This window comes from Brachyhypopomus gauderio, chromosome 6 (assembly GCF_052324685.1).
Source record: "Brachyhypopomus gauderio isolate BG-103 chromosome 6, BGAUD_0.2, whole genome shotgun sequence".
NCBI lineage: Eukaryota > Metazoa > Chordata > Actinopteri > Gymnotiformes > Hypopomidae > Brachyhypopomus > Brachyhypopomus gauderio.
Genome location: NC_135216.1, coordinates 19,565,381 through 19,684,323, shown reverse-complemented (window position 1 = coordinate 19,684,323; position 118,943 = coordinate 19,565,381). Strand labels below are relative to the sequence as shown.

Sequence of the window (118,943 nt, the reverse complement as noted above, 5' to 3'; positions counted from 1 at the left end):
AGAACCTTAAAATCTATTCTAAAGCTTACAGGTAACCAGTGCAGTGAGTGGAGTGCAGGTGTAATATGATCTCTCTTTCTCCTGCGGGTCAGAACCCTTGCAGCTGCATTCTGAACTCGCTGTAGGTGCGAAATAGAGCTCTTTGGAAGAGCAGATAGAACAGCGTTACAATAATCTAGCCTTGATGTGATAAATGCATGGACAAGTTTTTCACTGTCAGCAGTAGAGAGCATATCTCGGAAGGTGAAAATAAGCTGTCTTGCATGTAGTCATGATGTGTGATTTGAAGCTGAGCTCATTATCATCAGGGGCAGTCATGGCCAGTGGTAGGGAACTGGTCTTGTGACCGGAGGGTTGTGGGTTCGATTCCCAGACCTGAGGCCATGACTGAGGTGCCTTTGAGCAAGGCACCTAACCCCAACTGCTCCCCGGGCACCGGGCTAGGGCTGCCTACCTCTCTGGGCACGTGTGATCCACAGCCCCCTAGTAATCACTAGTGTGTGTGTGTATGTGTGTGTGTTCTAACTGCACAGATGGGTTAAAAGCTGAGGACAAATTTCGATTGCGGTGTAAAAATCACAATTGACAAAATACGGCACATTTACATTGCACATTATTTACATTATCAAAGGTGACGCCCAGGTTCTTAACACATTGACTGGCATTCAGATTCATTTGATTTAAATAAGTCTGGACATCATTCCTTTGTGAATTTCTGCCAAGAACCTCTGTCTTCTGTTTATTTAATTGCAGAAAATTGTCAGACATCCATGTCTGTATATCATCTATGCAGTCAAACAGTGAGCAAATTGATTTTAGGGCCTTAGGTTCTAGAGAAATGTAAAGTTGAGTGTCATCTGATACTGATGATAACTAATACCATGTTTATTAATGATATGTGGAAACGGGAGCATATATAGGTTGAATAGTAACGGCCCATGAATTGATCCTTGGGGGACGCCACAAGTTATTTTTTGACTTGTGGAGGAAGAGGTACCTAATGCTACATAGTAATCACGCCCAGTTAGGTACGATCTAAACCAGTCTAAGAGTAAGCCACTAAGGCCTACCCAACTCTGAAGTCGATCAAGAAGTATTTCATGATCAACGGTGTCAAAAGCGGCGCTTAAATCTAGCAGAAACAGGACTGAGTTTGCCTGCATCCTTATTCAATCTCAAGTCATTTACTACCTTAACTAGGGCTGTTTCAGTGCTGTAGAGAGCTCTGAAACCAGATTGAAAAGTGTCATTTATTTCATTTACTTTGACATAATCATTCAACTGGATTGACACAACTTTTTCAATGATTTTGCTAAGAAAAGAAAGGTTAGATATAGGTAGATAATTATTGAGAATTGTGGGATCAAGATTTCTGTTCTTTAATAATAATAATAATCCATTTTATTTATAGTGCACTTTACATTTCAAGGAAACCTCAAAGTGCTACATAGTAATTAAAATCAGAACAAACATAAGAGCAAGTAGATAATGTCACGGTACGGCGGCCCCCTACTGGTCGCCCCCGTCTACAGCAGCAGCTTGTCCTGTGGGTGTGGCGTTGTGTTCGTCCCTCAGGTGGGCAGAGCCCGCGATCTGTCTCACCTGAGGGTCGTTTGTTCGTCTATATATGTCTTGTCTTTGTACCAGTTGACTGCTGGTTATTATATCCTTAATTCGGATCAGTTCACGGGTTTTGGTTTGCGCACTTTACATATTAAACCATCCTATTTCCCTGAGACTTGGCGTGATCGCTTCCATTTATTTTCGCTCACCCTACCCGTCACAGAATAACCAGCCACTTTCGGAAGCCGCCAGTCTCCTTTGCTTTCTCCTTCGTTCGTGGTCATGTCTCGTGGTAAGTGTTTGTCTGCGTGGTGTTTTGTTTGTTGTTGAAGAGCCCCGCCGTGCTGAAACGTTGTGTGTGTGTGCAGCACGGCGGTGATCAGGGCAGTCGACCCCGGTCGGGCTCTTCGTATATGTGGTCACAGGTGTGTGCATGTGTGTGAGTGAACGGAAGTATGGAACATTGTGCGTCGCTCGCTCTTGTTAATTGTTGAATGTGTTGTGTGTGACGCTGTCGCTGCTCGTCACGGTCGCCTCGCTCCCCCGTGTGTCTAGTGTTAAATGTGGGGAGCGACTGCGAACTTGAGCGGCGCGTCACCACTATTTGTGTAGAGCGCGCATGTGTGGGTCCTGTCCGTTTGCCGTTTTGCACAGTGCTTTTGTCTAGTCTTTGTGTGTTTTGTTTTAGCGTGCTTGTGAACTGTTGTGTGTAATTCCACACATGCTCCTCCCCCTTGAGTGTGTGTGTGGGGATGGACCAGTGATGGTCCCGTGCCACGGGGAGTGGCACGGAGGGCGTCGCTCCTAAGGGAGGCCCTGACCAGCAACGTGGGGGGTTCTCCTGAGCAGGTGGAACTCCCCTGCTAAGACGGAGACCCCTCCCCCATTGTAAGGGGGATCAGGGCAGTGCGCGTCTGTGTTTTGTGTTGGTGTGTGTGGGTGTGTGTGCATTTTGTGTTTTATGTGCAGGTGCTTCTCCCTGGTGGTGGATCGTGGCAGTCCTGGACCTTGTGGGGGTCTCCAGCTGGCAGGAGCCCCCTTATGTTGTGGGGTGACCGGAGCCCGGTCAGAAAGAGCCCCTCCCTAGAGGGCTGGGGCCCCCGGATGTTTGGGGACGATAGGGCTCTGGTCCGAAGAGCTCCTGCTGAAGATGGAGATCCTCCCTCCTGCTTGGGGTGACCAGGAGGCCCTTGGGGGCTGTTCCCCAGCCCGCGATAAGGGTGCTCTGGGCCTCGGTCTCTGGCGCTCCTGGGTTTGGTGGAGGAGTCCACCTCGTAAAGTCAGGCCCCAGCTGGGGCTGACTCCCCAGGAGGCTGGGGTGGCCCCTAGCAGAAGGCAGGGGCCAGCTCCGGGAGGAGGTAGGTCCAGGAGGTGACTTAGCCACGCCCCAGGGAGGTAACCTGCACACATACACCCCGGACGGACACGGAGCAGTGGCCCGCCGTCCTCGCACCTGTGGGGCTATGCGGCTTAAGGCCGGTTAGGGCGTGAGGGCCCTGTGACCGACCGGGGCGTGGTTTTGTCTTGTTGACGGCCCAGTCGGTCCAGGGTCCCGCCCAGGTAGGCGAGCTAACCTGTGTTTGTGTTTTGTGTTTCAGTTCCGGGACTACAGGGGGTGTGTCCCTTGTCCCTGCCTGCCTGCCCCTTTGTTTTGTGTGCTGCTGCTGTAGGCCGCACAGCCGGTGGAGGGGAGTGCGGCTTGGAGGGGGGATCTGTCACAGTACGGCGGCCCCCTACTGGTCGCCCACGTCTACAGGAGCAGCTTGTCCTGTGGGTGTGGCGTTGTGTTCGTCCCTCAGGTGGGCAGAGCCAGCGATCCGTCTCACCTGAGGGTCGTTTGTTCGTCTATATATGTCTTGTCTTTGTACCAGTTGACTGCTGGTTATTATATCCTTAAATCGGATCAGTTCATGGGTTTTGGTTTGCGCACTTTACATATTAAACCATCCTATTTCCCTGAGACTTGGCGTGATCGCTTCCATTTATTTTCGCTCACCCTACCCGTCACAGATAAAAGCAACAAAAATTTCGCACGGTTGGTTAAATTAATAGTGGTTTAACCATTGCTGTTTTAAAAATGTTAGGGAATTCACCCAATTTCAGAGACTGATTAACAATCGTTAGAACTTAATTTGCTAATGAGCTCAGAATCTGCTTGAAAAAGCATGTTGGTAAAGGGTCCAGTTCACAGTTCACATAGTGTTACCATGTCAACTTCTTGGAAATAACACATGGGTCATTCTACAAAAATGTCCACTTTTGACATATGGAAAAACTTGAAAATAAATGTATTTTTCTAGGCTTTAAAATTATACTAAATTATTACTGTACTAATTGGCTATAAGAACATACATAAGGTACACCTAAACAGCTTTTTGCCTTTTTTGTACATTTATTTGAAGATTTCATGTACCATGTATTTGTCACTGGTGTTACCTGAACTTATTTTGAATAAAAGCAACTTTTATTAAATAATATTTCTCAACTTCTGTTGCACATGCAATCACAGTAACTGTACAATAATGATGAGGCTAATTATTAAGAGATAATTATTAATATTATTATTTTATGTTTGTTACAACTGTGTTCGAACAATATTTCTTCAGTTTTGTAACCATGTATTTACTTTAAAAACGAAAATGTTATTGAAAACAGTTAAGATGAAGTAAAAATTAAATGTTGTAAATGTGAACTCTTGAGTAGAGGAAATATGAACTAATTCAAAATCCCTACCATGACAAATATTACATGTTTTTATGTGATGTTCCCGAAAGTGCACACGGTGACACCAGTGACATAATGAGACACCAGTGACATTCATAAGACTTCCATGGAGTCCTTAACACTAATGAGGCATTTTATTTGATAATTTACTTGCAAAATGTGTGACCAAATGTCCAAGTGACCAGGTGTTCATTAATGGGGGGAACATAAAGAGACATTAGATATTGGTGTTTTGTAAGTTTGAAGAAAGCTAGACAGCCAGAACATCACTTTAAATAAAACATGGAGCGGAGTGCGCGGCATCTGCGGGGCAGTCATGGCCTGGTGGTAGGGAACTGGTCTTGTGAGCGGAGGGTCGTGGGTTCAATTCAATTCTTGGCATGCATGCATTTTACTTGCACACTTCCTTCCTCCACCTGAAGAGTGATGCCAGGGTAAGGGGTGTTATCGTACTGGACAACACACCACTGACCACAGTTATGAGGTCCAATGACAGTGGGCCTGAACTTATTGCTGGGATGACTGATTGATTCCGGTACAAGGACAACTTCCTGTAATGAGTAGCATGGACAATCAATTCCATCTGTTCCGGTCCTAGATCTCGCCCTGCACCTTTACTGGTGACCCCTCCATTCTTTACACTGCACTCTCTTACTTCTTTCAGTAAGCTCACTTATTCTCTTCTTCTTTCCTGTTTCGATGTCTCTGACATAGCTCTTTCCTTTTTTGGAGGTATTCCTGCCTGTGTTGAGGGTCAGCATCCCTACGCTCTCTGTACCTACTCTGCTTCTCAGCTGCACTCAGCTTAGCCATAGCTGTCCAAAGCAGGATTATCAGTAACACAAAATGTTATTAACTTAAAATCTAAATATAATATAATATGCAAATCAACTTTAAAAAAAGCTTTGAATAAAGACTATTTACACATGGGCATCATAGTCACTGGAGTTACCTATCAGGATTGTAACACCAGTGACAGTAACACCAGTGACAAATGTTATAAAAAACCAATTTTACAAAATGCCTGCCACAGGGAATCAAACCACATGTTGACAGTCATGAACTAATCACTGAATTATGTATAAATTAATCAATTTTTATTATTCTATGTTAATTTTCCAAAGATTAAAGTAGGGCATACCAGTGACACTGCACTGAAGCTTCAAAGGAAATCTGAGGGTAGATGATAAAATTAATAAAAAATGAAATATGACATTGAACTTACAATGTGTCTGTCTTCATTGATCTTCAGAGAGGAAGCAAAATTACTTCCTGTGATGTCATCAGCATGGCTTTGTATATTAAAATAATAGTATTTTGTCATACGGTAACACCAGTGACATGAATATAGGGGACGTACACATTTTTTATGTATTTTATTATATTTATTTGCAATATTGTATTTTTAAATATTTTGTGTGATATATTGGACCTTTATGGACACATAACTGCAGTTGAGTTAATAAAGTATATGTTTTCCATTAAGAAATAAAGCCCTTAGTTTCCCAGCATGACAGTGAGGACAGGCATTTTTGGGCATACTTGGAAAAACACTAAAGTTGAAAAGAAAAGCTGGTTCAAAAGTGGTTCAAAAAGGTATAATTGTTCAAATATCATGTTGTTTTGTCTTAAAATGTAAAAAAATCCCTAAATTTTAGGTGTTTTAAAATGCAACTGCCCTGTGAAGTCTAGGGACAGAAAAGTGGACATTTCTGTAGAATGACCCACATATTAAAGTTAGGCTGAGTAACTGATTTAAGGGTTGATAGTCTATTAGTGCTTGTTGCCTTATATGTTGTTGATGTTCGGCCTTATACTAGTAATCTTGTCCCTAAAAATATTGCAAACTCGTCTCATTTTTTAACTGAAACAGTTTCAGGGAAGACACAAGAGGTGGGGTTTACTAGCTGATCTATACTTCTGAACAAGACATGTGAGGCCTGTGAAGGCCACGGCACTGCCAGCACTGAGATAACGCTTGGTTATTGTGCGCTTTTCACTGAGTGTTCTAGTAGATAATGACATATTGAAAAATACACCAAAATGGTCAGAGATTGCAACATCAATAATTTCAGTATCATTAACCTCTATGTGTTTAGAAATGATCAAATCTAAAATGTGGCCATGCTTATGAGTTGGGCCTGATACATGCTGTATGAGATCAAAAGAGTTAAGCATCCTCATGAACTCTGAAGTGATTGGATTTGTGGATATATCCATGTGAATGTTAAAATCCCCAGCAATTAAAACATAATCAAAATCAATTAAAATCCTTGAAAGCATTTCTTCAAAATCTTCAAGAAAATCTGAATGTAGTCTGGGAGGATGATGGATAACAATCAAAAGAACTGAATAAGTACTGTTGTGTTGTACTGCCAGATATTCAAACGTAGGATGTTCCCCTAATGAGATATGCTTACAGCGGAATGCTTTATGGTAAAAACATGCAACACCACCACCTCTCTTATTTACTCTAGAGACATTAAAATAGTTAAAGTCAGGAGGCGAAGCTTCATTAAGCACTATTGCTCCATTGCTATCAAGCCAAGTCTCTGTTAGAAAAAGAAAGTCCAGAAAATAATCTTCAATTAATTTAGCTATTATAAAAGACTTGTTTGTGAGTGAGCGGACATTTAGTAAGGAGACTTTGAAGACTTGATGTGTTTGATCAGCATCGCTTACATCACTTTTGCATTTCACTGGGATCAAATTTTGTTTGTTACAATGTTTTGTGCCCTTGTGTTTTCTTCTGATTACATTTTTATTTCGATTCTGAGAACCAGTGGGGAACCGTCAGGGCCCTCTACGCCCTCTCAGAGGGCCTAAAATATTCTTAAAGCATTATATATATAATTATCCAATTTTATTTTATCTACATACAGTTTGACATTTGACATCTAAACAATTACAAAAATATAAGCAAATAAAATATTCACCCGTGTCTATTCAATCTGTGTTGGAAGGTGAGGGGTTAAGTGGAAGCCTATGAGCCTGTGTCTCCCCCTATCAGGACTGTGATGCCCGCTGTTCGTTTACAGAGGGCCTGGCAGTTATAATTCAGTGCAATACCAGTTTCAAATGACAGCAAAAATTGACCAATCATATCTTCTCTCTTAGTTGGCGGGCTTAACTGTATGATAATTTCCGCCCGCTGTGGCGACGCTAGCTGTCGTTAGCACCACCGCTAGCTAGTTTCGATTCATCCCTTTGACGTCCTCGTGCGCGTTGTTTACATATTCCGCTTCCGAGAACCACGGAGCTGTGAACCTTATTTTGTTTGGAAACTTATTTTGCTTAAGACGTTATCTAGTACAGATATTATTGTTTATTGCGTTTTTAAAGCTGTACTGTCGTCTCAGTTTTTCTTTATTGCAGTTTATTAAGAAAGGAAAAAAAATATTTTTTTTGCGGGCCCAGGTTTAAAGGTCACGGTTTGCTACTGCTGAGAACCATGCCACCGGCTATTTAAAAGAACTGGAATGTAACACTGACTAGGAGCATGGGTTCCAGTGTGTCAGACCTGAGAATTCACTGAGTGTGCAGGAGAAGTAGGTGAGTTCCCACAAGACTGCAGACTGTAGTGTTGCAGTACCTCTTCAATCTCCTGGAGTTTACCTCTGAGACTGTGGACAGATTCTCTGACAGGAGATGGTGGGCTCCTTTGACTGACATTACTGACGTTACTGCTGGCGGTTGGGTGCAGGTTCCGCATGTGAGTGATTCCATACATTAGATTATCCACAAGCATTTGAGTCCCAGCCCTGTTAGGGTGAAGCTGATCAGGTTTAAAAAGCTCAGGATGCCTCCAAAAGATGTTGAAATTGTCAATGAAGTTTACCTTCCGATGAGCACAGGCTGTAGTGAGCCAGCTGTTTAGAGCCAGCAGTCTGGTAAAGTGACCACAGCCTCGACGTGCAGTTGGTATCGGTCCAGAAATGAACACTTCACACTGGGAAAACTACAGAATGTTGAGCAGATGGTTAAAATCCTGTTTCAGAATCTCACTGTTGTTTGTAAACATCGCTAGAGCCGACATGTACAATCAGTCTTTCCGTAGCTGGATGGTCATGCAATATGTGTGGAATCATGGGTATCACTTCACAGACAGTACCACGAGGAAAGCAAAAGGCCTTAATACTGTTGCTCCATACATCTCTGATGACTGAGTCCCCAATTAGCAGCGTTTTGGGCTGTGGCGGTGTTCCTCGTCTCCTTTCACCGTTAATGTCTTGGCAGCTAAGGATGGTTAGCATCCTGATGGCTAACATGGTTAGCACCTAAGGTTGCCACCTAGGTCTGACAAAAAACAAGGACGCTGTCATACCGACCACAGGGTGGCGAGTGTAATCTGTTGAAGGGGGGGGGTGGCGAACGTAAAATGTTACCGGAGGGGTTTAAAATGGACACAGCGAGAAAAAAAACTGATTGTGCAGAAACAATTAATTTAAAAGAAGAAAAACCGGGACAGGCACATGAAAACCGGCACAGTCCCGGGAAAACCGGGACAGGTGGCAACACTATTAGCACCTTGATGGCTAACATGGTTAGCACCCCGATTGCTAACGTGGTTAGCACCCCGATGGCCAACATGGTTAGCACCCCGATGGCTAACCCTATTAGCATGCTTATTAGTTAGCTGTCGACTGGCATGGATTGCAAGCTGGTGGTTGGGACGACTCTTAGCATGTTTGTTAGCATTCAGCTCGCTAACACAGTTGGCAGCCTGGTGGTTAGTCCGCGAATGGCCAGAGCTATTTGCATGCTGTTGCTGTTGCTTAGCAGCCAGACTGTAGTTGGTTCTCTGATGCTGATTGGGGTGTGCTTGATGTCCTTGATGTCCTGGAGAGGGAGGCAGCATGTTATGGTGAGACTGCTCAATTTCTGCTACTCCAGTTGAGGCGAAAGCTTTATATCTGTTATCTAAAGTAATGTTCTGTTCTGAAGATTGCTGCTTGCCACCACTGCTGTGGTGGTTTCTGCTACGTTCCTTTCCCTCGAACAAGAGTCCAGCCCTTATCATTGTTGTTGTTAACAGGATTAGGAGTTGAGGCCAAGATGAGCTTAGGCTTTGCCCCCAGTACATCCCAGCAACAATGCAGAGAAACGTCTCTTTCTTTGCCAGTCACAGGGACGGTTTTATCAGCAGTTTGTGTAGCAAGAATAGAGTCCAGATATTCTTCATCCTCCCATATAGAATGTAAGGTATGGATTCTTTGCTGAAGTTCCGCAACCCTCTGAGACAGTTTGATGCACTCAGAGCAAATAGATGATGTGGAAGCATGAGCCATAATCGCAAAAGCACCGGGCACACAAGGCTCAAATATCCAAGTTAAAAATCCAAAGTACAAAATTAACACCCAAAAAGTTCTGGCAGGTAATTCACAGCTGTAAACAATATCAGCTGCTGATAAAACAGTGCACAAAAACCACTAACTCACAAGGTTGAGGCGCAAAAAACAGTTCACTCGCAGTGTCTGACTGTCGGAATGTCAAAAATGCTAAATTATCCTTTATAGATTAATGTAAAAAAGCTTACCAAGTGAAGTAATGCGTAATGGATCCTTTTAACTTGTAAAAATAACTTTATTTTGTAGATATAACTCAAATAAATGAAAAAATAGTAAAGGACAGGCAGAGCTGGCAGAAAAGCATCTGTACAGGAGGAAAGCAGGTAAAAGTAAGTAAAATAAAGCATTTTGCAAAATTGGCTTATTTTGCAAATGCTGAAATCATCTTTAATTGAGAAATCCAGTTGACAGCCTTTACAATCATATTCTGCTGTTTGGAGGGTTTGTATATGTATTGTATAGCCTATGTATATCTGTAGCGTGTTTGTATGTGATAAATCTTATCATACACTATAAATACATTATCAGTCTAGACTGAAGAAAGCACATGTGTTTGTGTTTGGTCTCTTCCCAAGGCTTCCCAAGGCTACTGTTGCTGTTCGCATCGTCCCTGCTAGAAAAGCCAGCGTGTCCACCGCAGCCCCACAGGTCCTGCTAGTCAACCGCTCTGGCGAGATTTTAATAAAAGACCCGCAGACCAATACGTACCAGGTTCCTAGTTCTACTTCACCATCGTACAGCCAGATTATCCAGATCGCTCAAATGATCCACAGTCGTAACCTTGGACCACGAGCTATCCCAAGGGTTATTGTAGCTCCTGTGCCACAGGTGAGCCTCAGCCAAAGTCCAGCCATACATGTAGTATCGTATAGCAATGGACCTGCACCCCCAAGTAAAATTTTAATCAGGAGGCTACCTCAGAAACCTTCAGAGGTGTGAATGACCAGTGGCAGTGTGGTCATTAGAAGAGCCAGCAGTGTAAGGGTTAAGAATGTATCTGTGCCTGACTCTCCAGAACCAGAAGAGACCCAAGGAGATCAGGCACAGGCTATAATTGAGAGAGCCATGGCCAGCCACCGGGAAATGGCCAACCCTTCTGTCCTCAGGCCATGCGAATACCAGGTCCACCCACACCTCAAACTCCACCCTCCTTATGTGCTAGGACAGTCTCTGAGATTACACCACCAGACTCAACCTGCCATTCTGTCCCATTCAAGATCTCAGGTCAGAGTCAAAAGTGTCCTCAGTGTTGGACTGAACCATTGTAAAAAAATGCAGGACGGACTTCACAGAGCAGACGGTTCCCGTCTCTCAAGACGAGCTCAGCAGTTGAGTGGGGCCGGGGGTACTGGAATTAAACAAATGAATGTGGAACATTAAAATCATGAACTGTCCACATACATTTTTCCCTCTTTTACTGTAGAGCCAATAAAGTCTGCATTAAGGCCCCAACTGTTAAAGATGTGTTGGACTGTGACCAACATGTAGCTGAAAATCTGGAAGAACCAAAGATTGATGAAGCCAAAGACTCTAAAGCAGTCTTCATAAGAGTGAGTTTATATTAATGTTTATAGACCCCATCAATTTGTTTTGCTTTGTAGAATTGCTGCAAAGGACTGTGAACCCAGTGAAGCACAGGGGAGAGAGAGCATTAACCTGGGCAAAACACACACGTGGGTCAGCTCCGGAAATGGTGATCTGTCTGACTGAGGCCCCTGTGCAGGTAGTATACACCCCGCCCCCCTTTTGAGCAATTGAGAGTAAAAAGTTTGGAACTGAATCCAGATTGCGTGCGTGCGTGCCTACAAGCAGTTGTTATTTCCTGCAAAGAAGAAATTGTCAAACATAAGGTCATCTTTTGTCTCAGGCTGGAGCTCGGATGAAGACCCTTGAAACCAGAGCTGGACGGATGTGTATAAGGACAGATGTGTTTTGCCATGTAGAGAAAGTTCAAGCCAAATATTATGATTGTGGATGCTGGTTTTATGTCCTGCAGTAAATCCACATTTGACATGTTCAACTTCCTGGCGTCACAACACCGTGAGCTTCCTGAGAGCAGGCCCTGTGATGAAGACAAGGAAGAGGTCAAGCTCAAGTCCAGCAGGTTGGTTTGTTCTAGAAACTTCTTATCAGCTGAGTACTCAGCACTGTGTCCAGTACAAGGCTGAAAGGTACATTGTGTTTATGAATGGATGAAATACGAGTCTCATCTCCACATTTGCAGATGTGCCACCAGCATGGAGCTGCCAATGGCCATGAGGTTCCGACACCTTGAGAGAACGTCTAAAGGAGCTGTGGGGGTTTATCAGTGAGGCTGCCTGATTCTGCACAGGCTCCTCAACTCTAAAATAGACAGAATTTGCGGTAAGGTTTCTTCATTTGTTCCCAGATCTGCCATTCATGGGCGTGGCCTTTTCTGCAAGAGGAACATAGAAGCAGGAGAGATGGTGATTGAGTACGCTGGTAATGTCATACGCTCAGTGCTCACCGACATGCGGGAGAAGTATTACGACAGTAAGGTATGTTATACAGGCTAATCCAGTGTCTTCATCCCGTTAATCTTCTCAACCACACAGCCCCCCCCCCCCCCCCCCCTTATTTAACTATTTATTAATTTTTTTACAACATTTATTTCATGTTATGGTGTTCATTTATGGTGTTCTTGGCTACATATTGAAACTGGAAGCTGGCATCTTCATGGATGCTTCTCTTTAAAAAAAAAAATTTGAACCCTTGTTCTCTCTCTCTCTCTCTCTCTCTCTCTCTCTGTGATGTTAAGGGTATATTGGCTGTTACATGTTCCGCATTGACAACTTTGATGTGGTGGATGCCACAATGCACGGCAATGCAGCACGCTTCATCAACCACTCCTGTGAGCCCAACTACTACTCCAGAGTCATTAATATGGAAGGCAGAAAGCACATTGTGATTTTTGCCCTGAGGAAGATCTAACGCAGGGAGGAGCTCACCTACAATTACAAATTTCCAATTGACAATAGGAAGGGGTTAAACCTTCTACTTGTTATAGCCATGTGTTTTTTTTTTTTTTTTAAACAAACATCCAAGCATATTCTTCACAGGTCCACTACCTCAGCGGCTCATGACCAGTGTTGGCTAGTATAATACAAAGAACTGTAGCACAAATGTACAGAGTTCGCTTTGGTCCTGCAGCATTTAATGTCTGCACCATGACTGCAGATGATTGGTTTCTGCTTTCAGGCTTTTGCTCCGCCCACCTTGTGCTTTTGTATTGAATGTTTTGTTTACTTCACAGGAAGGAGGACTGAGCCCCACACTCGGCATCAACAACTCTTCCATGTTATTTAGCACGTGTGTATAGTTGTACAAAAATTTTGAAACCTGTTACATTTTTCTACGCACTTTTTTATTTATTTATGATGTTCATAATAAACAATGGGACACAATAAACATAATAAAGATCCTGAAATGTTTGACCAAAAGTTATGTAACTCTGAATGGCACTAGTATTGTGCCTTTGTTGTATAGCGCCTTAGTCTTGCCAGTTAAGTAGCGTGTTTTCAGTTATCTGTTGATCTAGAAGGGTGTACCTAAAATGGCCTCTAGAGTGCGCTGGAGAACAGTTCATTTGATTGAGTTGTAAACAATGTACTTGTAAAAATGTAGGATCAAAGGATGAAAAAGCTATTTGAGTGCACTGCACGGTTGCCAACTCTCATGATTTGAGCGTGAGACACACGCATTTGACCGTTTTCACACGCTCTCACGCTACACTTCCGATATCTCACGCCGGAAAAAAAATCTAGTTTATTTACCTCTGATCCACATCTATGATTCAATGAGTTACTAGTTCGCTCTGGCGCCAACCACTGGCGATCTTGCGTTCACCACCACCCCCCCCTCACCCCCGGTCAACAACTTACGTTCGCCGCCACAACCCCCCTCAGCCCCGGTCAACAATTTACACTTGCCACCTCCTCCAGGTTCAAATCTCACTCCAAGCGATCTTCAAAAGTTGGCAACCCTGGCACTGTGTATATCAGTGTAGGTATGAAAACCAGAAATGTAGTGGGACAACTTTACACAAACCACAGTCGATAGACCGATCAAAGGCCACATCACACAACATTAATCAATTATTCACTATTTGCAGATTTCCAACTTAATGCAGTAAAGGATAATGCGTTTTCTTTAGTTTATATTCTTTAGTAGTTTGTTTTTACGTTTACTACATTCAACTGTTTCTAATTGAATGCATTATTTCTGATAGGACAGAGACCGGTGAAAGCACATGCAAGCTGGTACTTAGAAGCACAAAAACAGCCATCAAAAATCTGTAGATGAGGACGATGACCCTGTCTTTTGAAGTGATAAGCCAGGTCCTTCAGGTGCAGTGTTCATAGCAGGTGGAGGTTCCAGCCCTGTGCAGTCTTATTAGAGGGTGGAGGTTCCAGTTCAAGCCCTCCTCTACCATTACTTCATCAAGGTGTTTCCAGCAAGCAGATTTAGCAACTTACCCATATCTGTGTCTACTGAACATTCCTTAATCAAACAAATGTGCACTGTGGGAATATGTCAGTGAAAGCCATGATTGCTATTTCCATCAGTACTGTATGATATCAACACTGTTAAGCAGGTGGACCTTTGCTATGCGTAGCTTGTAATTGTATGACTGTTTATCCCTTACCTGGATTTAATGTCTGAATACTGAACATCCTTGTGTTACTTCTACTGATACCTGGGTTATAAACACCTGTTTCATGGATCAAAGGAACAAATGAAATGAAATGAAATGAAATGTGCCATATTTTGTCAATTGTGATTTTTATGATTTAAATGATCCAATGAAAACCAACAGAGTGAATCTGGGATGTGCTACACGGTGTTCTTGATGACCCAGAATACAGCATCGGTAAAAGTGCAGTTTTTTTTACTGATGCAATCAATATCTTGTGAAAGACCAATTCTGCTTGCATAGCATCAGTTTTGTCACCAGTGTAGTCATGCCCATGTAGACCTGGCCATGTTCCTATCACACGGCTGTGTATATATAGACACAAGTGTACTCCTGACTGTCAGAAGTGTCCTGTGTGATCACATCGTTGGAACAGGAAGAATTTATGTAATTGATATTTCTTAAAGTTGATATATGGTAAGATCTTATGAAGTATCTGGCCTTCTACCTAATATGCTGTCAATGCCCTCGTTTCAGGATGAAGATTGTTCTGGTCCTGCTGAGTTTTGCTGCACTTCTGTCTAGTGGTGAGTGGTGTCACAGTTGATAAGATTCTATCACGCCACTTTCATTTAGCTCTTCACAGTTAATGCAGAATGATCTATTTCTTGGAACAGTCGACAAGATTAAAAAGGAAAAATAGGTGCTTTGGTGAATATTGTATATCCAATTTAACAAATTTTATCAGTTTTAAAATGAACTAAAAACTTCCATCTTGTTTGTGCCATTTGTTTGTATAATGTATAAGTAGGTATTAGGTATATAATATATTCTTTAAAGTAAAAAGTTAGATCTGAGCCTTTCTGCATATACATACCTTCTCGTCCCCATTCCAGCAGGTGCGGGAAAGGCACGGGACTTTTACCCGTCGTCTCTCAAAATAATAGAGATGATAGAGAACGGATTAGCGGATCCAGTTTTAGACGTATAAAGAGTGATATGACTAACTGATACCTACTAGGACTTTGGCCTTCCAGCTCATTGAGCTTGACCATATCACGTCGTCTGCATGACAGTGTTTATTATCAACCAGTGTCTAAATGAGACTAAGAGCCACCATTTCTTCATCTACTGTCTTGCTGCTGAATTTTGGGAGGAGGGGTGGGGCATGCACAGACACACCCCCTTTCACACACACACCCCCTTTCACAGGCACACCCCCTTTCACACCCACACCTCTTTCACACACACACACACACACACACACACACACACACACACACACACACACACACACACACACACACACACCCTTTCACCCCCTCCTTATTTCCAGTCCTGGAGTGTCAAACCTTTATTAGATATACTTCTACAAAATAGCACACCTTGGTACATGAATATTAAAGAGCAATTTAATTCCTTTCTTACCTTCTTGAATTCATAAACTTCTGACTTAATTTACTGAATATATCTTGTCTATTTGGTTCATATAAAATTTCTTAGAAACACAATTAACAAATTTAACAGTTTATTGGTTGTCCTGGTAAATGTTTGGGTGATGATTCCTTAGATGTCTCACTCTGTAAAAGAGTTAATATAATCCTGGAATTTATGACACTTAGAAGTTTTGGAAGAGAAAGACGATGAGACAGGTCAGGTCAAGATCCTTCAGCTGGAACGGACCTGGACATTGTACGGCCCGCAGGCCACACTCTGCCCTCTAACTATCTCTGACTGGGCTGTGCGAGATCGTTGATAAGTTATAAGTCAAAAGTAAATGTGTGACAATGTCTCTATGTGTGACAGTTACTGATGTATATATGTGGAGAGTGGTGATACAGCCCAGTTACTGATCTATATATGTGGAGCTGTGATACAGCCCAGTTACTGATCTATATATGTGGAGAGTGGTGATACAGCCCAGTTACTGATCTATATATGTGGAGCTGTGATACAGCCCAGTTACTGATCTATATATCAATCAATCAATCAAAGTTTATTTGTATAGCGCTTTTAACAACTCAAGTTGTCGCAAAGCAGCTTTACAGGGTTTACAAGGTTAACAATACTATACTATATCTCCACATACTATATATATGTGGAGAGTGGTGATACAGCCCAGTTACTGATCTATATATGTGGTGAGTGGTGATACAGCCCAGTTACTAGGGGTGTGACAATACACTCAGCTCATGATTTGAGACGAGACACGATATTGGGTTCACGAGAACTAGACGAGACGAGATTTTAAGAAAACTAAAATAATAAATTATATGACTGAACAAGACTTTTATTTATGTGAGTTGCACATGCATTTTGAAATGTTTTATTATAACTCAATATGCATGATGTAAGCATGAACTTTGAATAAACTTCTTCCTCTACAAATTGAAATTAAAATAAAATTTCATAAAAGTTAAAATAAAATAAATAAAATTAAATATTTCTCCTTTTTCAAGTGCAAACAATATTATGTACAAAACAAAAAGTTATTCTCTGTCAATACAGAGTGCAAGTAGAGCAAACAGAGCCTGACCAAGTATTTACTGCAACTACACAGATATATTCATTTTTAAGAATATTAGCATGTCCACATATTTGCAAGCAGCAGGCACGACTGTTTTGGCATGTTTTGTGCCAAATTCCGAGTCCCCTCTTTTGCACATGCATAAAGACACTACAGATGATATTATGGAGTTACAGTGACTATAACTTAGTTCATTGAGCACTCTAGTTTTGTCCTAACTGTGACGCGGGGATGGAGGCAGCAGGAGGCAGAGGCTGAGTATCGAAAGGTTTATTCTCCATCATGAAACGAAAAAACTCAGGCCACTTGGCAGTATAGAAACAACAGGAAAACAAAGGATAACTGAAGGTAAGTAAGGCTGTAGAACGACGTCGGGCAGGAACAGTGATGCAGCAGTCTCTCCCACGAAGCGAGGCGATGGGTGCAGGTAGTATGTGCAGCACTGGACAGCGCGACCTGTGAGAATATAAAGAGCCAGAGTCTGATTAACGACAGCTGTCAGTACTCTGGCGATTGGGACTGAGGGAGTGACCAAGAGTGAGAGGGCGTGTGTGTAGAGGGAGGTGTGTGTGCACGCGCCCTCTGGTGGCGTCTGGGCTGACCCACCGTAACACTAACTAGATATTTAGACATAATACTGCTGTAATACTGCGCAGTCGTGGTCAGAGGTGAACTTCGGTATAGCCAGTGTGTTTTTTTTAATTTAAATAGATAACACCCTTGAGCCAGTGTGGCTTTGGACATAGATAATGCCGTGCCGTTTGCTGTGATGGATAATTAAAGTCTAGCTCTTATTTATGCATATAAACATAAATCGACAATATCATCTGTAACGTCTTTATGCGCGGATAAATGAGGAGAGTCGGAGTTCGACAACACCGGCTGAAAGCTAAAACTGTCGCACATGAAATGCTACAGGCACCGTTCAGAAACTGATTAGGGGTGCGTTTCCCAAAACGTTTGTAACTCTAGGTACTTCGTAACCTCGTACTTACGAATATTCTTAAATTTACAAATGCTTCCCAAAACTCTTTGTAACTTACTTCGTTCTTGTAGTCGTTCGTAACTTAAGAATATCTGGACCCATTCATAACTCACTAAGTACTTCTTAACTCGAAGCTCACGTGCAGTTCTACCTCAAAAAGGATAGAGGTGCTAAAGATCACAAATCCCGCGAGATTTTTTACGCGATGAGAAATATCACTGAATTACATCTCACGAGATCTCGTGACAGAGTCCACGGGCAGCGAGGACGGGCAGAGTCCACTGGCGGGCAGCTGGGACTCAGGGAGTCTGCTGGTGGGCAACGGGGATGGGCGGAGTCCGCTGGCGGGCAGTGGGGGCAGGCGGTGATGCCCTCTAGGTTGCAGGAACGGGTGATTACACCCTCTGGGACACGGGAACTGGCGGTGATACCCTCTGGGTCACGGGAATGGGCGGTAGCCTTTTCTGGGTCGCAGGAACAGGAGGTGGCCACTCCTGGGCCTCCGGTACTCGAGCTGGCCTTTCCAGGGCCTCTGGCACTCGAGCTGGCCTCTACTGGGGCTTCGGCACTTGAGCTGGCCTCTCCTGGGCCACCGGCACTCGAGCTGGCCTCTCTTGGGCAGCGTGGCCACTACTCCCCCGCAAAATGTTTTTTTGGGTATCCTGGGGTGAGGCTGGCGGGATCAGATGAGGAAGGTCTGAAGCTAGGGAGTCAGCTTCAGCAGATCTGGTTCCCGCGTTGACGACCTCTAGGAGCGCTGTGGCAGCCGGGCTCTGCTTAGGGGGCGTGGTCTTCAGCTCCCGGTCTTGGTTGAGCCTGGAAGAACACACAGACACAAGTGCTTCTCTGGGGCTTTCTCTGTGACGACTCCGCCTCACCGAAGGCACCGGGAGTTCACAGTGGCTTTTGAAAGCCAACCGAGAGCCAAGTCAACAAGACACAGGTGGAAACATTGACGACATGGGCATGGCAGATGGAGGGAAACCATGGAAACAGACAATTTTCCCAGCAAAATGAGAAAAAGTTTAAATGTTTATTAAGAGTCTCTCAGTAAAACTGACATAAAAAATGAACATACATTGGTCTCGGGCCTCTTCTATGACCCCCAACATTTAATTACCTATGGTAATTAACCAACTCGTGACACAAACCTCTTAACCACTGATATGTTTACAGATTGACAGCTGCTGATGGGACAGCTGAGATTCAGTGACTTCTCAGCTGAAACCCAAATGTGCAGACTAGAAAGGGTTAAGAGTATCTCCATGGCTATGTTCACATTATAATCTTGAGATTTGTCATTGCTGTTATGAAAATCATGAATTTAATGCTGCAAAAGAATGATTAGATACAGAGGGAAGCAGCGAGATATTACGTGTTTTGTGACATATAATTGCTATAACCTCTTTATTGGTTTCCCCTAAGGGACGTATTGCATAATTTATGTTAAATTTACTATATTGCCCTTACTTAAGGGCAATATTGTGTGGTTGGCTTTAATTTGAATAATAATGTGAATTTATCAAGGAGTGGAGTGTTTTAAGGTGTCAGCCAAAGACTATGAGAACTTTGATCAAATGTTGGAGTTTGGAGCCCAAGTATTTTTGAGTTACTTGGACAAACTCAGAGAAGTAACTGAGAGACTGGTGAGAGATAACCAACTGAGAACAAACAGGTAAGACCTGTATGATCTAAAATTGCTGAGTGGCATTTAACTAGCACACTGATAATACTTCCTATTGGGTTGTTCTACAGAATTGCAGTCCAAGGCTACTGGAACTCCTTCAAAGAGACAGCCAGTAAAATTAGTGTTGAGGAAAGAGGTAATGATGTGCAGGACGATGTAATCGTTGTAGTGCGGTAAGTACAATCTAGTACATTTAAGATTAAGATCAGATCAAACACTATCCCATCTCTGTTCCTACAAACATTTTAGATTTAAACCTAACAGAACAAAACAGGGTTATTTTCCTTCTTGCCAACACTTAGATGATGTCGTGCAGGTTGTCTCTCACTCCTTAACACCAGATTAAATCACTGCTCAGTTTCTGTCCACAGGACAGGACAGCTAGCCTCTCGATTTGCAGGCTAATCAACAGCCCCTAATTTTAACTGAAAATGTTTCCTTTCTCTTTATTCCTGTTTGTTTGTTTCTGTTTATTTGTTTGTCTGCTTGTTTGTTGGAAGGGAGCTGAACTCAATTGCCATTTCCTTGTCTTGTCATAGCTCTGCTATTTTTCTGAAAAGTGAAAGCAAACTAAATTGTTCATTTTGCTAAATTATAATAAAACAAAATTAATAACCAGGATGATCTTATTAAGCTTAAGCTAAGTATTTACTTCTAAATATGTATGCTGTATTGTTTGTATTTACTTACATACTAACATATTTACATACATATCTATGTGTGCTTAGTTTACAAATTGTATCCACTGAACCCATAATCAGAAGTCTTTATAGGCTAACTAAAACACTGCCTGATAGCACTGGTGTGGTGTGTACAGAAATAGTAGTAGTAGTAGTAGTAGTAATAATAGTAATAATAATATTAGCAATAATAATAGTGATAATACTAGTAGTAATAAATGTAATAGTGATAATACTTGAGGTAATAATAGTAGTAATAATAGTGATAATACTAGTAGTAATAGTAGTCATTATAGTAGTAATAGTAGTCATAGTAATAATAGTAAGAGTAATAATAATAGTGATAATATATGTAGTACTAATAATATTAGTAATTATAGTAACTAGTAATAATACTAGTATATTATTCTCTATGTAAGTGTGTAATATGTTATGTTCATGGAAGACTTTCATTTCTTAATTTCTAATTGGCAGCACTATCAGAAGGCTGGTTTTACACTACAAGGATGATGTACGAAACACAGTAAATCTTTTAACAACAGAGAAGAATGTTCAGCAGTACTTCCCGTAAGTACACCTGCCTTTCACTTTATATACACAGATTTATATATGTTAACATGTTGGATACATTGGACATTAAAATAAAGTATATTGATATATTTGAATCCCAGAACTGAAAATCCCAAACATTTGAAATATGAAATATGAAAACGTGGAAAGCAATTCTAAAATCACAAACTTCAGAAGAACCTAAACTTCTGAACATCTGTCTGTATTTTACACAACACTCATTCTAAAGAGTATTAATAATAATACTAATCTTTATTTGTATAGCACATTTCATACATACATGCAACTTAAAGTGCTTTACAGAACAAATAAAAAGAAACATTAAAAGAAAGCAAAGATAAGACAAAAAGCAAATGTTAAAAGAAATTAGATAAAAAGGAAACAAACATACAAATTATAAAATAATAATATTAATGTAATAAAATAAATATTAAAATAACAAAATGTAACTAAATAAAATAATGTAAAAAAGTAAAGTAAATAAAGATAATAATCTGGTAAACTATTAAAATAATTAGATCAGAGTTAGTTTCTTAACTAAAAGCAGATCTAAACAGGAAGGTTTTGAGACTCTTCTTGAAGCCATACAAGGATGAAATGCCTCTGAGCTCTTCAGGAAGAGAATTCCAGAGCTTTGGGCCATAGTGGCTAAAAGTATCCTCGCCAATCTTTAATCGGCTTTTAGGAATCACCAGTAGATTACTGTTTGAAGACCTGAGAGACCTGACGAACATATATAAACATCATTTCACTGAGGTAAAGAGGAGCAAGACCATGAAAACATTTAAAAACCATCACAAGAACCTTAAAATATATTCTAAAGCTGACAGGTAACCAGTGCAGTGAGTGGAGTGCAGGTGTAATATGATCTCTCGTTCTCCTTCGGGTCAGGGGTGAGCTTCCCCTTGATTGAACTTAGTGATTTACGAACATCTTTAAGAACGACATAACTTTAAGAACACTGTTTTTACGCCGGTTTCCCAAAACCCTTCTTATCTTACGAACTTACAAACGAGTCCCTAAGTAGCACTTACTTGACTCCGCCCCCGCGTTTGCTCAGAACAGGGTCTGCTAGTCGAAAACTGAACCACTGATTTACATACATTTCTATATTATTAAGCCACAATAGTGTCGTTATGTAACTAATAATGATCAAATCAAACAATAAAAAAGTATTTACACAACATGTATGTAAAAAAAAAAAAAAGTTAATTTGTAATTGCTGTCCATCGCATGCCAAGCCTACCTAAAATAGGCAATTAACCTATTCTAATAATCTTTAGAAGCTATCTGTGACGCACGGGGTGGAGCGAAGGACGAGACACGGAATCCCTTGCTGCGACAGACGTCACTTTTATTATCCACAGGAATTGCGCAATAGCGCACGAGTAACGTTTAAACAAGCAAACACAATGTGTAGACTTTAGACAACGACGAGCACAAGACACTGCGCGAACGCACATTAAATAGACAGACCACATCAGCCCCACGTGATGACGAGACGAGCCACAGGTGAGACAGATAATTACAAGACGCACCCATACCCACGGAGATACACTGACGCAGACGAATAGACGCAGACAATGTTAACACACGCCCCAAAGGAAGGGTTCGGGGACCGTAACGTGACACTATCAAGCTGCAAGCATGGCAAACCGACCACGCAAACAAAATTTATCTCAGGACGACTAACACAATTGCTGGAAGAAATTGAAGAAAACAAGAGCATACTATTCTTCAAAGCTCTGGGAAGCTCAACAAATAAAGAAAAAAAACAGAAATGGGAAGAAATTACCCAGAAAATAAGTGCCTGCAGTGCATACAAGAGATCTGCAATGGACATACACAGAAATGGCATGACTTTGCTAGTCATGCAAAAAGAAAGGGAGTGGAACTTAGTAAAGAGAGGGCTAAGACTGGTGGGGGTCAATAATCTACAACAGCCCTCACAACAGAAGAGGAAAAAGCCCTGGGAATACTGGGCCCAACTGCAACCCAAGGCATCACTGGGGGGATAGATGTAGCCTCAAATGAGTTCCCGACTACCCCACCTCAACCTGCATCCCCTGTGCAACCTTCTTTTCCTTGCAACAGTCCTGTCCCATCATCTTCTGGCCCTTCTTCTGCACAACATATTGAAAGGCCTTCACATGCTCTTGACAATTAATGTAGATGCAGCCAGGAGTTAATTTCTATTGGAAGCCAAAGGCTCCAGATAGAAAAAGAGCATCTGCATTTACGCCATTTATATGTGTATATTAATAAATAGTAGCCTATGTTGTATTTCGTGAAAACAATCATTTCAATTTAGTATGTATATTTATGCGCAGTATTGAACTAAGGACGTAGATCTAATTTATGTGATGCAGTTACACTTTCAAAATTACATTTAACTGTTCGTGGATTCATGTATGTACACACAAGCGTGCATAGTTCAGAGCATTTTTAAAGGGATAATCACCGGCCTCTATCGTTTTTCAGACAGAACTGCATGTGAACTTCAGGTTAAGAACAACTTAGCAAGTTACGACAGGGTCAGACCACTCGTAGATTTACGGATGAGTTTAAGTACGATGTGCGTTACGAAGGCTTTTGGGACACCGGTGTAAATTTAAGAACATTCGTAAGTATGAGGTTACGAAGTACTTAGCGTTAAGAACGTTTTGGGAAACTCACTCCAGAACCCTTGCAGCAGCGTTCTGAACTCGCTGTAGATGAGAAATAGAGTTCTTTGGAAGAGCAGATAGAACAGCATTACAATAATCTAGCCTTGATGTGATAAATGGATGGGCAAGTTTTTCGCAGTCAGCAGGAGAGAGCATATCTCCCATAGGTAATTAAATGTTGGGGGTCATAGAAGAGGCCCGAGATCAATGTATGTTCATTTTTTATGTCAGTTTTACTGAGAGACTCTTAATAAACATTTAAACTTTTTCTCATTTTGCTGGGAAAATTGTCTGTTTCCATGGTTTCCCTCCATCTGCCATGCCCATGTCGTCAATGTTTCAAAGGTGAAAATAAGCTGTCTTGCATGTACTCATGATGTGTGATTTGAAGCTGTGCTCATTATCAAAGGTGACATCCAGGTTCTTAACACATAGTTTGGCATTCAGATTCATTTGATTTAAATAAGTCTGAACATCATTCCTTTGTGAATCACTACCAAGAACAAGAACCTGTCTTCTCTTCATTTAATTGCAGAACATTGTCAGACATCCATGTCTGTATATCATCTATGCAGTCAAACAGTGAGCAAATTGATTTCAGGTCTTTAGGTTCTAGAGAAATGTAAAGTTGTGTGTCATCTGCATATTGATGATAACTAATACCATGTTTATTAATGATATGTGGAAACGGGAGCATATATAGTAATATATAGGAATAGTAATGGCCCAAGAATTGATCCTTGAGGGACGCCACAAGTTATTTTTTTGACGTGTGGAGGAAGAGGTACCTAATGCTACATAGTAATCACGCCCAGTTAGACACGATCTAAACCAGTCTAAGACTAAGCCACTAAGGCCTACCCAGCTCTGTAGTCAATCAAGAAGTATTTCATGATCACAGTGTCAAAAGTGGCACTTAAATCTAGCAGAAAAAGGACTGAGAGTTTGCCTGCATCCTTATTCAATCTCAGGTCATTTACAACCTTAACTAGTGCTGTTTCAGTGCTGTGGGGAACTCTGAAACCAGATTGAAAAGTGTCATTTATCTTATTTACTTTGATATAATCATTCAACTGGATTGACACAACTTTTTCAATTATTTTGCTAAGAAAGGAAAGGTTAGATATAGGTTGATAGTTATTGAGAACTGTGGGATCAAGTTTTCTGTTCTTTAATAGTGGTTTAACCATAGCAATTTTAAGAATGTTAGGGCATTCTCCCAGTTGCAGAGACTGATTAACAATCTTTTGAACTTCATTAACTACTGAGTTCAGAATCAGGTTCAGGATTGAGTTCAGGATTTTAGTGATGAAATCACATCAGTTACCATGTTACCATGGTAGTGTTACCATAGTGTTACCATGTCACCTTCTTGGAAATAAGACATATTAAAGTTAGGCTGAGTAACTGATATAAGGGTTGATAGTCTATTAGTGCTTGTTGCTATGTTCTGCCTTATTCTAGTAATCTTGTCCCTAAAAAAGATTGCAAACTGATGACATTTTTCAACTGAAACAGTTTCAGGGAAGACACAGGAGGTGGGGTTTACTAGCTAATCTATACTTCTGAACAAGGCAGCTGAGTTATTATTGGAAGAATTGATTAAGGTAGAGAAGTAATTTTTCCTTGTTGATTTCACTTCACTTATAATTCTGCAATGTTGTCTGCAGAATATATATATATATATATATATATATATATATATATATATATATATATATATATATTAGTGGTGGGACTTTAACGCGTTAATTTCGATTAATTAATTACAGGAAAATTAACGCACTAAAAAAATTAACGCATTTTAACGCACGATACACTTTTGCATCGTGGAATGTTTCTCAGTGCACGAGTTCCAGGCGTACAGATTATATGGACGCACGATAAGATGAGCATGATGCAGATGACTGAAGAGGCTACGCTGGTGGATGGGAAATTTAAATATAAGAAACTTCCAGATGGAAGTTCAAACAAAAATAGTGTTATTTACACTTTATGTAGGAAGGAGTTCGCTTATCACAGGAGCACTTCCACCCTTCGTTACCACCTCAACGCAAAACATTGCAGCTAAAGCTGGGCGTACACTGTACGATATTTTAAATCGTGTACTCAGCTCCAGCTCAAACTGTACGACTAACTCGTTGCGGAGAGTCGGCTCGTGGAGCTGCTTCAACAGTGCGATACTCTCACGAGGAGCGATTTGAATTTCAAACATGTTTGATATTCTTGCGACGCTGCGATTTCTGATCGGGAGTTGGTCGTGAGGTGTGAATCGCTCCTCGTTTACCTGTGTAAACTATACGATGCACGACACGCGATTGAGCCGAAACGAGTGAAAAATCGGCTGAAAATGGGCCAAAAATCGCAGTGTACGCCCAGCTTAACGCGCTGGTCAGTAATAACTTAGCTGCTAAATGTATTCCTAGTACGATAGGGTGACCTAAACGTCCGCATTTCACATCTTGTCTCGGTCGTCCCGGGTTTTTTTATAAAGTGAGGAAATGTCCTGGTTTTTAAAGTACCTTCATTGGACCATTAAGACTGGATTAAACTTTCGCGAGTGACCGTAGCGCGCGACTCCGCACGCGTTTATGACGCGTCATATTATTTGTGTTGTTCGCTCTCTGTGGTCGAAGATAAAGGCTTACAAGAAGCGCTGCACATTGCGTCAACTGATGCAAGTTATGAACTACCGTCCAGGGGTGAGTTTCCCAAAACGTTCTTAGCACCAAGTACTTCTTAACTTCGTACGTAAGAACGAGGGAAAAAAAACAGGTTATTGTGAAAGGGAAGTAAAACAGGTTATTGTGAAGAGCGCCACAAATGTGGCTCTGACTGGGGATCACTGGACCTCTGTTAGCAACAAGAATGATCTTTGTGTGACAGCTCATATTATAGATGATGAATGGAAGATCCAGTCATTTGCTTTGAGCATGCAGAAGACCACTTCTAGGCACTATGGAGATGCCTGTGGCAGAGGCCTGGGAAATTTAAGAAAAGTATACCATCTAAAATGGTATTAAAAAACATCTTCTGATTTACTTCAATTCTTCCAATATCCTGAGCAAAACTGCCAAAATTAAACAACATTTTGGTCAAAATTTCCAATGTTCTGAACTGTTTTCTGCACTCATATATTGGTCTGTGTAGTAGACTGGTGGAAAAATAAACAAGATGTTGAAGTTTGATTATGTTCATTGATTCATTCATCATTCAAACTTAAATTAATATTTCTCATGTTAAATACTGAAATGCGATTAAAATGCGATTAATTTCGATTAATTAATTACAAAGCTTCCGATTAATTCGATTAATTTTTTTGATCGCGTCCCACCCCTAATATATATATATTAGGGGTGGGACGCGATCAAAAAAATTAATCGAATTAATCGGAAGCTTTGTAATTAATTAATCGAAATTAATCACATTATAATCGCATTTCAGTATTTAACATGAGAAATAATAATTCAAGTTTCAATGATGAATGAATCAATGAACATAATCATAAACTTCAACATCTTGTTTATTTTTCCACCAGTCTACTACATAGACCAATAGATGAGTACAGAAAACAGTTCAGAACACTGGAAATTCTGACCAAAAATGTTGTTTAATTTCGGAAGTTTTGCTCAGGATATTGGAAGAATTTAAGTAAATCAGAAGATGTTTTTTAATACCATTTTAGATGGTATATTTTTCTTTAATTTCCCAGGCCTCTGCCACAGGGATCTCCATAGTGCCTAGAAGTGGTCTTCTGCATGCTCAAAGCAAATGACTGGATCAGATCAGATTCATCATCTATAATATGAGCTGTCACACCAAGATAATTCTTGTTGCTAACAGAGGTCCAGTGATCCCCAGTCAGAGCCACATTTGTGGCGCTCTTCACAATAACCTGTTTTACTTCCCTTTCCTACAGCAGCTGGATTTTCTTCGACATTGTCCTTCTGGACGGCAGTTCGTAACTTGCATCAGTTGACGCAATGTGCAGCGCTTCTTGTAAGCCTTTATCTTCGACCACAGAGAGCGAACAACACTGCAAATAATATGACGCGTCATGTATAAACGCGTGCGGAGTCGCGCGCTGCGGTCACTCGCGAAAGTTTAATCCAGTCTTAATGGTCCAATGAAGCTAATTTAAAAACCAGGGGTGAGTTTCCCAAAACGTTCTTAGCACTAAGTACTTCTTAACCTCGTACGTAAGAACGAAGTTACGAAGTACTTAGCGCTAAGAACGTTTTGGGAAACTCACCCCAGGACATTTCCTCACCTAAAAAAAAACCCGCGACGCCCGGGATAGGATGTGAAATGCAGACATGTCACGGGAAATACGGACGTTTGCTCACCATATTGTACTAGGAATACATTTATCAGCTAAGTTATCATTACTGACCTGCGCGTTAGCCCCAAAATGTTTTGCGTTGAGGCGGTAACGAAGGGTGGAAGTGCTCCTGTGATAAGCGAACTCGTTCCTACATAAAGTGCAAATAACATTATTTTTGTTTGTACTTCCATCTGGAAGTTTCTTATATTTAAATTTCCCATCCACCAACGTAGCCTCTTCAGTCATCTGCATCATGCTCATCTTATTGTGCGTCCATATAATCTGTATGTCTGGAACTCGTGCACGGAGAAACATTCCACGGTGCAAAAGTGTCTCATGCGTTAAAATGCGTTAATATTTTTAGTGCGTTAATTTTCCTGTAATTAATTAATCGAAATTAACGCGTTAAAGTCCCACCACTAATATATATATATATATATATATATATATATATATATATATATATATATATATATATATTAGGGGTGGGCATAGATACATTTTTTAATCTAGATTAATCTCACTGAAATCTTGAAATTAATCTAGATTAATCTAGATTAAAATGGCTCATATGCGTGCTACCCAAGTAATGACTAAAAGTCAGTTTTTGAGATAGGATTTCTTAATACAGAGGGTGCATTAGACCAGGGGCTCATCTCCTGTTTCCAGAATGCATCAATGACTGCTTGAGGAAGCTGTTCTACTTTGATACTTGAAGAAAAAAAAACATACTCAATAAAATGTAGGCTACTCGTGTTCAATGGTTTATTCAGTTAAACATGAATTTGTAAACCTACATTCTGTACATTAAAAGGGGTTGATAATATGTTTATTCAGCTAAACATGATATTTGAAATGTAAGCCAACATTTAGTACATTTAACCTCACGGACGTAATTTAGGGGGGACTTTTTCAAAAGCCGGTTTTGGTCCTCTGCAGTTTTAACGGTTAAAAAGGAATATTTAAATCGAATCTAGCGCTAGGACCATGCATAAAACGACCGCTTCGAGCTCCGCTCCGGTAACACTTTACGTTCTTAAAAATGAATTTTCCATGAAGCAAACCTGGCGACTTTGTGGCTCCATCCATGTAAACCCACGTACGATTTTTAATTCACAGGTTTGAAAACTCGTTCTCGCCCCTACTGTGCAATTTGATTAGGAATACAGCCGAGCTAAACTATCAAGTTGAAAGTCATCATAGTTTGCTTGTGACGGGCAGTGTGAGCAACTGAAAAGGAAGCGATCACGCCAAGTCTCAGGGAAAAAGGATGGTTTAATAGAAAGTGTGCAAACCAAAACCCGTTCAAAAGATCCAAATTAAGGATATAATGACCAGCGGTCAACTGGTACAAAGACAAGACATATATAGGCAAACAAACGACCCTCAGGTGAGACGTATCACGGGCTCCGCCCACCTGAGGGACGCACATGACGTCACCAAACAACAACAACAACAGCCGCTGTGGACAGAGGCGGCCGGTAGGGGGCCGCCTCACCGTGACATTGCTTACCCATTTTGACCCAGTTCCCAACCCAACTTTAAGAATAGATTAACTGCGATAATTTTTATATCGCCTGATAAGAGTATCAAATCACCACTAATATATATATATATATATATATATATAGTATACTGTATATAGTATTGAGAATATTAAGAAATCTACTTAAAGTATATAGAAAACATATATACTTTACATGTGTACAGTATACTGTATATAGTATACAGAATATTAAGAAAACATTACTTAGAACTGCAGGCCACAAAAAATAAGTACTTGCATTATGGAAAAAAGGACAATAAGTAAATGTGCTGAACATCAGTACAGAGCCATTTCACAACATGGACCTGGTGTAGGGCTGATTTGGAACATCTAGGTTAGTACTTGTCACGTTACAGCCCCTGACCCCTCCCTTTTGGGTGTGTCAATGTTGTCTATGTCCAGTCGTCTGCGTCTGTGGATCTCCTTGTGTGTGGTTATGTCTTGTGTTAATCCGTCTCACCTGTGGTTCGTCTCATCATCACTCGGGACTTATGTGGTTTGTCTATTTATAATAATAATAATACATTTTATTTAATGATGGCGCCTTTCATGGCACTTAAGGACACCTTACAACAGTTAATAAATTAAAATCAGACAAACAGATCTACATATATTCAAATAATTTCAGCCAGATAAAATATAGGACATACAGGGAGAACTGAAAATGAGGAGTCAGGAGTATGCTAATGTGAATAATTTCAATTTCAATGTTTATTTCAAATATGGAAAACTAAAAACAAAACAATTTTACATATTTGAAAAGGAATGGGAAGAAGTATAAAACTTATTTAATCCCACCCTTCTCCAAAGCTTATTACAAAAAATAAAAAATATTATTCCCCCCCCCCCTCAATTAATTACATTTCATAAATACTGAAACTACCATTTCATTTAACTCTATGAATATATTTTGTATCATATAACTTCAAACATAAATATACAGTGTATATGCATACACTCATAAGTACAAGCGCATACAGACATATACACAACCCCCCTAAATTCCCATTTATTACAATGTATATACATAAATAATAATCAGGCACACTCAGCCTCCCTATATCTTTTAAAAATAATATTTTTGTACTTTTCTTTAAATTTTTTCATGTTTGGACATTCCTTTAGTTCCATACTCAGAATGTTCCATAATTTTACTCCAACTACAGAAATACAGAACCCTTTACGTGTTGTATGAACATTTCTTCTTTTAAAAATTAACTGTCCCCTTAATTGATAACCCTCTTCCCTTTCAATAAATAGTTTCTGAATATTTGCTGGTAATAATTTGTTTTTTGCTTTAAATGCTATTTCTACTGTTTGCAAATCTACAAGATCTGTAAATTTGAGTAATTTTGACGACAGGAATAGTGAATTGGTATGATCCCTATAGCCAGCCCCATGTATTATCCTTATTGCTTTCTTTTGTAAAATAATTAATGATTGTATAACAGTTTTATAATTATTGCCCCATATACTTGCACAATTATTTAAGTATGGGAGAACTAAGGACCAGTATAAATTATGAAGTGATTTGTAATTCAAAACTTGTTTTGCTTTATATAATATTGCAGTTCCCCTTGATACTTTAGCTTGTACATGTCTAATATGAGATTTCCAGCTTATTTTATCATCAATTATTACACCAAGAAAATTTATTTCAGTTACCCTTTCAATTTGACATCCATCTAAATGAACTTGTAGTTCTAGTTCATCTCCACTGTGCCCAAAAATAATGAACTTTGTTTTACTGACATTTAGTGATAGTTTGTTATTGTCAAACCATTTTTTTATTTTCTTTAACTCTGTATTTATTCTATGCTCCAACAATTTCAAATTATTCCCTGAAAAAAACAGGTTTGTATCTCAAGGACTCTGATACTTTACATACTTTACATTAATATACAAAATAAATAACTTGGGTCCCAAAACTGAATAGGTGGGTTTTAAGCCGAGATTTAAAGGTAGATAGACAGTCAATATTGCGGATTTGAGTAGGAAGGGCATTCCAAAGAAACGGGGCAGAGTAGCTAAAAGCTGTAGCTCCCACAGTAGACAATCAGACTGGAGGGTGTAACGTTCTGCGCGGGGCAGAACAGGGAGGCGGACAAAAACGCTGAGGAGAGCGAGATTTATTCAAGGAAATTTCAAAAGCAGTGTTAAATGGACAGGCATGGGTCAAACCGGGAGGGCAGCCAGAACAAGAAAGGACAACAGGCATATTCAGACAAGAAACTAACGACGAGGGGGAAAACACGGAACAGGCAGATGTAGACGGATAACAAATGCAAAGCTCAAACTTACGAACAGCAGGTGACGGGATTAAACAAAAAGACCGATACGGACATGGGAGACACAGGGACTTATATACACAGAACCAAACTAGGGACAGGTGATGACAATGACACAGGGCCGTGGTAACAAACGAGGAATCATCAAAATAAACGAGCAGGGCGGGACAAACAGGCAGGGAACACAGACATGAGGGAACCCAGAGTGACAGCTACGAGAGGGGGCGTTGCCCTACGTGACAGAGGGAGAGTGAGCTGGCCGGCTGAAGAGGATCGGAGGGTACGAGCAGGACGGTATGCTTTAAGGAGATCAGTGATATAAGAGGGAGCAAATCCATGTAGAGCTTTGAATGTTAGTTTGAATTAGTTAGTAGGATTTTATACTGGATCCGGTAGTTAACAGGGAGCCAGTGGAGCTTTTTAAGGACAGGGGTGATATGTTCAGTGATAGGAGACCTGGAGATAATCCTAGCTGCTGAGTTTTGAACTAACTGGAATTTATGTACATATTTCTGAGGTAGGCCAAAAAGAATAGACTTACAATAGTCTAGTCTCGATGTTACTAATGCATGGACCAGAATAACTGTACAGGATTGACTGAGAAATGGACAGTCTGTTAATGTTCCTAAGATGAAAGTAGGCTGAACGTGTAATATTGGAGATGTGTGTTTTGAAGGAAAGATGGCTATCAAAAACAACTCCCAGACTTGTAACCTGGGAGGATGTAAAGACAGCGCAATGATCAAAATTCAAAGTGAAAGACTGACTTTTTTCGAGAATGCTCTTAGTTCCTACTAGGAGAATTTCATTTTTATTGGCATTTAATTGTAGAACATTTTCAGAGAACCATTCTTTTGCTTGGTCTAAACAGTTTACCAGGGAGGAGGGCGGGAGAGTATCATTGGGTTTGGTGGAGAGGTAAAGCTGGGTGTCATCAGCATAACAATGAAAATGTATATTAAATTTCCTAAATATTTTGGACAGACTTTGTACAGAGCCGACTGGTAATTCTTGAGGCGGATGAACTGGGAATGATCACTAATGTAGGACGAGAACCACTTAAGCACGGTATCTGTGAGCCCAATGGATTTTAGGCGATCAAGTAGTATTGGGTGAGAGATGGTGTCAAACGCAGCCTTTAGATCTAAGAGGATGAGAATCGTGAGCCGACCTGAATCAGCTGCCACTAGAAGATCGTTAGTTACTTTAAGGAGAGCAGTTTCTGTGCTGTGGAGAGGACGAAAACCAGATTGAAAGGTCTCATATAAGTTATTTTTGCTAAGATAAGTATGAATCTGAGTATAGACAGTGGTCTCTAGAATTTTTGAGATAAAGGTTAAAATTGAGATTGGCCGGAAATTATTAAAATCAGTCTGATCTAATCAAGGTTTCATAAGTATGGGTGTAATCATGGCCAATTTAAGAGGCAGGGACAAAACCAGTAGAAAGAGAAGACTGAATAATAGCAGTAATGGGTGAACATAGAGAGGATGAGCAGGCTTTGATAAGATTTGTTGGAAGGGGATCAAGAATGCAGGTTGTAGGCTTAGCTTTCTTAATAAGATGGGCTATTTCAATAGTTGTAGGGAGTGTAAAGGAAGACAAAGAAGAAGAAGAGCATAGCAATAGATCAGGAATGGACTTAGGGGTAGCATTAATTGAGTGGCGAGAGGTTATTTGTTGATGGATGGTTTGGATTTTAGAGTCAAAAAATGTCATAAACATATCGCATAGTTCAACAGAATGCAATTGAGTAGGTGATGTGACCGGTGATTGGAGCATATTGTTTACAGAATGGAAAAGAGCGCGGGCATTGCCCTCAGAAGCCGTAAACAATGTCCGATAATAAACAGATTTTGCAGCAGAAATAGCTTCCTTGTAATGCATTAGGTGGCTGTGGTACATTTCCTTGTGTGCTGTAAGTCCACTTTTCTTGAACAAGCGCTCGAGCTGTCGTACCCTAGATTTTAAGTGGCGCAATTCGGTGGTGTACCATAGCGCACTACGAGCAAATGAAACTCCTTGTTTTTAGTGGGTCGTATTTATCCAAAAGGTGGTGTAATTCCGTGTTATACTGGGAGAAGAGAGTCTCAGGGGAGACAGAACCTGAGTTCCATTGTAAAGAACTCACTTCAGATGATAACAGAGTCTGATCAATGTTCTTTATGTTGCAAAATGAAATAACTCGAGGACTGGTTTCCACAGCAGGTAGTGTTGCAGTGAATGAGATCAGATGGTGGTCAGAGATTGCAAGTTCTGTAGCTGCACAGTTCAGAGCAGTGATCCCAGAGCAGCAGATGAGATCAAGAGTATGCCCTTTGCGGTGTGTTGGAAAATCCACAAGCTGTTGTAGGCCAAATGTATCGATGCATGACAAAAAGTCCTTGGTAATTGTATTACCTTTATTATACATGTGAATATTAAAGTCTCCCAGGACTATTGGGTTCTGTGTCATAGAACAGATTGATGTTAAAAACGCTGAAAAGTCATTTAAAAAGGCAGCATTGAACTTGGGTGGACGATAGATTGTAGCTAAGATGGTAGGAGTAGGTCCATTAATTTGGATTGTCGCAGATTCGAATGATGGCTGATGAGTTACAGTCAGTCTGGACACTCTCCACTTCTCATTATAGAGAATAGCGATACCGCCCCCTCGCCCTGTGACGCGGGCTTCATTGGTAAACACAAACCCGGAAGGAACGCACTGATTTAACTGAAAAAAATCACCAGGTTGCTGCCACGTCTCCGTTAAACAGAGAAAGTCAAAGTTATGGTCCGTGAGTAGATCGGAGACCGGAGGGCTCTTATCAGAGAGAGAGAGCGGATATTCAGCATTCCGATGCTGAAGTGGTTAACGCTGTGGACGCTGTTAGCCGACCTAGCCAAGGTAGCCAACACATCCCGGTTAATACACCGGGCACAGCGGCCACTTATTGGTAGTGGTAAAGAAGTCCAGAGAGATCGTATCGGCTTGCTGTCGTCAAATGTAAATCTGCGGCGAGATCCACGGTGGACATATTTACGGTGTGGGAGACAGGAGATATCCCGATGGAGAGACAGAGCCGGTGGTAGTTCTAATGACTGGGCCCGAAGGCGTAGCCGTAGAAGTTCTTGAACTGTATATTTAAAAGTGGGTATATCCGTCACACTAGGCATTACGCTAAATAAAAGTGAAATAAAAGAAAAATAATACAACAATAATCAGTGATGGCTTAGTTACCTTGAAAAAGTAATCCGATTACTGACTACTGATTACTCCTTTTAAAAGTAACTTAGTTACGTTACTGATTACTTGATTTTAAAAGTAACTACGTTAGATTACAAGTTACTTTAGTAGTTACATTCAGCAGCAAAATTTATTTGTCCAATACTCACTTTATTGGAAGTGCATTTTTAACAGTAACAATGTATTGAAGCAAGTTCGGTAACTGAGGCAGAAACTACTTAGTCCAAAAATCCAGAGGAGGGAAACTTTATTGATAACTTTATTGATAATGCAACCCCCCCCCCCAGTGTCACTTAAAGGGCTAAGACTCCTTGAGTGGCCAAGTGTCTGTCCAATAGGGAAGCAGACCGTGAGCAGTAGTAATCGCTACAGTATCTCCTGACATTACATTTGTGTAGCTGCACGGTATTATTTGCACAAAATTTATTTGTAAACGTAATACAAGCGAACTATTCAGTCAGACAGCTATTTGTTGTGAAACGAAATACCATTACAATTTCAAGCATTTTAAAGTAGGCTACATTAGCCAAAATTCCAGCACTTTTCAAACGTGGAACACAGTGCAACATTAAAATTCTTCGGGTAAATGTTCCTTCCCCTGTTTTTGAGGGGTATTTCTTTATACTACCACATATCGTTACGGGAAGACACTGCAAAAAATGACTTGTAAAATGTGCTCGCGCTCTCACAGGGTCGCGTGCAGTGTGCGGAGTCGAGCGATACGGTCAGATGCAAAAGTATAACTGAGTCAAGAAGAAAGCAAAAATATATATTTTTACTAGGGAAAATAAAAATAGTAACGCACAGTTACTTGGATAAGTAACTTTAATCTGATTACTGGACTGGAAATAGTAGCGCGTTATATTACTCGTTACCGAAAAAAGTGGTAAGATTGGAGTAACGCGTTACTGACATCACTGACAATAATACACAACAATACACGAAAATTCGGTAAAAACACGGTAAGTGTAGCGGCAGCCAAGCACGCCAGTGTGCACCCATCACATCATGAACTGTCCAGTATTTAATGTGCGTTCACGCAGTGTCCTGTGCTCGTCGTTGTTTGAGTCTATACGTTACTGTGTGTTTTGTTGTTTATCGTGCGCTACCTGCGCTATTGCTGTCAGTAATAAACGTACGTCAGTGGACTCGTGCCTCGTCCTTCCTGCCGCACCGCGCGTCACAGTACTATAATAATATAACTTAAAAAAATTACTAACAGGAAGGACCTATAGTTAAACAATGGCCAGTGACCCATTTTTAACATGTATATAATTCATGAATAGATAAGAGATTAACAGAAGGCACACTGTCTTTTTGAATAAGCAAGTATTAATATCATTGTCATTTTCCAAGTTGTTTCAACAAATAATTTGCATATGATTATACAGATACAGATAGTTTTTATTCATCACACATTGTACAAGTACAAGATGAAATGTGTTATTTCCCTGGGCCCAGTGTTAAAGCACCGAAAACCCAGAGCGGCTGCGACGTAAACGTAGACGTGCCACCTCCACAGAATGGAGGAGAAACACAGAGAGATAACATCAGGAGGAGACAAAAAAATATGACCACGTGAACGTTTGTGTTATTCTCACAAACAGGACAACAGTCTGTGTGCATGCAAAAAATCTCCATCGCACATACAACATTGATAACACAGACAGTAAGCAGTGAGAGGCGTGATTCATTCAGAGAGGAAGGGGGGAGCCAGAGGCCTGGCACACAGTCTTTGTGTCAAAGTTCGCGGTGGAAGGCGAGAGCCATCTCTGACCGTCTCTGTGTGGGGGTAGGAGCAGGTAACCAAGACGACAACCTTCTGGGAGAAATTTGTTTGGGCTCCAATGCAGATAATCATGAATGAAGAGCATAGATTCCATCCATGATCAAATCCAGCTTTTAAAAAGTCACAGTCTGTGTTCCAACAGTTCCAACAGCTCTACCAAATTGGGAAATTTTCGTGGGCGTTCGATAACTGACCCCACTCTTTAAATTTCCTGATACACCAGGGCAACACCTAATCCAATCAGCAGAACCCCAGTGATCAAAGTTCCAAATAAGAACACATCCTCAACATCTTCCAGGGAGAGAGGCGCAAGACACAAACTATGCCACGTCCCCCTTGAGCCAAACACATATCCAGATGAGGACGGTCCGTCCAGACATGTGGGTTTTCCCACGCCATGACTCCATGTGGAAGAAATAATGCCAATTGCGTTGAGAGACCACCTGATCAAATCCATTTTCTTTGCTAAAGTTCGAAGAACAACGTCAGGAAACTAAGACGAGACAAAGAAGCTAAGCTAGCTAAAGAGGAAAGGGAGTGCAGGAGCAGAGATAAAGTGCGACCGCCTCTCATGAAAGCCGGAAGAGAAGAGTGTTATACACAGTGTTACATTGCGTTTTTGCTTTACACATATTAGAACATGATATAATATAATGGGTGTTTTATTATGTGTTACCCCTATAGTATTTATTTATAACAATCCTATATATAAAAAAGTTTGCAATTACAGCTTTTGCTTACATCAACAGGACTGTGGACATGTTTGAGGGTGTCATTCATAGAGAGAAACTGAATGAGATCTGGGGGTGAGCATGTTCTTCCTATTACACTATTACATTATGGCTCATTGACAGCCAGACAACTTGATATTATTTCTTTCAATAGTAGTGCCACTTTCTCTTTTTTCTCTTTTGTTTTCACATCTAACACTATTCAACACTGTTTTGTATATCACAGAGATATGGAGTCACACTACTTTCCTGACGCACCATCAGTGAGGAACAGTCCCTGGGATTTCCTCTGTTACCTTCTCTCCACCACGTAAGAGTGAACCTTTTACTCCTTAAAATGTTATACTGTACATTTGTTTAATAATAGGGATGCACCGATCCGATATTAGGATCGGATATCGGTCCCGATATTAACAAAATTAGCTGGATTGGGTATCTGATAATCAGACCGATCCATGGGACCGATATAATTTTCTTTAATTTGTTTGCGACGCGTGCTACGCCATACGTCAGCAGCACGTTTAATTTGTTTGCGACGCGTGCTATGCCATACGTCAGCAGCACGTTTAATTTGTTTGCGATGTGTGCTACGCCATACGTCAGCAGCACGCGTGCAGCGTGCCAGGAGACTTAGAAATAGGCACAACAACATGGAGCGAGGCAAAGAGTCAGCTGTGTGGAGGTATTTTACGCTTGCTACGCCAACAAGTTCGACGGCGACGTGCAATATCTGTAAAACAAATGTTGCAAGGGTGGTGGTAGCACTGCAAAATACAATACAACAAATTTAATTAAGCACCTTAAAAGCTACCATGGTAAAGAGCACGCAGAGTTTACGTTACAGTAAAAAAAAAAAGACGCAGGAGACAATACGAAACAGTTAACTTTGACGGATGCACTGCAAAGACGTGAAAAATTTCCACCCGACAGCGTGAAAGCGACAAAAATAACAGAGAAAGTTTTGGAATTTATTGTTTGGGATGCGCAACCCATGTCGGTGGTCGAAGATGAAGGCTTTCGTCGCCTGCTTGAACACCTGGAACCAAGGTATAATTTACCGTCACGAAAATATTTTTCCGAGACCGCTTTGCCAGAACTGTACGAGAAAGCATGTGGACACATATCAGGACAGTTAAAAGATGTTAATGTAATGAGCTTCACGACAGATATCTGGAGCTCAAACGTGTGCCCTATGTCACTTTTAAGCCTCACAGTGCGATGCTCAGGGCTCTCAAGTCTCACGCATTGAGCGTGTGACACACGCATTTGACCGTCTTCACACGCTCACACGCCACACTTCCAATTTCACACGGCGAGAAAAAAAAATCTAGTTTATTTACCTCCGATCCATATCTATGTCGCCCTCCACTGGCGATCGATCGCGATATACAAACCCCCACCCCGCTCAACAACTCACGTTCGCCACCCCCCGTCAACAACTCTCACACTCTGACATGAATCCAAAACTTGAGAGCCCTGGCGATGCTCCAAGCAAAAAACTTTCACGGATCACACACCAGCGACTCAATTTCGACTGCCATGAGGGAAATGCTCGATCAGTGGCATATTCCCTTGAACAAAGTGCACGTCATTTTGAGGGACAATGCTAGCAACATGAAAAAGGCGATGGACAGCATGGGAGTGCGTAGCTTGGGCTGCTTTGCTCATACGTTGCAGCTCGTAATTAACGAGGGACTATTGTCACAACGGAGTGTGAGTGATGCCATTGCTAGCGGCAGGCAGATTGTGGGACATTTTAAACATTCTCCACTCGCATATTCACGGCTATATGATATCCAGCTCCAGATGCAAATGCAACCTAAACGCCTGCAACAAGACATCAGGACAAGATGGAATAGCACGTACTTTATGATCGAGTCTCTTCTGGAACAGAAGCGAGTGCTTTGTGCTTACGTTGCTGACCATGACCTGCCCATGACACTGACTGCTAACCAGTGGGCCTTGCTAGAAAAAACTAACACTGTTCTAGCACCATTTGAAGAGCTAACTAGGAAAGTAAGCTCATCCACCTCCTCCACCGCTGATGTTATTCCAACTGTCACCGTCCTCAAACGCATCCTGGCTAAGGAAGGTGAGGCAGATACCGGCATAAAAACAATGAAAAAGACCCTGTTGCAAGCTGTCGTCAAACGCTTCGGCACTGCAGAAGATGAACCTGTCTACGCTCTTGCTACATTGCTGGACCCGAGATATAAAGACAGGTAAGATTCTAACCTTATTGCATTATAGTATCTTTCTCTCTTTCTACAGCACCACAAACAGTACCTTGAAAATTTCAATGCAATAAGATGCCATGATGTGCATTAAAAAATTTTAATTAGAAAATATAAAAGATAAATTACATATCCTTTTTACACATACTTTTTCATGTCTATATTACTTTGATCAGCCTTAAATTTTATTGTTACATCCAAGAATTTAGTGTCTCAATGAGGTGTGAATTTGAACCAGTGTTTTATATATTTAACCTTATACTGCAGATTCGCACGCCTGGTGGCCATTTTTAACATTTTTGACATAGTTCACATTAAAACTAGATATCTCAAGTTGTACATATAGGAAAATTATCATTCATGGCTCAAACTGAAGTAGGCAGTTGGGGGAACATATTAATACACTTCAATATCATATTCACATAATTTGGTTTATTTTAGAGCCTCTATTGCAGATGCTAATATGCCAGGAATGTCACAAATGCTGACTTGAACTTGAACATGACTGGAATGTATATTCACATAGTTATTCAAATGTGGTATCAGAAATTACAATAAATTTCGCTAGGGTCTTTTCTAACAACACAGAAAAAATGGAGCAAATCCATGCAAGCATTGAAAAGTTATTCAGCTTTATCCAAGGTATGTCAAGTGCACCACACCCATGTCTAAATATGCCACACCCGACACACACCATTAGCCAACTAAGCTAACATGCCAACAAATTCCTTACACGAAACCGAGGAGCTACGACAAACAACAATGCTGCACATATTACAGCAAGACCAGAAAATTCCAATGACTAAATTTCATGTCCAAATATGAACGTTATGATATCATATTTATGTCCAATATAGTCCGACAGCATAAGCTAGGTTACCGTAGCCAACTCCGGTAGCATCCGACACGATACAGAGTGCTGCAGCACTCAAACGCTCTAAAACTGTTTATAATCTAACGCTTAGTTAATGTTTAGTATTAGAATATATATTTTGTACAATATCGCTTATGAAAAATTATCCATTGTTACTCACAGTACGTAGAATCGCGTCGTAGCCGGTGTACCGTCTCACTTCCGGGTTGGCGAAAATTCCGAAAATTGCTCATATATTCCACACAAAGTAATCCGTTTATGTTCAAAAGTATCCACAATCCGCATAAAAACGAACAAAATAATCCATGGCTGCTTCAGTTTCGCCGAACAGTGTGTTCTGGGGAGCTTAGCTTAGGTTAGCAAAGGGTTAGCTTATGTTGCTATGCTAGCGGCCGAAATTGGAAATGAAGCGCCAGTTTCCGAGGGCTCAATTTAAAAATATACTTGACCAATCATGTCATATGAGGGCTGGTTAGCTTCGGAAGGATGTACACTATTGGTTAGAACAGCTTTCAATCACTTCTGAGGCGCCAGCTTGTCTCTGTGGGCTTATTGGTTCACCCTCCCCCCCTCCCCTTCGCACCTCGCCGTGGGAGAGGTTGTAAAACCTGTCATTCAAAGTCACTACCCCACTTTAGACCAATAAAAACCACTCAAATCAAAGCAGAACCGCTGCAGCTTTGTAATGAGGGGTCAAATCAGCGTTAAGAATGCTTCTGTGACGCTTAGGGGGCAGATTTGTCGGAGTGTCTCATTCAGGAAGCGGATTTTGGAAAATTTTGCAGTGAGGTGAGCAAGCTTTTTAAGGTACTTAACCACAACGGATCTACGCTGTTAAGGTCTTAAATTAAAGCCTTATTAGTAAACGATTTTTAGGTGACAAAACATTAAGACATTTCACAACATAAATATGTTTTGTAAACGGATATGTCGGGAGACCCCCTCGCGGGGTGCACTTTTGTGGTCAACTTCAAAGCCGGATATCTCGCGATCGGCTGCACGTAGACGGCTGAAACTCGGTAGGCATGTAGATGGGATAGGAAATTTTGATTTAAGCGCTTTTGTTCGGAGATTCATTAATGTTTAATATGTTTTATATCGCCGTAAAGGAGCTGGGCCCGCCGGCGGGCCCACTAGGGGGCGCTTCTGCATAATAGGGTTTTAACATATGTTTGATTTTTGTGTCAGATATTTTACAAATTCAGAGTCTGCAAAGCGTGCAAAAGATGCACTAACAAAGGAACTTGAGGAAGAAGTCTTGAGGAGCAGCACAACTGGAGCATTTGAGACTTCAGAGCCACCAGAAAAGTCCCCTCGGGTGGAAGCAGCAGCAGACACAAGCAGCTTTATGAAAGAATTTGACCAAATTCTAGAGGAGTGTGAGGGTCCTGATGCAGCAAGCAGCTCAAGCCCTGCTGTTGATCTGTGTAGATTTTTTACTGAGAAAACAATTACTGCCTCAGACAGTCCATACCAGTACTGGAGAGTCAACAAAGATCGGTTTCCTTGTCTTGCTGCCACTGCCACAAAATACCTCTGTGCCCCCTGCACTAGTGTAGAAAGTGAGCGACTGTTCAGCACAGTTTCCAACATTGTGGATGAGAAAAGAAACAGACTTACAGCAGAGAGAGCAGAAATGCTTGTTTTCATGAGAAAGAACATGCCATTGCTGCATAAGTGAGCATTCAGGGCAACCACAGGCTGCAAGTTGTGCGAGACAGCACTAAATGTTTACAGTGTTTGATTACTGCCAAACTGACAGATTACTACTTAAACTAAATATTTAAAAATAAGATTGATTACTGTTTGAGTGTTTGACAAAGTGAAGCTACTTATTTTCAGTTTTGGATGGTACATTTTATTTATTTTAATATATTTGTAGAAGTCTTTTTTTTTTTTATTTGAATGCTGTCCAGGTCCTGCACAATTGTTTATTATTTTAGTGACAAATAAATAGCAATTTGGTACATTTATATCTGTGTTAATTTGTGACATTTTATTTAGCAGAGTTAGTAAAGTAATATTTAAGTCAATCCTGCTGCCTTAAGTCTCTCCCACATTCTGAGGTATGTGGTTTATTAATTCAACAATGGTATCGGATCGGCATCGGGTATCGACCGATATGCAAAATTTATGTATCGGGATCGGGATCGGAACTGAAAAAGTCATATCGGTGCATCCCTATTTAATAATGACACGCAGCACAAGAGATGTCTAAAAGTAGTGCAGTTTTGATCCTGGTTGGTTCTGCCCTTCTCCAGTGTGTTCAGTGCATTTAGCTATTCGTCATGATCAGTAGTTTTTTGAGAAGTGTAGCTGAATCACTAGTCTGATCAATCCATCACTATGCAGCAGGCAAAAAGGCTAAACCTCTTACAACTCCTGACCCTAACTCTAACCCTGACTCTAACCCTGACCCTAACTCTAAGCCTGACCCTGACCCTCCTGAGCACTTCTGATCACTATGAGATTTTGGCTACAGATGTGTATATTGTCCTCATCTAACTGGCTGTTATACGTGCGCTGTCTGCGCTACTTGTGTGAAATAAAAAGTGACATTAGCCGTACAAGGTCGGGCTCGTGCCTTGTCCTTCCAGCCAAGCACAACGTGACAGAAAGATGAGCCGACCAAGTTATGTTAGGATACGCGACCCACGCTAGGAAGGGGAAGAGGCCCAGTAGGCACCACTATGCATCTTCCCCTACCCATCGCCACGAGAACCCCATGACCCTTGAGGAGATGCGGCAGGATCTCGTGGTTGCGCTTCTGCTGCGTCCACACCAATGTGGAGTCACTGGTGGAGCAGTTGCATCAAGACGCGCGACGAATCTGGAAGGAAAGACACGGCTCTCCCAACAGAGACTCGGCGCCTCTGACGGTAGGCTTCTTGGAGCTCTGCTCGGTGGAGAAGACCCCCGAGAGTGAGTTCGAGGGGTGGGAGGACTCCGAAGAGGAGGAGAGCCCCCCTCTGTTCGTGTACTCGGCCCCCACCAAGTACTATGGCGAGGGTGAGGAAGAAGAGGAAAGCCCTCCTCCTTCCGTGTACTCTGCCCCCCCCCCTCCCCCCCCCCCCCCCCCCGAGTACTACGGTGAGGGCCAGGAGGATGAAGGTCCTCCTCCTTCCGTGTTCTTGGGTGATTCCTCCGAGTCAGAGGGAGAGGATGCGACCCCCCCTCTGTCCGAGTGCACCTGTCTCTCCGAGTACTCAGATGGCGAGCCCTGCACGGAGGATGACGACTTAAGCTGCCCCCCTCGGAGTACTCTGGTGAGACCGTGAGGGGGAAGAGAGGTCCGGCGGAGGATGTTTCTCCCTTTCCCTCCGAGGGGCGCGCAATGGACTGTTCCCGTGCAGAGACCCCAGTACAACCAATGATTGTAACCAATGATTGTTACGCCGGTTTCCCAACGTTCGTAAGTACGAGGTTACGAAGTACTTAGCGTTAAGAACGTTTTGGAAAACTCACCCCTGAATTAGAAAAGAAGTCACAATGAAATAAAACTAAACTATAGTGAAAAATCCAGAACTATTCTAACCTCATCTGAGATAGAAACTCTGACTGTGAAGATGGCATATAAAGATTTTATTTATACAGCACCTTTAATACTGGAAAGGAGCAGCAGTGTTTGAGAAGTTAGGGAAACATAATGCTGCCAATAGCATAGCTAAGAGTATCTAGTGTTCACACACATCTAGTGTTCACAAGCATCTACTTTCCAAGTGCATCTAGTGTTCACAAGAATCTAGTGTCCACAAGCATCTAGTGTCTAAGTGCATTTAGTGTCCACAAGCATCTAGTTTCCAAGTGCATCGAGTGTCCAAGTGAATCTAGTGTCCAAGCATCTTTCCTGAAAGCAGAAATATCCTGATGAGAATCAGCAGTAAATGGGGCAGTGAATACTGAGTGGGACAGGAAGGAAACAAAACCTATTGGACCTTGTGTAGCAGTTGCAGTGTTTTGTTTGTGTGGGTGTGTTAGGTCCTGCACTCCCCGGTCTCGCCACCAGAGGTCTGACTCCCCAGAGTTTTAGTACGGCCCAGCTGTTTGTCATTAAGTCTGATTGACAGGCATATTTAACACTGCCCAGCCCTCTTGCTCATTGCGAAGTAAGGCCATACTTTTCTAGTTTGCATACCGAACGTTTACTCTATTCAGTCTCTCTGTGTATGATCTCTCTGCCTGGTTCTCTCTACGCTGCCTTTGCCTTGCCCTTGATTTTGCCTCTGTTATTTGGATTATTTGACCCCTGCTTGTACGACTATGTTTTCTGGATTTGTCCCATATTAAACTTATTAACCTGCACATGGATCCTAACCTGCCTCATGATTCTGCACCATTACAGGGTGCGTCTATGTGTATATATTGTGTGTACATATATTTACAATGTGTAATTATGTAATGTAATTATGGTAATTTATCACAATGTAATATGATATTTATTGTAATAAGGAAATTGATATGATAATTTGTGTTATTTTAATTATTTGTAAATCTTTTGTAAATTTTTTAAATAACCTTTCTGAACACTGAGCCAACATTTTCTTTGCACCATACAGCACCATCGAAACATTTTTAGTGAATGTCTATAAAACTGGAATGGAGAAGATTTCACAAGTTAGGTCTATAAATTTTGAAGGAATGAAAGAGAGGTAAGACCAATATTTTACAATACCATTACTAATAATGTAGGTGTTTATTTGTATGGCCTTTGACCTTTATAGTATTCAGACACCCTTCTTGACTACATGAGACTAATATTCCATGTAAACCATGTTTATGTTTGTAAGCCTGCGGTCCACTTGGAATGAGATCGGCATGAAGGCCATGGAGTTTACAGACCTGGAGAGAAGCAAAGGGCATGATGATGAGTTTCTTCTGTCAATGAAGTAAGCAGTATCTGAGTATTTGTCATGAACATCTACATTTTAAACTTTGATGAATAACTGATTATTATCACTTGAATCCTCCTGATTTAAATCTTTAAATCTTCATTTAATGAAAGAAGCCCTTTAAGAGTAAGTTCTAGTATATAGTATATTTAGAATATTGAATATATGTATATTTATAGGGTGCACACACCAGTGTATTTTAGTGCCGGTCCCAAGCCCGGATAAATAAAAACTGCGCCTGGTGTAAAACCAGCGGCAAATCAAATGATGCAGATCAGAAACAGAAATTCCATACCGGATCATCGAGGCCCGGGTTAACAACGACCGCCACTGGTGCTGTTGTCCAACAGGGCATTAGCGGAAATTGGACTACTGTTGGGACAAAGAGGAGGAGGAGAGGGGGGAAGAAGGTTCTGAAGCTGAAGGAGAGGAGGCAGAGCAGGAAGGTGGAGGTTAGAGTTGGTACGTTGAATGTGGGCTAGGCCAAGAGCATTAGTGGTGGCTTCCCAACTCTTCTATCATGGTGTAGACAGGAAGATAAATAGAGTAGGGGTAATCCTGAAGGATGAGTTTTGTCAAGTGCTTCCTACTTTTTAGGTTTAAACTGCAGGTTTCCCCCACTTGAAAGGGTGGCTTGCTTCAGAAGAATTTGAACTGGACTTCACTCAATGACCAAGAAACAACTCTTTCCTTTCCTTTTTTATTTGAACGTTGTTAAGATCACAATAGTAGCAGGTGAAAAACCTTTTAAGCACAAACAAGAAAGCACAAACCGAAATTTAAACATTTAAAACACACATTACTCATCTTAATCAATCAATAAATCTTTCAATTACGACATAAATTATTTTAAATCTCATGATTTTGGTATTAGACATTTAATCTGATTGAAGCAACACTTATCAAAATAATCAAAAGGCTTTTAAAACAATTCCTAGCTCACCGGCTCCTTCTTCCTTTTGAACCAAGTCTCTTAATCCCACAGTGTCCATTTCCCCAGCATTTCTCCACAAACATTGTTTGTTGCCCTGTGAGTGAAACTGTGAGTGAAACCTTCAGACTAATCATTAAATCATTGTCACCTGGGACAGGACAGTCTGTTGCTTCCTGGCTGGGAGACACACTCAGGCCTAGGCTGTGTTCGAAATAGTCTACTACATACTACTGGCATACTGATCGAGCCCCAAATCAGTATATCGTATGCAATATGTCACCAAAATGAAAATTTCCAGTACGCGAAACATACCCGGATGACCTACTACTTCCGCAAAATATTCCAGTACGCGAACAGAGCTATCTTCGTGGTGTACTGCATCCCATCATGCAACGCTACGTTCACGTGACCCCGTAGTGTGCTTTGCTTTTGTCGCATACTGGAAACTGTACTGCATACTACTATGAGGACCAGTATGCAGTATCCAGTATATACTGAGTCCAGTATGCAGTATCCAGTATGTAGTAGTCTATTTCGAACACAGCCCTAGATTCAGCCAGAGAAGGGCAGGGCCTGTGGCTCAGCTCAGCACCTCCCACTCGAACTTCCCACGGAAACGCTGGAAAGATCGCATACAATCAAATTATGATCTTAGTCCTTCCTGGGCTTCTTGCCTGCTCCTCTACTGTCAACAGGACTACCAACCGTCTGACATCTCTGTGAAGGATTGTGGACTGAATGTCCTTCGGAGTTCTGGAGCTAGGATGCTTGGATGCAGAAAGGTTAGGTGTGAACCTCACATGTGGTGCGCAGGAACTTGATGCAACTCTAACATTCACATCCCGAACAATGCCTCTGGAGTCTGGATTGACACTAATGACTCTCCCAAGCTTAAAGTGACCCCTCAACACATTTTGATCGCACAGCCAGACAATGTCTCCAACTGCAACATTTCTTTGAGTGGTGTGCCATTTACTTCTGACAAAAAGATTAGGTCCAACAAGCTGACTCCAAGACCTCCAGAATTTGTGAAACCTGGTGCTGCATTTCTTGAAGTCTTTTATAGGGATAACTTGTGAAGTCAAATGTTTTCCAGTCACCACTTGATGAAGCTCGTCCCAGCAGGAGTGAATTAGGTGTAATATACTGGACAGTATCTTCCTGGCTCTGTACCCTGGCATCAATGGGGCGTTCGTTTGCAAGGCTAGCAGCAAGCTGAAGGGTTGTTTGAAACTCACTGAAGCTGAGCCCTGACTCTTTTCCAAGAATGTGAAATGCTTTTTTCACAACCCGAACAGCTGCTTCAGCAGATCCATTCCGATTAGGAGAATCCGCTGGTTGGATTTTCCACTGCCAGTCAGTTCCATTTTGAGCTGAGGTTTCTTCCACAGCAGACCTGTTAAAGATATCCAGAAACTGATACAATTCCTCCAGAACAGGTTTGGCACCAACAAAATTGGTCCCTGGGTCAGACCAGATCTTTTTAGGATGCCCTCGAATTGCTGTGAATCGCTGGTAAGCCATTAGAAAACTCAGTTGACCTGCTGTTGGCAAGCTCTGTGTGAATTGCTCTACTGACCATGCAGCAGAATACTAACCCCCAAACCTTTATTTTGACTCTCTTCTTCACATCATCCTTAACCTGATAAGGTCCAAAAAGGTCAACTGTTGTAAACTCAAATGGGGCTGCTGGCCTGGTTCGCTCTTGGGGCAAATCACCCATCACTTGCTGACATAGTCTAGCTTTGGATTTCTTGCAGATCACACAATTTCCGATAACTTTCTGAGCAATTCTTCGTCCCTTGATGACCCATGCTCTCTTTCTCACCTTCAAAAGTGTTGCAGTCACTCCCTCATGACCTCTGTTGTGAGCTTCACAAACCAACAGCATTGAGACCCATGCACTGAATGGTAACAGAGGAACACCAATTCTATCTTCATTAAAAGCCTGGACTCTCCCACCACAGACCAGAAGCCCAGATTCTTCCTCTTTATAAACTACCAAACGGTCTATTGTGGTGGCTGGAAAGGTGATGCCCTCTTGTGCAGCAAGAAAAATGTCTCTTAGAGCATCTTGATGCTCTGTTACAGTGATGACCCCAGCTGATGACACTGCCTCCCACTTTGGGGTTTCCATTATCTTCCTCTGGTCTACAAAGCGTTTGGCGGCCCGCCAGAATGAGCAATTGTCCAAATGAGCAGAGTCAGATTGCTGAATCATTGTACATTCACCAGGTTCTGGACTGCTGTACCAGCAGGTGGTCTTCGAGGTTCTGGATCTGGTGGTTCTTTCTTTACCTGAGATCTTTTGAGCACTGCAGCAAAATATTTTTTCTGCATCTTTCCAACAGTCTCTTGCATCAGATGAAACATCTTTTGGAGATTTAATTGGCCACTTATCAGTTGGTAGACTCAGGAACTTTGGGCCTCGCTGCCATGCTGAATTTTCCCCTAAATCTTTTGAACCAGACCCTCGAGTGATGATATCTGCAATGTTTAGCAGACCAGGAATCCGCCACCAATCCTGAAGTCGTGTGCTATTTTGGATTTCTCCAATCCTATTGGCAAAAAAGGACTGGAAGCCATAGCTTTCATGCTGAACTGCACAAAGGACAGTTTGGCTGTCGACAAGGTGGTACCACTGCTTTACTTGAATTTGGCAATGTTGCACAAAGTACCTCTTTAAGCGAGCGGCAAATACAGCTCCACACAGCTCTGCCTTGACTGCTTCCCCTTTGTGGTATAAGGGTGTCAGTTTAGCTTTAGATTCCACCAATCTTACTACTGGACCTTGATCACATGCCCATCACAGGTAGAGAACCGCACCATAAGCCTGCTCACTGCCATCAGAAAAGGTTATTGCATCAGGCTCAGCAGGTGCACCCTCTGGTATCAGAGCTCTTGGAAACTTGATCTCGCCCAACTGAGCATACTCTTCAAAGAGACCGATGGCATCAGCTCTAAGCTTTTCTGAAAGTGCAAGGTCCCAGGTGTCTTTGATGGTTATTTGCTTAGCCTCCTGAAATGCTTTGCGAACCAGAATGGCCCCTTTTTGCTTGACAGGTGTTGTCAGACCAATTGGGTCATACAGTCTAGAAACTTGGCTGAGTAATTCTCGTCGTGTCAGTGGGTCTGGGGTTTGAACTTTCACCTGTTCTAGTCGAAGGTCTTTTCCGAGCCTCATTTTCCTTTTTCTCCTTGAGAAATTAATTCCAACCATGACATGGAGCTTATCGCCTTCTGGGATATAGCCCAAGCCAAGGGCTTTGTTGTCCTCTTCTTTGAGCTGATTCGGCAGAATCATAACTTTGGAGAGTGACTTTCTGTTCTTGCTTCCCCACAGATTGTCTCCCACTTTGGCCAGATAAGACCCATGGTTTTAATTGGAACCCACCTGCATTTAGGATCTGCTCCACATTTTCTGTAATGAGTTTGAGCTGGTTTAAGCTGTTATGAGAGGTCAAAAGATCATCAACGTAGCTATGCTCTTCTATTACTCTACGCTCTTCCACAAAATGACTGAACTGAGGGAGTTTAGCTGTCTCCCTTAGGGCAAGTTGAGCAATACACCCTGCTGGCTTATCACCAATGTTGACTCTTGTAATTGCAAATTCACTCAGTTCCTCCTCCTCAGAATCACGCCACAGGAACCTATGTAGGTGCACCTCTCGGTCTTCGAGCCACACAGAATTATACGTTTTTCGTATGTCCCCCAGAGCAGCAAACCTTCCACTTCGAAACTTGAGGAACACAGTGCAAATTGAATTTAGCACATCAGGGCCCTTTAGCAGGAGATCATTTAGACTCAGCCCTTTGCATTTCTGACTACTGTTCCAGACCAACCTTACAGGAGTTGTGACGGAGTGTGGGTTTGGTGCTATGAGGTGGCTGATGTGCCATACTGGACCTGCCCATATGTTCAAGATGTCTTTGGACAACTTAATTGCAGCTCGGCGTTCAACCATCTCATGAATTTGTGCTGCATATGCAGTCTTCCACTCTGGCTCTTTAGCCAGCTGCCTCTCAGTCCTCATAAATGTAGCTTCAACTGCACTCCTATTACTGGGTAATGTGGCTGGATCTTCTACCCAGGGATACTTGGCATGCCAATGAGGCTTCTCACTGTGGTCATCAGCACCTAGATATGTGAGTCCACTTTTGACCACTTCCAGCTCCCTTTCTTCAGCGAGGGTCATTTCTTTGCCTCCTGGCTGGCAGTTTCCACAGCGGCAACCTCCACATTTTGGGACGCAGCCAGCACCAATGCTGTCCCATTCCCACCACTCTAGGAACCTGGATTTAGTAGCTGCAGAGCTGGATCTGTGAGGTTGAATGGCTTGCAATGGTTGCTTGTTTTGTGGAGTGTAACTTGGGGCTACACAGATGTGTTCTTCATACTTCACAGAAGCAGTTTTCATAGATCTTGCAAAGTGTGTGCGTGATGTATGAGCTGATATAGTGACCTCTTCAGACAGCTCAGGATGGGTGCCTGTTTTCCCCATCGGTCCATCCCACAACACGAGATCTCCAACAGTGCAGATTTTCTGTGGGGCTAGCTGGCCTTCTTTATGGCTTACCAGGAGGTGGATTTCTTTTGGCTTTGTCAAATCACTGAGTGGGATGCCTGGGAAGAACTTTTGCAATTTCTTTGGGGACACATGGCCAACCCGTCATAGACCAAGAGCCACTTTTCTTACTGTGTTACGGCAAAGAGCCACATCGTACATGGGCGAGTGTAGATTGTTGAGCGGGGGGGGGGGGGGGGGGGGGGGGGGGGTTATTAGCTGTGAAGACAGTCAAATGCGTGTTTTCCACTACACCGGTTTTAAAAGTATTAGCGGCTCGCTAGGCTTGTAAACTAACCGCGCACCACGAAAATGTAGCAGTGTGTCGCCCCGTTTGTGCAGGTGAGCCCGCGGACCGGCTGGGGAGCCGCATGAAACCAGGCAAAGAGCCGCATGCGGCTCACGAGCCGCGGGTTGGCCACCCCTGGTCTAGGCCATAACAAACTAGCTGATGGGACTTGAGAGTGCCTCTTGAACTGCGGATACGGATTCTTAGGAGGTATCGCTTTGTTTTGACAGAAACTTTCATGCCTCCTACACCATGAACCACAAGAGTGATGTCTTCACTTCTGAGATTGAGTCGACCTGCTGCATTATGAGTAATGTAATTAGTAACAGAAGCTAGATCAATCAGGGTTCCAATTTTTTGTCCATCATTAGCTGTGACTTCTAGAATCATTATTATAACAAGCCATTCCATCAGACCATTCTCCTCTAAAAGACTTGAGTGACTCTTTGCAATATGGGCGACTCTTGATGCAGTGTTGCAAAATGCATCCCGGCACTGTTGAGCTAACTCAGGTGAGAGTTTTCTGAGGAGTTCTTCTTGGGCTTCAGTATGACTCCCCATATTGCCGCCTCCCACTGTTCCACTCCTTCTCCTTCTTTGTGTTGTGCTCCCTCTAGATGGTTCAGCATTTGGACACAGGTAGTAGTGGTGGTCTATGTCTCTCTTACTCTCACACTCAGGATTCTTACACAAAAATAAAGTTTTGCAGTGATCATCAGCATTGTGGACCTCCAGACATTTCCAGCAGGCACCCAACTTCCTCACTGCATCCTTTTCCTCTGTAAGATTAAGTACACAGAATTTCTTGCAAAAGTACAACTTCTTCCTGTGTTTAACATCTCCACAGACAACACAACCTGAAACATGGCCACTTGATTGGTTTGAGGTTCTAGTCCTTGCTTGTCTCTGCTCAGGTCGAATTTCTTTCCTCTGTGAATCCTCACCCCTCAGTTGGTCAAGCTGCTCATAGATGCTCTCCTGACTCTCGAGGAAGGCCAATAGGTTGTCAAAGCGCTTTTCTGGTTTTATATGTATTCTCTCAGCCACATAGAGAAGCCATTCTTTCTTCAATGCATCAGGAAGTTTGCTTTCAATTGACTTTGTCACTAGAGGATTTTTTAAAGCACCAGTTTCACCAAGGTCATTTAAATCTTCAAGGGCTTTTTCAATGGCTTGGATTAGCTCGACAATTTTCTTAGGTTGATGATTTTTAACAGGTGGAAGTCTCTGGAGCTCCTCAACTATTTCAATAACAACAGCTAGTTGGCATCCAAACCTGTTCTCCAGTACACGGAATATGTCATCGGCTGTTTTGTAGGTCACCAGTCGAAGCTCTCTTATTATCTTCTCATCTAAACTGTCAATAAGCTGAAACTTTTTTACTTCTCTTGACCCACTGGGTTCTCCTTGACTCTGCAGAGCCTCCCAATCTCTTCTCCATCGATAAAAGTCTCGCTTGATCCCAGTAAACTTGGGAAGGGAGGCTGGCTTTAATCGGATAGTTGCTGTTGGGATTGGGATATAAGATGTACTTTCAACTTTTCCATCATTTTCCCTAGCCTTGGCTCCAATAAACTCTGCTTTTCTGGACATTAACCTTGGAACAATCTGCTCAAGCTCTCTTACACGCAGGTGAAAGTCTTTCTGCTCAGCTGGGGGAGCCCAACATTTCCACTGTGTATACAGCTCTTTTGCTTTCTTTACCAAACTTTCCATGTAGTCAAACATGAAGTCAAAGGCTTCTTTATTTCCACCAGAGTCAAAGGATATTATGCTCTCTGCTTTCTCCTCAGCAGCTTTTACCACCATTGTCAGTTCTTCTTCACCAAAGTTTGCCCAAAGTGTCTGCTGGACAAGGTCTTTCAGTTCATTCAGTTTTGTCTCACATTCTTTTGCAGTTTTTTCAATGTCAGCCTTTTGCAAATCACTTAACTGCGGGGTTTCTTCAGAATCTATTTGAAAGTTCGATTCTGCGAGATACTGAGCCTTCACATCTGCATTGGCTTCAAGGACTTTGTTAGCCTCAATTATGAGTTTCTTGAGATTGTCTTTGAGCTCCTCTTCTGACGAAGATTCGAACAATGTTGTTGGCCAGCCTGGAGAATATCCGCTTTGCAGATGTTCTGTTTGTTTTAAGCTGCTCCAATGACTTTGATTCAGCCATTTTGGTTTTCCAGCAGAGCTGCTCTCCAACCCCCAGAGGCGGTTTTTCACTGTCAAGTGCTTCCTACTTTTTAGGTTTAAACGGCAGGTTTCCCTCACTTGAAAGGGTGGCTTGCTTCAGAAGAATTTGATCTGGAATTCACTCAGTGACCAAGAATCAACTCTTTCTTCTTTTATTTGAAAGTTGTCAAGATCACAATAGTAGCAGGTGAAAAACCTTTTAAGCACAAACAAGAAAGCACAAACCGAAATTTAAACAATTAAAACACACATTACTCATCTTAATCAATCAATAAATCTCTCAATTACGACATAAATTATTTTAAATCTCATGATTTTGGTATTAGACATTTAATCTGATTGAAGCAACACTTATCAAAATAATCAAAAGGCTTTTAAAACAATTCCTAGCTCACCGGCTCCTTCTTCCTTTTGAACCAAGTCTCTTAATCCCACAAACATTGTTTGTTGCCCTGTGAGTGAAACCTTCAGACTAATCATTAAATCATTGTCACCTGGGACAGGACAGTCTGTTGCTTCCTGGCTGGGAGACACACCCAGGCCTCGATTCAGCCAGAGAAGGGCAGGGCCTGTGGCTCAGCTCAACAAGTTTAGTAAGAGTGTAGTGGAGGTAAAGAGAGTAAGTGACAGGGTGATCTGTGTAAAGTTAGAGATTGATGGGGTGATGGTGAATGTCATCAGTGCTTATGCTCCTCAGGTAGGTTGTGATGTGAAAGAGAAAGAAGAATTCTGGAGTTAGATGAAGTTGTTTTGCAGGTTCCTAAAGAAGAGAGAGTGGTTATTGGAGCAGATTTAAATGGACATGTTGGTGAAGGGAACAGTGGTGATGAGGAGGTGTTGGGTAGATATGGTGTTAATGAAAGGAATACGGAAGGACAAATAGTGGTAGATATTGCTAAAAGGATAAAGATGGCTGTAGTTACCACTTACTTTAAGAAAAAGGAAGAACACAGGGTAACATATAAGAGTGGGGGAAGATGCTCACAGGTCGACTATATCCTCTGTAGGAGACGAAACCTGAAAGAGGTTAGTGATTCCAAGGTGTTACCAGGGGAGTGTAGCTAAACTGCATAGGTTGGTGATATGTAGGATCGTCTTGGAGGTGAAGAAGAGGAAGAGAGTGAGAGCGGAACCTAATATCAGGTGGTGGAAGTTAAATGATGAGGACTGTGGTGTAAAACTCAGGGATGAGGTGAGGCAGGTACTGGGTAATGGTGGTGGTGTTCTGGATACCTGGGATGAGACTTCAAATGCAGTCAGGGATGTGGCTAGGAAGGTACTTTGTGTGACCTCAGGACAGAGGAAGATAGACAAGGAGTCGTGGTGGTGGAATGAGGAAGTTCAGGAAAGTTTGAGAGGAAAGCGGTTGGCTAAAAAGAACTGGGATTTTCAGCAAGATGAAGAAAGTAGACGGAGGTTCAAGGAGATGTGTCGCAAGGCAAAGAGAGCAGTGGCAGAAGCTAAAGAGAGGGTATATAGCAAGCTGTATGAGAAGTTGGACACCAAGGAAGGGGAAAAGGATCTGTACAGATTGGCCAGACAGAGATGGGCAAACCGTGATGGGCAGGATGTGCAGCAGGTTAAGATGATAAAGGATAAAGATGGAAATGTGCTGTCTGGTGAGGAGAGTGTCTTGGGAAGGTGAAAGGAGTATTTTGAGGAACTGATGAATCAAGAAAATGAAAGGGAAAAGAAGGTTAGAAGAGGTAGAGGTTGTGAATCAGGAAGTGCCTCAGGTGTGCAAGGAGGAAGTAAGGGCTGCAATTCAGTGAATGAAGTGTGGTAAGGCAGTTGGACCGGATGATATTCCAGTGGATGCATGGAAATGTTTGGGAGAGACAGCAGTGCTGTTTTTGACTGGGTTATTTAACAGAATCTTGGAAGGTCAGAAGATGCCTGAGGAGTGGAGATGAAGCATAATGGTGCCGATTTTCAAGAATAAGGGTGATATTCAGAGCTGTAGTAATTACAGGGGAATAAAGTTGATCAGTCACAGCCTGAAAATCTGGGAAAGAGTAGTGGAAGCTAGGCTTAGAAGAGAGGTAGAGATCTGTGAGCAGCAGTATGGTTTCATGCCAGCTAAGTGCACCACAGATGCTATGTTTGCTTTGAGAGTGTTAATGGAGAAGTATAGGGAAGGACAGAAGGAGTTACATTGTGTGTTTGTTGACTTAGAGAAAGCTTATGATAGAGTACCGAGACAGGAGCTGTGGTATTGTATGAGGAAGTCAGGAGTAGCAGAAAAGTATGTGAGCATAGTGCAGGATATGTCTGAGAACAGTGTGACAGCAGTGAGATGTGCGGTAGGAATGAAAGATGGGTTTAAAGTTGGGGTAGGACTACATCAGGGATCAGCCCCGAGTCCCTTCCTGTTCGCAATTGTCATGGACAGACTGATGGACGAGGTTAGGCAGGAGTCCCCTTGGACTATGATGTTTGCTGATGACATTGTGATCTGTAGTGAGAGTAGAGAGCAGGTGGAGGTGAGCTTGGAAAGATTGAGATATGCTTTGGAGAGCAGGGGAATTAAAGTGAGCAGGAGTAAAACGAAATGAGATGTGTATGAATGAAAGGGCAGACTGTGGACAGGTCCAGTTACAAGGAGTTGATTTGGTGAAGGCTGATGAGTTTACCTACTTATGGTCAAGGGTACAGAGCAATGGAGGAAGTGAAAGAGAGGTAAAGAAGAGAGTGCAGGCAGGGTGGTGTGGATGGCATAAAGTGTCTGGGGTGATCTGTGATAGAAGGGTGTCGGCTAGAATGAAAGGAAAGATCTATAGGACAGTAGTGAGACCTGCTATGTTGTATGGACTGGAGACAGTGGCACTGACAAAGAGACAGGTGAGGGAGATGGAGGTGTCTGAGATGAAGATGTTGAGATTCTCATTTGGAGTGACAAGGAAGGATAGGATCAGAAATGAGTTTATTAAAGGATCAGCACATGTAGCATGTTTTGGAGATAAAGTTAGAGAAGCTAGATTGAGATGGTTTGGACATATACAGAGGAGGGAGAAGAGGTATATTGGTAGGAGGGTCTTGAGGATGGAACTTCCAGGCAAGATGAGGAGAAGTAGACCTAAGAGGAGGTTTATGGATGCAGTGGTAGAGGATATGAGAGTGACTGGTGTGTCAGTGGAGGACACTCAGGACAGGGCCAGATGGAAGAGTTTGATCTGCTGTGGTGACCCCTAAACGGGAATTGCTGAAAGAAGAAGAAGAATTGAATATATTTATTTATTTTATAGAATATTAGTTGGTATTATGTACTGTGGTAAAATCACATTATTTGTATTATGTACTGTGTTAAAATCAGATAATTGTGATAATAACAGGCAGGGAGTGTGAAATACAATGGAAGCGATCACGCCAAGTCTCAGGGAAAAGGGAGGTTTTAATGAATAAAGTGAGCAAACCCGTGACGAGATCAAAATTAAGGATACAATGACCAGCAGTCAACTGGTACAAAGACAAGACATATATAGACAAACAAACGACCATCAGGTGAGGTGGCTCATACAACGCAACAACAAGAAGACAACTGCCGCTGTATACGGGGGCGACCAGTAGGGGGCCCGCCGTACCGTGACATAATGGGATTTCCTGTTTCAATCACTTTTATCAATACTATATGTAGTAACTGGTTTATCAATACTCTATGTATTTACTGATTTATCAATACTATATGTAGTTAATGATTTATCAATACTATATTTAGTTACTGATTTGTCAATACTATATTTAGTTAATGATTTATCATTACTATATGTATTTCCTGATTTATCAAAACTATATTTAGTTACTGATTTATCAATACTGTATGTAGTGACTGGTTTATCAATACTATATGTAGTGACTGGTTTATCAATACTATATGTAGAGACTGGTTTATCAATACTATATGTAGTTCATGAATTATCTATACTATATGTAGTTAATGATTTATAAAGCTCTTATATGTTGATGCATTTTGTTGAACTAATATCACGCTTCACATGTTTGGGCTCTATTTTTAACTTGTGCTTTCTTTTTATATGCAGCATTGTTGCTAGAGTGTTTATTTTTTATCGGGAAAAATTTTTGAATTACACTCAATCTCCAGAGTTCATGCAGAAAGTTGAACAGAGTGATAAGTAAGTTTATCTCCTTTTAAACTGTTACTATACTAAAGCAAAATTACCCGCAGGATGGAAGCAAGAGTTAAAATAATTTGCAAGGTTCCCATTTCTACAGAAATTTCAATTATCTGTGTGTTTTAAACTCTGTTAAGGTGTAAATCTACCTGAAATATATTTACCTGAATTTGAGGAAAGAATGCCAGAATAACTATTTGATTTTACAGAGTACTTAAAGACAAAAGGTTTGTGGACATGGCTGATTATATGTCCTCAGAGCTGGATCAATTATTTACATCAAGTTTAATCGAAGAAGTTTCAAGGTAAGAAATTCTAATATACAATATCATCATTGATCTGTGTCCAAAAAATTAATGATACAAACTTTTGGGGCAAAATGTCACGTGTGCACTGTGTTATTGTGTGCTTTTGAGACAACATTGTTTAAAGTGATATACATACACTGTACTGCCAAAAGTATTTGCTCCCCCATCCAAATGATCAGAATCAGGTGTTCCAATAACTTCCATGGCCACAGGTGTATAAAATTAAGCACCTAGGCATGCAAACTGTTTTTACAAACATTTGTGAAAGAATGGGTCGCTTTCAGGAGCTCAGTGAATTACAGTGTGGAACTGTGATATGATGCCACCTGTGCAACAAATCCATTCGTTAAATTTCCTCCCTCCTAAATATTCCACAGTCAACTCTCAGCTGTATTATAAGAATATGGAAGTGTTTGGGAATGACAGCAACTTGGCCACAAAATGGTAGGACACATAAACTGACTGACTGGGGTTAGTGGATGCTGAAGCGTATAGTGCGAAGAGGTCGCCAAATTCTGCAGAGTGGTGGAGGTACCGGTGGAGGGGGTCCCCTCTATCCTCAGATCATTACAGAGTGTTTGTGTGTATATACACAGTGGGGAAAAAAGTATTTAGTCAGTCACCAAGTTGCAAGTTCTCCCACTTTAAAAGATGAGAGAGGCCTGTAATTTACATCATATGTAGACCTCAAATATGAGAGACAAAATCAGGAAAAAAATTCTGAAAATCACATATGATTTTTAAAGAATTTATTTGCAAATTTTGGTGGAAAATAAGTATTTGGTCACCTACAAACAAGCAAGATTTCTGGCTGTCACAGACCTGTAACAAATTCTTTAAGAGGCTCCTCTGTCCTCTTATTAATGACACCTGTTTGAACTGCTTATCAGTATAAAAGACACCCGCCCACAACCTCAGTCACGCTCCAAATATGGTGAAGACGAAAGCGCTGTCAAAGGACACCAGAAACAAAATTGTATAACTGCACCAGGCTGGGAAGACTGAATCTGCATTAGACAAGCAGCTTGGTGTGACGAAATCAACTGTGGGAGCAATAATTAGAGAATGGAAGACCTACAAGACCACTGATAATCTCCCTCGATCAGTGGCTCCATGCAAGGTCTCAGCCCGTGGGGTCAAAATGATCACAAGAACGGTGAGTAAAAACCCCAGAACCACACGGGGGGACCTAGTGAATGACCTGCAGAACCTGGGACCAACCTAGGCTACCTTCAGTAACACACTACGCTGCCAGGGACTCAGATCCTGCAGTGCCAGACGTGTCCCCCTGCTTAAGCCAGTACATATCCGGGCCCATCTGAAGTTTGCTAGAGAGCATTTGGATGTTCTAGAAGCATATTCGAAGAATATCATATGGTCAGATGAAACCACAGTACAAACACAACTTGTCATGTTTGGAGGAGAGTGAATGCTGAGTTGCATCCAAAGGACACCAAACCTACTGTGAAGCATGGGGGTGGCAACATCATGTTTTGGGGCCATTTCTCTGAAAAGGGACCAGGACGATTGATCCGTGTACATGAAAGAATGAATGGGGCCATGTCTTGTAAGAGTGCAAACCTCCTTCCATCAGGAAAGGCATTGAAGATGAAACATGGCTGGGTCTTTTAGCATGACAATGATAATAATAATAATAAATATAGCCACAAGCGGCAATTGCGGGTTCACACACGAAAAGGCAAAAAAGCCCAAAAAATTGGCAAAATGATTCAGATCAGAAGTAAATCACATGCTGTGATTAGCATTGTGTGTATGTGTGTTTGTGTGTTTTTTGATGTAAGCAGTACATCTTGGCTTGATAAATAAAAAGTGAAAAGAAGCTGTTTGGGTTTGGCCAGTGTGTGCTCTACAGATGTGCTCTACAGTGTGTGATGGCATCTGCGTGTGTCAGAAAGGGAGACACAGAAATAGCACATCTGGCTAGGGTTGCATCTATGTGAACAATATAGGAAGGCCTGCATGTGTCTATACATGATTGGGACTGTATATTACAGACAGAGAGAGATTGAGGGAGCCAGAGACTATGCTTTGTTAATTCATTCCTTGCACACCTAGCACGCATAACATGACTGCCCGTGTATTCAAAGTATGAATGTAGTCTGCAAAGCCTGCCATAACATGACTGACATGACTGGCATGACTGACATAACTGATATGACTGGCATGACTGGAATGACTTCACTGGCATGATGAACAAAAATAACATGACTGATATGACTGACAACTGGCATGACTGGAATGAGTGACATGACTAGCATGACTGTAATGACATGACTGATATGAGTGACATGACTGGCATGACTGGACTGACATGACTGACATCTGCGTGTGTCAGAAAAGGAGACACAGAAATAGCACATCTGGCCAGGGTTGCATCTATGTGAACAATATAGGAAAGCCTGCCTGTGTCTATACATGATTGGGCCTGTATATTACAGACAGAGAGAGATTGAGGGAGCCAGAGACTATGCTTTGTTAATTCACTCCTTACACACCTAGCACGCATAACATGACTGCCCGTGTATTCAAAGTATGAATGTGGACTGATATGACTGACATAACTGGCATGACTGTAATGATTTGATGATTTGACTGACATGACTTATATGACTTATATGACTGATATGACTGATATGACTGGACTGAAATGATTGCATGACACGACTTACATGACTGGCAGAACACGACTGACATGATTGGCATAACTGACATGACTGGACTGACATGACTGGCATGGCATGCCTGATATGACTGATACGACTGACATTGCTGGCATGACCGACATATAATATACATATACTATAAATATGCATACAAACTATACATACATTTAGGTAGAAGTGTGTGTGTGTGTGTGTGTGTGTGTGTGTGTGTGTGTGTGTGTGTGTGTGTGTGTGTGTGTGTGTGTGTGTGTGTTTGTTTGTGGTAGTGTATGTTCTGACATTAATCAGATTAAGCAAATATAGTCACCCAATGTCAAATGTCTTGAATCTCAAAAAGATATGCAGGGGCCCATGGGCCATATAGGATATGAGCATTGTTTAGAGTAAATAATTAACCTTGGATTTGAATACATGTAGCGTGCTCTGAAGTATCAGTGTCCATTTAACTGGCTTATGAGTCTCCAAGGCCCAAAAGGTCACAAAGCATTGTAATGGCAAAACAATTCAGATAATAGATCTAAATCACTTACTGAGATTATCTTAGTGTGGCAAAAATCTTTGGATGGCAAAAATAAGCTAAACATCAGTTAGTGTGTTGGAAATGGCTAGAGAACTGTGTATATGAAGCATAATTGTAGTCCTGTGTGTGAATGTGTATGGAGAAAAATGTTAAATATCTGTGTGTGTGTGTGTGTGTGTGTGTGTGTGTGTGTGTGTGTGTGTGTGTGTGTGTGTGTGAAAGTGTACCCAAGACATACAGCACAAATGACTGTGATGTATATGTATGTATGAATGTGTGTTTATGTGCAACACAAAAGTGCAACATAGGATAAATGTACAGAATGTACTTGCCAGCAAGGGTAGAGAGCTATGACAACATCCCCCCAGAGGCCAGAGGCAGGCAGAGAAAGACCCGGGAAAACACAAAACATTTAACATAACGAGCACGCACACTGATCCACATGTCCCATTCATACGTACACACTAAACACCCACACAACATGAAGAGTTTTCCCAAGGAAGACACCCTGGTCCTCGCCTTGCCACACACACACACACACACAAACACACACACACACACACACACACACACACACAACACAGACGCACGGCGGAACTCTTCAAACAAACAAATAACAAACACGGAGTTTTCCCAGGGAATACAGCCCTGATCCTCACCGTGCCATACACACACACACACACACACACACACACACACACACACACACACACACAACACAACACATAGGCATGCACGGTGGAACTCTTCACACAAACACCACGCAGACAAACACTTACTACGAGACATGACCACAAACAAAGGAGAAAGAAAAGGAGACTGGCGGCTTCCGAAAGCGGCTGGTCATTCTGTGATGGGTAGGGTGAGCGAAATAAAATGTAAGCGATCACGCCAAGTCTCAGGGAAAATGGAAGGTTTAATAGAAAAGTGTGTAAATCAAAAACCCATGACGTTGATCCAAATAAAGGATATAATGACCAGCGGTCAACTGGTACAAAGACAAGACATATACAGACAAACAAACAACCCTCAGGTGAGATGGATTGCGGGCCCACCTGAGGGATGTACAACCACAAAAACAACGACAACTGCCGCTGTGGACAGAGGCGACCAGTAGGGGGCCACTGTACAGTGACAAAAATAATATATTAAAATGACAATATTATTAAAATAATGTAATAAGGTAAAAATTTTATAAAGTAAATAAGATTGCAAAACTATTAAAATAATTAGAACAGACATAATGTAACTAAAATAATGTAATAAAGTAAATAAGATTGCAAAACTATTAAAATAATTAGAACAGACATAATGTAACTAAAATAATGTAATAAAGTAAATAAGATGGAAAACTATTTAAATTATTTGAACAGTGTTAGAGTTTCTTAATTAAAAGCAGATCTGAAAAGGAAGGTTTTTGATCCCAAACACTCTGCCAGGGCAACAAAATAGTGGCTTTGTAAAAAGCATTTCAAGGTCCTGGAGTGGCCTAGCCAGTCTCCAGATCTCAACCCCATAGAAAACTTTTGGAGGGAGTTGAAAGTCTGTGTGGCTCGCCGACAGCCCCAAAACATCACTGACTGCTCTAGATGAGATCTGAAGAAAGGTGATTTAAGTGACTTTGAACATGGAATGGTTGTTGGTGCCAGGCGGGCTTGTCCAAGTATTTCAGAAATTGCTGATGTACTGGGATTTTCATGCACAACCATCTCTAGGATTTACAGAGAATGGTCTGAAAAAGAGAAACTATCCAGTGAGTGGCAGTTCTGTGGGTGCAAATGCATTGTTGATGCCAGAGGTCAGAGGAGAATGGCCAGACTGGTTCATGCTGATAGAACGGCAACAGTAACTCAAATAACCTGTCGTTACAACCGAGGCATGCAGAAGAGAACCTCTGAACGCACAACACATCGACCCTTGAGGCGGATGGGTTACAGCAGGAGAAAACCACACCAGGTGCCACTCCTGTCAGTTAAGAACAGGATACAGAGGCTACAGTTTGCCTCAGAAAAACGTTGTTTGGTCTGATGAGATTTGATTTCTGCTGTCACATTTGGATGGTACCGTCAGAATTTGACGTCAACAGCATGGATCCATCCTGCCTGGTTCAGGCTGTGGTGGTGGTGCAATGGTGTGGGGCATATTTTCCTGGCACTCTTTGGGCCCATTAGTACCAATTGAGCATCATGTCAACGCCACAGCCTACCCAAAACTTGCCTGAGTATTGTTGCTGACCATGTCCATCCCTTTATGACCACAGTGTACCCATCTTCTGATGGCTACTGCCAGCAGGATAACACTTAATGTCATAAAGCGCAAATCATCTCAGACTGGTTTCTTGAACACAACAATGAGTTCACTGTACTCAAATCACCACAGTCACCAAATAGATCAACTTTGGGATGTGGTGGAATGGGAGATTCGCATCATGGATGTGCAGCCAACAAATCTGCAGCAACTGCGTGATTCATTCATGTCATTATGGACCAGAGTCTCTGACACAAGTTTCCAGCTTCAATCGTAAAAAGTGATTTAGTTGCAATACTTTGTTGTTTGTTGTTAGGGCTTTAACTTCTATCAACCACTTTAGCCCAGCGCGCATTTGTTTGATGCAAAGGAGATAGTAGGAACAACATACTAAAATTATTACAATAGCAAAAAGGCCTTTATTAAAACAGAGATATCTCTGGGGATCTCTCACATTCTAACATTTACATCAGAGAGATCCAAAGTTCTCTGGTAACAAGCAGATTTATATACTACTGCTCCACCCCTTCAGTCCTCTTGCATGGTCATACTTAGAGTTCTCAACATACATGTATGACTGCGTTATTTCATGTTCACTGTGTCCCAACCTAATAGGGTGTCCTTACAGGCAGTTGGTGCAAGTCACCTTCTGTGGAGCTTATCAGTATAGAACATATTCTACAGATACTTCACTCCCTATAGACCAAACTGTTCTCTGTTGCAACAATATGCTATATGGCCCCTTGTGAGGCCCTTCTAAGATTATAAATAAACGTTTATAGTTTATGGCAGCAGTTATTTATCTAATTAATATTTATATATCTAATTTTAATATCAATTTTATTGATGAGCAAAATATACTTTTGCTAATGTTAGGCTATTGCTAAGCAAAAACTTATTTTCTCAACATAGTTTATTGACATTACATGAAAATGTAACTATTCTGATGTTTTTGTTTCGCCAGCCCCTTCTGCCTTTTGAGCAAGAGATGCATGATTCGCTCTTAAATAGGTGAAGCCAACACAGCTGTAGTAGCAAAAAAGCTGTAGTAGTAAAACACAGCTGTAGTAGGAAAACACAGCTATAGTAGTAAAACAGAAGGTATGTAGAAGGTAATCAGTGAAACATTTGGAGTGTTCATTTTGGGTCGGTGTTATGAGACATGGCTTTTATTTTGATAAGATATTAGATTACGTTTAGGATACGTAACACGCACTGCGTCAGAGAATCTATAGTGTGATTCTGTTCAGCGACATAGAGATTGTATGGTGTTTGGCTATTCAAGTAAAAGTTATAAAAACTACACTTCTTGTCCGTCCATATTGTGACATGGTGTCAGAAGTGGTGGCGTAAATGCTTCCGTTGAGAGAGAGAAAAGCGGCAGTGAGTTTGGAGTGAAGAAATTTAAAGCTACGAGAGGGAGGAAAAGTGAGAACAACGAGTGAAAATGCCGACGCTTTCGATTTCACGCAGCCTTCCACATGGCCGATGTGGAAGCAACGGTTTGCACGCTTTCGGATTGCAACAAAGCTGGATAAGGAAGACCAGGATGTGCAAGTAAATTCACTTCGGTATGCAATGGGCAAAGACGCCGAGTCTAAAAATAAAGTAAGTAAAACTAATTAAGATAAGTAAATATAAGAAGATAAAAATAAAATATTAAATTAAAGATAAAAAGAAAGAATTAAATAAAGTGACAAATTATAAAATAATAGACTAGAGTTTCTTAACTTAAAGCAGATCTAAACAGGAAAGTTTTGAGACTGTTCTTGAAACTATTCAGGGATGAAATGCCTCTGAGCTCTTCAGGAAGAGAATTCCAGAGCTTTGGGCCATAGTGGCTAAAAGCACCCTCGCCAATCTTTAATCGGCATCTAGGAATCACCAGTAGATTACTGTTTGAAGACCTCAGAGACCTGACTGGAACATGTCTAACCATCATTTCACTGAGGTAAAGAGGGGCAAGACCATGAAGACATTTAAAAACCATGACTAGAACCTTAAAATCTATCCTAAAGCTGACAGGTAACCAGTGCAGTGAGTGGAGTGCAGGTGTAATATGATCTCTCTTTCTCCTGCGGGTCAGAACCCTTGCAGCTGCGTTCTGAACTCGCTGTAGGTGCGAAATAGAGCTCTTTGGAAGAGCAGATAGAACAGCGTTACAATAATCTAGCCTTGATGTGATAAATGCATGGACAAGTTTTTCACTGTCAGCAGGAGTGAGCATATCTCGGACCTTAGCGATGTTTCGAAGGTGAAAATAAGCTGTCTTGCATGTAGTCATGATGTGTGATTTGAAGCTGAGCTCATTATCAAAGGTGACGCCCAGGTTCTTAACACATTGTCTGGCATTCAGATTCATTTGATTTAAATAGGTCTGGACATCATTCCTTTGTGAATCACTGCCAAGAACAAGAACCTCTGTCTTCTGTTTATTTAATTGCAGAAAATTGTCAGACATCCATGTCTGTATATCATCTATGCAGTCAAACAGTGAGCAAATTGATTTTAGGGCCTTAGGTTCTAGAGAAATGTAAAGTTGAGTGTCATCTGCATATTGATGATAACTAACACCATGTTTATTAATGATATGTGGTAACGGAAGCATATATAGGTTGAATAGTAACGGCCCAAGAATTGATCCTTGGGGGACGCCACAAGTTATTTTTTGACGTGTGGAGGAAGAGGTACCTAATGCTACATAGTAATCACGCCCAGTTAGGTACGATCTAAACCAGTCTAAGACTAAGCCACTAAGGGCTACCCAACTCTGTAGTCGATCAAGAAGAATTTCATGATCAACCGTGTCAAAAGCGGCGCTTAAATCCAGCAGAAAAAGGACTGAGAGTTTGCCTGCATCCTTATTCAATCTCAAGTCATTTACTACCTTAACTAGGGCTGTTTCAGTGCTGTGGAGAGCTCTGAAACCAGATTGAAAAGTGTCATTTATTTGATTTACTTTTACATAATCATTCAACAGTCCCACCAGGATTTCGCGGGCCTTTTTTGAGATTGTAGCGGGCTAAAATATTTGATGTTGCGGGTGTTTTTCAAAAAAATTGCGATGGAAGTTGCGGTGTGTTTTTGCTTTTTTGTGAGTACATTACAATAGGGAGTAAATGTTGTATGGTTTCCTATATTTAGTAGTCCATTTTAATGATCTATTTACCTATTTATTCAGGGTTGCCAACTTTTCAAGATCGCTTGAAGTGAGATTTGAACCTGGAGGGGGTGGCGAACGTAAGTTGTTACCGGGCGGCCTGTAAAATGGCCACAAATTAAGTATTATATCGAGATCGATCGCCAGTGCTTGGCGCCAGAGCGAACTAGTAACTCATAGATATGGATCAGAGATAAATAAACTTTATCTCTGACTTTAAACTTTATCTCAGTTTAAAGTAGGGTTGCCACCTAAGTCTGACAAAAAACAAGGACACTGTCATACTGAGCGAGTGTAATCTGTTGAGCGGGGTGGGCGGCGAACATAAGATGTTGAGCGAGGCGTGGCGAACGTAAACTTAACGTATAATGTTACCGGAGGGGTTTAAAATGGACACAGCGAGAAAAAAACAGATTTAAAGTGTGCAGAAATAGTCTGAATCATGGTTTGAACTAACCTAGTTTTTTTTGCCGGAACCGAATATTAAAAAGACGAAAAACCGGGACAGGCACGTGAAAACCGGGACAGTCCCGGGAAAACCAGGACAGGTGGCAACACTAGTTTAAAGTTTAAACTTATAAACTTTATCTCAGACCCTCGCCGCTTGCGTGCGCTGCAGTGACTTCGCGGGCTACTGTTGCATTGTGGGGAATGTAGTGTTTAATGCGTGCAAAACACCATCGGGCGGCTGTGGCCTGCGGGCCGGTTCTAATAGTAATTAAATATCATCCAGGGGGCCATAGATAATCAATTCGCGGGTCGGATCTGGACAGTTTATCCACGCTTTCATGTAGTGTACTGGGATACTGCTTTTCCCGATCTTTTTGCCGTTATTTTCGTCGCTCATGCTGCTTTCAGTCTGCTCCTCTTGAATGTATATACGGAAGTAAGAAGGGAGTTTGTCGACGTCACATCAAGACGACATCAGTGATTGGTCAAATGTGCGGGAAAGTTGCGGTGATTGGCTGAAGTTGCAACACCGCCCTGAATTCGCGGGGTTTGCTTGAAGTTGCGTTGAAGTTGCAAATCGCAACATCGCGACTTTCTGGAGGGTCTGATTCAACTGGATTGACACAACTTTTTCAATGATTTTGCTAAGAAAGGAAAGGTTAGATATAGGTCGATAATTATTGAGAATTGTGGGATCAAGATTTCTGTTCTTTAATAGTGGTTTAACCATTGCTGTTTTAAAAAAGTTAGGGAATTCACCCAATTGCAGAGACTGATTAACAATCGTTAGAACTTCATTTGCTAATGAGCTCAGTACCTGCTTGAAAAAGCATGTAGGTAAAGGGTCCAGTTCACAAGTAGAGGATTTTAGTGATGAAATCACATCAAGTAGTGTTACCATGTCAACTTCTTGGAAATAAGACATATTAAAGTTAGGCTGAGTAACTGATATAAGGTTTGATAGTCTATTAGTGCTTGTTGCTATGCTCTGCCTTATACTAGTAATCTTGTCCCTAAAAAATATTGCAAACTCATCACATTTTTCAACTGAAACAGTCTCAGGGAAGACACAGGAGGTGGGGTTTACTAGCTGATCAATACTTCTGAACAGGACAGCCAAGTTATTATTTGATGAATTGATTAAGGTAAAGAAATAGTTTTTCCTTGCTGATTTTACTTCACTGTTGTAATTGTGCAATGTTGTTTTATAAATATCAAAATGTACTTGCAATTTTGACCTTCGGCAACGTCTCTCAGCCTGCCTACAATCTTGCCTAAATTTTACAATAGAAGGAGTGGCACATTGATCTGCCAATCTGTGGCAAAATGCTATGCTTTAAAATTGACACTGGGGCCGATATTACTGTCATGTCATACAGCTTGTATCTCAGTCTGCCCATGCGACCAGCCCTGTGCCAGACAGCAGCAGACGTGCGCAGTCTTGATGGCAAGCTTAAGTTCATGGGAAAGTTCCTGGCTACCACTAAACAAAAGGGTCAAAAATACAGTTTTTGGATATTTGTTGTGAGTGGCGCGTGCACAAACAACCTGCTCAGTCGTGAAGTTGCATGCAAGATGGGACTAGTGCTGAGAGTGGACGAGTTGGAGGGTGACAGTGTCTTTGGTGACATTGGAGGTTTAAATTGCAAACCGGTGAAGATTGAGCTCAGAGAGGATGCTCCGCCCTACAGTGTCACAACACCACGGCGTGTCCCCTTCCCACTGCTCACAAAGGAGGAGCAGGAGTTAGCACGCATGCAGTCGTTGGGGATCATCGAGGAGGTCAGAGAGGCCACGGACTGGTGTGCGCCGATGGTTCCAGTAGCCAGAAAGAATGGCAAAATTCGTATCTGTACCTAAACCTAAAGCGGCTGAATGAAGCGGTAAGGAGAGAGAGGTTCATCTTGCCTACGCTGGAAGATGTGACGCCGACGCTGTCAGGGTCCGCTGTCTTCTCGACCCTTGACGCGTCCAGCGGCTTTTGGCAGTTACCCTTGGACCCAGCCAGTCAGAGGTTGACTACTTTCATCATTCCAATAGGGAGATTCTGTTTTAAAAGACTGCCCTTCGGAATCACCTCTGCTCCTGAAATATTTCAGAGAGAAATGAGCACCCTGCTAAGTGAACTTAAAGGCACAGTTGTGGTGATGGACGATATATTAGTGTCTGGGAAGACTAAAGCTGAACATGACAGTAACCTGAAGGCTGTAATGCAGACAATCAAGGCATCGGGGCTTAAGCTCAACAAAGACAAGTGCCACTTTGCACAGCCAGAGCTACGGTACTTCGGGCACATCATTCGAGCGGATGGAATAAAGCCTGATGGTGACAAGGTCAAAGCCATAACCAATATGCCAAGTCCTCAGAATGTTAGTGAACTCCGCCAAATGCTGGGTATGGTGAATTACTTGGCCAAATTCTTGCCTCATCTGGCCACTGTGCTGCATCCGATCTCCGCCCTGCTGAGGAGTGATGTCCAGTGGGTGTGGGGTGCCGCACAAGAGCAGGCCCTCGAAGAGGTGAAGAAGATGCTGGTCACAACACCAGTGTTAGCCTACTATGACCCCAGCAAGCGGACAGTTGTGAGTGCAGACGCCAGTAGTTATGGCCTAGGAGCCACCCTTCTCCAAGACCAGGGAGATACTCTACGTCCAGTGGCATTGTGCTCACGCACTTTGACAGAGACAGAGCGCAGATACTCTCAGATAGAAAAGGAGTGTCTGGCGTGTGTCTGGGCATGCGAACGATTCTCACGTTACCTACACGGAATGGAGAGCTTTTGTCTGGAAACCGACCATAAGCCGTTGGTACCTTTGATCAACACCTACGACCTGGACAAAGTATCACTGAGATGCCAACGCTTATTAATGCGCCTCATGAGGTTCAATGTTAAGGCAGTACATGTGCCAGGCAAATAACTCATAATTGCAGACACACTGTCCCAAAACCCACTGAAGGTCATTGAAGCTTCGGATACTGAAGAGGATGTGAAAGCCTATGTGCAAGCGGTGATGGCTATCAGACCAGTGTCTGACAACAGACTGGAGAAGATCCGAGCGGCGACCCTCCAGGATGAGGATCTCCAGAGAGTTACTCGCTACATCCGTCAGGGCTGGCCAACTTCAATGTCGCAGTTGCCACACATGCTCCAGGGCTATCACAAAGCGAGAGCACACCTTTCCGAAGCCAATGGCTTGCTGCTGTACGACGACAGAATTGTGATACCGGAGTCACAGCGTATGAAAGTGCTGTCCAAGCTCCACGAGGGTCACTTCGGCTTGACCAAGAGCCGAGAGAGAACCAGGATGTCAGTGTGGTGGCCGGGCATTGGACAGGACATTACCAGGTATGTTACAACCTGTGAGTTCTGCATCATACACAAACCTACTCAGAACAGAGAGACATTAATGACCACTCCATTACCCGGTGGGCCATGGCAGAAGATAGCTGCTGATCTGTTCGAGCTAGACGGGAAACAGTACTTAGTCGCAGTTGACTATTATTCTCGTGATATAGAGATAGCCCACCTGCCTAGTATAACTAGTAAGCAAGTGATCAGTTGCCTCAAGAGCATGTTTGTGCGCTGGGGTATTCCCCTTGAGGTCATCACTGATAATGGCACACAGTTTGTGTCAGCAGAGTTCAGTGAGTTCAAGAACACCTATGACTTCGAACATACAACTTCAAGCCCGCACTACCCGCAAGCAAACGGTGCTGCAGAGGGAGCAGTACAGACTGCCAAGCGGATCTTGCGTGACCTTCCAGCTCTATGCCCTGGTCAGCAGGTAAAGGTCAAGCTGGATGGGGAAAAGAGATGGACGACTCCTGGTGTTATAGTTTCAAATGCACCAGAGCCACGGTCATACGTGGTGAGAACTGAGCAAGGCACAGTCACACGTCGAAACCGACGTCACCTGCAGCTCATCCCAGAGCAACCCAGACCGGAGGAACAGACACCGCCAGAGGAACATGCCCAACCAGCTGGTGTGACCACTAGCGAGCCAGCTCAGCCTACATCCGCACTGAAGGCTCCAGACCAGGCATCACCAGAAGGAGTGCCGGTCCATTCGCCGTCTACACCAGTTCCTTTGGTTAAAAGGTCTTCAGGAAGAACTATTAAGACTCCTGTGAAGTTCAAGGACTTTGTCCGATGATTGCTTAAGTTTAAAGAAAAGAAATAAGTTTAAGTTGTAGTTAAGAGAAATACTATAGAAATGCTATAGAATGTTTTCTTTATAGGAAGTTTCCTTTAATGTTTTATTACAGTCTGTAAGTGGTAATGAAACTAGGATATAGAAAATGTGAGCAGTGCAAAGACATTATTTGTTTATTGATATTTGTTACATAAACAAACTTAAAGGGGGAGATGTCATGAGACATGGCTTTTATTTTGATAAGATATTAGAATACATTTAGGATACATAACACGCACTGCATCAGAGAATCTATAGTGTGATTCTGTTCAGCGACATAGAGATTGTATGGTGTATGACTATTCAAGTAAAAGTTATAAAAACTACACTTCTTGTCCGTCCATATTGTGACAGTCGGCTTTAATTGTTTAGCGTATATTGGCTGCATGTTTTGCTGAATCATTTCATTCTGTGTTTGCAGGTCTGTTTTGCTTCTTAGAGCATGTGGTGTTCATTATTTTCATGCTGTATTCTTTTTTAGTTTGCATTGGGCTTATTTTGAGGACATCTATGAGGGCATCATGTTTGTGCCTGTTAACCTTCTAGGACTTATGATGAAGGGGAAAGAATGGGATTCTCTGTGGTAAGATGACTTCTCTTTATTAAATAAAATGTGAATGTTCCTGAATAAGTGCAGTTAGTCTCTGACCTCCCAGATTATTTTTTAAAACAATGTATCAAGCTATACTGAACCACAGAGCACATCTACTGTCACTGATAAATATGCAAGTCGCTCTGAAAATACTGCATGTAAAGTGCTGTAAATGTTTATGGATCTAACATTGTGGTTTTGAGCTCTGTGCACAATAATCATGTGTTTCCCTCTCCTTACACATTTAGGGCTTTATTCAAGATACTTACAATTGGCGTGGCAGCCCCTGCAGAAAAGCTCATCGAAATGGACGTGGTGCTTAAACTTAAAACACTCAAGTATAGAGCTTCAAAAATAGCCTACATCTTCAATGAAGACTTTGAGGGTATCAGGTGAGTGTAATAAGTAGGGGTGGGACTTTAATGCGTTAATTCCGATTAATTAATTACAGGGAAAATAACGAACTAAAAAATGAACGCATTTTAATGCATTTAACGCGTGAGACACTTTTGCACCGCGGAATGTTTCTCAGTGCACGAGCTCCATGCATACAGAATATATGGATGCACAATAAGATGAGCATGATGGAGATGACTGAAGAGGCTATGCTGGTGGATGGGAAATTTAAATATAAGAAACTTCCAGATGGAAGTGCAAACAAAAATAGTGTTATTTGCACTTTATGGAGGAAGGAGTTCGCTTATCACAGGAGCACTTCCAGTTTTCGTTACCACCTCAACGTAAAACATGTTGGCAGGGTTGCTAACTCTCACACAATGAGCATGAGACATTTGAGTGTCTTCACACGACATTCATCCGATTTCTCACGCTGGAAAAAAATCTAGTTTATTTAGTCAACACTTGACCACATGTCGGGGTTCAAATTAAGAATCAAAATGTCAAAGTCCATGCTAGACAAATTTACCAATTCACTGCCGAGATGGATTGCTGTGGACTGTAGACCGCTCTCTGTGGTCAAAGATAAAGGTTTACAAGCAGCGCTGCAAATAGCATCAGCTGATTCAAATTATGAGCTGCCGTCCAGAAAGACAATGTCGAAGAAAATCCAGCAGCTGTATGATGAGGAAAAGGAAGTAAAACAGGTTACTGTGAAGAGCGCCACAAATGTGGCTCTGACTGGGGATCACTGGACCTCTGTTAGCAACAAGAGTTGTCTTGGTGTGACAGCTCATATTGTAGATGATGAATGAAAGATACAGTCATTTGCATTGAGCATGAAGAAGACCACTTCTAGGCACTATGGAGATGCCTGTGCAGAGGACTTTATGGCTATGGCAGAGGCCTGGAAAGTTAAAGAAAAAGTCTACCATCTAAAATGGTATTAAAAACATTTTCTGATTTACTTCAGTTCTTATTCTTCCAATATCCTGAGCAACATTTTTGGTCATAATTTCCAGTGTTCTGTTCTGTTTGCTCTGTTTTCTGTGCTCATCTATTGGTCTGTGTAGTAGACTGGTGGATTATTAATCTTGAATTTGAGAAATTAATATTTCTCATGTTAAATATTGAAATGCGATTAATTTCGATTCATTAATTACAAAGCTTCTAATTAATTTGATAATTTTTTAAATTGTGTCCCACCCCTAGTAATAAGTAATGCATAATAATAATGTACAATAATGTAATCACAGTGACACAATAGCTTTTCATTTAATATATGATTTATGATGATATTGCTACATAAAAGCTCCACCAAAATGATAGTCATAACCTACCAAAATTTTATTTCATGTCATCTAGTTGTATTGAAGCCTGCAATATAATTTAGGCTAGATTTGTTGTTAGAAAACCTTTCTAATGAACTGGCCCTACTAATAAGGAACTGCAGACTAGCCTGTATGTGTCAGTCAAAGTGTTTAAGGTAGAGACGTGGAAATATAATGTATTAAAATGTATTTACAATATAGTGGACACAATTTGGCAGCGCCACATATAAATGGCTTTTAGATCTACTTCTGGCATATTCTGTATTGAACAGTAGTTTGTAGTAAAATGTCTACCATAGAGTTTATAGGTGTCTGACTGAAATAACATTGCTTGTTTCTATTTTATTTCTTTTGCATATTTTGTCCACTAGCAGCTGCTAAATTTCTGGTTTGTGATTCATGATTATTCATAGCTATAGCTAGAAAAATTGAATTCAAACTATCTTGTAATAGGTGACAGCTGTTCCAACCAACAATACTGCCATGCAAACATACAGTCACATAAAAATGGAGAACATGTCAAGTATTATTTGAGAAAAAAAACCCTCTAAAAAAATACCTGTTCACTTCTGTAACACTATGGAAACAAATAATTGACAAATTAGTTTTTCAGTTTTCCTCAGAATTGCATTTAAATATTGTACACAACATCTATACAGGCAGGAGTGGCACGCTTCCCTAGTGTTCAACCTGACACTGAGCCAGTCCAGAATCTCCTCAAAGACTCCCCATGACTGGACAGAGCTCTGCACCACTATGCAATCATTTTACTAAAAATGTCTTTTGATGTATCAATATTACGTTTTTGATGAACACATATAGGGGTTTATTATGCTTTGAACACTAATTTTCCTTCTTCTAGAGAGTTTACCTTAGACTACTGGAAGCCTTTTCAGGATGAAGCATATAGAGTCCTGAATGAAAAGAAAAGCGATTCAATTGGCTCTCTCCTTCCAGGAATAAGGTTAGATGACTGGTAATATATACAATGTGGTGGAGCTGTAAATTCCATAAAGTAGATTTAAACAGATTACAAACTTACTAAACTTCAGTTTTTCTCCATAAGAGCTTCAGCACAATTGGTGACAAACTACTCAAACCATCTAATCAACACCCTTGGTGGAAGTATTGATGATGATGCAGCAGAACGCCTTTTAAAGTAAGTGCTGTGAAACATCAAACCACATAGTTCACAGGCACACATTTCTAAGGCTTGAGGAATTATTATAGTGAGGTCTGCCTGTTTAACTAGAATTGAACATCAAAATTTTGTCTGCTGCTACTTTCGTCTTCTCTGGGTGACTCACAGAAACTTGGAGAACATGAAGGCTGTCTGCACTGCAAAGCTTCTGGCCAATGGGATGGTTACTCAGAAGGAGCTGGACGAGTCTCAAAGGTATAAAACAAAAGACCTTTGCTGCTTTTGTCTAAAGCTGTACTAAGCCATAGAATGTAAATCCACAAATTTATCCATATCTACTAAATACTGAGCTGTCTACTAAGGTCCTGAATGTAGTCTGACTAATTTACTTAGGACTGTGTTTGACGTATAGTGGTTTCAGATTGTCTATATTTAGACTGTCTGTGTGACGGGCGAGAGAGAGCAAATAAAAAAAGGAAGCGATCACGTCAGTCTTAGAGAAAAGGGAGGATTTAATGAATAAAGTGCACCAATGCAAAACTATAGACAGACAAAAAACCCTCAGGTGTCGGGTTTCCTAATGGGCTATGCTCACCTGAGGGACCAACACAATTTCACAACAACAGGACAACATGAAATACTGCTGCTGTTGACGGGGGTGGCTGGCAAGGGGCCCCCATAGTGGGACAGCCTTTTTCCCAGTTTTCTTGCTTCTCTTTTTGTGTTCTGGATTTTATTCTGAATGAATAGAATTGCCAGTTTTACAGTCTAATCTTGGTCACCTACAATGATAAATTAAAAACATTTTAGAGACTTTAAGATTAAATTAATTAATGAGATTTTAAGATAAATAATTATTCACATAAATATTCAGTCCTTTTGCTGTTGTACACCAAATTCTTTTTTCTTTTCAATGTACAGAATCTTTACAGAAGGCTTTTTTGAACTCTTGGAAAAGCTACATTTGAAAGATGCAAATGAGATTAATGACTCATTCTGGTAAGAAATTTTTAATGTGTAATTGTTCATTTTAGACACCCTTTTAATACGCATGTGCAAGTACTGTTGCTAAGACATTTTACATGTACAAGACAAAACAAAATAGAGTTATGGAATTACTGAAGATAAAGAAAAATCACTCTTGAAATGGTGCACTTCCTGCTTCCTGGTTTTTAACCTTTTTTCTGTGATGTTCACACTCACTCTGTCTCTCATCACTCACCGATACATATTCTGATTACTTTTTTCACCCTGTGGTTAATTTTCTGTTTGTTCAATGTCAATGGGTTTTATTTATTGTGTATTTACTGTGTTAATTTTGTACTTATATACCTAAATACTTTTCTATCTTTCTTTCAGGGCCTTGTATAAAGTGACACTGGCATTTCTAAATTACATATATTCACCGCTGAGTCATACTTGGAATTTCATATCTGTGTGATTTGACAGCTTGGACCATAATGTGCAGCTGGACTATAATCTGTTGTTGTTTATCATGCATCAAAGATGATTTACACAAAGCATTGAAATGAATGTACTAAATAATATAATAAAATCATATCACAAAGAATTTCATTTTAATATATTTTGTAATATTTTAATTTGTTAGTCTTTAGGTATTATGACTTTGTGACAGGGAGTTACAGAATGCACACATAATAGTTGCAAAAGGTCTGAAACAGAATATAAAAATCAAATGTAAATCACAGGTAAACATATTGTATATGATCATGGTGGACAAACCCATACAAAACACAGTCTAGACATACAGTGGAAGAATACAGTGTGTTTAGAATATAAAAATGGACAAATATCTAGGCAGTGTGATGCATGTTGGTATAACTTTGTGGAGTATGTCAGTTTGTAGCATCTTCCCATAGTACTGTCAGAGAGGCTGGGGTCAAAGCCCCACACAGAGAGGCTGGGGTCAAAGCCCCACACAGAGAGGAAGGGGTCAAAACATTGCAGGGTGTTGTTGCTTTCCCAGTAGACCACAGTGGGGGACAACAAACAAAATATCTTAATAACAGTTTCTGACTACACTTACACTACACTTACACTTAGACTACGCTTAGGCTCTGCTGCAATATTCATATTTATGGCTACATACTTGTATTAAGAACCAAATTCAAGAATATAAGCATAGGCCTAAATATTGCTAAAATATTTTTAATATTCTGAAAAACAAATTCAACCATCTATGTCTTAACAATTCAAACTGTAATAAAGGAAAATCAAAACTAACATTTTAGTAAAGTATTGGGTCATCACAAGTGTCCTTCCCAGAAATATTACATCTTTCTTCACAAAGATGAAAAAGTGCTTTGATGATAGAGGTAAAAAGATCTAACATCTTGGTATCAATAGTGTAGGCTTTCAGCCATAAACCCTCAACCTTAAACTCTAACCCTAAACACTAACACTGGATCTGCAGGCTGTGATGGCCTTAAACTATGATGCACTCCTATCAGGACAGAAACGTGTTATCAGAGGATAAAAGTACTGAGTCAGAATTTTGTACTGATTGGCAGTTACAGTGTGAGGAGACACATGGTGGCAGTAAATAGAATACCATGGATGTTTATAAAACAAAAAGTCTAAAATATAAAATCCCTTTACATAAGATATATTAATATATATAATATTGTGGCGTGGTGCGGAAGGGGGAGGTCACAGGCAAGTCCATTCTTTAAAGAACGACAGGCTTTATTCTCGTCTCAGGAAAATTGCCACATGCTGGCGCAATAAATAGGAACTTTAACTGAGCTTAAACTTGCACATGAAACACAGGGGTAAGTCATACATGCCCCTAAATCACACACTCACAGAGGGTAAACTTAGGAGACACAAATACATAATGAGAACCGGGGTGACTCGACTAACTCATGGGTACTGACGTCACCCTCCGGTACCCCCCATTGGCACGACGCTACAATAGTGTCAGGAAATATTATCAGGAAAATAGAAGAATCTAAGTCAATGTTTGAATAGAAATATGAGTATGTGCTGTGGGGTGCAGCATGGGGTTAGAGAGCAAATAAGGATAAAGTACAGGTGTGGAATCTAGGGCAAAAGTCCAGGGGCAAAGTCCAGTGGCTCAGGACACAACCTTGGGAGGCTCCAGTGCTGAGGGTGGGGGTGGGGGGGACATGGCTGATGACCCGCACTGTTTGTGGTGTGTCTGTTAGAAGGTTGGAGATCCAGTCACTCATGGATAGATGAAGTCCCAGATCCCTTCCACCACTTCTGTCTTCCAGCAGACGACCGTCCACAGACCAACAAAGAGAACTGGTGCTGCCGGCGCTGCAAATTCTGCCACGTCTGCGGCCGCAAGAGCAAACAGGGCAAAGTGCCCACTGGAGCCTGTCTGCTCTGCCTTCACACCGTGTACAGATCCAAATGACCACAATAAAATACTGTAGTGCATAAGAAATGTTGCACAGAAGTTTCTACTAACAGTGCCATAGTACACGCTGAATCCAGATTAATGCGTTCCTTTAATTTTAGAAAATGCAGAGCTATCATGTGCTTTTCTCTTCTTTGTAGCCGGTGTTGCAGTGTAGGTGTATGTATTGCTACCTGTCTATGTCCTGTCTAGGGCCCACATATCCCAAACGTTTTTTCTATGCGTAGCTTGTAATCGTATGTAATCGATTTATCTCTTACCTGGATTTAATGTCTGAATACTGAACATCCTTGTATTACTTCCACTGATACCTCGTTTATAAAGACCTGTTTCATGGATCAAAAGAACAAATGATCCAATGAAAACCAACAGAGTGAATCTGGGTTGTGTTGGGCTACATAGTGTTCTTGAAGACCCAGAATGCAGCAGGGTGAGGGGGGGGGTTGGGTTGTGTTGGGCTACACGGTGTCCTTAATGACCCATAATGCAGCAGGGTGAGGGGGGGTTGGGTTATGCTGGGCTACACTGTGTTCTTGATGAGCTCTTCTGTAGATAAGATGACACAGACTGATTGCTAACCATATTCCTAACCCTTAACCCCTAACCCTTAACCCTAGCTCTGCCTGCTACAGAAACATTCCACCATGGTTTGAGTGTTCATTGGTGAGTACCCACATGGAACTGTGAAATTGGTAGAGCTGAAAAGAACACATGCAATAAACATCTCTTTGTAATTGCACTTGCTAACACGCACCGGTAAAAGTGCAGTTGTGTTTACTGATGGAATCAATATCTTGTGAAAGACCAATTCTGCTTGCATAGCATTGTTTTTGTCACCAGTGTAATCATGGACCTGGCAATGTTCATATCACACAGCTGTGTATATATAGACACAAGTGTACTCTGACTGTCAGAAGTGTCCTGTGTGATCACATGGTTGGAACAGGAAGAATTTATGTAATCTGATGATATTTCCTAAACTTGATATATGGTAAGATCTTACTAAGTATCTGGCCTTCTACCTAATGTTATGCTGTCAATGCCCTCGTTTCAGGATGAAGATCGTTCTGGTCCTGCTGAGTTTTGCTGCACTTCTGTCTAGTGGTGAGTGGTGTCACAGTTGACGAGATTCTATCTAAAGTCACGCCACTTTCATTTAGCTCTTCACAGTTAATGCAGAACAATCCATTTCTTGGTGCTTTGGTGAATATTGTATATTCAGTTTAACAATGTTTATCAGTTTTAAAATGAACAAAAAATTGTCAGATTCATTCTGTTGTTGTCTTGCTTCCATCTTTTTTGTGCCATTTGTTTGTATAATGTATAAGTATAGTTATTCGGTATATAACATATACTTTAAAGTAACATCTGTTACACCTGAGCCCTTCTGCATATACGTACCTCCTCCTCCCCATTCCAGCAGGGACGAGAAACGCACGAGACTTTGACCCGTCGTCTGTCTCAAAATAATAAATGCAGATACCTTCATCTTTTAATATATTAGGAGGAAACACGGAAGCTGTTGTGGGACAATCTAGAGAGGAACTAATTATGACGGAGGAGTTTGCTTAGAGATGATGGAGAACGGATTAGTGGATCCAGTTTTAGACGTATAAAGAGTGATATGACCAACTCATACCTACTAGGAACTTGGCCTTCCAGTTCATTGAGCTTGACCATATCACACCGTCTGCATGACAGTGTCTATTCTCAAGCAGTGTCTGAATGGCACTGACAGACACCATTTCTTCATCTACTGTATTTCTGCTGAATTTGGGGAGGAGGGGTGGGGCATGCACAGACATACCCCCTTTTACACACACAGACACACACACACACACACACACACCCTTTCACAGACATACCCCTTTCATAGACACACCCCTTCCACACACACACACCCCTTTCACACACACATACACACACACACACACACACACACACACACACACACACACACACACACACACCCCCTTTCACAGACGCACCCCTTTCACAGACACACCCCTTTTACTCACTCACATCCCTTTCACACACACACCCCCTTTTACGGACACACCTCCTTTCACAGACACACCCCTTTCACAAACACATGCCCCTTTGATGATGCCTTTTACAGTGTGATAAGTGCATGAAATAAAAGTTCACTGCTTTTATTTTGAAGGCAGCTGTTTTGTTTTTGTTTTTAAATGTGTCTGTCTGGTCAGTTCACTCATGCCCCTTCACTCAAATGTGTCTGAATGTGTTGGGCAGCTTTCAAGAAATCAGCTCTTAGCTCTATATGTCAGCCGACAGTAGAAAAGAATGATTGATACAGAGTGCAGTTTTTAACAAGGAATGGATTTATAAATATTTACTTACTGAAGTAAAATGTAAAGCTGTGTGGTTAGTGTGTGGAGAACAGTTAGTTGTGTTTAAGGATCACAATCTGAATCTCCATCACGAGAGTAAACACAGAGACATACAAGAACTAGACTGATGCAGAGCTTCACGGGTGTCTGGAGATTTGCTAGTGACATCAGTCACTAGCAATTTGCTATACATGTGGAGAGTGGTCATACAGCCCATTTACTGATCTATACATGTGGAGCTGTGGTGATACAGCCCAGTTATTGATCTATATATGTGGAGATGTGGTGATTCAGCCAGGGGCGGACTGGCATACATTGCTACCGGGGATTTCCCCGGTGGGCCGATGGGTTAGTGGGCCGCTGGCCGCCGGTGGTCTAACTCAGCCCGTGGAGGAGCCACTGCCGCGCACTGCGGCCCCGGCCCGTAGTTATTACCTCCCCCGCTCCAGTCAGACTAACCTGCGCGGCCGCGGACTGAGCCTGTAAACACATGAACGAGTTGGACCGGGTCGCGGACTGGGCCAGCTGATGCGGGCTGACGGTATGCAGCGGAGATCAGAAAAAACTCCGGGCCGGACTACGAGCAGTTTAAATTGTAGATAACATGTTATTTAAAATGTTCTGCTGTCGCCTCTGCAACGTCTAAGGCACCATGTACAAATTACCTTAACATGGTTAACACGGACGCAAGTGGCGGTCTTAAAGGTTTCAGAGCACTGTTTTTTTTAAAGCTATTGAAATTCTTAGATTAAAACTAACCACCACAAATAGGTACGGGGAAGAAATACCCACGTTAGAGTTGTAGGTTGTTCTTTAGGATGCACTTTGCGTAAAACAACTTGTTTGGTGGTCTTATGATGGACTATTTAAAAGCCACTATGTGGCTTTGTAATCGTATTATTGCTGGAATTAATATTGTCCATATGACAATAAATGCCGTCATATACACTACGTGCCATGTATAGATTCACATACAGTATACACACACACACACACACACACACACACACACACACACACACATATATATATATATATATATATATATATATATATATATATATATATATACACACACACACACACACACACACATACACAATATATATACACAGATATATATAGTGATATAGTGGGCCAGTCTGTCAGGAACTCCCGGGCCACTTTTTCTCCCCAGTCCGCCCCTGGATTCAGCCCATTTACTGATCTATATGGAGCTGTGATGATACAGCCCAGTTACTGATCTATATATGTGGACCTGTGGTGATACAGCCCATTTACTGATCTATATATGTGGAGAGTGGTGATTCAGCCCAGTTACTGATCTATATATGTGCAGAATGGTGATACAACCCATTTACTGATCTATATACAGTGGGGAAAATAAGTATTTAGTCAGTCACCAATTGTGCAAGTTCTCCCACTTAAAAAGATGAGAGAGGCCGGTAATTGACATCATAGGTAGACCTCAACTATGAGAGACAAAATGTGAAAAAAAAATAGAGAAAATCATTTTGTCTGACTTTTAAAGAATTTATTTGCAAATAATGATGGAAAAAAAGTATTTGGTCAATAACAAAAGTTCATCTCAATACTTTGTTGTATATCCTCTGTTGGCAATGACAGAGGTCAAACGTTTTCTGTAAGTCTTCACAAGGTTGGCACACACTGTTGCTGGTATGTTGGCCCATTCCTCCATGCAGATCTCCTCTAGAGCAGTGATGTTTTTGGGCTGTCGGCGGGCAACACAGACTTTTACCTCCCTCCAAAGGTTTTCGATGGGGTTGAGATCGGGAGACTGGCTAGGCCACTCCAGGACTTTGAAATGTTTCTTACGAAGCCACTCCATTGTTGCCCTGGCAGTGTGCTTGGGATCATTGTCATGCTGAAAGACCCAGCCACGTTTCATCTTTATTGCCCTTGTTGATGGAAGGAGGTTTGCACCCAAAATCTCACAATACATGGCCCCATTCATTCTTTCATGTACACGGACCAGTCGTCCTGGTCCCTTTGCAGAGAAACAGCCCCAAAGCATGACGTTGCCACCCTCATGCTTCACAGTTGGTATGGTGTTCTTTGGATGCAACTCAGCATTCACTGTCCTCCAAACACGACGAGTTGTGTTTTTACCAAATAGTTCTACTTTGATTTCATCTGACCATATGACATTCTCCCAATACTCTTCTGGAACATCCAAATGCTCTCTAGCAAACTTCAGACGTGCCTGGATATGGACTGGCTTAAGCAGGGGGACACGTCTGGCACTGCAAGATCTGAGTCCCTGGCATCGTAGTGTGTTGCTGATGGTAGCCTTTGTAACGTTGGTCCCAGCTTTCTGCAGGTCATTCACTAGATCCCTCCTTGTGGTTCTGGGATTTTTCCTCACCGTTCTTGTGATCATTTTGACCCCACGGGCTGAGATCTTGCGTGGAGCTCCAGATCGAGGGAGATTAGTAGTGGTCTTGTAGGTCTTCCATTTTCTGATTATTGCTCCCACAGTAGATTTCTTCACACCAAGCTGCTTGCCTATTGCAGATTCAGTCTTCCCAGCCTGGTGCAGGTCTACAATTCGGTTTCTGGTGTCCTCCGACAGCTCTTTCGTCTTCACCATAGTGGAGTTTGGAGTGTGACTGTTTGAGGTTGTGGGCAGGTGTCTTTTATACTGTTAACGACTTCAAACCGGTGCCATTAATACAGGTAATGAGTGGGGGAAAGAGGAGCCTCTTAAAAAAGAAGTTACAGGTCTGTGACAGCCAGAAATCTTGCTTGTTTGTAGGTGACCAAATACTTATTTTCCACCATTATTTGCAAATAAATTCTTTAAAAGTTAGACAAAATGATTTTCTCAATTTTTTTTCCCATTTTGGATCTCATAGTTGAGGTCTACCTATGATGTCAATTACAGGCCTCTCTCATCTTTTTAAGTGGGAGAACTTGCACAATTGGTGACTGACTAAATACTTATTTTCCCCACTGTATGTGGAGAGTGGTGATACAGAACATTTACTGATCTATATATGTGGAGCTGTGATGATACAGCCAGTTACTGATCTATATATGTGGAGATTGGTGATACAGACCAGTTACCAGTGTTGGGTAAGTTACTTTGAAAAAGTAATTAGTTACAGTTACAAGTTACCTTGTTTAAAATGTAATTGTAGTGTAACTTTTCTGATTACTTTTGAAAAGTAATGTAACTAATTACTTTTGGATTACTTTTTGATTACTTTACGGTTTAAATGAGTATTGACCCATGATCAACATTTAATTTTTGAGAACTGACAGTGTGAAACTTAAAAGAGTACTAAGCTGAGAGGGAATTGCTGACAGGTAATCACAGGACGTCCACAAGAAGAGATGCCTGCACCAGGCATGTAAGATTCTCAGACTATTGTCATCAGGCCGTACTCTTTTCTGCTCCTCCCCCAGGCTCTACCATTTTCAGTTTGCAGACTAACACAAGCAGGTTCAGAAACCACTTCTTTCCCACAGCGGTCACCTTATTGAACTCTTCCCAAAGACCATACTTTCCTTCCCCTCTATCCATATCTTACCATCCACACAACATCTGTACAGTGTTCCTCTTCAATCCACATCTGTATAGCCCTATCTATAGTGGTATAGGATAATCTGTATGTTATCTCTGTATGATTCCATCTGTATTTATCACATTTATTTATATCATATATTTTTCTTTGCCCTATGCATTTCCCTAGGTAATTTATCTACTCTGCACATATATATTAACCATCTTTACTTACACTAGCTGTAACTAACTGCATTGTATCTCTAAATACTGCATTCTATACAATCTGCACGTGTTGCACTTGATTAGATACCAAACTGCATTTCATTACTTCATACAAATTTAATTTAAATTATTGCTTGTCGAACTATAGGTCTAAGATAGGTCCAATGATACCAATTTGGTAGGTTAGGTCGTGTCATAGACATCGACAAACGTTTTTCCAACACCAAACAGTCATAAATATTCATTTGATACCGTCTGTCATTGTCTATAATAGTCATGTATGATTTCAACGAATACCTGTTTAGGACTTTAAACAGCTAATTTGGTTAGCCTGTAAATCAAGCTAGCATGCTAAAGGACAAACACATTCAAGTGAATGGTAGTAGCTAGCCCAGCAGGTAGCTAACTATGGAAACCACAGTGTTTGACGGTCAGCATGCCTTGCTGTTAGCTCGCTTACAACCTCAATACTGGTTGCCTTCTAGGGTTGCCACCTGTCCCGGTTTTCCCGGGACTGTCCTGGTTTTCACGTCGCTGTCTCGGTTTTCCTTCTTTTTAATATTCGGTCCAGGCAAAAAAAATCATTTAATGTCCCAGTTTTCACTAAGTTAGTTCAAACGACTATTTAGACTGTTTCTGCACACTTTAAATCCGTCTTTTTTTCTCGCTGTGTCCATTTTACGTTCGCCACCCCCCGTCAACAATTTACGTTCGCGTGTGACGGTGTTCTTGTTTTTTGTCAGACCTAGGTGGCAACTCGTCTGATCGGAAATAAACCTCCAAACTCCGAAATTTACACAAAGGCTTGGCATAATCACAAATAGTTGCCGATGGTGGCACATGGTTCACATTAATTGACAACACGAAAACAAAACAAATGCTCCGTAAATGTCCAGTGCTTGAAGGCGTCTGTCATTATTGCTGCTTGAGCTGAAACTGAACCGCGCGCTTGCTGCTCCAGCACAGAAACAAGCGGAAAACGGCGATATAGGGCGCAAAGCAATAAAAATATCATTAAATATTTCGCAAAGGTTTTTGTTTATATTTTAAAAATGTAACTAAAATTGTAATTCTTCATTTTTCCAGAAGTAACTGTAACTGAATTACATATTTTCTCATTGTAACTGTAACGAATTACAGTTACACTTTTTTTGTAATTAAATTACGTAAAGTCGTTACATGTAATTTGTTACTCCCCAACACTGCCAGTTACTGATCTATATATGTGGAGCTGTGATGATACAGCCAGTTACTGATCTATATATGTGGAGAATGGTGATACAGCCAGTTACTGATCTATATATGTGGAGCTGTAAACTCTGAGCTGCATCTATGTGGTGATGATGGAAAAAAAATGTTTCTAAACTGAACAATCACAAGTTCATTAATTAATAATATTATTCTGTTCATTGTGTTTATTATTCTGATATACTATGTATATTGTATACAGTATATGTGCATAGTGCAGAACCAAATTAAGTATATTAGTCTGGACCTCTAAAACCAGTCCAGTTTATCACGTGGCCCCTTGGGAGAAATAATTGCCCACCCCTGGGCTAGCAGAAGAGTCAGGCAGTTCAGGTAATAAACCTTTATCTATAGGAAGAGTCAGAGAGGTCAAGTGATGAGCCATCAGCTAGGCTGTTGGTTGTAGTTTGGCAGCATAGTTCTTGTCATGTGTTGGGGGTGAGAGAAAGCACATGGACCCTAACACACACATGTTTGCTACAAAATATTAATGGTTTAGCACCCAAAGATATTTACAGTGGCAAGAAAAAGTATGTGAACCTCTTGAAATTTTATGGTTTTCTGCATTAACTTATCACAAAATGTGATCTGATCCTCATCCAAGTCAAGCATATCGACAAATATAATGTGCCCCAAATAATAACGCACAAAAAAACACACTTTATTGAACACACTCATTCAACATTTAAAGTGATAGTGGAAAAAGTATGTGAACCCTTGGAATTAATAGCTGGTTGACCCTCCCTTGGCAGCTTCTGTTACTTCTGGTAACAGTTTATGGAAGACTCTTTTCTGTCCTTGCATGAAACTGCTCCAGTGCACACGCATGGGCCATAAGGTCATGGTTGGGTGGGTTTGTGTGGAGGATCTTGACTTGCCCATAGTGAGCCCTGACCTCACCCCATCACACCCCTTTGGGATGAACTAGAGTGTGGAGACTGTGAGTCACACATGATCTCACAAATGCTCTTCTGGACGAATGAGCCAAAATTCCCAAAAATGCACTTTAAGAAATCATTCCTGGCAGAGAAACTGCAATAGTGGTAAAGGGAGGACAGAATCCATATTAATGCCAGTAGAGTTTGAATAGGATATCATAGAAGCTTCTGGGTAGGTTTTCTGATGTGTACCTTTCCCAGTACTGCTGTGCATATAGAATAGCTGCTTTTTCATCACTTTCTTTCCATTGTCAGCCCAGAACTTTTAACTGTTTAGCTAACAATATGGTACAGGGCTAAAAAGGATCTGTCTAGCTTCAAATACCTTTACAGTTGTTGCACATCTAGATGGATGTAACTAGCAGTAAAATGGTTAGGGTTAGAATGCATTAGCTTCATCTCAGCTATGTTGTGCCAGAAAGTAACACGTCATTTCTTACAGAGAAAATGAATTTTCCCAGCAAAATTAGAAAAAGTTAAAATGTTTAAAGAGTATCTCAGGAAAACTCACATAAAAAACGAACATACATTGATCTCAGGCATCTTCTATGACCCCCAACATTTAATTACCTATGGAAACCAACTTATGACACAAACCGCTTAACCAGCTGATTGGACAGCCGAGATTCAGTGACTTATATCTTAATTTTGTTTTTGAAACCCAAATGTGCAGACTAGAAAGGTTTAAGAGTATATACTGTATCTCCATGGCTATGTTCACATTATAATCTTGAGATTTGTCATTGCTGTTATGAAAACCATGAATTGAATGCTGCAAAAGAATGATTAAATACAGAGGTAAGCAGTGAGATATTGCAAGTTTTGTGACATATAATTGCTATAACCTCTTTATTGGCTTTCCCTAAGGGACGTATTACGTAATTTATGTTACATTTACTATATTGCCTTTACTTAAGGGCAAAATTGAGTGGTTGGCTTTAATTATAATAATAATATGAATTTATCAAGGAGTGGAGTGTTTTAAGGTCTCAGCCAAAGACTATGAGAACTTTGATCGAATGTTGGAGTTTGGAGCCCAAGCATTTTTGAGTTACTTGGACAAACTCAGAGAAGTAACTGAAAGACTGGTGAGAGATAACCAACTGAGAACAAACAGGTAAGACCTGTATGATCTAACAAATTGCTGGGTGGCATTTAACCAGCACGCTGATAATACTTCCTATTGGGTTGTTCTACAGAATTGCAGTCCAAGGCTACTGGAACTCCTTCAAAGAGACAGCCAGTAAAATCAGTGTTGAGGAAAGAGGTAATGGTGTGCAGGACGATGTAATCGTAGTAGTGCGGTAAGTACAATGTGGTAGATTAAAGAGTAAGATCAGATCAAAAACTTTGCTATAAACATTGTAGATTTGAACCTAACAGAACAAAACAGGATTATTTTCCTTCTTGCCAACACTTAGATGGTGTCGTGCACGTTGTCTCTATCTCCTTAACACCAGATTAAATCACTGCTCAGTTTCTGTCCACACTAACATATTTACATAGCCTACATATTTCTGTAGTTTACAAATTGTATCCACTGAACCCATAATCAGAAGTCTTTATAGGCTAACTAAAACACTGCCTGATAGCATTGGTGTGCTACGTTTAAATATTTTGCTACAGAACTAGTAGTAGTAGTAGTAGTAATACTAGTAGGAATAATAATAGTAATAATAGTAATAGTAATAATATTAGTAATAATAATAATAATGGTAATACTAATAGTAATAGATGTGGTACTTATTGTGGTAATAACAGTAGTAAAAATAGTGATAATACTAGTAGTAATATTAGTCATTATAGTAATAATAATAGTAAGAGTAGTAATAATAATAGTGATACCTGTAGTAATAATAATATTAGTAATTACAGTAACTAGTAATAATGCTAGTATAGTATTCTGAGTGTGTAATATAATGTTATGTTCATGGAAGACCTTTATTTTTTTATTTCTAATTGGCAGCACTATCAGAAGGCTGGTTTTACACTACAAGGATGATGTACGAAACACAGTACATCTGTTAGCAACAGAGAAGAATGTTCAGCAGTACTTTCCGTAAGTGCACCTGCCTTTCACTTCATATACACAGATTTATATATGTTAACATGTTGGATACATTGGACATTAAAATAAAGTATATTGATATATTTGAAATCCCAGAACTGAAAATCCCAAACAGTGAAATATTTTTGTTTTACATAAACCCGCAAAGTCTTTGTGTGTCTTGCCTCACATTCACAATGCTAATAGCTAATAGTTAATAGAGTTGTTTAGAAGCAGCATGATGGTTGATGACATTTTCAAAAAATTTTTGCCAATTTCTAAAGGGATATCCATCCATCCATTGTCATCCGCTTTATCCGGGTTTGGGTCGCAGGGGCAGTAGCCTAAGCAAAGAGGCCCAGGTTTCCCTCTTCTCAGCCACCTCTTCTAGCTCCTCTGGGAGGATACCGAGGCATTCCCAGGATAGCCGAGAAATATAATCTTTCCAGCGTGTCCTGGGTCTTCCCCAGGGTCTCCTCTCAGTTGGACATGTCTGGAGCGCGTTCCAGGGGAGGCGCCCAGGTGGCATCCGGACCAGATGCCTGAACCACCTCAACTCGGAAAGAGTCGGAAAGTAGATTGACCAGAAAATTGAAAGCTTTGCCTTTTGGCTCAGCTCTCTCTTTACCACAAAGGTCCTGTACAATACTGCAGCCGCAGCACCCATCCGCCTGTCAATCTCTCGTTCCATCCTTCCCTCACTCATGAACAAGAACCCGAGATACTTGAACTCCTCCACTTGAGGCAAGGACTCATTCTTAACACAGAGAGGGCACTCAACCCTTGGTCTCAGTTTTAAAGGTGCTGATTCTCATCCCGGCTGCCTCGTACTCGGCTGCAAACTGATCCAGCGAGAGCTGTAGGTCCTGGCCTGATGATGCCAACAAGACCACATCCGCAAAAACGAGACGCGTAATCTTGAGGCCAACAAAATTGGTGACAAAGGGCAGCCCTGGCGGAGTCCAACTCCCACCGGGAACCAGTCTGACATACTGCCGGCCATGCGCACCAAGCTTCTGCTCCATTTCTACAGGGACTGGATATGCCGTAGCAGCGGGCCCCGTACCAGAGCACCCCCCAGAGGAATCCCGGAGGGACACGGTCGAATGCCTTCTCCAAATCCACAAAACACACGTGGACTGGTAGAGCAAACTCCCATTCACCCTCTAGGACCCTCGCAAGGGTGAAAAGCTGGTCCAGTGTTCCACGACCAGGACAGAATCCACATTTTACCTTATGTAACTGAGATTCGACTATAGACTATCTCCCTCCAGGACCCCTGCATAGACCTTACTGGGGAGGCTGAGGAGTGTGATCCCCCGATAGTTTGAGCACACCCTCCGGTCCCCTTTCTTAAAAAGGGGAACCAAGGGGCGGATCTCATCCACCCCCGGAGCCTTGCTGCCAAGGCGTTTCAGAACTACCCGGGTCACCTCAGCCTGAGTGATGGGCGAATTCCTGTCCGAGTCCCCTAGCTCTGCTTCCTCTATGGAAGAAGTGATGGTGGGATTGAGAAGATTCTCAAAATATTCCTTCCACCACCTACTCACACCCCCAGCTTCAGTAACCAAGGATCAGTATGCCAAGGCCCCCACCTTCGGCCACCGCCCAATCCACAATGCACTGAAACCCTACTACTGTCTCTCCCACAGGTAGTGGGCCCATAGGAGTTTTGATTATCATGACTGTCATTATGTTTCTTCAATTTTTCTTCAACTTATTCACTATTATTTCTACTCACAGCTTTTGTGTTTCCAACATTACAAACTAAAAGACTAGACATGGAAAGCAATTCAAAAATCAAAAACGTCAGAAGAACCTAAACTTCTGAAGTTCTCAACATCTGTCTGTACTATAAGAGCTTATTGGATTTATTTTACACAACACTCATTCTACAGAATATCAGGAATTGTACTATATATATATATATATATATATATATATCAGTGGGGAACCGTCAGGGCCCTCTACGCCCACCCAGAAGGCCTAAATTATTCTTAAAATATAAATATATATAATTAAAAATATTTTTTAAATCTACTTACAGTTTGACAATCTAAACAATTATAGAAATATAAGCAAATAAATTAATCAACCGTGTCTATTCAATCTGTGTTGGAAGGTGAGGGGTTAAGTTAAGTGGAAGCTTGTGAGCCTGTGTCTCCCCCTATCAGGACTGTGATGCCCACTGTTCGTTTACAGAGGGCCTGGCAGTTATAATTCAGCGCAATACCAGTTCCAATCATATCTTCCCTCTTAGTGGGCGGGCTTAACTGTATGATTAGTCCCACCCGCTGTGGCGATGCTAGCTGTCGTTAGCATACCAGTTTCGTACCGCTAGCTAGTTTCAATTCATTCCTTTGATGCCCTCGTGCGCGTTGTTTACATATTCCGCTCCCAAGGAACACGGAACTGTGAACGTGATTTTGTTTGGAACCTTATTTTGCTTAAGAAGTTATCTAGTACAGATATTATTGTTTATTGCGTTTCTAAAGCTGTACTGTCGTCTCAGTTTTTTATTTTTTATTTATTGCAGTTAATTAGGAGAGGAAACAATTTTTTTCGCGGGGCGGGCCCAGGTTTAATGGCCATGGTTAGCTACTTATATATATATATACAGTGGGGAAAATAAGTATTTAGTCAGTCACCAATTGTGCAAGTTCTCCCACTTAAAAAGATGAGAGAGGCCTGTAATTGACATCATAGGTAGACCTCAACTATGAGAGACAAAATATGAAAAAAAATTGAGAAAATCATTTGGTCTGACTTTTAAAGAATTTATTTGCAAATAATGGTGGAAAATAAGTATTTGGTCACCTACAAACAAGCAAGATTTCTGGCTGTCACAGACCTGTAACTTCTTTTTTAAGAGGCTCCTCTTTCCCCCACTCATTACCTGTATTAATGGCACTGGTTTGAAGTTGTTAAGAGTATAAAAGACACCTGCCCACAACCTCAAACAGTCACACTCCAAACTCCACTATGGTGAAGACGAAAGAGCTGTCGGAGGACACCAGAAACCGAATTGTAGACCTGCACCAGGCTGGGAAGACTGAATCTGCAATAGGCAAGCAGCTTGGTGTGAAGAAATCTACTGTGGGAGCAATAATCAGAAAATGGAAGACCTACAAGACCACTACTAATCTCCCTCGATCTGGGGCTCCACGCAAGATCTCAGCCCGTGGGGTCAAAATGATCATAAGAAAGGTGAGGAAAAATCCCAGAACCACAAGGGGGGATCTAGTGAATGACCTGCAGAAAGCTGGGACCAACGTTACAAAGGCTACCATCAGCAACACACTATGATGCCAGGGACTCAGATCTTGCAGTGCCAGACGTGTCCCCCTGCTCAAGCCAGTCCATATCCAAGCACGTCTGAAGTTTGCTAGAGAGCATTTGGATGTTCCAGAAGAGTATTGGGAGAATGTCATATGGTCAGATGAAACCAAAGTAGAACTATTTGGTAAAAACACAACTCTTCGTGTTTGGAGGACAGTGAATGCTGAGTTGCATCCAAAGAACACCATACCAACTGTGAAGCATGGGGGTGGCAACGTCATGCTTTGGGGCTGTTTCTCTGCAAAGGGACCAGGACGACTGGTCCGTGTACATGAAAGAATGAATGGGGCCAAGTATTGTGAGATTTTGGGTGCAAACCTCGTTCCATCAACAAGGGCAATGAAGATGAAACGTGGCTGGGTCTTTCAGCATGACAATGATCCCAAGCACACTGCCAGGGCAACAAAGGAGTGGCTTTGTAAGAAACATTTCAAAGTCCTGGAGTGGCCTAGCCAGTCTCCCGATCTCAACCCCATCGAAAACCTTTGGAGGGAGTTAAAAGTCTGTGTTGCCCGCCGACAGCCCCAAAACATCACTGCTCTAGAGGAGATCTGCATGGAGGAATGGGCCAACATACCAGCAACAGTGTGTGCCAACCTTGTGAAGACTTACAGAAAACGTTTGACCTCTGTCATTGCCAACAGAGGATATACAACAAAGTATTGAGATGAACTTTTGTTGACCAAATACTTATTTTCCACCATTATTTTTTTTCACATTTTGTCTCTCATAGTTGAGGTCTACCTATGATGTCAATTACCGGCCTCTCTCATCTTTTTAAGTGGGAGAACTTGCACAATTGGTGACTGACTAAATACTTATTTTCCCCACTGTATGTATATATATATATACACACTGCTAAAAAAAATGTAACGTAACACTCATGACGGAGTGTTTTTTTCAATAGCGCTGAAATAAATGCTCCGGATCCGGATTCCGCCTGTTGGTGACCTCTGAAATAGAATGTATATACTTTATATGTATATAGCAGTGGGGAACCGTCAGGGCCCTCTACGCCCTCTCAGAGGGCCTAAAAATATTCTTAAAACATAAATATATATAATATAATTTATCCAATTTTATTTTATCTACTTACAGTTTGACAATCGACATCTAAAGAATTACAAAAATATAAGCAAATAAATTATTCACCCGTGTCTATTCAATCTGTGTTGGAAGGTGAGGGGTTAAGTGGAAGCCTGTGAGTCTGTGTCTCCTCCTATCAGCACTGTGATGCCCACTGTTCGTTTACAGAGGGCCTGGCAGTTATAATTCAGCGCAATACCAGTTTCAAATGACAGTAAAATTGACCAATCATATCTTCCCTCTTAGTGGGCGGGCTTAACTGTATGATAATTTCCGCCCGCTGTGGCGACGCTAGCTGTCGTTAGCGTACCACCACTAGCTAGTTCCGATTCATTCCTTTGACGTCCTCGTGCGCGTTGTTTACATATTCCGCTTCCGAGGAACACGGAGCTGTGAACCTTATTTTGTTGGAACCTTATTTTTCTTAAGAAGTTATCTAGTACAGATATTACTGTTTATTGCGTGTCTAAAGCTGTACTGTCGTCTCAGTTTTTTTTCTTTATTGCAGTTAATTAGGAGAGGAAACATTTTTTTTTCGGGGGGATGGTAGCGGGCCCAGGTTTAATGGTCACGGTTCGCTACTGGTATATAGTATACTGTATATAGTATATAGAATATTAAGAAAACTCTACTTGGAACTGCAGCCCACAAAAAATAAGTACTTGCATTACAAGAAAAAAAAGGACAATAAGTAAATGTGCTGAACATCAGTACAGAGCCGTTTCAGAACATGGACCTGGTGTAGGACAGATTTGGAACATCTAGGTTAGTACTATAATAATATAACTTTTAAAAATTGCTAACAGGAAGGACATATAGTGACCCATTTTTAACATGTATATAATTAATGAATATATAAGAGAGTAACAGAAGGCCTACTGTCTTTTTGAATAAACAAGTATTAATATCATTGTCATGTTCCGAGTTGTTTCAACAAAACATTTGCATATGAATATACACAGTGCTACATTGAGTTTTTGCTTTGCACACACATTTTGATTTGCACACATTTGCTTTGCAACATGACACATAATGTATTTATAGTATTTATTTATAACAATCCCATATATAAAAAAGTTTGCAATTACAGCCTTTGCTTACATCAACAGGACTGTGGACATGTTTGAGGGTGTCATTCACAGAGAAAAACTGAATGAGATCTGGGGGTGAGCATGTTCTTCCTATTACACTATTACACTATGGCTCATTCACATCCAGACAACTTTATGCTATTGTTTCTTTCAATAGTAGTTTCAATTTCTCTTTTTCACATCTAACACTATTCCACTGTTTTGTGTATCACAGAGATATGGAGTCACACTACTTTCCTGATGCACCATCAGTGAGGAACAGTCCCTGGGACTTCCTCTGTTACCTTCTCTCCACCACGTAAGAGTGAACCTTTTACTCCTTTAAATGTTATAAATTTGTTTACTAATGACATGTAGCACAAGAGAAGTCTAAAAGGAATGCAGTTCTGATCCTGGATGGTTCTGCCCTTCTCCAGTGTGTTCAGTGCATTTAGTTATTCGTCATTATCAGTAGTTTTGTGAAGTGGAGCTGAATCACTAGTCTGATCCTTCCATCACTATGCAGCAGGCAAAGAGGCTAAACCCCTTACAACTCCTGACCTTGACTCTAACCCTGACCCTGACACTAAGCCTGACCCTCCTGAGCACTTCTGATCACTTTGAGATGTTAGCTACAGATGTGTATATCGTCCTTGTCTACCTGGCTGCAGAGGTTGTTTATTTATATGAAATATAAAGAATGATATTTCTGAAAAACATACTGATGTTTATAAAAAGCTGAATTAGAATGTAAATGAAAAATAATCCTTTTATATATACAGTTGTGATCAAATTTATTCAACCCCCAATGCTGCGAAGGGTTTTATGGAATTCAGTGCACATTTGTAATTGTGTTCATAATGAAATCTTACAAGGACTTGTTAAAGAACTAAATGCAACTAAGATAGCATCAATTTTTTTTGTCATAAAGTATTAAATGGCCTTTTTGTGATTTCTTCATTGACACAATTATTCAACCCCTTTACGACTACCACTCCTAAGAACAGAGGTTCATTCCAGTGTTTTCCATCAGGTATTGAAAACATCTGTGGATGTCAACGAGCAGCAGTCAAGCATGATAAGCACCAATTAGGCAGATTTAAAAGGACTGTGATACTCAGCTCCTTCTAGACATCTACTGGTGTGTTTCCAAGCATGGTGAAGGCAAGAGAATGGTCCCAGAAGACAAGAGAAGAGGTTATTGCTCTTCACAAGAATGGCAATGGATATAAAAAGATTGCGAAGTTGTTAAATATTCCAAGAGACACTATCGGAAGTATCATTCGCAAGTTCAAGTTAAAGGGCACAGTGGAAACGTTACCTGGTCGTGGCAGAAAGAAGATCCTGACCGCGACTGCTGTGCGCTACCTGAAGCGTAATGTGGAGAAAAATCCCCGCGTGACTGCTAAGGAACTGAAAAAAGACCTGTCAGATGTGGGCACTGAAGTTTCAGCTCAGACAATAAGGCGCGCACTGCATAACGAAGACCTCCATGCCAGAATGCCCAGACGCACCCCCTTGCTGACTCCAAAGAACAAGAAAAGGCGACTGCAGTATGCCAAAAGTCATGTGGACAAGCCACAAAGGTTTTGGAACAGGTTTTGGAAACTAAATTAGAACTGTTTGGGACAATGGACCAGCGCTATGTTTGGAGAAGGAAGAACCAGGCTTATGAACAAAAGAACACCTTGCCTACTGTGAAGCATGGCGGGGGGTCAATTATGCTTTGGGGCTGTTTTGCTTCTAATGGTACAGGAAAGCTTCAACGTGTGCAGGGTACCATGAATTCCCTTCAGTACCAGGAGATCTTGGAGGAAAATGTGATGGAGTCAGTCACAAACCTGCTGCTTGGGAGACGTTGGACCTTCCAACAGGACAATGATCCGAAGCACACATCCAAGTCCACTAGAGCATGGTTGAACATGAAAGGCTGGAACATTCTAGAGTGGCCATCGCAATCACCAGACTTAAATCCAATTGAGAACCTCTGGTGGGACCTAAAGAAGGCAGTTGCAGTGCGCAAGCCTAAGAATGTGACTGAACTGGAGGCTTTTGCCCATGAAGAATGGGCTAAGATACCCATAGGTCGCTGCAAGACACTTGTGTCAAGCTATGCTTCACGCTTGAAAGCTGTCATAACTGGAAAAGGATGTTGTACTAAGTACTAAAAAATAATGTCACTAGGGGGTTGAATAAAACTGATAATGATGTGAGCACAGTAAAGACATTTGTGGTTATTCCATCATAAATATTATGTTATGTTTGTCTAATTTATAAGTGCCTCTTTGATATAATTGTAAATAAGATGACTGAAATGATCAAAATCAATGTCAAACTGGCCAAAACACTTTATTTCAGTGGGGGTTGAATAAATTTGATCACAACTGTAATTTTTTCCAATATCTTTGAAAAAGATGGCAAAATTGATATGGGTCTATAATTATTAACATCGATCATCTGCTTTAAACATGGGAATAACTTTGGCAACTTTTACATTTTCTCCAAAATATAAGCAAGTGGTTGCAATATTTCCTGCTTCACCTGTTTAAAAAGAAATGCAGAAATGTGGCCATGGCCAGCTGAAGATATGCTTAAATCATCAATTATATCACTTATTTCTTGAATATCAAGCGATTTAAAAGAATATGTAATAGGAAATGTTCTAGTAATAATTTTCAGTGGGTTACCATGTCAATAGGAAATATTGTTAACTAATTCACAATCAATATTTACAAAGAAACTTTTACATTTATTAGCAATATCAAATGGATTGTTGAAAGAATTTTCACCATCTGACATGACTAATGACACCTCATAGCAGCTATTGTAACAACTGATTTATCATTTTCTATGTAGCTTTAGTATCTTGTGAATAGGTCATACATTTTTCACTGAAATATTTCTTCTTTGCAGATCTAATAGAATGAGTATATTTATTCCTACAGTTTTTGTAGTATGTATTATGTATTAAAGGAGTTGTCACGTTGAGGTCCCCGACCCCTCCTTTTGGGCGTGTGTTTACATCGTCTGCGTCTGTGGATCTCCGTGGGTGTGGTTATGTCTCGTGATTATTCGTCTCACCCGTGGCTCGTCTCGTCATCACGTGGGGTTTACGTGGTTTGTCTATTTAATGTGCGTTCGCGCAGTGTCCTGTGCTCGTCGTTGTTTGAGTCACTCCCGTTTGTGTTCATCTCTATGTTAAAATGTGCGCACACTGCGCTATTTGTACTATTAATAAAGTGACGTTGTTCAGAAACAGCGGACTCGTGCCTCGTCCGTCTCTCTGTGGCCAGCGTCACAGGAGTAGGATTTACCACACATTTTCTATACAATTTTTTTCCTCAACATCCTCAGTAAATCTTTAGTGAACCAAACCAGAGGTGGAAAGAGTACTGAAAATTTGTAGTTGAGTAAAAGTATCATTACTTTACCTAAAATCTACTCAGAGTAAAAGTAAAATTACCCATCTTAAAATTTACTCGAGTAAAAGTACAAAATTACTTCATTTAAAATGTAATTTAAGTAAAAGTTACTTAGTTACTTTCAGTTATTTCATGCATGGATGACTCATGAACCAAATTCAGCACAAGTTGTTTTAATCGATTTCAAAGTGTATTTAAGTGCACATTCACACTTGCAAAAAGATCAGCTGGGCTCAGGAACATACATCCTCACAGAACAAGGACAGTCACAACCTGTACCATAAAGTGCAAACAATTTTCAGTCTTATTGTCCAATGGACAACACCATGATATGAATAAAGAAATATAAATTACAAATTATTCAAACAACAAAATGCACACAAAATTAAGTGCCCACAAGATGCCACAAATCAAACTAAAATGCAACAGGATTCACACTCACAATAAAATGCCCACAGGATCCCACATCAAAAATTAAAAAATGCTCATAGGATCCCACAATTTAAAAGTAAGTGCTCACAGGATCCAACTATTCAAAATATAGTGCCCACCGGATCCCACTATTCACAATTAAATGCCCACAGGTTGCCACAACTCAAAATAAAATATAAAATGACCACAAGATCCCACATCTCAAAATAAAACAAAATGCGCACAGGATTCCACTATTTAAAACGCTCACAGCTATTCAAAATTCAGTGCCCACAGGATTCCACTTTTCACAATAAAATGTCCACAGGATCCCACAGAACCTGATAGAAGATTTAAAAATAGAACAATCTCATCCTTTTGGAAAAAAGTGCACCAGATTACGACCTGATTGAGACAATGGAAAGAGCACGCGCAAGGCAAGGCCATGCAATTGGCCTTCAGTTCTGGGACTCTGCCCGCATTTAATTTTTCACCATCAATATTTTTTTACTCAGTAATGTGAGGGTGTTCAAATGTAGTGAAGTAAAACTACTTGAGTCAAAATGTACTCAAGTAAAAGTAAAAATTACATATTTCAAAAACTACTCAGAAAATTACAAATTACTCATAAAAAGTACTCAATTACAGTAATGTGAGTAAATGTAATTAGTTACTTTCCACCCCTGGTTAAAACTAAACACATTCATAAACTTTTGATATGCCAATTTTTACGATGGGAGGAGGCAGGCACGACGAGTGGGTACTTTGACATTTAACGTTTATTAGTGAGATACAAATAACAGTGCGGCATGGATTGTGCAAACACACCACACAGAACACTCACAAGGCACGAGCTTTAGACAAAGACGAGCACGAGACATTGTGCGAACGCACATTAAATAGGTGCTGAACACATTCCCCAGTGATCACGAGACAAGGCACAGGCACTGGCGTAGGGGAGGGGCACGCAAGGCACGCACTGCGGGGGGGCCCCGAACACAGGTGGGCCCCGCCTTAGGAAGAGTTTGTTGTTTAGTCATCCTCCTGGGTGATGTTAATGTTTTCCCCCACGCTTAAGCCTGGTTTATACTTGAGGGTCTGCGCGGCGAAAATGGCGTAATCGCTGTGGCTCCGCCCGTGCGCGAGGGCCTCGCGCGCTGTCGATTCGCGAGGTCGTGCACCTCTCGAATTTTGTAACTTCGCACGCACGCTGCGCTTCAGCGCGATGAACAAAGTCATGTTTGCAGGGTTCATACACCTTAACAAGGTGGAATTAAAGCATTTGTACATCACTTTCAAGGTCCATTTCAATATGTTCATTTAGGGACATTTAGAATGTGAGTGCGTCTATGTGTATATATTGTGTGTGTATATATATTTCCAATGTGTAAGTATGTAATGTAATATGGTAATTTAACACAATGTAATATTATGTTTAATGTAATATGGAAATTCATAATATGATATGTGTGATTAGATTATTTGTATTTTTTTATTTGTTACTTTTGATATAACCTTTCTGAATACTGAGCCAACATTTTCTTTGCACCATACAGCACCATTGAAACATTTTTTGTGAATGTCTTTAAAACTGGAATGGAGAAGATTTCACAAATTAGGTCTATAAATTTTGAAGAAATGAAGGAAAGGTAAAACCAATATTTAACAATAACATTACTAATAATGTAGAAGTAGGTGTTTATTTGTATGGCCTTTGACCTTTATAGCATTCAGACACCCTTCCTGACTACATGAGACTAATATTCCATGTAAACCATGTTTATGTTTGTAAGCCTGCGGTCCACTTGGAATGAGATTGACATGAAGGCCACGGAGTTTACAGACCTGGAGAGAAGCAAAGGGAATGATGATGAGTTTCTTCTGTCAGTGAAGTGAGCAATACTTGAGTATTTGGGTATTTGTCATGATCGTTTACATTTTTTACATTTTTTTTACTTTGATGAATAACTGGTTAGTGTCACTTGAATCCTATTTTAATATTTAAATCTTCATTTAATGGAGAAAGCCCATTAAGTGTAAACTCCAGTATATAGCATATTTACTATATTTATATGAAAATAAAATATAGTAAATAGCATATATATTTTATAGAATATTAGTATTATTGGTATTATGTACTGTGTTCATATATCATATAATTGTGATAATGGGATTTCCTATTTCAATTAATTTTATCAATACTATATGTAGTAACTGGTTTATCAATACTATATGTGGTTAATATTTAATGAATATTATAGGTAGTTAATGATTTATCAAGCTCTTATATATTGATGCATAATGTGGTTTCATAACATTTTGTTGAACTAATATCACGCTTCACATGTTCGGGCACCAACTTAACTTGTGCTTTCTTGTCATGGCAGCGTTGTTGCTAGAGTGTTTATTTTTTATCGGGAACAATTTTTGAATTACACTCAATCTCCAGAGTTTATGCAGAAAGTTGAACAGAGTGATAAGTAAGTTTATCTCTTTTTAAACTGCTACTGTGCTAAAGCAAAAATACCAGCAGGATGGAAGCAATAGTTAAGATCATTTGCAAGGTTCTAATTTCTACAGAAATTACAATTTTCTGTGTGTATTAAACTCTGTTAAGGTTTAATTCTACCTGAAATATATTTACCTGAATTTGAGGAAAGAATTTTATTTTACAGAGTATTTGCTGACAAAAGATATGTGGACATGTTTCAAAATATGTCCTCAGAGCTGGAGCAATTGTTTGCATCAGGTTTAATCGCAGAAGTTTCACGGTAAGAAATTCTAATATACAATATCATTATTGATCAGTGTCCAAAAAATTTATGATACACACTTTTGGGGGAAAAGGTCATGTGTGCACTGTGATTGTGTGCTTTTGGGACAACATTGTTTAAAGTGATATACATTCACTGTAAAAAAGTATTTGCTCACCCATCCAAATGATTGGAATCAGGTTTTCCAATCACTTCCATGGACACAGGTGTACAAAGTTAAACACCTAGCCATGCAGACTGTTTTTACAAACATTTGTGAAAGAATGGGTCGCTCTCAGTAGCTCAGTGAATTCCAGCGTGGAACTGTGATATGATGCCACCTGTGCAACAAATCCAGTCATGAAATTTCCTCGCTCCTAAATATTCCACAGTCAACTGTCAGCTGTATTATAAGAATATGGAAGTGTTTGGGAATGACATCAACTCAGCCACAAAGTGGTAGGCCATGTAAACTGACTGAGTGCAGTCAGTGAATGCTGAAGCGCATAGTGCGAAGAGGTCGCCAAATTCTGCAGAGTGGTGGAGGTACCGGTGGAGGGGTCCCCTATCTCCTCAGATCATTAGAGTGTAACAGTGACCCCTGAGGTAGCATATGTAGTGAGCATATGGGGCGTGCCAGCTGTGTGTGTGTATACAGTGGGGAAAAGTATTTAGTCAGTCACCAATTTTGCAAGTTCTCCCACTTAAAAAGATGAGAGAGGCTTGTAATTGGCATCATATGTAGACCCCAAATACAAGATACAAAATGAGGAAAAAATTGTGGTGTCCTCCACTCATTACCAGTGATGGCTAAGTTACCTTGAGAAAGTAATCCGATTACTGATTACTGATTACTCCTTTTAAAAGTAACTTAGTTACGTTACATATTACTTGATTTTAAAAGTAACTACGTTAGATTACAAGTTACTTTAGTAGTTACATTCAGCAGCAAAATAAATTTTTCCAATACTCACTTTATTGGAAGTGCATTTTTAACAGTAACAATGTATTGAAGCAGGTTCGGTAACCGAGGCAGAAACTGCTTAATCCAAAAATCCAGAGGAGGGAAACTTTATTGATAACGCAACCCTGGCGCGCGCAGGCTCCGCCCCCCAGTGTCACTTAAAGGGCAAGACTCGCCGTGAGGAGTAGGAGTCGCTACAGTATCTCCTGACATTACGTTTGTGTAGCTGCGCGGTATTATTTGTAAATTTATTTGTAAACGTAATACAAGCGAACTGGGGTGGGTTTCGGGAAACCCACCCCAGTTCAGTCAGACAGCTTGTGAAACGAAATACCATTACAATTTCCAGCACTTTTCAAACGTGGAACACAAAGCAACATTAAAATTCATCAGGTAAATGTTCCTTCCCCTGTTTTTGAGGGGTGTTTCTTTATACTACCACATATCGTTTCGGGAGGACACTGCAAAGAATGACTTGTAAAACGTGCTCGCGCTCTCACAGGGTCACGCGCAGCATGCGGATTCGAGCGCTACGGTCAGACGCAAAAGTAGAATTGAGCCAAGAAGAAAGCAAAAATATATATTTTACTAGGGAAAATATAAATAGTAACGCACAGTTATTTGGATAATAACTTTAATCTGATTACTGGACTGGAAATAGTAGCGCGTTATATTACTCGTTACCGAAAAAAGTGGTAAGATTAGAGTAACGCGTTACTGACATCACTGCTCATTACCTGTAATGAACTGCTTATCAGTATAAAAACAAGTGCCTCAGTCAACCTCATTCACACTCCAAATATGGTGAAGACCAAAGAGCTGTCAGAATGGGGAAGAAAGGTGATTTAAGTGACTTTGAACATGGTTGTTGGTGCCAGGACAGCCTGGTCTGATTATTTCAGAAACTGCTGATCTACTGGAATTTTCATGCACAACCATCTCTAGGGATTACAGAGAATGGTCTGAAAAAGAGAACATATCCAGTGAGTGGTAGTTCTATGAGTGCAAATGCCTTGTTGATGCCCGAGGTCAGAGGAGAATGGCCAGACTGGTTCGAGCTGATAGAACGGAAACAGTAACACAAATAAGCAGCTGTTACAACTGAGGCATGCAGAAGAGCATCTCTGAACGCACACGTTGAACCTTGAGGTGGATGGGCTACAGAAGTAGAAGACCACACCGGGTGCTGGTGTGTCACTTAAGATCAGGATACTGAGGCTACTGTTTGCCTCAGAAAAACGTTGCCTGATTTGATTTCTGCTGCCACATTGGGATGGTACCGCCAAAATTTGGCATCAACAGCATGGATCCATCCTGCCCGGTTCAGGCTTGTGGTGGTGGTGCAATGGTGTGGGGGATATTTTCCTGGCACACTTTGTGCCTAGTAGTACCAACTGAGCATTGTGTCAACGCCACAGCCTACCTGAGTATTGTTGCTGACCGTGTCCATCATTTAATGACCACAGTGTACCCATTTTCTGATGGCTACTTCCAGCAGGATAACATGCCATGTCCTAAAGCGCGAATCATCTCAGACTGGTTTCTTGAACAAAAAGTTCACTGTACTCGAATGGCCTCCACAGTCACCTGATCTCAGTCCAATAGAGCACCTTTGGGATGCGGTGGAACGGGAGATTCGCATCATGGATGTGCAGCCGACAAATCGGCAGCAACTGAGTGATGCATCATGTCATTATCATGTCATGCTAGCATTGGAATCAATGCTCTACGTGCTCTACGTGCGAAGATGGATCTGTTGGGAGACCGCTGCCTTAAAGAGGAGTTTGTGTGCTCAAATTCCCAAGGACAAGCTCCTTGCTAAATTCTTCATTCTTCTTATCTGCATTGGAGCCCAAACAAATCTCTCCCGGAAGGTCGTCGTCTTGGTTACCTGCTCCTACTCCCACACAGAGACTGTCAGAGATGGCTCTCGCCTTTCACCGCGAACTTTGACACAAAAACTCTGTGCCAGGCCTCTGGCCACCCCTCCCTATCTGAATGGATCACGCCTCTCACTGCTTACTGTCTGTGTTATCAATGCTGTATGTGCTATGGGGATTTTTTGCATGCACACAGACTGTTGTCCCATTTGCGAGAATAATCTGTGGTCATATTTTTTGTCTCCTCCTGGTGTTATCTCTCTATGTTTCTCCCCCATTCTGTGAAGGTGGCGCGTCTACGTTTACATCTGCTGCCGCTCTGGGTTTTCGGTGCTTTAACACTGGGCCCAGGGCAATATAACATTTCATCTTGTACTTGTACAATGTATGATGAATAAAATCTGATTCTGATTCATTATGGACCAGAGTCTCTGACAAATGTTTCCAGCTCAATCGTAAAAAGTAATTTAGTTGCAATACTTTGTTGTTAGTTTATTGACATTACATGCAAATGTAACTATTCCAATGTTTTTGTTTCGCCAGCCCGTTGTGCCTTTTGTGCAAGAGATGCATGATTCACTCTTTAAATAGTGTTAAACAGCGGTACGCAAACGCGTATATACCGCGTTGTTATGCAGCAGTATGCGAGCGCGCATAAACCACATTAGAGCTGTAACAAAGCCAAAACCACCACAAAAACGATAAACTGAGGCCACCGCCAAAATGATCACGGGAAAAGAGATAAAAGAAAAACATCTTCGTGAAGGGATCACGAAGGAAAACCACAAACGGGTGAAAACAAAAGGAACGTGGAGAAACTCAACGCGAGGACAGTAGCCTACTAAAACACAGCACTACAAAACAAAGGCAATGCGGAATAACTCAATGCGAGGTAAGTAACCAACAAAAGAAACCAGAACAATGAACAAAGGAAACGCGGAATGAATCAACGCGAGGAAAGTTACAAAAAGGGAAAACAAATAATGCCGGGAGAAGAACCGGCTCACCAACCTAAACGGCGAGAACACAAAAATAATCAGGAAGCAAAAAACAGAGAAAAATACAGCTGGGGAAAACTTTGGATAGACCGAAAAGGGCGCAGGAGTGAACACACTCGAAAAAAACAGTGAAAGGTGAGAGAGAAAGCAAAAACCATGGATGTTACCAGAGAGATTACCGGCTGACTGCTCGAAAGAGAAAACAAACAACTCAGCAAAGAGACACTGCAGCTCCCCAAGAAGGGAGTAATGGCGCATTTCCACTAGGGCCTGCTTGGCGCGGTACGGTTCGATACGGATCGATTCGCAACGGAACGGTACGGTCGCGTTGTGATTCCATTACAATGGTGGACCACCACAATGTGGGTGGAGTCGCTGTTGGCGCGCGGGTTGTAGTGTCGTGACATCATTTGTATGCGACCACAACACCGGTCGATGCCCCTTAACACATACCATTATTGTATCTTATTTATCTTTATCTTCATTATTGTATGTGGTTGCTCTAATTATTGATAATAATTTGGTATTACTCAAACAGGCTGAACACACCCTGCATAAAAAGCATCAGTCATACAATCAAATGAAATCAAACTTTATTATGAAATATAGATATTTAAAATACAACATATGTAAATAATATAGTTATAGTTAAAAAAAGTGCAAAAAGCAAATTACCTAAAAATAACGTATAGCTTTATATGAAATAAATATTTATAGTACTACAACCAACATTTTGTGTGCTTTTACTGGCGTCTGTCTCGCATGGTGTTCACAAGTTCGCCAAGCACCCCGAGGAAAGCCCGGTTGAAGGAAACATTTTCCGCCAACTCCGCTCGCCTCGTCAGTGGAAGGGGAATCTTGAACGTAAAAAATAAGAAATATTAAACACAAGCATTCCCGTGAATGCAACAACAATATAGCGTAACTGCACAAAATGTGTAGCACGTCATCGCTGCTCATGCTTTGTTTATGGCTACAGCTAACTAGCAACTAGCAAGGCTAAGAGCTAGCTATTGTACAGTAGTGACTGTGGTGGTAACATTAACTACAAACACAGCTCTAAATTCCTGCGTTTACAATAGATGCGTTCATATTACATCTTTTACGAGCCTAGTAAAACTGTGAAATCACAATACACTCACCATTCTCTGTGGCCTCCAGCACCAACATTGTCGTGTCCAGCACGTTTTCTCTTCCGTTACTGGCTGGCCGGTGACCGTATATGGCATCCATTTGCTGGAACCATTTCCAGTCTTTGCGGTTTGCTTCGCTGCGTCCGTTATGGTCCTTCACCGCCCGGTAATCGCTTTTAAGCTTTTTTAGCTTGGACCGACCGGCACTGCTGAACGGACCGCTGGTAGCCATGAGTGGCCATTAGCGCGGAAACCTCGCAAAAAATCTTTACATTTCTAGTGGCCCTGTCCAGTTCGCCCTGGATTTTTTGATCGCTGATTATTAACAGAAAGGTTTGTACCTTGGCGTTTGACCAGGGAACAGACTTCGCTCACAAACCGTCACGAATCGAACCGTACCACGCCAAGCAGGCCCTAGTGGAAATGGGCCATAAGACAGTTGCAGGTCATCTTTGCTGATTGTGTCTATGTGACAAGGATCACGAGCGCCCTCTAGTGGTCACGGGCGGGGCAGTGCTGGGGCCTGCCCTGACAGCCCACACAGCTGTAGTAGCAAAACACAACTGTAGCCCTGGTATAGGTTTTCCTTTCTTTCCTTGACAATTTGTTAGTATGGGAGGAGTCAAGTAGTTACAAGGCTACAGTTACAATGTTATAAGGGCACCTTGGTGTCCTTAGAGAAACAGCGTGGCTAAGCTAAGCACCACAATGGGACGACAGGTTTGGATCGTTAGGCTGATTTTACTGAGTGTTCGCTGTTGTAAGCGAGGGATAGGTACAGATGAGGTGCCTTGATTCCTGGGCGCAGTACTATTTTGGAGCAGAGCTGAATCTGGAGTACGCCATTACAGTTGTGTTTTGACTTGGTAAAGAGCAGGTCCACAGCTGTGTTTTGTCCCATGGGCTTGATTATCCTGTTAACCCTTTGAGTTCGCTACTGCTCTATGTTATGCCGTGTAGTGCATTAATGAAAAGACCACACGGTCGGCGTGGGTTTATGCTAAAGTCTTTACTCAAGAACTGCGTATCCGTACATGGTCTTCCCGGTAACCTCCCGCCCCAATGCAGTATGGGTAATGGAGTATATTTAAGTAACACATAACAACACACTCTATACATAGGGGGCACCACCAGCTGTAGTAGCAAAACACAGCTGTGGTAGACAACACAGCTGTATTAGCAAAATACAGCTGCGGTAGCAAAACACAGCTGTAGTAGTAAAACAGAAGGTAAGTAGAAGGTAATCGGTAACATCGGAAACATTTGGACTGTCTTTTGTGCAAGAGATGCATGATTCGCTCTTTAAATATGTGTAGCCAACACAACTAGTAGTAAACTAGTAGTAAAACACAACTGTAGCAGTAAAAAACTGCTGTAGTAGTAAAACAGAAGGTAATCGGTGAAACATTTGGAGTGTTCATGTTGGGTCGGCTTTAATCGTTTAGCATGTATTGGCTGCATGTTCCGCCGAATCATTTCATTCTGTGTTTGCAGGTCTGTTTTGCTTCTTGGAGCATGTGGTGTTCATTATTTTCATGCTGTTTTCTTTTTTAGTCTGCATTTTGCTTATTTTGCGGACATCTATGGGGGCATCTTGTTTGTGCCTATTAGCCTTCTGGGACTTACGATGACGGGAAAAGAATGGGAGTCTCTGTGGTAAGACGACTTCTCTTTATTTATTTATGTACCAGAATAAGTGCAGTTAATCTCTGACCTTGCTGAACTAAGCTTACAGTTCTCAGCATGTCTGTGTATACACAGTTAACTGTCATAGTTAGCATTTAAAGACAGCTTTAAATGTAGAACAGGGTCTACGTTAATGTTAATGACACGGAGTTGTAGTGAAGACCAATAGAAACTTGTTGCCCATGAAGAATGATTACTGTTTACCATATTAATCATGTCAATTTATTAATCACCACCAACATATGCAGGGTGGATTACATCTCAGATTTTGTTTCAATAATGTTAGTAAATGAGATTAATTTAGCTTGCAAGCTTCATTTTGCTGGTGTGTAGTGTAGCATGTTTGTGACACTATAATGGGGTTTGAGTGTTGGTTTTAAACTGGCTTATCATGTGTTTTTGTAACGTTGTAGATCAGCGGGAGTGACGCAAATGCAGCTTTAGTATATTTATTAAAAAGGGGGTAACAAAACACTAGACTACAACAAAGGAGACAGCGGGATAACATATTCTAACGAGAGTAAGCGACAATCAGACAAGTACAGGAGCATACCAAACTTAATATAAAACTAAAGGCAGAGAGGGAAATGAGAAAACAAACCTGACAGCCGACGGAAGACTAACCAACACGACAGAACACAACTAGGGAAAAGACTACAACTGAAAGCAACGAGGGCAAACAAACAGCTAGGCAAACTAAACTACAAAGTAACACAACCAGAGAACAACAGAAGCGACTGGGAAACTAATAACGATCCAAATGAAAAACCAAGACAGACTACACCAGGGGTCGGCAACCTCGGCACCGTTGGCACGCCAAGGCATAATCACTGGCACGCGACACGCTGGACCAGCTTCAGCAAAAAAAATTTTATAATAAAAAATAGAGCACGATCCGCCAATCGAAATCGCTCCTCAACGCTCTGCTCGGCGGAGGTGTTTATACTTGGCAATCGATTGCGATATAATACTTAATTTGTGTCCATTTACACCTCCCCTCCGGTCAACAACTTTAACCTCGCTAGTGGCACACTCATTGACTGACATTTTGGTTAATATGAAAACTTCATGAAAAATCACAAGCTGCTATTATCCAGCTAGAAAACATTCTGAAACTGGACTCACATTTTAATGTCAATGATTTATTGTGCAGTCAAACTCTGATAAATAGCTATCTTATAGTTTCTCTTTCAAGAGCAATGCTTGTTTTATTATGAGTCATTATTTTCTAGCTGTGCCTAAGTGTGACGCCGAAGGCGTCGGGACAGAGGCAGCCAGAGACGTGGGTGGAACTGAAAGGAGTTTATTCTCCATGGCTCAAACAAAGTGATACTCGTAGCGCATTCACAAACAGCGATGCTTTAGTAATGCTCGTAGCGCATACACGGGGAGAGGATCTCTTGTGGAATGCTCGCCGGATGCAGAGACGCTCGTAGCGGCAATGTGCAGCACTGGACCGGACGACCTGCGGGCTTAAAAAGAGCAATAGAAAACAGGTGCATTGTGACTGTGGGAGTGGTTGCGTGCTCGGGGATGTGTGCTGGGATCGGCTGCTGGCCGGGATGCGCGCCCTCCTGTGGCGACCCGGCCCCCTTACCGTGACACTAAGCCTGAAGCTAGAATTTAGAAATTAAATATCTAGTGTTGCCAGTACTAGGCCTACTGTAGAAGAGATTGATTTCATACCCCATTTTTTTAAACAATGTAGCAAGCTGTTCTGAACCACAGAGCACATCTACTGTCACTGATAAATATGAAAGTTGCTCTGAATGTAACACGGAGTGTATGAACACGTAGCGCTCCTTCACCAGATCTTAGTGGTTGTACACACGGGGTGGAATCACCTATAAGAGCGCCCTGGGTTCACTAGGTTTATATTAAATATGACATATATCTATTCTAGAGATCTTAAATTTACAATGGCGGTGCCTCCAATTTCTACTAGGGCTGTATTCACACTAGTCCTCTTTCTCTACAAGAACACACAAAAAAACTAACACTTTAAAGACAGTATGGGATGCAATTGACTTGTATTTTAATATACCCAGGACTAATAGATATGAGTAGTTAAAAACATTATAAATTATAATGTTGATCTTCAAGTATAGACTATTAATTCCTTTTATAAATTTCAGCAGAATACTGTATAATACATTTGGTGTATTATTATTCACAGCACCAACAATTGACAATGGCTTAACCCAATTTTAGTTCTAAATAAAATATCACTTATATTTATACTAAGCCAACTTCCTCAGGGTATAAAATAATTCTCTTGACTCCCAAAACACTGATGAAATCAACACTGTAACCTTAACTGTGTAGTGGGCCCACACACACACACACACGCACACACACACCGGCATTCAAATAGTTAAAACACTCGTTGCAGGCCTGGAAGCGTCGCTAGCGTGCGTGGTGGCCCAGAAAACAAAACTGCACTGGCCTCTTCACTCTCTCGAGCCAAAACAAAAAGATTGTAAAATAAAATAAACCGTAGCTCACCTTCGTGGCTGAACCTCAACGGCTGAAAGATCTGTCTCTATCAATGTCTCTCTCTCTCCCTCTACAGCAGCAGCGCGGGCCGGGCTGCTTGGGCGACGGGGGTTAGCCTGGGTGGCTAAGCTAGCAGTACAGTCTCCCGCAGTGCTGGCGGAAGTTCGGCTGGCTAACCGAGGGCTACTCGGGCGACGGGGGTTAGCCTGGGGTGGCTAAGCTAACAGTACAGTCTCCCGCAGTGCTGGCGAAAGTTCAGCTGGCTAACAGGTTGTTCTGAGTGTCCGGAGAACGGGCGGAGTCTTGAACCTGATCGGACTCTATGAAGCTTGGCTTTGCTAGCCAAACATGTCCAGCGTTAGCTATCCCCACGATGCTTAGTGCTAACCTTGGCTAAGTTAACGCGCACCTTGGTGAAGCTTACACTATTGCCTTCTCGCAGTCGAACACAAATGATAACAACATTACCGTCATTTCACTCATATTACAGCAGCGTATATTTCATTTGGTGTGATATATCGAGCTGATAAACACAACTGTACCACTAAACTCTTGTCCCGTTGGCCGCGGAGACGATCCAACTCCTCTTTTCTTCACTCTCCCCCCTCACTTCTCCCTCTCGCCACTCTCTTTTTCCCGCCTCTCCCAGACCCGCCCACTTGCCCAGCAGGCCCACAATGCAGAGATGAGTGACAAGATAATACAGAATAACAGCAGGAAAATATATTTTAACAGACAGTGAACATAACAGTGAACATAGCTTATCTGTAGGAACAATTATATGAACTATAAGGAGAATAACTTATTTTGCAGATTACTGCTGTTAATTACTTCTCTGGGTTACACACATACACACTGTGTAAGAAAACAGAGGGAGAGACGATAATATAAGTATATTGTGATGATGCGGAGGAGGCAGGCACGACGAAACAATTGCGGTGAAACATAGAACGTTTAATGTTGACACGAGTGCAGTTCAGCATGATAACATGAGCACACACACGGATACTCACGCAGGCACGAACTCGAGACAAAGACGAGCACGAGACATTGCGCGAATGCACATTAAATAGGTGAATAACACATTCCCCCGTGATCATGAGACAAGGCACAGGTGAGACTAACGAACACGCTCACTAATGACCCACACCCACGGAACTACAAACATGGACATAACTAGACGCAGACAACATAACGACACCCCCACAAGGAGGGGTCCGGAGCTGTCACCGTGACATATATAGAGTGGCGATAATATAAGTCTGCGTGAACATAACACAAGCAAACACACAGCAACAGTAATACCAAACACAAAAGACGTGGACAAAAACTCAACGCATGAAAACGAAACAAAGCACGCCAGGGGAAATAACTGGCAGCAGGCAGACACCGCAACAAACAAAAAACCCTTCCCAAAATAAAAGTATAACAGATACGAAATGAAACAGTTAGAGGAAAACTTGAGATAAGCCAGGGAGCAGCGCAGGAGAAAGAGGAGCAGCATCCGAGACAGCCTTGACACTCAAAATACTGCATGTAAAGGGCTGTAAATGTTTATGCATCTAACATTGTGGTTTTGGGCTCTGTGCACAATAATCATGTGTTTCCCTCTCCTAAAACATTTAGGGCTTTATTCAACATACTTAAACTTGGCGTGGCAGCCACTTTAGAAAAGCTACTCGAAATGGACGTGGTGCTTAAACTTAAAACACTCAATTCTAGAGCTTCAAAAATAGCCTACATCTTCAATGAAGACTTTGAGGGTCTCAGGTGAGTGTAATAAGTAATGCACATATAATAATAATGTACAATAATGTAATCACAGTGACAGCAGGGCTGGACTGGTAATCTGGCGTACCGGGCATTTGCCCGGTGGGCCGATACTCCTCAGGGGCCCACAATTTAGAGGGAGCGGCCCATTGGTCCATCTTCAATATAGACAGTGGACTGAACCAATCAGGATATAGGACGAAAGTGGCCCCACCCTTTCTCTTCGTGGTCCGCTGTAACTCCCGCTACGTTCAGTGTTGAGCGCGTTGTTAAAGGAGAGGCAGCATGGAGCAACAGAAGTGGCAGAAAGGGGGTACAGAGAAGTTACGCACAAAGAAATTGAAGAGTCTCAATATAGATAGATAGATAGATAGATAGATACATACTTTATTGATCCCGAAGGAAATTTAGCATGCTACAAAACGTGTAAAAATCACAGACATGTTCGCTGCTGTAGCCTCCGTGTCCTCTGTAGGTGAAGACAGCAGCAGCAGACAGGGAGAGCAGCAGCCAGAGATGCAGGCTTGTGAAAGAGAAACCGAGTGACAGACTGAGCGGGAAAGTGTAGTACGTAAGCAGGTAGTAATGTTAGGATAACACAGGGACTTTATTACATGAGAATGATGAGCAATGGTGAGTGATTAGTATTAATTGGTATTTGCATACTTCCCAAAATCTGGCAGCCACGTGCCCTTAATCTGATAAAATAGCAAATGGTCAAGACTGAGAAGTGTTGGATGAGCAGCAAGTGTCCATTTTAAGCTATCATAGCATTTTAGATATTTAGGTTAAAGGTGTGTTGAAAGGCTTCATAGTAGTTTGAATTTGTAGCATCTATGCTGTGGTTCAACATGTTTTAAAAGCACTCAAACAAGTAAAATTACAGATTTTAAAACTTATAAATGATATATAAAAGATTTGCAATTTAAGCATTACTATAGTAAGTGTAAAAAAGATATGCCCACACTGAATAGAGTAAAACGGTGTCAAATGCTTTTAAGACATGTCTGCGTTGCATGAATTCATAAAGCAGCTTTGTTTTTAGCCAGATACAAATACATGTTATAGCTGTTTAAAGGAGGGAGCACCTTTAAGTAGAATTGAGCTTTTAAATCGGAGAAATTCAGAAAATACATATTGAGATGATTTCCATAAAATCATCAAAGTGATTGTGATATAATAATGCTAAGATTAAATCCAATGACTTTAACCAAACAGTGGACACAGTTTGGCAGCTCCACATATAAATAGCATTTAACTCTACTTCTGAAATATTCTGTATGGATGATTTGAACAGTAGTTTGTAGTAAAATGTCTACCATAGAGTTTATAGACGTCTGAATGAAATAACGTTGTTTATTTCTATTTTGTTTATTTTGTATAGTTTGTCTATTAGCAGCTAGTAAATTCCTGGTTTGTGATTTATGATTATTCATAGCTATAGCTGGAAAAATTTAATAATAGGTGTTCCAGCTATCGTTCCAACCAACAATACTGCCATGCAAACATACAGTCACATAAACAATGGAAAACATTATTATTTGAGAAAAAAAACCCTCTAAACAAATACCTGTTCACTTCTGTAACACTATGGAAACGCTCATTGGCAAATTTGTTTTTCAGTTTTCCTCAGAACTATAATATATACATATATATATATATATATATATATATATATATATATATATATATATATATATATATATATATATATATATATATATATATATTGTATACTGGTCCAGAAAATGAAGCTCAACTGCCTTCTGAAGCTTCTAGTGGTCTTGTAGGTCCATCCTTTGGAGAAACCCAGTCCTACTGGTCTGCACCCTCTCAACCCTCACTCCATCCAGAAACTCCCCCGCCGCCCCCAACAGAGCAGCCCCCTCCACCACCACCTCTTCCAGAATCTCCTCCACCACCCCTCAGCGACGACAGAGAGATCGAGGAAGTGGAGATGGAGGATGAGGATGCCGAGCCACCTGCTCCAGAAACAGAAGAATTCAAGCCCAGTGAAACAGCAGTACCCCAGGAAGCCACAGCCAAGGCTCAGAAGCGGAAAGCTCCAGGTTCAGGGCAGCTGAACAAGTCCATCACAATTGGGAGCAGTCCCATACTATAGCTACTGCTAGTGCAGCCTCTGTGGTAGTTGAAAATGCACATTGGGGAATACCTGCAGCAGTTACTCCTCACCTGCAGCCAGAGGTTTTGGTGCCACCTGTGCTGGCTCAACCCTTGCAACCACCACTTCCAGCACCTCAGCCACCAAATGAACCAGCATGTGGGAAAATGCCTATGGACAAAACTAAGAAACTTAAAAAGGATAAAGATGAAAAAGAGCAAGACAAAGATGCCATCTTTAATGAAAAAATGGCAAAGCATCCAGAGAGAACTAGATGAAGATGAGAAGTCAAGTTCTAGCGATGAAGTAAACAACAAGAGGATAGAAGAGTGGAAACAGCAACAGCTTGTCTCTGGGAAAGCAGGGAAGAATGCCAACCTTGAGGCTTTACTTGACGACTGGAGAGAAAGGCTGTTGAAAAAGAGGAAGATGATGCAGAGTTCATAGCATCAGTCACAAACAACCTCACATTCAGTTTGGAGTTGACAGAATCGGATTACATATTTTCTCATCCTGCTCCTATAGAATAAATTTGATCAAACTGATGTGAATGTTTTTATTTATCTTATCTTTCTTTTAATATTTTCTTTTTGTCTTCTTTTCTTTGCTTCCTTTTAATGTTTCTTTTTTAATTTATTCTGTAAAGCTCTTTGAGTTGCATGTATGCATGAAAGGTGCTATACAAATAAAGATTATTATTATTATATTATTACACAACATATATATAGGCAGGAAGTGGCATGCTTCCCTAGTGTTCATCCTGACACTGATCCAGTCCACAATCTCCTCAGAGACTCCCCATGACTGGACAGAGCTCTGCACCACTATGCTGTCATTTTACTAGAAATGTCTTTTGATGTATCAATATTAAGTTTTAATGAAAACATATAGTTTTAATGAAACATATAGTTTTAATGAAAAAACATAGAGTTAAATAAAGCCTTGTTTTATTATGCTATAAACACAAAATTTCCTTCCTCTAGAGAGCTTACCTTAGACTACTGGAAACATTTTCAGGATGAAGCATATAGGGTCCTGAATGAAAAGAAAAGGGATTCAATTGGATTTTTCCTTCCAGGAATAAGGTTAGATGACTGGTAATATATACAATGTGCTGAAGCTGTTTTCCATAAATCCATAAAATAGATTTAAACAGGTTACAAACTTACTAAAATTCAGTTTTTCTCCATTAGAGCTTCAGCACAATTGGTGACAAACTACTCAAACCATCTAATCAACACCCTTGGTGGAAGTATTGATGATGATGCAGCAGAACGCCTTTTAAAGTAAGTGCTGTGAAACATCAAACCACATAGTTCACAGGCACGCATTTCTAAAGCTAGAGGAATTATTATAGTGCGGTCTGTATTGAACATCAAAATGTTTGTCTGCTGCTATTTTCGTTTTCTCTGGTTGACTCGCAGAAACTTGGAGAACATGAAGGCTGTCTGCACTGCAAAGCTTCTGGCCAATGGGATGGTTACTCAGGAGGAGCTGGACGAGTCTCAGAGGTATAAAACAAAAGTGCTTTGCTGCTTTTGCCTAAACCTGTTCTAAGCCATAGAATGTAAATCCACAAACTTATCCACATCTACTAAATGTTGAGCTGTCTACTAAGGTCCTGAATGTAGTTTGACTAATTTATTTAGGACTGTTTGACGTATAGTGGTCTCAGATTGTATATTCAGATTGTCTTTATTCAGACTGTCTGTGTGACGGGTGAGAGAGAGAGCAAATAAAAAAGGAAGTTATCACGTCAGTCTCAGAGAAAAGGGAGGATTTAATGAATAAAGTGCACCAATGCAAAACAAAAGACAGACAAACATCCCACAGGTGTCGGGTTTCCTAATGGGCCATGCCCACCTGAGGGACGAACACAATTTCACGACAACATGAAATACTGCCGCTGTTGACGGGGGTGGCTGGCAAGGGGCCCCCATAGTGGGACAGTCTTTTCCCAGTTTTCTTGCTTCTCTTTTTGTGTTCTGAATTTTATTCTGAATGAATAGAATTGCCATTTTTACAGTCTACACTTGGTCACCTATAACGATAAAGTAAAAACATTTTAGAGACTTTAAGATTAAATTAATTAATGAGATTTGAAGATCTCATGTGAAATAATTATTCACATAAATATTCAGTCCTTTTGCTGTGGTACACCAAATTCTTTTTTCTTTTCAATGTACAGAATCTTTACAGAAGGCTTTTTTGAACTCTTGGAAAAGTTACATTTGAAAGATGCAAATGAGATTAATGACTCGTTCTGGTAAGAAATGTTTTGATGTTTAATTGTTCTTTTTAGAAACCCTTTTAATACACATGTGCAAGTACTGTTGCTAGAACATTTAAAATGTACAATACAAAACAAAGAAAAGTCACTCTTGAAATGGTGCACTTCCTGCTTCCTGTTTTTTAACCTTTTTTCTGTGATGTTCACACTCACTCTGTCTCTCATCACTCACCGCTTACATATGCTGATTACTTTTTTCACCCTGTGGTTAATTTTCTGTTTGTTCAATGTCCATGGGTTTTATTTATTATGTATTTACTGTGTTAATTTTGTACTTATATACCTAAATACTTTTCTATCTTTCTTTCAGGGCCTTGTATAAAGTGACACTGGCATTTCTAAATTACATATATTCACCGCTGAGTCATACTTGGAATTTCATATCTGTGTGATTTGACAGCTTGGACCATAATGTGCAGCTGGACTATAATCTGTTGTTGTTTATCATGCATCAAAGATGATTGACACAAACCATTGAAATGAATGTACTAAATAATATAATAAAATCATGTCACAAAGAACGTCATTTAATTACATTTTGTAATATTTTAATTTGTTCGTTTTTAGGTATTTTGAATTCATGACAGGGAGTTACAGAATATACACATATAATAGTTGCAAAAGGTCTGGAACAAAATATAAAAATAAAATATAAATAGGAGGTAAACATATTGTATATGATCATGGTGGACAAAACCATAAAGAACACAATCTAGACATAGTGAAGAATACAGTGTGTTTATGATATAAAATGGCCAAATATCTATGCAGTGTGATGCATGTTGGTATAGCTTTGTGGAGTATGTCAGTTTGTAGCATCTTCCCATAGTACTGTCAGAGAGGCTGGGGTCAAAGCCCCACACAGAGAACATTGCAGGGTGTTGTTGCTTTCCCAGTAGACCATAGTGGGGGACAACAAAAAAAATATCTTAATAACAATTTCTGACTACACTTAGATTATGCTTAGAATATGATTAGGCTCTGCTGAAATATTCATATCTATGGCTACATACTTGTATTAGGGACCAATTTCAAGAATTTAAGCATAGGCCTTTTGTCACGCTACAGCCCCTGACCCCTCCCCTTTGGGTGTGTGTTTATGTTGTCTACGTCTAGTTGTCTGCATCTGTGGATCTTCGTGGGTGTGGTTGTGTCTCACTTCGTGAGTGTTCATCGGTCTCACCTCTGGCTTGTCTCGTGATCACTCGGGGTTTATGTGGTCTGTTTATTTAATGTCCGTTCGCACAGTGTCCCGTGCTCGTCTTTCTCTGAGTCACTCATGTTAGTGTGTTTTGATGTTTTATGTGCACTGTCTGCGCTATATCACTAAAATAAATTTAACGTCTGTGTTTGAGCTGGACTACGTGCCTTATCCTTCCGCCCTCACCCAGCGTTACACCTTTAAATATTTTTAATATTCTGAAAAACAATACTTAGTAAATAAAGTTAATACTTTAGTAAAGTATTGGGTCATCACAAGTGTCCTTCCCAGGTCCTTTTATTAATATTATACACAAACATTGAACTGAACAGGATGGAACACAGTTCTTCACAAAGTTGAAAAAGTGCTTTGATGATAGAGGTAAAAAGATCTAACATCTTGGTATCAATAGTGTAGGCTTTCAGCCCTAAACCCTGAACCTTAAAATCTAAACCTAAACTCTAACATTGGATCTGTGGGTTGTGATAGCCTTGAAATACGATGCACTCCCATCAGAACAGAAACATTTTATCAGAGGATAAAAGTACTGAGTCAGAATTTTGTACTGATTGGCAGTTACAGTGTGAGGAGACACATGGTAGCAGTAAATAGAATACCATGGATGTTTAAAAAACAAAAAGTCAAAGTTTTGTCACATGCACATTGCAATAACAGCCAGCAGTGAAATGCTGTGCAACAGCATGTGCAGTCATGGCCTGGCGGTTAAGGAACTGGTCTTGTGACCGGAGGGTTGTGGGTTCGATTCCCAGACCTGAGGCCATGACTGAGGTGCCCTTGAGCAAGGCACCTAACCACAACTGCTCCCCGGGCGCCGGGCTAGGGCTGCCCACCGCTCTGGGCACGTGTGATCCACAGCCCCCTAGTAATCACTAGTGTGTGTTTGTTCTGACTGCACAGATGGGTTAAAAGCGGAGGAAAAATTTCGATTGGGGTGTAAAAATATGGCACATTTCATTTCATTTCAGGAAATAAAATAGGAAAAGAATGAGAATAAAACAAGACTAATTACAAGTAAAGTGTAAGGGGCACCATAAATATAAAACCCCTTTACATATATATATATATATATATATATATATATATATATATATATATATATATATATATATATAAAATATTGTCAGGAAATATAATCAGGAAAATGTAAGAATCTAAGTCAATGCTTGAATCGAAATATGATAATGCGCAATATGTGCTGTGGGGTGCAGTATGGGGTTAGAGAGCAAATAAGAATAAAGCACAGGTGTGGAATCTAGAGCAAAAGTCCAGGGTGAGAGTCCAGTGGCTCAGGACACAACCTTGGGAGGCTCCAGTGCTGAGGGTGGGGGTGGGGGGGACATGGCTGATGACCCGCACTGTTTGTGGTGTGTCTGTTAGAAGGTTGGAGATCCAGTCACTCATGGATAGATGAAGTCCCAGATCCTCCAGCTTGTTGTTGAGTTTGGATGGGATAAATGCTGAACTGTAGTCAATGAACAGCATTTGAACATAATTCAGAATCAGAATATTTTATTAATCCCAGGGGGAAATTGATTAACTATCCCTCTTTGTCCAGATGGGTCATTGTGGTGTGGAGCAGATGTGTGTAGCAATGGATAAAGATTATGAGTTATTATTATGAGTTATTCTTTTGATGGAGCATCACCCTATAAATATGTAAATAGAGGTTCAACAGGTCCAGGTGAAATAATGTTGTATCGGTCTCATTGCCAGAGGATGGAATTCTCAATCTCTCAATGTAAATACAAAAATTCCTCACATGTATTGATCTAAATTATCTCCAATAAAAACAACTGAAGTTGCTGGGCATCTTTTCACCTGTTTCCGAACCAGCTTAGAACTTCTGATGGACATTCTGAATGGTAGGATTAGACTATACCTCTTTATGTCAAATCCACATATACCATACACCATATCCGAGATGGGGTCATGCTGAGGTGGGTGGGGTCATGGCTAAGCACAGTGTGAATCAGTGAATAAATGATTCAAATCTCTGGCAACAGTAATAATCTGTATAAACTCATTTAATAAACTCACACATAGAATTCACGGAGCATGGAGCATTAATGCAGGGATGTACACTGCATCTGTGAGTTTGCCCGTGAAATCCTGTAGTAGATAAAAGTTTACA

General features: G+C 41.2%; 3 protein-coding genes across 4 annotated transcripts; all 3 read left to right on the top strand.

Annotated features, from left to right (window-relative positions):
- The first annotated feature begins 10,465 nt into the window (after nucleotides 1-10,465).
- LOC143516259 (histone-lysine N-methyltransferase 2B-like) lies at nucleotides 10,466-13,034 on the top strand. 2 transcript variants are annotated; one of them, XM_077007817.1, is made up of 7 exons: nucleotides 10,488-10,859; nucleotides 11,237-11,358; nucleotides 11,632-11,739; nucleotides 11,860-11,895; nucleotides 12,025-12,154; nucleotides 12,415-12,507; nucleotides 12,910-13,034. In XM_077007817.1, exons 3-7 carry the CDS (start codon nucleotides 11,648-11,650, stop codon nucleotides 12,973-12,975), a joined length of 417 nt encoding a protein of 138 aa, XP_076863932.1. In that variant the 5' UTR covers nucleotides 10,488-10,859; nucleotides 11,237-11,358; nucleotides 11,632-11,647; the 3' UTR covers nucleotides 12,976-13,034. The 2 variants fall into 2 exon arrangements, 1 of the variants encoding a protein (XP_076863932.1); XR_013131628.1 differs by lacking the exons at nucleotides 11,632-11,739; nucleotides 11,860-11,895; nucleotides 12,025-12,154; nucleotides 12,415-12,507; nucleotides 12,910-13,034 and adding an exon at nucleotides 11,503-11,589 and having other exon boundaries at nucleotides 10,466-10,859.
- A 1,677-nt stretch (nucleotides 13,035-14,711) lies between these two features.
- LOC143517218 (uncharacterized) lies at nucleotides 14,712-75,991 on the top strand. Its single transcript, XM_077009463.1, has 18 exons — nucleotides 14,712-14,736; nucleotides 14,827-14,876; nucleotides 19,329-19,476; nucleotides 19,557-19,661; nucleotides 20,643-20,735; nucleotides 37,327-37,383; nucleotides 37,535-37,618; nucleotides 44,973-45,065; nucleotides 45,204-45,302; nucleotides 57,315-57,407; nucleotides 57,617-57,712; nucleotides 71,451-71,552; nucleotides 71,810-71,953; nucleotides 74,151-74,252; nucleotides 74,355-74,447; nucleotides 74,598-74,684; nucleotides 75,351-75,428; nucleotides 75,789-75,991. Coding segments are annotated over exons 1-18 (1,608 nt in total). The 5' UTR covers nucleotides 14,712-14,734; the 3' UTR covers nucleotides 75,871-75,991.
- Nucleotides 75,992-78,647: 2,656 nt separating this feature from the next.
- On the top strand, nucleotides 78,648-116,157 carry LOC143517219 (uncharacterized). The gene is made up of 18 exons (XM_077009464.1): nucleotides 78,648-78,792; nucleotides 78,890-78,939; nucleotides 87,093-87,240; nucleotides 87,323-87,427; nucleotides 88,090-88,182; nucleotides 93,705-93,761; nucleotides 93,901-93,984; nucleotides 99,055-99,147; nucleotides 99,292-99,390; nucleotides 99,886-99,978; nucleotides 100,174-100,269; nucleotides 106,781-106,882; nucleotides 111,035-111,178; nucleotides 114,284-114,385; nucleotides 114,494-114,586; nucleotides 114,725-114,811; nucleotides 115,489-115,566; nucleotides 115,901-116,157. Coding segments are annotated over exons 1-18 (1,608 nt in total). The 5' UTR covers nucleotides 78,648-78,790; the 3' UTR covers nucleotides 115,983-116,157.
- The last annotated feature ends 2,786 nt before the right edge of the window (nucleotides 116,158-118,943 follow it).

Excerpts from the sequence above, each read along its gene's own strand:
- LOC143516259 (XM_077007817.1), top strand. The coding sequence starts at position 11,648 with ATGTTCAACTTCCTGGCGTCACAACACCGTGAGCTTCCTGAGAGCAGG. Across the intron at positions 11,740-11,859 it reads GTCAAGCTCAAGTCCAGCAG|ATGTGCCACCAGCATGGAGC; the intron begins GTTGGTTTGTTC and ends CCACATTTGCAG. Across the intron at positions 11,896-12,024 it reads GAGCTGCCAATGGCCATGAG|ATCTGCCATTCATGGGCGTG; the intron begins GTTCCGACACCT and ends ATTTGTTCCCAG.
- LOC143517218 (XM_077009463.1), top strand. Across the intron at positions 20,736-37,326 it reads AATGTTCAGCAGTACTTCCC|GACTGTGGACATGTTTGAGG; the intron begins GTAAGTACACCT and ends TTACATCAACAG. Across the intron at positions 45,303-57,314 it reads GAGTTTCTTCTGTCAATGAA|CATTGTTGCTAGAGTGTTTA; the intron begins GTAAGCAGTATC and ends TTTTATATGCAG.
- LOC143517219 (XM_077009464.1), top strand. Across the intron at positions 87,428-88,089 it reads GATGTAATCGTAGTAGTGCG|CACTATCAGAAGGCTGGTTT; the intron begins GTAAGTACAATG and ends TCTAATTGGCAG. Across the intron at positions 99,148-99,291 it reads TTTGAAGAAATGAAGGAAAG|CCTGCGGTCCACTTGGAATG; the intron begins GTAAAACCAATA and ends TATGTTTGTAAG.